The 128,050-nt window shown below is 36.9% G+C and overlaps 6 protein-coding genes across 6 annotated transcripts; 4 read left to right on the plus strand and 2 right to left on the minus strand.

Annotated features, from left to right (window-relative positions):
* Window positions 1-28,769: 28,769 nt before the first annotated feature.
* LOC137713099 (probable calcium-binding protein CML49) lies at window positions 28,770-31,492 on the plus strand. The gene is made up of 5 exons (XM_068452355.1): window positions 28,770-29,363; window positions 30,113-30,159; window positions 30,419-30,594; window positions 30,760-30,778; window positions 31,153-31,492. The coding sequence occupies exons 1-5, from the start codon at window positions 28,847-28,849 to the stop codon at window positions 31,255-31,257; spliced, it is 864 nt and encodes a 287-aa protein (XP_068308456.1). The 5' UTR covers window positions 28,770-28,846; the 3' UTR covers window positions 31,258-31,492.
* A 14,659-nt stretch (window positions 31,493-46,151) lies between these two features.
* LOC137713100 (probable calcium-binding protein CML50) lies at window positions 46,152-48,504 on the plus strand. The gene is made up of 5 exons (XM_068452356.1): window positions 46,152-46,627; window positions 47,110-47,156; window positions 47,536-47,711; window positions 47,875-47,893; window positions 48,181-48,504. The coding sequence occupies exons 1-5, from the start codon at window positions 46,285-46,287 to the stop codon at window positions 48,283-48,285; spliced, it is 690 nt and encodes a 229-aa protein (XP_068308457.1). The 5' UTR covers window positions 46,152-46,284; the 3' UTR covers window positions 48,286-48,504.
* A 27,203-nt stretch (window positions 48,505-75,707) lies between these two features.
* Window positions 75,708-78,490, plus strand: LOC137711888 (calcium-binding protein CBP-like). The gene is made up of 5 exons (XM_068451044.1): window positions 75,708-76,188; window positions 76,650-76,687; window positions 77,272-77,450; window positions 77,753-77,771; window positions 78,375-78,490. Exons 1-5 carry the CDS (start codon window positions 75,708-75,710, stop codon window positions 78,477-78,479), a joined length of 822 nt encoding a protein of 273 aa, XP_068307145.1. The 3' UTR covers window positions 78,480-78,490.
* A 10,831-nt stretch (window positions 78,491-89,321) lies between these two features.
* Window positions 89,322-93,283, minus strand: LOC137713101 (alpha carbonic anhydrase 4-like). Its single transcript, XM_068452357.1, has 7 exons — window positions 93,082-93,283; window positions 90,871-91,088; window positions 90,582-90,688; window positions 90,373-90,475; window positions 89,896-90,054; window positions 89,762-89,815; window positions 89,322-89,586 (listed from the first exon to the last, which is right to left on the minus strand). Exons 1-7 carry the CDS (start codon window positions 93,191-93,193, stop codon window positions 89,497-89,499), a joined length of 843 nt encoding a protein of 280 aa, XP_068308458.1. The 5' UTR covers window positions 93,194-93,283; the 3' UTR covers window positions 89,322-89,496.
* A 2,009-nt stretch (window positions 93,284-95,292) lies between these two features.
* Window positions 95,293-98,855, plus strand: LOC137713102 (eukaryotic translation initiation factor 3 subunit E-like). Its single transcript, XM_068452358.1, has 8 exons — window positions 95,293-95,618; window positions 95,738-95,892; window positions 96,126-96,353; window positions 96,446-96,567; window positions 97,220-97,439; window positions 97,648-97,790; window positions 98,316-98,453; window positions 98,581-98,855. Exons 1-8 carry the CDS (start codon window positions 95,411-95,413, stop codon window positions 98,678-98,680), a joined length of 1,314 nt encoding a protein of 437 aa, XP_068308459.1. The 5' UTR covers window positions 95,293-95,410; the 3' UTR covers window positions 98,681-98,855.
* A 13,619-nt stretch (window positions 98,856-112,474) lies between these two features.
* LOC137712155 (uncharacterized) lies at window positions 112,475-116,863 on the minus strand. Its single transcript, XM_068451285.1, has 7 exons — window positions 116,852-116,863; window positions 116,084-116,236; window positions 115,812-115,869; window positions 115,500-115,567; window positions 114,334-114,534; window positions 113,440-113,672; window positions 112,475-112,586 (listed from the first exon to the last, which is right to left on the minus strand). Exons 1-7 carry the CDS (start codon window positions 116,861-116,863, stop codon window positions 112,475-112,477), a joined length of 837 nt encoding a protein of 278 aa, XP_068307386.1.
* Between the last annotated feature and the right edge of the window lie 11,187 nt (window positions 116,864-128,050).

A 128,050-nucleotide genomic window follows, 5' to 3' on the forward strand; every position in this document is an offset into this window, starting at 1 on the left:
TACTAATATGAATTGTATCCGACCATCAGATGGCGATTGAATATGAAAAAGCACCCACTGCAATTTTTCTTAAATACAGTTAAACAATGACTTGAAATTGGAATATTTCAGAAAATTCCAATAAAAAATTTGGACCTTCGCGATTTCTAAATGCTTTCCAATATTATTAAAAAAAAAAAAAAAAAAAGGATACGGGCCGAAATTATTTTAATTACAGAATTGGAAGTTCCATCACCAATTTGGATCCCTAGGCTAATTAATTGTATGAAACTGATAAGAAGATATAAAAGGAACACTGTTATAAACGTTTGAAATTAAATAAAATGAAAAGGACGTTAAAAATTATTGAAACACCGCCAACAAATCCAATGCTAGAACTCCATAATTGGTTGTACATAAGGAGAGCATGTTGAAATACTTCGTTTAATTGTATTATTCTTATGAAGAGATATATATACACTTATATATAGGATGAATCTGTGTGACCATTTTTTTTACACAATTTTTTGTACATGTTTTGCCAGGCTCAGTATTTCAACGATCCGTCTATATGCATACGATTAGAACTCTATTTACAATCAATTATAGGAAATCTGGGAAACCTAATGATGAAGGGAATCGCTAGTTACAGTTATTACATCTTCTAGCAGAACATGTGTGCATAAATTATCCTCCTTGAAGTAATCTCATTTGGTTTTGGTTGAGTCGATTCTCTTCTTTTAATGGGCTGTGTGCTCTTTTGGGATTCGGGGGAGTCCTATGGAAGCCCAACATTACCAAATGAAAGAATTAGGGTTAGGTTAGGGGGTTTTTGGCAATACAATAAGGATTAGGGTTAAGTAACTGCCTTTATATAATGAGAACTTTAACGAAAAGCTTCTGGTATTGTTCACTTTAATGAAAAACCATATTTTTACACTAAAAAGTCAATCCTGGTACTATTCACTTTATCCTTTATTTTGTCCTTATCATTAAAACTCAAAGTTTTCAAGCCCCTTTCATTAGTTTTCCTTTATATTATAGTATTTTTTTATTTGATTGATCATCGTGAATCCCTTCTCAAACATCATGGAAAATAATTTATTGTCCAATCTTTCAATTCCAATCTTTGTTAGAATATAAGTCATTTGAGTTATGTAGAGAATGCCACTTGTCCTTGTATTAGTGGCTATTGAGTTTTGTTATGATTTGTATGAGTATAAATAGCAAGATTGCATTGTATTGATTAAGTTCACAGAAATAGAAAATCAGTTGAAAAAGATTCTTCTTCTCTCTAAATCTCTGTGATAGTCTCTCTCTTTCTTCATAGCTAAGTTTTTCTCATTTCTTAGCAATGTTATCATGGTATCTTCGTCGATACAGTTAAAACCTTCGGTTGACAATCCTTCTTGCTTCCGCTCTCACTTTCTCTTTCTCGGATTGTTGCTGTGATTTGTCGATCGTCGTTGGTGTTCAGGTTGTGGTTTCCGATCTCAGTCGCTGTTGTTCGAAGTTGGTGGTTTCTGATTTCTGTCGCTATTGTTTGAAGTCGGTGCTCTGCAAAACCCTAGAATTAGGGGATTTTTTGGTGTTCTTGAGTTGTTGTTCATCGTCGTCAGTTGCTGAGGTGACATCTCTTTTGTGTTAAAGTTGTATCCCTGTTAATTGTGGAAGATCTCTGTTTTCTCTACTGAAACCCTAATTTTTGGAATTGTTGTTGAGGATTGTTGATTTTTTTGTTCATCCTCCTTCTGTTGTGACATTATTACTACTTGATTCTTGGTACTTTGAGAATATCTGTGGTATAATTTCTTGTGATTCAAGATTTGTTGAGTGTGATTTGTCCAAACATTGTTACCACTGTGCAATTGGCTCTTACACAATCTCCAATTTCCTCACTGATTCCTAGTGTCAGCAATATTGTTACGGTTAAACTTGATGATTCCAATTATGTTACTTGGAATTTTCAATTGGAATTGTTGTTGGATGGCAATGGAATTAAAGGCTTTCTTGATGGATCAATTCCTTGTCCTATATGTTTTGATGATTCTGATTCTGATAATGACATCGTGGTGAATGAACAAACTTTAATTGATGCATATAAAGTTTGGAAGATTCATGATAAGGCTTTGATGACACTTATCACTGCTACTTTGTCCACTGCTGCATTGTCTCGTGTGATTGGTTGTCTTCGTGAACAGTTTGCCAATATGAACGGTTTGGAAGATTCATGTGGACTTGTCTTCGTGAACGGCTTGCCAATATGACTAGGACTAGCATTGTCCAAATGAAAATTGATCTTCAAAATATTAAGAAGGAATCTGAGAATATTGATGCATACTTGCAAAGAATCAAAGATGCTAGGGATCAATTGGCTGCAGTTGAGGGTGTTCATATTTGATGAGGACATTGTTATTGTTGCATTGAGAGGCCTACCCCCTGAGTATAATACCATTAAAGCAGTGGTTCGTGGTGGTGAGAATCTGGTGTCTCTTAAAGAACTTAGATCCCAACTGAGGGCTAAAGAATCTACATTAGATGAGACCACTAGACATATTCCTCTCATGTCTGCCATGCATGCTCAAACCACTGGTGCTACATTTGATGTTTGTGGTTCTTTGGGCACAAAACCTTATTCTTCACGTTCTGATCTTGGCTAGTCATCTGGATTTGTGTTGCCATTTCCACAGCAATTTGCTCCAATGCCATTTCCACAGCAATTTGCTCCAATGTCATTCATGCCTCAGTTTTCACAATTTCCATTTCTTGGACCACATGCTTTTGTTTCTCAATATGGCTCCAGTACTTACAATAATTTTAGGGGGAACAACTTCAAATCCAAAGGGAAAGGAAATAAATTCTTCTCTGCGTTTCAGTCTTCACATAATCAACAGTCCTCTTATGGTGCCAATCCTTTCTCACAGTCCTCATTTTAGCCTCAAGTCACATAGTCTTCTCAGAATCCTCAACAAGTGTGTCAGATATGTGATAGGAAAGGTCACTTTGCACTCACTTGTTTCCAAAATGGCTATCAAATTTGTCATCGTGTCAGGCACACTGCAGCTACATGTTTTGACAGGAATCAAGCTCCAAATCCATCAATCAATTCCTCACAATTCTTCAATGCCTATCCACAGCAACATTAACATTCAGTGCAGTCTCAAGCTCCAAATCCTGGATCAGCTCATATTTCATACAATTCAGTTTCTCCAATGTCTCCTCAGTTCTTTCCTCATCCTGGAAGTTCACATCACAACCCTTCTGTTGCCATGAATACTTGGACTCAAGTATCACCTTCTACACCATAACAGGAGTATTGGCTTATAGACTTAGGGGAAACCAATCATATGACCAGTGATCTGTCAAATTTTCAAGTTGCAGCTCCTTATCCTGCTACTAATATTGTCACTGGTGCAAATGGTGAAGGTTTAACCATTGCTAATTTTGGCAGTTCTAATCTTCACACTAAGTCTCACAATTTCAGATTGAATTCTGTCTTGCATATTCCTTAATTGTCTCAAAATTTCTTGTTTATGCATCACTTGTGTAAAGATAATAACTGCAGATGTATTGTTGATGAATTTTCTGTCTATGTACAGGACAAGGTTACTAAGAGAACATTGTTCAACGGACTGAGTAAAAATGCAGTTTACCCTATTCCTATGCTTAAACCTTCAACAGGTCTTCTAACAGCGTTTCTTGGACAAAAAGTTAGTTCTACCCTATGGCATTGTAGATTGGGACACCCTACCAATAATATTGTACAAACTACCCTTAGTAAGTCTTCCATTCCATATCATAGTACCTTAAACCATCAGACTAGTATTTCTTGTTTAAAAGGAAAATTCACCAAGCTGCCATTTCTTATACATGTTTCTAAGTCTTCCATTCCTTTTGAAGTGATACACACAGATGTATGGGGCTCTGCTCCTGAAATGTCTCTAGAACGGTTTAAGTACTATGTATCATTCATAGATAAATGTATTAGGTATACATGGATGTTTCCTCTTATCAATAAAGATGTTGTGTTTGTTCTATTTGTTCAGTTTCAAGCTTGTGTGGTCAATTTCTTTGCTAAACAATTAAAATTCTGCAAAGTGATGGTGGTGGAGAGTATCTCAGTACTCATTTTCAATCTTTTCTTAAATCCAAAGGCATACTTCATTAGATTTCCTACCCATACACACCTGAGCAAAATGGCTTAGCTGAAAGAAAGAATATGCATGTTGTTGAAACATCTATTACTTTTCTTTAGCAAGCTTCCTTACCAACTTAGTTTTGGTATCATGCATGTGCTACTGCAACCTATCTTATCAATAAAATGCCTACACCTAGTCTTACCATGAAATCTCCATTTGAAGTCTTGTTTCACTCTCAACATAGGCTAGACCATTTAAGGGTTTTTGGATGTGCATGTTATCCTTCTTTAAAACCTTATAGGACTAATAAGCTTGATCTGAAGACCACATAATGCATTTTCTTAGGTTACGGTGCACAGTATAAAGGTTACATTTGTTTTGATGTTTCCAAACACAAATTGATAGTTTCCAGACATGTGCTATTTGATGAAACTCAGTATCCCATATTGTCTTCTAGTTTTTCCAAGCCATCTTCTTCATCAAACTTTTGTCCCTCACCACCACATATTGTTCATCCCAATACTTTTCAACAGTACCCCATTATCCTTATCCCATTACCAACTGTGTTTCAGACAGCCGCTGCATCACCTCATGTTACCCAGTCTAGTTCTCTTTCACTTGGTGATCTTGTCTCTGCTAGTTCTCTTACAATAGTCAATGGTAACTCTGATTCTCCTTTTATATTAGCGTTACATCCAGACACTACCACGTCTCAGGTTTCAGATTTACAACCTGTGATTCTTTCTGCCCAGAATGGTCATTCTATGCAGACCAGATCCAAGTCTGGCATTTTTAAGAAGAAACAATGTTTCAATGCCACAATTCAATCTCATGTTAACACAGACCCAAAAACTTTTGCTCCAGCTTCTAAATCTGTTGAGTGGTAACATGCCATGCAAGAGGAAATTGATGCATTAATTCAACAGAAAACTTGGTCCCTTGTTCCTCTACCTTCAAATAAAAATCATGTAGGCTGCAAGTGGATCTATAAGATTAAGAGACATCCAAATGGGTCTGTTGTTAGGCACAAGGCCAGATTGGTGGCCAAGGGGTTTTCTCAAGAAGGAGGACTCAATTATTATGAAACATTTAGTCATGTGGTTAAGCCAACCACAGTGAGACTGATGTTATCTTTGGCAGCAACTAAAGGTTGGAAATTGAAGCAACTTGATGTCAAGAATGCTTTTTTACATGGCTTTCTTGAGGAGGAAGTGTATATGTCTCAACCTCAGGGATTTGTTGATAATAATCACCCTGAATATGTTTGCAAGTACAAAGATCTCTATATGGTCTTAAACAAGCTCCAAAAGCTTGGAATGACAGGTTTACCTCTTTTATGCTTTCTCTGGGATTTAAAGCAGAAGACAAATATGGTTCATTGCAAACCTTACACTACTCCATGTCACCCGAATCAGAAATTACTCAATCACGACAGTCCCCTATATTCTAATCCTACAAATTACAGAAGTATTGTTGGGGCTTTTCAGTACTTAACATTTACAAGACGTGACATTGCTTATTCAGTTAATCAGGTTTGTCAGTTCATGCACACCCCATTGGAATCTTATTTTGTTGCTGTTAAACGAATATTGAGATATATCAGAGGGACTATGGACTGGGGGGGTTTGTTTTAGACCTGGATTATTAGATATTCAAGCCTACACAAATGTGGATTGGGCTGGTGATCCCAATGATCGAAGATCTACCACTAGTTTTGTGGTATTTCTTGGTTCAAATCCGATTTCTTGGAGTTCCAAGAAGCAACATACAGTGAGCCATTCTTCAACTGAAGTAGAATTTTGAGCCATGGCCACTACTACAACTGAGATTGTTTGGCTACAAGAACTCATCAAGGACTTGCATATTCCAAATTCAATGCCTCCTATGCTGCATTGTGATAATATATCAGCTATGGCATTGACAACCAATCCAGTTCTTCGTTCCAAAGCTAAACATATTGAAGTGGACTGTCACTTTGTTAGAGAACAGGTTCAACAAGGAGTTATTTCTCTGCAGTTTGTATCCTTTACTGATCAATATGTAGATATACTTACTAAAGGGTTATGTTCTCCTTTGTTTGGCCATCATTGTTCCAATCTTATGCTTGGGGCTTCTCAACATAAGATTGAGGGGGAATGTTAGAATATAAGTCATTTGAGTTATGTAGAGAATGCCACTTGTCCTTGTATTAGTGGCGGATGAGTTTTGTTATGATTTGTATGAGTATAAATAGCAATACTACATTGTATTGATTAGTTTAACAGAAGTAGAAAATCAGTTGAAAAAAATTCTTCTTCTTTCTCTAAATCTCGATGATATTCTCTTTCTTTCTTCATATCTAAGTTTTTTCTACATTTCTTAGCAATGTTATCAATCTTAAACCTAATCGGCGAACGTCTTTCTTACCGTGATTATGTTCGCTTCAGTGCGGTATGCAAGACTTGGCAGCATGCTTTTCTCGATGGGGTTCAAGTTTGTCGTGAAAACAATAGTACATGGCTAATGAAGTATGCCTACTTCAACATTCGAGGAGAAATCTTATACTGGATCTCTCTGATCTTTGGACCAACCAAAGTTACTGTCTAGTACATATCATAATGCAAAAAAGTAAGAGAATTATTCGTCGACGCGGAACCTTGCGCTTCAAGATTTGGCTAGCTGCTTCTTTCAAAAAAGGTAAAAGTAGAAGATGGTAGTTCGACTGCTTTCTTTTTCTATAATCCTTTTCAGAATAAGGTTATTGAACTATAATCTCCATTAGTTTTTAGCAATAAAATCGCCCAACATAAAGGAACATTCACGGCTTCTCCAACTACTTCTTTCGGTGTGTGATAATTTGGAAGATTTGTATATTGATTGTGTGTAAGAAATTACAAGGACATGAAATATATACAAGAGAAGAGGTGTTGTGAGTCACACGGAAGACATCACACACCATGCTTAGACCCATGCTTTGCACAGTCTAACTCCTAGCTACTTTACATCATGACCCTAACTGTTATAACTCATGCTAACCCATACTTAGATATTAGGTATTCTAACACCCCCCCCCCCTCAAACGAAGGCTAGGATATTCATCAAGCCAAGCTGGACCAAAAAGAGTATTAAACTGAACAAAAGACAATCCTTTGGTGAAGATGTCTGTTAGTTGATCTTTGCTTCGAACAAACACAGGTTGAATGACATTGGATTGGTTTTTTCTTGAACAAAATGATAGTCCATTTCAATGTGTTTGGTTATTTCATGGAAAACAGGATTTGATGCAATGTCAATAGCAGCTTGATTATCACAGAAAAGAGGCACAGACTGTGTTGTCTTTAACCGTAAGTTGTTGAGCAAACCTTGCAGCCAAATCAACTCACAGGTAGTAGAGGCCATGACACCGTATTCAACTTCTGCACTTGATCAAGTTACCATATTTTTTTTTTCTTTTCCATGTCACCAAATTTCCCCCCAGCAAATGTACAATATCCAGTAGTAGACCTTTGATCAATTTTGGAGCCACCCCAATATGCATTTGTATAGGCAATGATGTGAGCATTTCCAACCTTTTTCATCACAATCCCAATCCTAATGGTACCCTTCAAGTAACGCAAGATCCTTCAAACAGCTTGTAAATGAACTGATTGAGGAGAATGCATGAATTGACTAACTAGGCTCACATCATGCATAATATCAGGACGAGTAATGGTAAGGTAAATAAGATTCCCTACCAATCTCTGATATAAACCAACATTTGTTAACAAATCTCCATCTAATCCTAGTTTCTTTTTGCAAGCAATTGGAGTTGCCACTGGTTTTGCTTCAAGCATTTTTAATTCTTGGAGTAAATCTAGTATGTACTTGCGTTGATTCAAGAGCAAACCTTTACTAGATGAAGCAATTTCAATTCCTAGAAAGTACTTCAAAGTTCCTAGATCCTTGATTGCAAACTTTCTGTGGAGAGACCCTTAAGCCTCTGAATTTCTGTCAAACTATCACCAGTCACAATAAGATCATCAACATAGATGAAAATGACAAGTTTACTTGTTGAACTATCTCTCACAAATAGTGAGGAATCTGCATTGCTCATTTTAAACCCAATGCCCTCTAACATAGAACTTAGATTGGCATACTAAGCTCGAGGAGATTACTTGAGGCCGTATATAGCCTTGTGTAATTTTTAAACCATGTTATTTCCTTCTTGTGGATGTCGCGGAGGCAAATACATGTACACATTTTCTTTAAGTTCTCCATGCAGGAAGGCATTCTTAACATCCATTTGGAATAAAGGCTAATCATGGTTGACAACAACTGAGAGAAGTACTCTCACAGAGTTCATCTTTGCCACATAAGCAAAGGTTTCCCCTACACCATAGGTTTGAGTAAAACCTCTTCACCAATCTAGCTTTGTGTCTCTCCACTGAACCATTACTCTTGAAATTGGTCTTGTACACCCATCTACACCCAATAACTTTATCCCTTTAGGTAGCTTAGTGATGCTCCAAGTTTTGCTTTCATTTAAAGCATTAAGTTCCTCATTCATCGCTGTTTGCCAGATCAATTGGGAATTAGCTTCTTGGAATAAGCTTGGTTCAGATGAGGCTGAGATTTTGCTTAGGAAAGCAGCATGAGATGGAGATACACTTGAGTATTCAAGATACTTACATAATCTTGAAGTGTAACTTACATAATCTTTAAACCAAGTTGGCTTACCTCGATTTCTACTAAGGTTTCTCCTTAGAATGTTCAGTTTAGGAGTATAGCAAGATTCTTTTCGGATGAAATGTGATTCTGGTCAGTGCCTTCAGCTAATTCATTATCAATGAGTATGCCAGATGGTTGATCACACTCTACTGAAGCAATTCAAGTTTCATTATTGCTTGGTAGGTCTGAAACTAAAGGGTGATGAAGTTGAATGTTGGTTTCCACAATTGGCATGGAAATTTGGCCAAAATAATCCTCCCCCCAGAAGATCTCCATCCTTGGTACCTGCAAAGAAATGAACTTTCTCATCAAAATTCACATCTGTAGACATAATGAGTCTTCTGCATTTTATATCATAGCACTTGTATCCCTTTTGAATAAATGAGTATCCTAAGAACACATACTTTGCAGCTCTAGGATCCAATTTATCTCGATGCAAGCTTTGAATATGAACAAAACAAACATATCCAAACACTTGAAGATGAGACAAGTTGATTTTTCTACCCTTAAGTATTTCAAGAGGTGACTTGAACTTGAGAACTTTATTGGAAGTCTATTAATCACATATGCAACAGTAAGAATCCCATGGGACTAGAATTTCTTGGTTACACTCATTTGAAGCATAAGTGACTGAGTTTTTTTTCCAGAAGATCACAGTTCTTCTTTTCTGCCACTCCGTTTTGTTATGGAATACCAACACAGCTTGTTTGATGAATTATTCCATGGCAAGTTAGATATTGAGTAAAGGCATTGGGCATATACTCAGTACCATTGTCCATTGTCCGACCTTAGGACTTTAAGTTGGGTTGAGAATTGATTTGTAACAAGACTATGAAATTCTTGGAACACAAAAATAACTTCATTTTTTGGATTTCAACAAATACAACCAAGTACATCTTGAGAAATCAGCAACAAAAGTGACAAAATATTTAAAACCATCAAAAGAATCCAAGGGTGCAGGCCTCCAAACATCAGAGTGCACAATCTTAAAAGGTTTACATGACTTGGTTGATGAGGAATCAAAAGGTAACCTCATCTGTTTTGAAAAATGGAAAACTTCACAATCTTAAGTCATCACATTCCCTGAAGTTCTGAAGAGATATGATTGCACAAGATTAGAAGGATACCTTAATCATCTATGCCATAATAGATGATTTTGCAAAAATCCAACTTGGAGACTTCTAGCTTTAATCGGTTGCAATGAGAGCATATAGAGGCCATCTTTATAAATGCCTTCGCCAATCTTCTTCTTCGTGATACGATCCTAGAAAACCACATTAAATGGCGAGAAAATAACATCACTGTTTAAAGAATTGGTCAACTTTCCAACTGACAGAAGCTGGAATGGAAAAGAAGGCACATATAGAGCAGTTGATTCAATATTTATATCAAATATCTTAACTTTTCCTTCACCCATGACACACTAGTTCCATTAGCAACAAAAACAAACTGTGGAATAACTGCATCTTTAAACTTATGCATATCTCTTTTTATATTTGTCATGTGGTCAGTTGCTCCAGAGTCTACTATCCAAACATTTGCAAGATTTCTGGATGCAAGTGCAGTACTAAATGAGTTTAGGATACCTGACATATCAACGGAAGATGATGCCTTTGTCTGAAGAAATTTTGTGAACTGTCCAAATAAATCAGCAGTGCTAACTTCACTGTTTCCCTTATGAGGATTGCTTCCATCCTTCTCCTGAATGAAGGAAATGAACTCACTCAAGAGAGCCAAGGGATTAGATGTGAAGGTCTCAGCAGTTGAGGCAGTCTGTGAGCGAGAGACTTAACTTGCATTACGGCCAGACTTGGTTTGCTTGGCAAAGTTAGGTTTAAGATGTGGATACAAAACCCAAGTGTTTTTGAGATAATTCTTCTGCCCACAATGGTTGCATTGCATCTCTCATTTCTTTCCTTTTAAGTTTTTTCCTTTGAACCTTCTATCACTTGCAACGAAGGCTTTGGACTCAGGGTTACTAACCTTAGTACTTATAACTTTTCTTCTTACTTCTTCTCACTGGATAATATTGTATACAATATTGAGAGACTGAATTCAACACTCATCAATATGTGGCTTCACATGTCTTTATAGGTAGAGTCAAGACTGGACAGGAGCTGAAAGATCTTGTCTTCTTCAGCTCGTTTAAGGAGGACTGCTGGATCTGTGGTGTGAAGATGATAAAGATTCAACTCATTCCACATAGACTTCAGTCTTCCTAAGTGCTCATTAAAAGACTTTCCATCTTGATTTAGAACAAAAAGACTCTTCTGCAGCTGAAATATCCTGGTTGCATTGTTTTGATTTCCATACATCTCCTTGATAGCCTTCCATAAATCAAAGGTTGATTCTAAGAAGCTGAAGATTTCTGATACCTTTGAGCCCAACAAGTTGAGCAACTAGGACATGACGAGCTGATCTTTGCACAACCACTCTTCATAATTGGGATCACCAACCTCGGAAGCTACGACAGTTTCATTGATGAAACTAAGCTTAGATCTTCCTCCAAGAGCTAAAGTAACAGTTCTTGATCAAGGAAGATAATTAAACTTAGTTAGAAGTACGGAGAAAAGGCGTTGATTGGGATTTCCATTAGCTTCATTTGAGGAGGGTGATGATGGAACAAGGGTGTTCTCGGATGAAGCAGCAAAGATATTTTCTTCTTCCATTTCAAAAGATTTCAAAGAACATGTTCTTTAGGAAGCTTGCTCTGATACCATGTGATAATTTGGAAGATTTGTAAATTGATTGTGTGTAAGAAATTACAAGGACATGAAATATACACAAGAGAATAGGTGTTGTGAGTCACATGGAAGACATCACACACCATTCTTAGACCCATGCTTTGCACAGTTTAAGTCCTAGCTACTTTACATCATGACCCTAACTACTATAACCCATGTTAACCCATACTTAGATATTAGGTATTCTAACACGGTGATTGTGCTATTTTTGTGATCTTTAAATGATATAATCATGTTTATGTCCTGAGAACATATAAACTCGTGGATAGAACATGGAGAGTTATCTATATAACTAACTGTATTCTTCCTGCTGATGATGTTCTTAAGGTGAAGGCAAAAAAGTTGGCCTACATGGATGAAATTTATTTTTGTACTTTTCATTCAAACTCATCGAACACCACTTTATTGGGAGTCTTTAATGTTGCACTTGAAGCTTGGCACATGAAGAATTGCTCTGTCTTTGCAAATAAGATCAGGTGCATGCGTAGGGAATGCAGTTGGATTCACCACCACGATAACTCCCAATTATGTTACTATTTGGTTGAAGTTCCTTATAGTAAGGTCTATTTGGTTGCTCGGCTAGAATGTCATGATTGGCATGCTTTTGAATATATATGGTCGGACAATACATGGCTCGAGGTTGAGAGCTTCGAAAACACATTCGAAAAGTTACTACTAGCAGTTGAATCATACAAAATTCTTATGTGTGAGTCAAACTTGTTATAATTTAAGTAAATTCTTAACATAATGTTGATATTCTACGTAGTTATGGTCACCATGTCAAAACCCCACTCCATGTTACAATCACGTACAATGATTTTTTTGTGGGGTTTGGCTGCCAACTGATGCAAGGATATCCCAATTGAGCTCCATGGACTAACTAGGGTAGAGAAATCCTTGTGGATTCAGAAATTCTTAATTATTCTACTGCGGCTTTTATCTAACATTTCTTATCCTCATCACAATTAGAGATTCTCTCATATTACCATTTTATCACGTCTATGACTTGGACACTGCCAAACTGCTTTTATTGCAGTTTGGTAAAAAGTTAAAGAAATAGTTGTGATGATCCACATGAAAACTATACCAAGCCTTTTAAGGGAAGGGATCCCCATTTTTCAAAAAAAAAAAAAAATGGGGACACCCTATTGACCATTAGATTTGACTTTAATGAAATTTTGTGGCTGAGATTAAATTATAGGCCACAGAATCTCAACCACATGATTTCATTAAAGCCAAATCTAACGGTTAAGAGGATGTCCCCGTTTTTTTTTAAAAAATGGGGATCCATTCCCTTAAAGGCTTCCTATATATACATATATACACATATATATATATATATGTGTGTGTGTGTGTTTGTGCGTGCGCGCGCATGTGTATCAGGCCCCATTAAAGAGAGGGATCTCCATTTTAGCTAAAAAAAAATAGGGATGATGCGCCAAGCCGTCCGATCTCTTTTAATGGGATGATACATAGATTTGAGTGAGTATATTATAAATATGTGCTTTTGAAATTTGATTGCTTTACATCTCTATATTTTGATTTTGTTTGGGGATTTCAGGTTCTATATTCCTTAAAAGAATTGTGCTTTACATATATACTTTTGATGTGATAAAAGCTCATTTATTTTTTCATGGTATTAATCAACTTCATTCGACATGGTATACTATTGACATTCGACACGGTATACTATTGACATGGTATTGTTCAACATCATTCCAACTGATGATCTTCCTCAGTGATCTCTCGTAACCTTTCTGCATCGCCATTAATCTTAGACATTCAAATTCACAGGAAAGCTCAATGCAGCATTCTTCACAAAGTGCCAATTCCAAGTTTAATTTTCATCAAATATTACGCTTCTGGAAAGAATTATCTTCTGAGTTTCAAGATTGAATATTTTGTATCCCTTTTCAGCTTTTCCATATCCCACAAAAATACCCTTAACAGGGTTCTCATCTATTCTTTGTCTCAACTGAACTGGAAATGTGAGAGTAATAGATATATCCAAACACCTTGAGGTGCTTAATTCCTGGTTTTCCAACTACACAACCTTCACACATTCCTTATGTTTGCTTTAACTTTGGCATTAATCCTAGTACCATTTCTTTACCGACAAGCAACTGCAGACTTTGAAATTCAAATGTCCGAGCCTTCTGTGCCAATCCTAAGCACTGTCTTCCACAGCGGCTTTCAGCACATTGAGCTTCATATCTTCCATTATTAGGGGAAAACATCTATTCCCTGTCATTTGTACTGTAACAACATGATTTTCAAGCATACTATCTTCAAAGATTGCAACCTCATCATCTCTAAACAGAAGAAAATATCCATGCTGCACTATTTGCCCAACACTTGGCAAATTTTCATCCAATCGTGGCACCAACATCATTTCTTTGATATATTTGGTTCCATTTTTGTTTCAACTGCAAGTGTACCCTTTCCAACTGCTTGAACAAGTTAACCGTTTCCTTTTTTGATTTAGTATGTTTTTGTCAACATTGCTGAGTAATAACTCATGAAAAGTCATGTGGTTGTTGCAACCACTGTCAATAAACGAGACATGCTCATCCTTAATCACTGATGCTTAATGGCAGAAAAGAACATGGAAGTCTCTTCACCTACATCTTTAGTATAGTGCACTTGTTTTACCATTTTACTTCTACAATACCTGGCAATGTGCCCAAGCTTATCAAACTTGTGACACTTAGGTTTTCTCTTGAACCAACACTCACCAAAATGAAGGTTTCCAAATATCTTGCACCTATCTTTGCTAGTATTACCCTTGACTACAATATTTCTCACAAATGGTTTCTTATCTTTGTTCTTCCAGGACTTCTTGCCTTTAAAACCACCAGATTAATTGTTGTTTCTTCCCTATAAACTCAAGCTACTAAAGGTTCTCTCAATGACATCATTGTCCTCTGAGTGCCTCATTAGTCTTTGTTCAAATTCTTTCAGAGTTGCAACGACTTCATTTGGTTCAATTTCACTTATCTTCTTATTAGTTCCCTAAATCACAACAACAATAATATCATACTGATTTTCATTTGATTTATCAATCCAAACACCTTAGTTAAGTGATCAGATAATGCTCCACCATATTTCATTCTAGCATACTCAAAATCACGACAAATGCCTTGAAATTTAACAACCATTACCTAAGGATCACCTTCGTGTTCTTGTTGCAATACATCCCAAGTAGCTTTTGTAGTTTCTTGATTTTCAATCCTTAGGAAGATCTCATCACTCATAGCTCCTTGAATCAATCTCGAGCCCTACGTGCTGGACGACCTTATCATTCTTATTAATATTTTATGTGATTTTTAAACCCCCCCCCCTTTTTTTTGGAGTCTAATTTAGAGAAATCGACCGCCCGATTTACTCCTAATTGGTCCCGAAATCAAATAACAGATTAGGCAGACGCTGGGTGGAATTAGGAAGGATTAGGCAAAACTAGGCAGGGCTGGTTGTGGTTAGGAGGAGGCTAAGTGGGCGTACATGAAGACGCCGAAATCTGGAAATTTTTCTGTTGCTAAAGAGTTGTGCTTGCGTGAGGAAGAAGATGGACTGACACAGTCCCACCATCTTCTTTTTCATTTTATATGGACCACTTCTTTAATTCTTTTAAGATGGTCCCACCATCTTTATTTTAGTTTTTGCATGGTTTCTTTTAAATGGTCCTGCTATCGTTTCTTTTATTCATTTTTATATTCCCTCGTATCTTTTCTTTCTTAACCCATCATAACTTTTCATATTTTTATCTAATTTTTGTATTGTCTTATTATTCTTTTTCTTTTTAAGATTTGCACCATATTATATAATTATGTATTTAAACCATTAACAATACACACACTCACACACACATTTAAATTCGTCTAGTCTGCCTAGGCCCCCTGGCCTAGTTCACCCAGACCCCACCTAGACGCTAGGCCCCAGTATACCGCCAAACTAGCGCTTAAGTATCATTTAGAACCTTTGATCGTAAACAACCAGATCTTAAGCAACAAGCAGTTGCTTCTCATTCATTAACTTCTCATTTGAGGGAAGCACAAATCCTTTTTCAAAAAAATTTCCACTGAGCGTGGGATTTAAAGATTGCCTTCATCTTGATGTACTAGATCTCATAGTTGATGTCATTGAAGACTGAAGCTCGAAACTCAGCACCAGATCCAGCCATCTTGCAGCTCGATTCACTTGAGTTCTTCATTCAAAACTCAAAGAACCTTTCACAAATCCACGCCCTTTTATTCAACTTAAACCAAGCTCTAAAGCCATATGAGTGTTTGTAGTGATGTTTGGGTTAACTTGGTATAGTTTTTGTATGAATTTCACCAAGAAATTGAAAAGCTCAGTGAGCTGGGATTTTGCAAAGAACACAGAGAACCAAAAATGGAGTACGTTGTTCCTTAGATTCACGTTGGATTCGATTACAAAATTCAAGGCATGAAAGCCGAACATTATAGCCGTTGCCCACACAAGCAACATGACTATGGTCACGTGCAGGGCACACGAACAACTTAAACTCTAACAAACTACACACTTGGTAAGTTACATACCGGTTAGATGATATAATCTTGACCACTGATTACAAAATTTAACACCTTCAACACTCAAACAAAACCCTGCAGAATTGAACTTCATCTTCATGCATCTCTGGGATATTCCAATTGAGCTCCTGCACTACCTAGGGTAAAGTAGCCTAGAATTCCTGATGCTTGTGGATTAAGAAATCCTTATTCTACTTCGGCATACTTAATTTTCCTATTAAGTTTAAGACTACTGCATAAATCCTTTGCCTATTAAGTTTAAGACTAATTTTCCCCATCAAGAAGCGAACTTTTAGTGTTTTAAGATTATCAATGCGAATTTTAAATTGAGAATTTATTCGAGATGAGCTCTGTTAATCCAACAACTAGCAGAACTAATTAGATTTTGCACTAGGTTTCTTTTTCGACTTTCTCGGGTTTTCTTGGCATCCAAGCAAACTGAAGAAAAGAAAAAAGCTTGATACGGTGAGCAATTGGTGGCGTGTGGAGGAAACTGCGTGACTATTGAGAATTTGAGATTATAAAGGCTGATAATCTTTTTTGCATTCACAAAATGGCATGCAGAAAGCTAATATAAATCAAAATCGCTGATATTGTGTTGATCACTTGAGCTTTCACTTCTGCTTGAGATTTCGTGTTCGATTCCTCTATATTGACTTGAAGCATCATCTGCAGAAAAAAGTTCTAAGGGTCCTGCAAACAATTTTATATAATTGAGAGAATTTGGCAAATCAATTTATTGCTCCACTTAAGTTTCTAAGCCCAATTTTGCAAATTTATTAAGGGTATTTTCTTTTATTTGTTTTTTTGTTCTTTGATTTAATTTGAGTATGGATGTAGCCTGAACTTTTGAAAATGGTTGACAAAAAGGGTTTTTATAATAAATAGTATATATTGAAAAAGGGTAAAATGCTATTTAACCCCCTGAACTATTATTCTAATTGAAATTGACCACCTGAATTATTTTTTTGGTAAATTAACTCCCTGAAATATTTTAAATTGGCCAATCCACCATTCTGTCAAATTTAAGGGCAAATTAGTCATTCCGTTATCAATTTTTACTTGTCAATGATAACTACCAATAAAATTATGACACATGAACACAAAATAATGTGTAAAACATATAGCACAATAAGAAAACATAAAAAAACCGAACGTTTACATAAATGACCATTTCACATTGTTATTACACATTATTTTATGTCCATATGCCATAAATTTATTGGTGGTTATAGTTGACAAGTAAGAATTGATGATGAAAAGACTAATTTGCCCTTGAATTTGACGAAATAGTGGATGAAATCTACCGACAAGGGGTTAATTGGTTAATTTCAAATAGTTCAGGGGGTTAATTTACCAAAAAAGTAGTTTGGGGGGTCAATTTTAATTGGGGTAATAGTTCAAAGAGTCAAATAGCAGTTTACTCTTGAAAAAAATAGCACTAAATTAAAAGGAAAACTAATAAAAAAGATTTTAAAATGTTAAATTTTAACCAAAATTCATGTAATAATTTTATTTAATGGTTAGAGTAAAACTCAATATCAAACCAGGCCAATGAAAATGGCCCAAGAAAAATAATTTATCCAGCATTCGATTTTACCCCTAACATTAAGTCTTGGCCATTTATTTGGTCTGTTTGCTTCAGATGGTGAGAGAAAAGGTCTACAACCTCAGATTAATCTAAGTGTCTTTAAGTTTCTCGTTTCATCAGCCCATCATCTGATCTTCTTCACCGTCAAACTCTGAAAATAGCGATGGAAAGCCTGATGGATGTGATAAAGAGGTGTAGGCCTCGCTTTGGAAAGAAGCAGAGATGTCGTAGGACCGAGACGACATGCTTTTGTCGAATCTACCTCCCGTCGAAGAAATCTAGCAGAGTTGGATCATTGTCGCCGTACCTTAAGTGCAATCAGTGCAAACATTGCAAAATACATATCCATCATCTGTTTCTCTCCGTCTCCTTGGATCATCGCTGTTGTACTTCACGGCGTCCCATGCCATCTGAATATCGTTTCCATTGCACCGTGACAATCCAAAAATGACAGGAACATAACCGTTCTTGTCGACTGCATTCCTAACCTCCCAGTCATCCAAATATTAATTTAGTTTTCCATTTCCTATTTGATTATCTGTTTTATTTATGTTTTAGGATTTCTTTTTCCAACTTATTTAAAATCTAGCCTTTGTTTTACATAGAAGGATTAGAAATAGCCGCATTGTTCAGTTTTAGAAATAGTGACAGTGTACAGTTTTAGGAATAGTGGTATTGTATTTAGTTCTGGAAACAATGGTAGTGTTCAGTTTCACAAATAATGGCGGTTTTCAGTTTCAGAAAAATTGGTATTGACAATGTTCAATTCTAGAAATAGTGTTAGTGTTCAGTTAGAGAATAGTATAGTATCAATATTCAGCTTAAAAAATAGTATAGTACCCATGTTTAGTTTAAGAAATAGTATAGTACCTATGTTCAGTTCTAAAATAGTCAATGTTCAGTTCTAGTAATAATCAATGTTCAGTTCTAGAAATAATTCGTTTTCAGTTCTAAAAGTATTCAGCATTCAATTCTAAAAATAATGATATTCAGTTTTAGAAATAATAATAGTGTTCAGTTCTAAAAAAAAAGGTTCTAATAGGAATGAGAATGTACGTATAACTTGCATACATATTCATAAGTATACAAATATAATAATAATAATAATAATAATAATAATAATAATGAAGCTAACATCTACGTGAGCACTCATATTGGTATGATTCAATGATTCATGAACCTGATCTCTGGAAACGGATCCGCCGGATTCTTTTCCTAAGAATCCTGGAGATCTTGTGATCGTGACCGTTCATTGTACATCGTGTGGTTAGAAATTATTTGAAATTTAAAATTTAAAATTAAATATAAATAGTACCTAATGAAAACTGACTATATGATATACGATAAACGATTACGATTATGGAATCTCCTGAATTCCTAGGAAATCCTTTTCCCTGGTCTCTCTGTCTCATCAGCAATGCCCTTTGTCCAATATCTACCCATTGTCTTACCAGCATTTGTATTTTATATGTTTTCTATTTATTCACATGGTCAGTCTATGGCCTTCAATGTGATCTCAATAGACAAATAATGGCGTCTTCAATTCTTTTATGCCAATTGTGCCAATTGTGCCACTTGCTAAACAGGCTAGTAACAGCAAAGCTAGCATGCAGCAGGGATAAGAAAAAAAATTGAAGGTAGATGTTGACAGAGAGAACGAAAAAACTAATTGCTATTTTCTATACTAAAGAAAAATGGTTGATTTAGCCTTACAATAAGTTAGTAATAATGTGGTTCAAATTTATCTTTGCGATAATTGAACCTAAAACTTCTCACTTACAAGTAAAGAGGAATACAAATAAAGCGTAGTATTAAGTGGTTGTAGGATCTTATTTTTATAACAAGTTTTTCTGATGAAATTGGAATGACAGAATGGGGCTGCAATCAGGGGCATTGGCTAGAAAGAAAAGAAAAAAAAATAGTTTTGCACGTGGCTTTGTTTCCTTCTCATGAGGCTTTGGTTTTTGTCTTTATTATATTGTAGTTTGTTATTAGATGATTCTTTGTTAAAAAAAATTAAGACAAGCCTTTTTTATTAAAATTCTTTAAATTAAAAACTAATCCGTATTTTTGTGCGAATAAAAAAAACTAAGATAACTTAGCTAAAGATAAATAAAGGGTAGTTGGTCATTTAAGTGGAGTGGTTTTTCCATAGGCTTTTAGCACCAAATCCACAACTTGCTCATTTTCTTAAAAAAAAAAAAAAAAAAAAAAAGAATCAGAGATATAGGAATTTCTAGGCAATGGCAAAACGTCAACCAACTCTAGTTGCTAATATACAAGCCTTCCGAAAATTAAATATGCAATAATTATATAATTTCACATGCACGATCTTAGTCAACTTATAAATTTTTATTATGTAAATTTGATATTTACGAATATTTTTTTATTTAATATGCCATTTATGTGCATAGCATGATCTAATCATGCAACAGATTATCCGGGTCAACGGCCGTTTTTTCCCTTGGCAGAAGAAGTCAAGGGCGTTTAGATCAAAGAAAAAGTTATTTGATTGACCATGGAGGTCGTCGGTCGCACAATTCAAGATCGACACTGCGAGTTCAACTTGCAATTCTATAATTTTTATGATTATCTTCAATTTAGAGTAAGACATCAATTTCTTTCTTCATCTTTACACTTCACAATTTGATTGCACGGTTTCTTCAAAGACAAGATATTACTATGTCACATAACGAGTACGGAGTCTAAATAAAAAATAATTGCAAGACAAGACTTTTATTTACCACCTGAGTAGTTATATCGCTTGTAATTTAATATCACTTTTAAGATTTTGCAATTGAAAAGAATTTAGTCGGCCAGACACGTAACTATGATGCTTAATTTGTTAAAAATTAAATAAAAATAGGGTTCAGTGTAAGATTTATTGATGTTATGTTAAGCCTCAGTGTCCCATCTTAGAAAAGAAAAAAAAAAAAAAAAAAAAAAAGAAGAAAAAAAAAGCTTGTTTAGACTAACAGGACACTTTATAAGTTAACTTTTTGGGGTTTATTTCGTGTACTTATTAATATATACAGTCCTGCAAACTTAAGATATAAATATAATCAGACTTGTATTTGGTTATCGTTTGTTTAAAAATAAAAATTAAAAAAAACACACACACATATATATATATATATATATATATAGAAGAAAAACTAGACCGCTCCTCATTTTTAGGGGTCAAATCAATAGTTTCAAAGCCTTATTTTTAGCTATACTCTATAGAACTTCATTTTAATCTAACTTTGTCGCCTGTAATTTAAAGTCATAATTTTACTTCCTGAAACCCAAAATTCGTTTCATTTTGATTTGTGAATTCTTTTTTCTTCCTAAAACTTACAGGTCATCTTCTAAAACATATATGAGACCCAACACCCAATAAAACTATGCCGCATGTAATAAATTTGAGGCTTATTTTTTGCTACGCCCCCTAGAACTCTATTTTAATCTCACTTTGTTCTCTGTAATTCAAAAGTCGCAACTTTACTTCCTAAAACTCAAAGTTCGCTCCATTTTGCCCCCTGAAACTTGAAAGTTATCTCTATAAAACTCAAAAGTCGTTCTGCATTGCCTTAGATCAGTTAATTTCTTATGTAAGTTTGATTGGGTGTGAAAGGCTAATTAATTTCTTTTTTTTATCTTTTTCATCTCTTCAATTTCTTTTAAATTTAATATTCTCTAATTGTTGAATGTTAACGCATAATGAAGATTTACAACCAAATTTATTGCACATGTGACATAGTTTTATCGGGTGTTAGGTCCCACATATGTTTTCAGAGGCAACCATAAGTTTCAGGGAGAAGTGAGAGTTCACAATTCAAAGTGGAACGAATTTTAAGTTTTAGTGAGTAAAGTGGTGACTTTGAGTTGCAGGAGGCAAAGTGAATCAAATGGAGTTCTAGGGGCATAGCTAAAAATAAGCCTAAATTTGATTCTAAATCTACATTATGCATCAACATAAACAATTAGAGAATTTTAATTTTGAAAGAAATTGAAGAGATAAAAAAACAAAAAAGAAATTGATTAGTCTGGCTCACCCAACTGAAGTCACATAAGAAACTAACAGACTTAGAATTGAGTTTCGGGCGGGGTGGGGGGGTGCAAAGTAAAGTGAATTTTGGGTTTTAGGAAGTACAGTGGCGACTTTTGAGTGATAGAGAACAAAGTGAGATTAAATCGAGTTCCAAATGGCGTAGCTAAAAATTTTGACTATAGTGACTATTGTTTTTCCTATTAAACTGTGGTCTAGGCTAAAATTTGTGCACCAAATGATGTGTCACTAATTTAATTTATATGGTGTAGAATGTATCCCATCAATTAAATTTGTATGATATAAAATATGTCACGTCATTTAGTGAACAAATTTGGTATATGTTGCACCATCTAACAAAATTAGCTTTGCATTTCCAAAAAGAGTTAGCAAATTTTATCTCTAAAAATGTCATTTGCTAACCTATGTGGCACTTATATGTTACTCTAAAAATACTCTTAATGATAAGAAAACTTATCTATTGTTGTAAATAGTGGGATTGTATGCCCACATGCCAATAGTATCACTATCATATGCTTAATAGTGTCATTTGTTTGTTTTCAATGAAGTTGCTCTATAAATAGAGCACTACGTTTGATCAAACGATACTGTAAGAGAAAAACAACTAAGAGCAATAATATCCATCACTTCCTCTGCAATATTTTGTTAGTGCAATATTTTGTAACAGCCTCACTCCTATCCCTAACAAAGGTTATCTTTCTATTTTTTGCCTATTTATAACACGTTATCAGCACGACTCTCTAACCATTTCTCATTTCCCTTCGCCGAAAGAAAAATAAAAAGTTTTCTCCAAGGATTTTACTATTATTCTTCTTCCTCTGCCTCACTTGCTGGATATACCCTCACAAAGAACTTTTTGCACTATGCCTGCTTTTAGTTCTCAACATAACATTTACTTATATCTTTGATTTCTTATTTGATGTAGTTCCTGATTACTAAACCAATGTTTATTTATCTTTGCTACGATCAAAGATGGTGCGGTATCATCGCCCATCCTAGATTGCATATTTAATTTTACTGCGAATTTTAGGTGGTGTGGTATAACACCCACCTTGCTCTACATATTTAATTTTTCTGCTGCTTGAATGGTGCGGAATAATCGCCCATCCTATGTTATTTCAATGAGAATGGTGCAGTACAATCGCCTTCCTCATTTATCATGGAAATCTCGAGCCTGAAGTTTCGAGTGCTTATCATTTTGGCCTGAAGATCAAAATGAAAAAATTTGTAAGGATCAGAAGTTCTAACAATATGTTTCTCCAGAATACATATTATTGCAAGTTCTTACACACCTCATTTTTCTTTCAGAAAAGAAAATGGCAAACTTGGCAAAACTTGATTTTGTTACCCTGGATATGACTGGAAAGAATTACCTTACTTGGTGGATGCCAAGATCCATCTGGAGGTAGGAAATCTTGAGGAGACCATCAAGGAAGATAACAGTGCATCTTCTCAAGATCCGGCGAAGGACATGATCTTTATCTGTCGCCACCTTGATGAGGGATTAAAGAGTGAGTACTTCATGGTTGAAGATCCATTAACCCTTTAGAAGGCACTGAAAAATAGATATAATCATCAGAAAACGGTAATTCTTCTAAGGGCTCGTTATGAGTGGACTCACCAAAGTCCAAGATTTCAAGACAGTGACTGAATACAATTCTACGATGTTCAAAATTAGCTTCCAGTTGAAGTTTTGTTGAGAAACAATCACTGAGGAAGATATGCTGGAAAAGACTTTCAATACCTTTCATGCCTCCGATCTACTCTTGCAACAGCAGTATAGAGAAAGAGGCTTTATTGAGTACAACCAGCTGATATCTTTATTCCTTGTAGTTGAGCAAAACAATAAGCTTCTGATGAAGAATCATCAGTCCGACCTACTGGATTAGCACCATTCCCAGAAGTGAATGTTCTTCCCTTAAAGGAAATACCACATGCTCTTGTGGAAATAATTACAAACGAGGAAATGGCCACAAACGAGGCCAGTGTAATGGGAAAAGCAAAGAACCATGGTGTCTAATTTCACAATCAGGTTCCAAGGCATAATTCAGGTTCGAGCTTTAAGAATGCAAATTGCCAGAAAGGCAAAACTCATATGAACACTCTTAGAAATCCTGAATGAGTTTGCCATAGGTGTGGTGGCAATGGGCACTAGGTGCGTACTTGTCGCACCCCAAAACATCTGGTGGATCTATATCAAGCCTCCCTCAAGGAGAAGGGTGTCGAGACTAATTTCCTCGACCAGGCTAAACTGATGGAAATACCTGATCCAATGTTCGATTTATCAGGATAGTTGAACATAACCCACTTGGATGTTTCAAACTTCATTATTGAAAAAAGGGCATGAAGTGTATGGGTCCAATTGAATCATTTATGTTTGATGTACTCTTGTTATTGTACTTGTTATTTAATGCTCGAATTTTCAATTCAATAAAAGTGGTATTCCAGTATGAATAAACTGTTTTTAACTGTAATTTCCTTACTCAGAGAGGATGGATAAAAATCATGGTTATTCTCAAAACAAAAGAAATGACGGAGATATTTGTCTAGTAGATAGCGTAACCATGCATACAATACTTCAAGATCGAAAATATTTCTCAAGCTTGATACTTGCAAAAGTAAAGGTAACAACAACATCAGGCCATCAGATGTAATTGAAGGCTCAGGAAAAGTCCAGATCATGTTATCAAATAGAACAATATTGTCCATACAAAATGTGTTATACGCTACTCAATCTACTTGAAATTTGTTGAGCTTTAAAGACATACGTCTAAACAGATACCACATTGAAACGAAAAGTGCAGAAAATGTGGAATATTTACACATTACCTCCAATGATACCCAGAAGCGTATATTGGAGAAGTTGCGTGGTTTATCGAGCGAATTGTATTATACATACATAAAGGTAATTGAGGCATATACTGACATGAACCAGAAGTTCATTGATTCAAAAGTTTACATGCTTTAGCATGACCGTCAAGGTCATCCAGGATCCACCATGATGCATAGGATCATTACCAACTCTAATGGACATCCATTATTGAGCAGACACATTGATATCTCAAATGATATCCCTTGCAAGGTTTGTTCTCAAGGGAAGTTGGTAACTAGACCATCACAACTAAAAGTTGATGATGCATCCCTATCATTGTTGCAAAGAATTCAAGGGGATATTTGTGGACATATTCAACCACCTTGTGGACCATTTCAATATTTTATGGTGTTGGTTGATGCATCTACCCAATGGTCACATGTTTGCTTATTGTCTACTTGAAATGTAGCTTTTATGAGACTTCTTACTCAGATAATTAAGTTGGGAGCACAATTCCCAAATCATCCCATTAAGTCAATCCGACTTGATAACGCTGGTGAATTTACGTCTCAAACCTTTGATGATTATTGCATGACACTAGGCATTGATGTTGAACACCATGTTCTTCATGTCTATACTCAAAATGGTTTAGCAGAGGCATTTATCAAGCGGCTTGAATTAATGGCTCGCGCTCTGCTCATGAAAACGAACTTGCCAGTTTCTGCATGGGGACATACTATCTTACATGCTGCATCATTGGTTCGATTGAGACCCATAGCCAACCACCAATACTCATCAATACAACTTGTGTTTGGACATTAGCCAAACATTTCACATTTACGAGTTTTTGGTTGTGTTGTTTATGTGCCTATTGCACCGCTACAATGCACTAAAATAGGACATCAGCGCAAACTGGGAATTTATGTGGGCTTTGATTCACTATCTATCATTATATATTTGGAACCCTTGATAGATGATATGTTTACAGCTCGTTTTGCTGATTGTCATTTTGATGAGACAGTTTTCCCGTCGTTAGGGGGAGAAAAGACCGTGCAAGAGCTGACATGGGTTGTTCCCACCTTATCTTATTTTGATCTGCGAAGCATTCAACGTGAAAATGAAGTGAAAAAGATCATTCACCTTCAAAGTATTGCTAATCAAATGCCAGATACATTTAATGATGTTTCGAAAGTGACAAAGTCACATATATCAGCTGCAAATGCACCTACAAGAAATGATGTTCCTATTGAACAAAATAAAGTGGCAGCGAATGATTCATCTAGTGCACGCCTGAAGCGTGGTAAACCACCAAGTTCAAAAGATTTAGCCCCTCAAAAGAGAAAGATAAGGGCATAGTTGAACCCAAATGAAATCATTCAAGAAAAGAAAATGAATGATAAATCCACAATTCATGATTCTGTACTTCCAGAAAAAGAAAATGTCCTTGATGAGACACGTCCCTGAAGAGACAGAAGTACATGAAAGCAAAGAAATATTCATAAATTATGCAAGTAATAACGAATTGTGGGATCATAATGAAACTGATGACATGTTGGCATTTGCAGTAGCTACTAAAATTATATTAAACAATAATATTGAGCCCCGTTCTGTTGATGAATGCAAATAGAGACAAGATTGGCCTAAGTGGAAAGATGCAATCCAGGTAGAATTAAATTCCTTGAAAAGGCGAACTGTTTTTGGACTGGTAGTCCAAACCTCGCCTGGTGTAAACCCCATGGGTTACAAATGGGTATTCATAAGGAAACGCAACGAGAAAAATGAGATTGCAAGATATAAAGCACAACTCATTGCACAAGGTTTTTCAAAAAGACCTGAAATTGATTATGAAGAGACATACTCTCTTGTAATGGATGCAATTACGTTCCGCTACTTAATAAGTTTGGTAGTTTTAGAAAAGCTTGATATGTGACTTATGGATGTCATCACCGCGTATCTATATGGAGAATTAGATACTGACATATATATGAAAGTCCTAAAAGGACTTAAATTGCTTGAAACGACTAACAAACCACGAGGTATGTTCTCAATCAAATTAAGGCGATCATTATATGGGCTAAAACAATCTGGACGAATGTGGTATAATCGTCTCAGTGAGTATTTGATCAAAGAAGGATATATCAACAATGTCATCTGCCCTTGTGTGTTCATTAAGAAATCAAATACTAGATTTGCTATAGTGGCATGTCGATGATATGAACCTAGTTGGAACCCCTGAATAGCTCAATAAAACTACTGAATATCTGAAAAGTGAATTTGAAATGAAAGATCTTGGGAAGATAAAATATTGTCTCGGCCTGCAAATCGAGCATTGTGCAAATCGAGCATTAGCTTACATTGAAAATTACTGAAGCGATTTGGCATGGATAAGGCTTATCCACTTATAACCCCAATGGTTGTTCGTTCTTTGGACATAAAGAAAGATCCATTCCGTCCAAAAGAAGATGATGAACTGGTCCTTGGTCCAGAAGTACCATATTTGAGTGCAATAGGTGCTTTATTGTATTTTGCACAATGTACTAGACCAGATATAGCTTTTTTAGTCAACTTGTTAGCAAGATGTAACTCTGCTTCAACAATTCGTCATTGGAAGGGAGTCAAAGATGTATTGAGATACCTCTGTGGGACAACAGACATGGGTCTCTTTTACTCAAAGAAATCCACAAATGACCAGATTCTTGCTGGATATGCAAATGCTGGTTTCCTCTCTGATCCGCACAAAGCCTGCTCACAAACTGGATATGTGTTCACTAATGGAGATACTGTGATTTCATGGCGCTTAACAAAGTAAACATTAGTCACTACATCTTCCAATCACCATGGACGGAGGGAGGTAAGGCCCAGTAAGCGCACATGTCCCCTCTCATCTTTTTTTTTTCATTACAAATTATTCAATTAATCATTCCCTTTTTTTTTTTTTTTTTTTTTTGCTTTGCAGATTATTCAATTAATTATATTAAAATAGTGAAAATCCTCTTTTAGTTTTTAATGGCCCCTCCGTCTTGTATATTTTTCTTACACACTAATGTCTAAATCTTGTTGAGTTGCATATATTTGGTTAATTAGTACAAATGAGCATTAGATTGTCAACAATTAAAGACAAAATTAGACAATAGAGTAATAAAATTAGGCATTTTGTAATTAATTTTTTCAGCATTTGTAAAAGAACTAGCTTTATTTGTCCAAAAAAGTACCTCAAATTTTTTAAGATGCCCCCTCTTAGTTAAATTTTTGGCTTCGTCCCTGCCAATTACTCAGAAATAATTGCTTTACATGAAGCAAGTTATGAGTGTTATTGGTTAAGATCAATGATCCATCACATCCGGAATTCATGTGATTTACTTTCAAAGACAGACACTCCAACTGTCATCCATGAAGATAATGCAGCATGTGTTGCACAAATGAAGGAAGGATTCATTAAGGGCGATAAGACTAAACACATATCTCCAAGGTTTTTCAGTGCACATGAGGTTCAGAAGGCTAAAGTTATTGAAGTCAGATAAATCTATTCCAATGAAAATCTGGTAGACTTGTTCACCAAATCTCTACCAAAGTACACATTTCGGAAGTTAGTGTAGGGAATTGGATTAGTGTAAGGAATTGGATTTTGTCGGCTTACCAATTTGAAGAATGCGAATTCAGGAGGAGATACAATTCAGGGAGAACATCCATGACACATGCATGTTGTATTCTTTTTCTTTTGGTATGGTTTTTTTTCCTACTGGGTTTTTCCATTTAAGGTTTTAATGAGGCAACTGATGTTGATATGTGGGTATCCAAGGGGAGGTGTTGTAAATAGTGAGATTGTATGGCCACATGCCAATAATATCTCTATCATATGCTTAATAGTGTCATTTGTTTGTTTTCAATTAAGTTGCTCTATAAATAGAGCATTATGTTTGATCAAATGATACTGTAAGAGAAAAACAACTAATAGCAATAATATCCATCACTTCCACTGCAATATTTTGTTAGTATAATATTTTGTAACAGCCTCGTTTCTGTCCCTAACAAAGGTTATCTTTCTAATGTTTGCCTATTTATAATATCTATATCGTGGTTAATCCCAATTAGTTATTTCATAAAAAAAAACATAAAAAGAATGGCAGCGCTGTGATTACCTAGCTTTCCCAGGTCCGATCATGAAACTAGAATCATATATATATATATATATATATATGCATATATATAAAATATATGCATCCCCATCAGTTCGAAAAATCTGCAAAACACTCCGAAACCAAATTTTCAGACTACCTAAAAGAACAATAAAAAAATGTCAGGCTACCCACACCCTCCTCCCGGCTCCGGCTACGGAAGCGCACCGCCAGGCCAAGCCTACGGCGCGCCGCCCCAAGGCCAACCCTACGGCGCCCCACCCCAAGGGCAGCACCAGCACCAGACAGCTCAACCCTACGGTGCTCCGTCTGCACCTTACGGCGTCCCATCCTCCGCACCATACGGCGCTCCAGCGGCACCGTACGGCGCGTCCTATGCACCAGACAAGCCGTACAATCCAGACAAACCTCACAAGAATCAAGGCGGCGGAGGCGGATATCTGGCGCCTGCTCCGGGATACGGCAGCCCGTTCGCGGCTTTGGTTCCGTCGGTGTTCCCGCCGGGCACCGACCCGAACGTCATAGCTTGCTTTCAGCTGGCGGATCAGGACGGCAGCGGCTTCATCGACGACAAGGAGATGCAGAGAGCTCTGTCGTCGTACAATCAAAGCTTCAGCTTGAGGACTGTTCATCTTCTCATGTACCTCTTCACCCAGACCAACACCAGGAAGATCGGTAACAATTTACAAACCTCATCACTTCATGTATGCATATCTTTGTAATTTTTTGATCCGCGCACTGAACGGTGTCGCCTGCGCCGAGTCAGTGATCGGACACTGACTCGCGGTTAGAAACTTAGAATCAATGCGAAATGCCCATCATGCCCTTAACGCCTATCGGATATAATCCGTAGAATGCGAATGTGGTGGTCGTGGTCAGTTGACCGTTGAATGTTTATGGCGTCACGCGTTTTGCTTATCCACAAAAAGATAATACTAGAATAATGACTGATTTGGAATTAAAATGCTTTTATAAAAATTAGGTATAAAAAAAAGCTTAACTCAAATAAATGTTTAAAAATAACTTATTTTCATAGTTTTTGATGGAAAAAAAAGTGAAAACGTGAAGTACAAAAAATGAGCTTATTATCTAACATAGCAAAAACAATGTTTTTTTTTTCAAAAGCACAATAATACCAAACTAGTCCTAAATTTTATTTTACAAAATTAAGTTTGGAAATTTGGTTTCTTAGTATTTAGCTTTTCCAAAATTACTGAGATGGAAACAGATCGTTGCCGTCTTGGCAATTTAGTCCATCATGTCATGCTTATGTTTTTTTATTTAATGGCATGACATTTTACTATCGTGGTGAAATCGTTGTATGCAAGTTGCTCTCGAATCTTTGAAAGCGTCATTGCTAATTTGGTACGGTTTATCTTTGTACGTAATGATATTTATTGTGTGTGGGCAAATTGTGAAAACAGGGCCCAAGGAATTCGCTGCACTGTTCTACAGTCTTCAAAGTTGGAGGGTAATCCCAATAATTCTCTTTTTTTTTTCCTTTCTCTTTTATAATCATTTTGTTTTTAGTTTTAATTTTCTTTTAAAAGCTGAAATCTTATTTGGTTTTATTTTTTTATTCTTAGTTTTCATTTTTTTTGAAAATTGAAAACAAAATGGAGTTACCAAACAAGATTTCAATTTTTAGTTAAAAAAATCAAAACGACCGTAAGATTGTCTTTTAATTTTCGTGAGAAATTAACTGTTTTGTAATTGGTGTGGTTGATCAGGGAGTGTTTGAGAGGTTCGACCGGGACAGAAGTGGGTTCATTGATGCAAATGAGTTGAGAGATGCACTGCTGAGTCTGGGATTTGCTGTCTCACCTGTAGTTTTAGAACTGCTGGTCTCTAAATTCGACAAGACTGGAGGCAAAAAGAGGGCCATTGAATATGACAATTTCATCGAGTATGTTCCCTTTTCCCTTTTTTCTATCATTCTTTTTTGGGAATGGTTTGAGGATCAAATTCTTACGCATTAGATACTTGCAGCATTTCATTGTGGTAAATTTTATATTATGTTTTCTTATGGATATCTGATTATTCCTTGTTCCTTTGTTTTGATTAAATGCAGGTGCTGTCTAACTGTTAAGGTGAGTTCGATTTTCCCTAAAGCTTATATTTTGTGCACTTAATTTATAATGTTAATTTGGGGAACTTCAACCTAGCGTTGGCTTGAAAGTTGATTCTGATTTATGCATAGTTTGTACGGTTGAGTATTCAAAACTTGCTGCAATTAGTTGACAAGCATTTCAAAAAGAGAACGAACAACCCCTTTATTTCGTTGCTTAATTTCTCGGCTGGGAAACCATAAAATCATTGTTCATCACTGAATCATATAGTTTCCACAACATTAACAACTTACAAATATGGATTTTCATTATCTCAAGAGGACAAGCTGTGGGTTAACCGCTAAACTGTCGATACTTAATGGAGCGTTTTCTTTTGTGATGCTTGTGTCTTGCAGGGATTAACCGAGAAGTTTAAGGAGAAGGACAAGGCGTACACTGGTATGGGAACTTTCAGTTACGAGGAGTTCATGTTGACTGTCCTGCCATTCCTCATTGCGTAGGTTGTGTGTTGCTAAAGGCTTTATGAATTCGGTTCCAAGTTTTCCAGTGTATTGTAATATCTAGCTCTTTCTTTCCTGTTTCTTAGTGGAGTAGAGTGCAATAGCTGTATTTTCTCACTGTATAGCTTGCATGTAATAAGGCTTCAGAGTCTGGTTTTACCATGTTTTTAACTTTTGCATCATTTTCCTACTAAAGGTTGATCTCGTTGGAAATAAAAATTTATTTGGCTAAGAAGTGAGATGACTTTGACAACTTTTTCCTATGTAATTTTTTTATTTTAGCAAAAAAAATAAAAAATAAAAAAAAATAAAAGAAAAAGGTGGACTTCTCCACATTTATTTTAGGGGTCAATAATTCCAAAACGAAAGCCTTTAATCCAGGCAGGCACATAGTATCATCTTAATTTACTATGCAGTGACCATTGTTTTTCCTATTAAATTGTTTTCCATGTCAACATGCCATACCAAATTTATGCATCGAATGTATGTCATCAATCAAATTTATATGTTGTAAAATATGACACATCAATTAAGTTTATAGGGTGTAGATGGGTCACATTATGTGGTGCACAAATTTGATGTATGTAGCACCACCCAACAAAATAAGTTTTACATCTCCAAGGGAGTTAGCAAATTTTATACGTGAAAGTGTTATTTGCTAACTACGTGGTACTTATATGCTACTATCAATTTTTTTATTCCAATTACTTTTAACCCAACTCTTCAAATTTTATTCTCTACCTTAAAATATTAGGATTAAGTACTTAAAACCCGAACCTTTAATGTCATTCCAAATTAGTCTCAACATTTTTAAACATTTCAAACAAGTACCCGATCTATTGAAAGTCATATCTGTTAAGTCTCAGTTAATTTTTTCGTTAAATGTACATGTGACAACAATGGATCCCACTGATTTGCTTATTTGGACACTAAAATAATAACAAAAGTAACTTCAAAAAAAGACATGAAGATGAGAAAAAAAAAAAAAATATTCACAAATAAAATGGAAAATAAAAATGAAGATTGAGAAATCCTAACAATGAAGAGGTTAAAAATTCATATATAAGGTTTCAATGAGCTTATTTCTACTTATGTGATTTCCTCATTCGCCAATTTTTGGCTAGTACAGGCTCGAGTTCTTCTTTATGGGTGGTGAAGATGGTGGGGGCCGCATCATGGTAGTCCATACCGTTTCAGCAACCTCCATGACTTTCTTCTAGATATTGGCCGCTTGAGTTGTAGGGTAAAGTTTGTGGTGGTGCGCTAGGTTTGGAGGTAAGTGGTCGTGACTATTACTTGGTGGAGGCCATGCTTCCATAACTTTCTATTGATGTTGGAGACAAATTAAACCCTAGTTCATTTAACAAAAAAATAATTGGGGCTTGACGGATGTGACATTTTGAATAAGTTAGGTACTTGTTTGAAATGTTTAAAAAGGTTGAGCCCAATTTAGAATAACACTAAAAGTTTAGAGAGTTTTAGGTACTTAATCCAAAATTTTATTATATCATGTTTGTTTTTTGGGACCCCAATTTATGCTTTTAACTCTTTAATAAACAATACATTTGATTAAAATATATCGTCGAACACAATGTACTAGTTGAAGAAGTAGCAAGTAATCTTGTAAATATACAAGATCATTGCTAGTTATTAATGTACTAATTAGGTTGCTACCTCTGTTGAAGATGCATGTTTCCTACTTGAGGTAGCAAATTTAACTTTGCTACTCAATTGCTACCTCTCTTAGACCATTTTCAACCCTTGGGTTAAAATCAAAACTTTCTAACCCATAAAATGTAGGTTTTAACACAGAAATAGTTTTTTTGCTCCAATAATTATGGGTTAAAATTTTAGCATGAGATTAGTAAAGAATGAATTTAAGCTAATTTTTTTTAAGTAACTTTTTTCTAAACATAAATTATGTGGATTATCATAATTTATTTTTATGAACATTTTAATCTAAAAATAATTAGAATTTGAGAAAAGTTGAAAATTAACTAAATTGACCCTATGAAACATGTATTTATAGAGTTTTTTTTTTTGGTGAATTTTGATTTAAATATTCTTTTAATTGTTTTTGACACACCTTGATCCGGAATGCCCACCTAGACTCCCAATCAAGCTGTGCTGCTCAACACTAGGAGGGTGATGAAGCCATAAAGAGTAATGATGTGGAAAATGTGAGTAACTTTAAACCTAAAAGTGTCTAGATGCAAGAGTGCGCATGTGAGCGGGAATGAACCCATTTCACATGTGACATCAGATTATAAGCACAGTACAATGAAATTAGAATAAGAACTATACCATCGGAATTAGTATCCGATATTAGCATTTACCAGAAATCATCGTCGACACGAATACTGCCGCTAAATCCTGGAGGGGGCGAAAAACAAGGGTGAGTAGGCTTAAAAACAAAACTTTATAAAAACCTTTTCGAAAATGTAATAAACCATCGCTGGAAAACAAATATAGTTTCCAAAAATAACATAATGGGTATAGTATGAAATTACTTATCATAGTCAACAGTATCTTAAGAATGCAATATGCCACAAACCTTCATAAATAAACACATGACGACTGTAATCACATAATCTCGCATAAGCAAACACATCATATCGAGTGCTCATCGACACATGCTAACACACGGGTTCATGCAAATGTATTCTGACATGAACAAGACTAGGTGTAATAAAGATTTACGCTCTAGTACTATAAGACTAGTGCTATGTGTATCACATACGAGTCCTAATTTCCTATAGCAATGTAGGACAAAACTAACACCTACAATGGATCCAAAGTGAGCGTATAGTGTGATGTGAACATACACATGAAAGACTAGCCTTGGCCCAGGGCGAGTACAAACATCGATGAAGCACACGATGAGCAGATAACGTAAATATGAACATGCCACAATGAATCGATAATTTGATAATTCTAATCAATGCAGTGCTATTCATGACCGTAAATCCAATTAAAGCATCTCGTAGGATTTATAATGATTTCCTAATTTTCATCGTTACTTCATTTCTTGTAAACGTTAATTTAATTACGGCATCACATAGAAAATTCATTATTAGATGTAAATATGGAAACTAAACAAATATATATACTATATCAAAGAAAATACCCACACACAAATCATGTTGTTAGGTTTAACCTGCCTTGCAGGCATCAAAACTCCTTGTGATGCGTTTCACCTAGAAACAAAATCACTCACGTAAATATATAACGTACTAACGTAAATTCGTGTAATCATACAAAGTACGGATAATAAAGTAACTATTTTAAAACGGTCGAATTTTGGAAAACGGACGGTGGATTTAGGTTCAGGAGGTCGAGAAACCTAAAGAGGGACCTTGAGTTCCTCCACGTGCCGCCACAAGGTGGTTGCACATACAGCCATGCACGCCCAGGCGCCTTCATTGCGATTTTCAGATTTTTGCAGGTTTTTGGGCTAACTTCCAGAGCTCATTTCGAACTCGGTTCTGAACCAAATTCGACGATTCAAAAGCCAAAGTGAAGTTAGGAATGTAGGGAACATGACTATACCAACCGAGGCTTTATGGTGGCCGGAGATGGTTGAAAAATGGGTCAGAAAGTGGCCAAATGGCCACGGTTTCACTTCCCATAAATCTAGGAAAAACTCCACTAAGATGTTTTTGCGTCAATCATCACCAAAACACATGTATAGACTTTAGAATTGTATCTAGAAGTCTAAACTAGGGTGATTTAGGTTGATTTCTAAACTCACCATCATTGAAATTCATAGGTGGTGGTGGTCGCGTGCAATTCTTCCACCATGAAAATGGTGTTGGTATGGTGATTTGGATCGTCGACATAAATGAGCTAGAGTTGTGGCTCAGATTGTTTTGGGTATCGCTGCCTCTGTGTTTACAGAGATGGCGATAGAGTTTTGAGATGAGAGCTGAAGTGAGGTGAAATAGAAGAGAGATCGAGTGAAAAAGACCAGGGATGGGGGGTTTAAGAAAGAGTGAGATGTGGTTTGGCAAGGTGGTTGTCTTAAATGGAGATGGCGGCTTCGCCACTGGTCAATTTTGCAGTTGCAGACAAGAGGTGTTAGAGAGCTGGGAGGGATGAAGGGGGGAGAGAGAGTGAAACAAGTTAAAGAAATAGGGATCAGAGAAAAATGAAGAAGGGCGATACGAAAGTAGGAGGCAGATTCCCGTGCCTTCCCGTGCCCTTCTGTTTGTGTGGTCATGGTTAAGCCACGTCAACATGTTATATTACAATTCCTTTTTGTCTTATTATCTCTATAATAAAAAACAATATAAAATGTTGACGTGGCTTAACTGTGACCACACAAAACAGGAAAGCACAGAAGGGCACGGAAAGTCGGAGGGTAGAGAATTTACCTCCACGGAAGTGAGGAAAAAAAGTGGGTTGTGGACCCCACTAGCTCACACTCCAATCTCGTAAAAGACAAAAACAGAAAAAATATTCCTACTACGTGAAAATATTGAAATGCCCCTCGCATTTGTAGTTTTGTAAAATTTTCGTCGTAGCTCTGAATTTGATTCTGCTTGCACCTACGTGTTTTTATCGTCGAGCACTTCAAGAATACAGTAAAATAATAGCTCATATGCGTCATGAAATAACGATCAACGAATGTCAACAATCTCTCCTCTAGGGCCATTTTGGTCAAATCACACGTTTAAATTTAATAAAATCGTAAAATTAAGGACGGGTTGTTACAATCTACCCCCCTTTCGTCTCCGAAAATTTGAAATAACTTGTATACATAAAATACTCCAAAATGATAGGAAGAAAAAATAATACATATATAAGGAAGAAATCAAGTCAGGGTGGTTGCATAAAAGAGAATGACATTTTGTCGCGATCGAAGTGCAGTGATTCCTCTTTCATGATTCCAAACTCATACTCTCCTTCTCCTTCAGTATGAAACTACAATATGAAACCTTTATAAAAACATAAAGTTTAAAATACATATATAATAACATAACGTTAGAAATACCTATATAAAAGTGTAAAGTTAAAATAATTGTACTAAAATTAAAATTGAAAATAGAAAGTTTTTAACCTACGCACTCATAGCGTCACGTACTCCGACAATATGTGTGTAGAATCTTTGGGTCAAGCCCAAACAATAAATAAACAAATACAAATACTAACGTAGACTGGTCTATTTATCCAGTTGTTTAACGAACTCAACGAATAAGCTATCGATATTACAGTCTGCAGCCCGTAATACCGACAACTCACTGTTGTCTCGATAAGCAAACACTAAATTCCTGAGGGTGCAATATTACCATCTGGCCCCTCATTGGGAAATACATATAAATTGTTTGATTAAATGATTAAACCCTTGATTGCGCTCACTTACTACCCTCTCGAGCGACATCGTTAATAGTACACAATTTCCTACATCATAATCTCGATACTTCGAATATATGTTCATAATATTCATCTGTCAATCATGTATTATGCATATAATCTCTATACCATGTCTCAAACGGTGTCATACCTAAAACCAAAAATGTAATTGTAGTTACATGCAACTTTAATAAACATAAATGTCTGTTACAACCATACTAAGTCTACAGAACGGACAAAACGCAACATGTACACTAAGGTCTGGATAGTTCATTCTGACTGGCCGTTAGTTTGAGGGTGAAATGTGGTACTGGACAAAAAAAATGAGAACTCATAACCTTTACGAAGGCTTCCAAAGACTTGGAAGTAAATCACGCATCACAGAGATATAATAGTGATGTGTATACCATGTAGTCGAACAATGCAGTTCACAACGCTTTAGTAAGCAAATTCATATTGAATTTCTCTTGGATTTAGCGAAAAAAACTATGTCGATAAGGCTAAAAGAACACTCAGGAATTTGAGGGTCAAAACAAGGCCATCAAATCTAGAATACAAGGTAACTAGAATGAATGCATGACATCTCGCTACAACGGTAGCTTTCGGAAGATTCAATCACCAATGGTATAGATTCGTTTAATAAAGTATTTGTTGGGTGATTGAGAGGTTGGCGGTCATAACTACAATTTCAATGTCAGCAATTCTTCTAGACAATTTATCTGCCTCAGAAACAATACGAAGTGCAATAGGCTAGACACGTACCCAAAATTGACTAGGATGTCTTCCAGTATAAGCAGTCAAGTAGATGTCGATCAAAACGCCAAAAAATCTAAAATGTTTTTAAGAATGAGTAATTTTGACAAGTGGTCTAAAATGTAGTCCCTTTGGACCAACATTAAGTGAGTTGATAGTTGGTCAATGATCACTGAAACGTCATCATAATCTCCACATGTACAACATACCACGTATCGGGAGCTTATGGTGATATTCCCCATCTTTATTCAAATATAGGAAGCGATTATAACCACTCAAACGATTTCTTGATGATTTGTAAGTAACATCATATCAATACTCGTGAATTCCAGTTGAAATGGGATAGGACAGGCTAAAAGTGTTCAAGGGTAGATATGACTTTTGTTGTGGTAAATAGTGATTACGTTTGCACAACCATGGTAATACATAATAGTGCGATCATAGACGTTGGTTTGGTTTCTCTATCACCACTATTAGAAATTTAGTTCCTTTCAAATGAAGATGCAATTGCGTAGTCTAAGGTTGGTAAGGATTTTGGACAAGTTTCTCCACAAAGAAGTGTCATCCGATTTTCAAGTAAAGATGACAACTGTTGGCTCTAAGTCATGAGTAAGATTATTCAATTCGTAAGGTTCTAACTATTGGGAAACATAACCAATACTTTGTCATGCTGTATCAGCACATAACCAATACATTCAGAAAAATGTCATCGTGGATTTCAAAATTGTCTATGTCACCAAAATGTGTAGGAATCGGGAAGAGACAACACTTTGCTTGTCAGAAATTTTATTCACATTTAACATCTAAAACTAAACTAACTTTCCTTGGTCGACAAGTGAGGGAAAAAAAAAACACTATCGCTGAAAAATCGCTAATAAATCACCAATGGAAATCGATAAAACCAAGGATATCTCGTATTTCACAACACTTAGTGAGGATTTCAACTTTCTTCTGCTACTACCTTTTGGGGAAATGAAAGGAATATCATTTGCTAAGATCACATCTCCTAAGAAAATTACTAATCGAAACAAAGGTAACATTTGAAGAATTTGGTATAAAGCTGATGGTCGGTGTTTGGAAAATTTGATTTTGTTGCTGAAGTAGGTGAGAAAGTCGTCAATAAGACTACTACGAATCCTTTAGGCTACGGAAGAAAACTTGGGCTCCAAAAATTGGTTGGGTAAACCATCAATTTGAAGTATAGGTTAATGATTTTAATCGTCACCCGACTGAGTTGCTAAAATCTAGGTATGATCCTAAGGTTTAGTCTTTCGCCTTCGCGGTTAGGTTTGAGGTTCTCCAGATAAAGTGTTGGGTTTGTGGTTTTCAATGATGCAAGAGTCATTCATTTCACGCCTTGGTGGTATCTTAGATAAATTTTGAGAAGCGACGCCAATTATAAGCCTCGAACCGTACCATACTACCTTCTTTTTCCACCACACAGAATAATAGGCCACACTACTTTTTCAAAATTCATTTTGCCTTTATGGCGGGAAGAATAACTCGTACATCAGTTTTTAATTTTTGGTTATAAAAGTGACCATAGGGATGACTAGTAGTTGACAATTTTCGGTCAATGCTTAACCAAAGGGATAATTACGATGTAGTCAATTTATATATTGGATGACGTGGAAATCCACAATATCCAACAACGAATTGAATGGTACCCAAATCAAACAAAATTCCTAACGAAAGTGTCCTAAATTCGTGCTCGTGACTAGTTAGGAATGTTCGGTTACCTAGGTGAGTGATAGGGTCAACACAACTATAAGTTTACTATCATCCAAAAAGGCTTGCTCCTAAATTTTCACGATTTAATTTCTTCAGCTCAGTTAGTCATTGTTAATTAGTCCAACAATCACTCTACTAATTAACGCATTTATGCTATTTTAGTATTGTTTGTTACCCTGAAACTGTGAACCGGTGTTCTGGCACAAAGGTATCACTCCCAGATACTATAGCATGTGTCCGGTAACAGAAGTCATACTACCTGAATATTCGTTGACAACTCTTGGATATCGGACAGTATCGTCAATTAGTAGCGCCACCGTAGGCTGATTACAAGTTTGAGCCTGCTCGGGTGGATAGTTTTAATTGAATCTAGAGGAAATTGATTACTGCTAATCAAAGGTATAACGATTCATACTCCCATGCCTATACCCATCCCAATGACGACTATATCATCGAAAGAAATTCTGGAAATTAGTGTTGGTTAAAGTGTTCTAAGGTTAGAGAAATGAATTTGCTAATAACCTACTTTAGAATGGACTTGAATGGAAATCAATCTTCCTTCTGAAGACTCGGAATTATCACTACGTTCAAAAAATTTGTATTGTCGGGGACCAAAAGTGGTTGTCCCCTAGATGTTCTTCCATCGAGTGCTACCATTTTAGCACCAGATTATCGCTTAGGACATTTTTGGAAATCTCGACGAAAGTAAGACTTCGTAGGAATTCTGATAGATGGTATGTATACTAACGGGTATTGTCAAGGAATCAAAACTATTTCTGGGTTTCCTAACTCGAAAAGGTTGGTAATGACGACGAGATAATAGTAGTGGGATTGTTGGGTAAATCTCCGGTGGAGCGCAACTACCGATGCCAACAACTTATCTATACTCTAAATCTTTCCTTGGCAAGGAAATCTTCACTTAAAGTCTGAAGGCATTCGCTAAAACAATTTTCTAGAATGTCAATAAGTCGCCTAATCCACCCAAAACTTAGGAAAAGCTAGCACGTTTTTGTATTCGACGAGGTGGCAAGATTCGACCTTAGGTTCAAAAATTGAGAGCTTGCATCATGTGTGTGATGAACACAATACTGCCCAAACTTATGCTCCAATACCAAACTAACACACCTTGACCTGGAATGTCCACCTGAACTCCCAACCGAGTTGTGGTAGCTGAGACTAGGGAGGCGATGAAGCTATAAAGTGTAGTGATGTAGAAAATCTAAGTAAATTAAATCTAAAAATGCCTAAATACAAGAGTGCGCATGTGAGCGGGAATGAACCCATTTCACACGTGATGTCAGAGCATAAGTAAAGTACAGTGAAATTAGAATAAGAACCATAACATCGAAAGTAGTCTCCAAGATCAGCATTTGCTAGAAATCCTCGTCGACACGAACACTGCCACTAATACTGGAGAAGCGAAAAAAAAGGGTGGGTAAGCCTAAAAATAAAACTTTGTAAAAACCTCTTCGAAAATGTAATAACCCCTTGCCGTAAAACAAGTATAGTTTCCAAAAATAACATACGTTTCGTATGAAATTACTTACCATAATCAGCAGTATCTCAAGAATGCAAAATGTCACAAACCTTTGTAAATAAACACATGACGACCGTAATCACATAATCTTGCATAAGCAAATACATCATATCAAGTGCTCATCGACACATGTTGGCACACGAGTTCATGCAGAGGTATTCTGACATGAACTAGACTGGGTGTAATAATGATTTACGCTTTAATACTACAATTAGGTGAAGACTGGCGCTATGCGCATCACATACGAGTCATAATTGCCTATAGCAATCTACAACAAGACTGGCACCTACAATGGATCCAAAGTGAGCGTAAGGTGCAATGTGAACATAGACATGAAAGATTGGCCCTGTCCCTGGGCGAGTACTGACACTAGTCTAGCACACGATGAGCAAATAAGGTAAATATAAACATGCCACAGTGATTCGATAATTTGATAATTTCTAATCAATGCAATGCTATTCATGACCGTAAATCCAATTAAGGCATCCTGTAGGATTTATAATGATTTCCTAATTTTCATCGTTACGTCATTTCCTATAAACGTTAATTAAATTATGCCATCACATTGAAAATTCGTTATTAGATGTATATATGGAAACTAAACAGATATATATACTATATCAAAGAAAAGACCCACTACAAGACCCACTACAAATCATGTTGTCAGGTTGAACCCACCACGTGGGCATCGAAGCTCCTTGTGATGCGTTTCACCTAGAAACAAAATCGTTCAGGTAAATATATAATGTACTAACGTAAATTCGCGTATCCGTACAAAGTACAGCTAACAAAAGAATTATTTTAAAATAGTCAAATTTCAAAAAATGAATGACGGATTTGGGTTTGGCAGTTTGAGAAACCTAAGGAGAGATCTTGGGTTCTTCCACGTGTTGCCACATGTGTCGCCACAAGGTGGCTGCACAAGCAGCCATGTGGGCCCACGCACTTTCATTGTAATTTCCATATTTTTTCACTTTTTTGGGCTAACTTCCAGACCTCATTCGAGCTCGATTCTCAACCAAATTTGATGATTCAAAAGCCAAAGTGAAAGGGGCTCAACGGAGGCTGAAGACAGTCATAAAAGGGGCCCAACGACTACGATTCAACTTCCCAGAAATCTGGAAAAAAAACTCCCGCAAGGTGTTTTCGCGTCAAATCATCACCAAAACACATGTATAAACTCAGACTTGTATCCAGAAGTTCAAACTAGGGTGAATTAGGTTGATTTCTAAACTCACCATCATTGAAATCCAAGGGTGATGGTGGTCCCGTGCGATTTTTCCACCATGAAAATGGTGGTGGTATGGTGATTTGGATCGTCGCCATAAGCGAGGTGGAGTGGTGGCTCAATTTGTTTTGGGTGTCACTGCCTCTGAGTTTACAGAGATAGTGAGATAGTTTTAAGATGATAACTGAAATGAGTTGAGAGAGAAGAGCGAAGGGGAAGGTTCGAGAGAGAGTGAGATGTGATCTGGCATGATGGTTATCTTCAATGGAGACGGAGGCTTCACCGTTGACCATTTATACGGTTGCAGACGAGAGGTGTTAGAGAGTTGGGAGAAATGAAGGGGAAGAAAGAAAGTGAAACAAGTTAGAGAGAGGGATCCGAGAAAAAGGAAGAATGGTGACATGGGAGTAAGGGAAAAGAGCGGAGTGTGGGCCCCACTGGCTCACACTCCAATCCCATAAAAGGAAAACACTGAAAAAAATATCTCCACGACATGAAAATACCGAAATGCCCCTCGCATTCGTAGTTTAGTAAAATTTTTGTCGTAGCTCCGAATTCGATTCCGCTTGCGCCTACGCGTTTGTACCATCAAGTACTTCGAGAATATAGTAAAATAATAGCTTGTACACATCACGAAATAACGATCAATGAAAGTCAACAATCTCGCCTCTAGGGGCATTTTGGTCAAATCACGCATTTCGGTATTTAATATATTTGAAAATTTAAAATTGCCCAAATTTTAGGTTTTAACCCAAAATTTGTTTTAGACCCAACTATTGAAGAAGAATAATGTTAGTTTAAAATCTAAATTTTGATGGGCCGACTTTTTAACCTTGGCCTAAATTCTAGGTTAACAATTGGCCCAAATTTTAGATTTTAACCTAAAACTATTTTGGACCCAACCATTTGAGAATTATTGGATTTGTTTAAAACCTAAATTTTATGTTTTAACCCACAGTGTTAGAGAGATAGTCCTAGAGATACCCTTAACCACTAGAAAAGAAAAGAAAACCTTCACATTTGAAATCAAAGTAATTATAAAAATTAATAAAAAGCCCTCTCGAAAGTGTTATGTATTCAAAAAAATTTAGACAATTATTTATCATCAAGGGCACCTCTTCTTATTATTAAGGAAATTTTTTTTTATTCTTAAGAAAAATATTTTTAATTCATGGAAGTGAGACCCTTTTTTTTTGTTTTTTTATCCTTATTTTTATTATTAGAAAGCCAGAACTCTACTTCGAGTCACAAGGCTTCACAAAAGAATAATGGGACATAAAGTCCCTAAAACAATAAAATTCAAAATTGGCCGAAAATAATACAAACAAATTCAGAGGGATAATTTTGTCATAAAATGCAAAATTTGAAAAAATAGGATTAAGTAGACCTGACAATTTCTTACACGACACGTTATCGGGTCACACGATAAGAACCCGTTAATAACAGGTCTTTAACAGGTTTACACGAGTGTGACATGCGGGCAACCCATTTCGAGACGTTAAGAAAAAAGTCATATGATAATTTTAATTTTTAAACTACTAAAAAAACTTACCATAAAATACAATAGACATAGTGTATATGTATATATTGTATATTACTATATCATTGTATTATTATTTTATATAAATTTCAAAATTTAGGTTTTGTTAATTTATTTATTTTTATATTATACTATGGACAAAGAGTGAGATTAAAAAAATTATAAAACACATTAAAAATCAAAAAATCAAATAATTTAAAAATACTTAACACATTAAAAATAAAAATATCAAGTAATTTAAAAATATCAAACAAATTTGAATGGTCTACAATGTTTGGTTTTTGAGGCTTAGTTTATGTGGAAGAGAGTGCTAATGTGGAAAGCATTAATGAAAACATTGTCTACAACGCTTGAAGACAATATATCAAGTTAAAGTTCTAATACCATTTCACTTGGTGATTGATGAAAATTGAAGGGTTTTATTGTAAAAAATGTGCAATATTTCTCAACTTTGAAATGCAAACTCCTTTCATTTTGCACATCCTTGAACATTTGATATTTTTTTTTTAGTAATGTACTAATGTTTTTTCATTAGGTTTTTATTTTGGGATATATAATACTTGAAAGACAAATGTTTGTTTTATTTTTTATTTATTTTTTAATATTTTGAAGTAATATTTATGTAACAACGTGGTATGCATATACTAAGTTAGTATTATGTTTTCCATTTTTTGGGGGTCAAATTATGTTTTTTCATTTTCATTATTTATTGATTTAAAATATATTTTCTTTAACGGGTAACGGATCAGGTCATATTACCTAATAATATTAACAGGTCGATTTAGGGTCGAGTCATGTTACCCATTTATTTTAACGGGTGTTACGCGATACGACCTGTTAAGATATCAGATATGTCACGAACACAGAAAACACAACATGAATGTTAAATCTAGGAGTAAGTACCAAAAACCCCAACATTTTAGTGTAATTTGAAATTGGTCTGAACATTTTTAAACATTCCAAACAAATACCCAACCTCTTAAAAGCCACATTTGTTAAGCCCCAATTAAATTTATGTCAAATTAAGGCTTATTTTGTATCCAACACCAATAGAAGGTCATGAAAACATGGCTTCCACCAAGTAATGGTCACGCACAACCACAAACTCCACCCACGCACAACCCAAACTCCACCTTACAACTCAAGCTGCCAACATCAGGGAAAATGTCATGGAGGTTGATGAAATGGTATGGACCACCATTATGTAGCCACCACCATCTTCACCACTCACAAAAAAAACCTAGAAACTTTACTAGCCGAAAATGGTATGGACCGCCATTATTCTTGAATTTGTTTATTTATTTTTAACTTTTCATCTTCATGTCATTTTTTGATATTATTATCTTAGTGTCCAAGTAAGCAAACAATTGAGACCCATTGTTGCCACATGTACATTCAACGGAAAATTTAAGGGAAAACTAACGAAAATTCCAAAAAAAACTTTAGTTTTAATGAAAAATGACAAATAAAAGTGTAGTGAATAGTACCGGGAAAAGGTAAAAATGTGGTTTTTCGTTAAAAGTGAACAATACCAGGAGTATTTCGTTAAAACTCCAAAAATTTAACTTAGAACTTAACAGATGTGACATTTTCAAAAGATTGAGAACTTTTTTGAAATGTCAAAAGGTTAACTACTTGTTTGGAATATTTAAAAGGGTTGAGACCGATTTGAAATGACACTAAAAATTGAGGAACTTTAGGTACTTAATCCTAAAAAGATAATAAAAGCAGTTTTATTCCCACTGTCGGGCGAGAAGAATCTGCATACTGGAAAGGAAAAGAAGCCGTCGACGTAGTCCCACACAATTGAAAATCAGTGGACGGTTTTACATTCACTTGCATAATGGATTACGGATACAAGAACTGCTCCTCTCTCTTTCAGAATCTTATCACGCATCAACTCTCTGAAGAATCTAAGGTCGACTATCACTTCTTTTAGAATCTGATCTTTTAAGATGCTTGAAGGTTTTGATTACTTTACTTGGGCACGACTTCTGTTCTTGAAGAAAACATGCTTGGTAGGTAAGAATTTTTAATGTTTCTTTTATTCATGGGAGCAAGCAATTTGAAAGCGGAAGAATGTCTTGCACGAAGAATTTGTTTTGCACAAGGAATCAGAAAGATATAAAACACGGTGAGAAAATTGTTTCTGCAAAAGGAAGAAATCAGGATCCAAAATCGATCAGAATCGAATGTTTGAGTGAGTTAGTGGTTTAATCACCATCTACAGGTTCGAGAGTTTGTATGCCTAACAATTTTGAAAATTCATCTTCTCTTTTATAAGTTTTCAGCTGGATAATAAAAGTAGAATTGTTTTATTCTCGAATGGCTTCTTGACTTGTGCTTACTAATTTGTATGATACATTGGCAATATTAGTTATTTAGATTTAGTGAATTTTGTAACGAATTGAAGTGTGCATGATTCCTTTGTTCACGTCACGGGTGCAAAAAGCTCTACTTCACAATGCGTTATGCGTGACGTAAAAAAGAGTTTGAAATATATTTCTAGTTGTCAATTAAGTCATCAGTTCAATCTATTTCCAAATAAAAATGTAAAAAATAAAATAAAATTCTATATGCTGCGCGTAACATGCCATGGTTAAAAAAAATCTTTCGCAAGTGCGTGTAGGAAAACTGGTAATATAAAAATGCTTTGATTATAGAAAGGTTGTCCAAGTATTTTTTGATAAAAAAGGGTTTTGTGAACATTTTGTCAGGATACTAAGAAGATGTTCACGAGGCATATATTCTAAAAACTAGAAAGTGCCGATAATTACCTCGCCTTTCCAGATCCGAGCTTGAATATAAATATCCATCCCGATCAGTTTCAAATTCTGCACACACTCCTAAACCAAATTTTCAGATCTTCTACAAGAACTAAAGAGAATGTCAGGCTACTCACACTCTCCTCCCGGCTATGGCTATGGCTACGGCTACGGCAGCGCTTCACCTCCAGCTAACCCTCACAAGAATCAAGCCGGCAGAGGCGGATACCCCGCGCCTGCTCCAAGTTACGGCAGCCTGTTCGCGGCTTTGGTTCCGTCGGTGTTCCCGCCGGGCACGGATCCGGAAATCATAGCTTGCTTTCAGCTGGCAGATCAGGACAGCAGCGGCTTCATCGACGACAAGGAGATGCAGAGAGCTCTGTCGTCGTACAATCAGAGATTCAGCTTGAGGACTGTTCATCTTCTCATGTACCTTTTCACCCGGACCAACACCAGGAAGATCGGTAACAATTTACAAACCCTAACACTCCATGCATGCATATCTGTGATTTTCTCGTTGAATTTGAAATTTACGCTCACCACCCTACTTATTATTGTTGGATGAGTTTAATTTTTTATATTTGTATCTATCAACTGCTCAATCTCAAAATGTAAACTCACTATGATAAATAGAGTGATGAATATCACTATCACTTAAGAGTGGTGAGTAAAAATATTCTCTTTTCGAAGAATTACTTATTTAAAACCACGTTATTATGGTTACTTAGTTCATCATGTCATGTGTAAGTTTTTCTTTACATAACATGACACTTCATTAGTGGATCGAGACACTACTATCATGATGAAGTCGTTTTATGCAAGTTGTGTATGGGGGTTAATTTGCTACAATTTATCTTTGTAGCTTTCAGTGTAGCTCAATTCACTATTAATGAAATAGTCGATAATAATAATATTTATTGTGTGTGCGGGTAAATTGTGAAAACAGGGCCCAAGGAATTCGCTGCACTGTTCTACAGTCTTAAGAGTTGGAGGGTAATCTCCTGAATTCCCTTCTTTTTTTTTTAATGGATTGTTCGATAATGATTTTATTCTCATTTTTCGGTTTTTATTTTTACTTTCTAAAAATAAAAAATTGAAATGTATTTAGTACTACTTTCAGTTTTCAGAAAATAAAAAATGAAAAATACTTTTTTAATCATTTTTCAAAATTTTAGCATTGAGTTTTCACTTTTTTGTTTTAGTTTTCATTTTTTCAAAAGCTAGAAGTAGTTACCAAACAAAATTTCAGTTTTTAGTTAAAAAAAAATCAAAACAAAAAATAAAAAATGAATGGTTATCAAACGTTCCCTAAACTTTTGTCTTTTAATTATTGTGTGAAATTAACAGTTTTGTAATTGGTGTGGTTGATCAGGGAGCGTTTGAGAGGTTCGACCGGGACAGAAGTGGGTTCATTGATGCAAATGAGTTGAGAGATGCACTGCTGAGTCTGGGATTTGCTGTCTCACCTGTAGTTTTAGAACTGCTGGTCTATAAATTTGGCAAGACTGGAGGCAAAAAGAGGGCCATTGAATATGACAAATTCATCGAGTATGTTTCCTTTTCCTTTTTTCTGTCATTCTTTTCTGGGATTGGCTTGAGGATCAAATTCTTATGAATTAGATAATTACTGCATTTCATTTGGTATATTTTATATTACGTTTTCTTATCGAAATCTGATTATTCCTTGTTCGTTTATTTTGGTTAAATGCAGGTGCTGTCTGACTGTTAAGGTGAGTTCGATGTTCACTGAAGCTTATATTTTGTGCGCTTAATTTTTAGTTTTAACTGGGGAACTTCTACTCAGTCCTTTGGCTTTAGATTTTACTCCTACTTTGATAATTGAGCTTTATTAATCTGTTCTTGCTGTCTACTTATCTTAAAAGCATCGGTGTGCAAGTTTGTTCGGATTTGTGCGTAGTTTGTATGATTGAGTATTCAAAAATTTAAATTAGTGGGTTAACCGATAAACTTTCAATACTTAATGGAGCGTTTTCTTTTGTGATTCTTGTGTCTTCAGGGATTAACTGAGAAGTTTAAGGAGAAGGACAAAGCGTACACCGGTGTGGGAACTTTCACTTATGAGGAGTTCATGTTGACTGTCCTGCCATTCCTCATTGCGTAGGTTGTGTGTTGTTTAAGGCTTTATGTATTGTAATATCTAGCTCTTTCTTTCCTGTGTCTTAGCGGAGTGGAGTGCAGTAGCTGTATTTTCTCACTATATAGCTTTCATATAATAAGGCTTCAGTGCCTGGTTTTACCATGTCTTTAACTTTTGCATCATTTTTCAATTAAAGGTTGATGTCGTTGGAAATAAAATTTTCTTTGGCTAAGAAGTGAGATGACTTTGACATCATTTTCCTATGTAATTTTTTTTTTATTTTAGGAACAACATGAAATAAATAATAAATAAAGGGGACTTCTTCCCATTTAATTTTAAGAAAAACTAACGAAAAATTCAAATTTTTTTTAGTTTTATTAAAAAATGGATAAATAAAGGTGTAGTGAATAGTAGTCAGGAAAGGTAAAAATATGGTTTTTGTTAAAAATTAACAGTACCGAGAGTATTTCGTTAAAACTCCCCTTATTTTAGGAGTAAAAAATTCCAATACGAAACCTTTAATCCAGGCAAGGCAAGCACATAGTATCTTCGAAATTTCTAATGATGTGACCATTGTTTTTCCTATTAAATTGTTTTCCACGTTAACAAGGCACGCGTACCAAATTTGTACATCGAATGATGTGTCATCAATTGAATTTAGAAAAATACTTAGGTACTAACTAATCAGTACCCAAGATAATGAACATATGAAGTGGCCCAATAAGAACAAAACACATGTCACAACTTTAATTTGATAAACTTGTAACCAAATACAATGTTAACCACACATCCAAACATCCCCTTTCTCCCTCAAAGCCTCACCATTCCAGCCTCACTACTCTTTGCTTCTGCCATGGTATCAACACCAGAAACCTTGTCCTCCCCAACGCCTTTGGGAACCTCATCTTCTCTGTCGGCCTCACCCACATCTGACCTTTCTGTGTCAACTCCGCCCCAAAATCCTCCTATTCTTTATCGTGGAAGCCATAGCAACAGCTCGTTGTTGTTTGTTGGACTTCTTCGTAGTGGAATATTTGGCAGATCCGAACACCAACCTTCTCCCAAATTTCACTAAATAATTTCAACCAACTTCATAATTTTTTCTTATAGATGAAATTTCCTTCGGGTTTCGTGAAATTTGAGAGGGTGAAGCTGCCATGGCTTTGAGAGAAAGGAAAGGAGGTGGTTGGTGGAGATGTGGCAGCAGTGCTTGTAGTGAGAGAGAAGATGGATGTTTGGATACTAGTACAAGAGATGAAATGGTGCATTAGGTTAGAAAGATAGTAAGAGTTGGGAAAGGGTTTTATTTGACAGGTGTTTTAACTTTAGTGATCCAAATAGGATGGTCAGCAGCTATGGTACTCCCTATTGAGTACCCAAGCATTGTCCTTGAATGTATATGGTATATTGCACAAGTTTTGTGTATGTAGCACCACCCAACAAAATCAGTTTTACATCTTCAAGGGAGTTGGCAAATTTTATATGTAAAAGTGTTCTTTGGTAAACTACGTGGCACTTATATGCTATTATAAATTTTTTCATTCCAACTTCTTTTCAACCAACTCTTCAAATTTTATTCTTCATCTTAAAATATTATTATTAACAACTCCTCAACTGTTTTGTGTTATTCTATATTGGTCTCAACTTTTTTAAACATTCCAAATAAGTAACCAACCTTTGAAAATGTCACTTCCGTTAAGTCTCAATTAATCTTTTCGTTAAATGTACATGTGACAACAATAGGTTCTACGGATTTGCTTATTTGGAAACTAAAATAATAATAAAAATAACTTTAAAAAAAGACATGAAGATGGAAAAAAAAAAAAAAAAAAAAAAAAACAAATTCACGAATAAAATGGAAAACAAAAATAAAGATCGGAAAATCTCCTAACAAGAATAGGCTAAGAATTCATATATGGTTTCAATGAGCTTGTTTCTACTCATGTGATTTCCTCATTCGCCAATTTTCAACTAATAAAGCTTCGAGTTCTCCTTTGTGGGTCATGAAGATGGTGGTGGCCGCATCATGACAGTCCATAGCATTTCATCAACCTCTATGACCTTCATCTCGTTGTTGGTTGCTTGAGTTGTTGGGTGAAGTTCGTTGTTGTGCGTTGGGTTTGGAGGTAAAGGTCTAAAGGGGGTGGTGGTGACCACTACTTGGTGGAGACCATGCTTTCATAACATTCTTTTGATGATGGAGACAACGTAAGCCCTAGTTAATTTAACAAAAAAAATGAATTGGGGCTTAACGTATGTGACATTTTCAATTGGTTGGGTAATTGTTTAGAATATTTAAAAAGATTGAGACCAATTTGGAATAACACTAAAAAGTTGGAAGGTTTTAGGTACTTAATCCAAAATATTATTATATCATGTTTGTCTTATTTTTGTGGGGCCCGGATTTATGTTTTTGACACTTTAATAATCAATACATTTGATTAAAATATAGGGAACTTTAACAAAAACCTCTCGGTACTGTTCACTTTAACGAAAAACCACATTTTTACAGTAAAAAGTCAATCCTGGTACTATTCACTTTACCCTTTATTTTGTTCTTATTGTTAAAACTCAAAGTTTTCAAGCTCATTTCATTAGTTTTTCTTAAAATATATCGTCGAACACGATTTGCTAATTTGAGGAATTAACAATTAATCTTGTAAATATACAAGGTCATTTGCTACTTATTTAATTTACTAATTAGATTGTTACGTCCGTTGAAGATGCATTTTACCTACTTGAGATAGAAAATTTAACTTTTCTACTCAATTGCTACCTTCTTTAATCCAACTCCAACCTTTGGGTTAAAACCTAAAATTTGTAACCTAGAAACAATTTTTTTTGCTCCAATAGTTATGGGTTAAAATTTTAGCACAAGATTAATAAAGAATGAATTTAGGCTAAAAAAAATTTCGGTAACTTTTTTCAAAATAAAATTTATGTAGGTTATCATAATTTATTTTTTAAAACATTTTAACCTAATATTTAGATTCCAAGAAAAGTTGACAATTCACTAAATTGACCCCATGAAAGTTGTATATATAGAGTTTTTTGTTGAAATTTTATTTAAATATTTTTTTAATTAGTTTGCCGTGGATTTAATTTTAGTTCATCAAATATTATTCGATTGCAGCCATTAGATTTAATATATTTAAAATTTTAAAATTACCCAAACTTTAAGCTTTAACTCAAAACTTATTTTAGACCCAACTATTAGAGAGGATTGTGTTAGTTTAAAACCTAAATCTTGGTGGGCCATCCTTTTAACCCTTGGCTAAATTTTGGATTAACAATTGGCCCCCAAATTTTAGGTTTTAACCTAAAACTATTTTAGACCCAACCACTGGAGAAAGACTGGATTAGTTTAAAACCTAAATTTGAAGTTTTAAACCAAGGGTTGGAGATGGTATTAGAGATGCTCTTAACCCACTGGACAAAAAAAAAAAAAAAAAAAAAAAAAATTGTTCAAATTTGGAATCAAATTAATTATAAAAATTAATAAAAAGCCCTCACTAAACTTTTATTTACTCAAAAACTTTTACACAATTATTTATCATCAAGTGCACCTTTTCTTATTATTAAGGATTTTTTTCATTATTAAGGATACTATTTTAATTCATGAAAGTGTGACCTATTTTTTTAGGAAAACTAATGAAAAAAACTTTAAAACTTTGAATTTTAACCAAAAGTCATCTTATAACTATATTTAACGATAAAGACAGAAGAGAAAAAAAGAATTCTAACCAAAGGCGTGTGCAGCATAACTTTGTTGCTTCTGACTCTGCACCTAATAAGCTGCTGCACATGCAAGAGACTGAAAGCTCTTATGTTGCCATCAACAATGAGACCCATCAATCTCATGAGTAAACAAAACACACATAAAAACCAAAATCTACCACTCCCCACGAATAAAAAAGAGGAAAGATGAGAATCGAAGAAAATTCTCCCATTATAGCAATTGTAATGTATGTAGAATTCTCCTTGCTGTATCGCTGTCCCTTGTTATCTTATATGATTGATGTACAGATTAGTAATAGTAAATGCATAATATAGAAGGTCATGCAAGATGTGCCGGATCACAGAACTCTCCTAGGAACTTGACGGACGTCGACAAATATCATAGTCACTAACTGTAATTATTGACTTTTCTCTTGGTATTATAGGTTTGTAATGGTAGAGGTAGAAAGAGGCCTTGTTTTGCTGTGCGTGTGGGCGCTTACATCTTTATTTTTCGTATCCTTTTACAATGTGAAGGCATTTTTTTGGGTTTGTGATTAAAAAAATACGATGAAAATCGAAGAAAATTAGAAGAAGAGAAGGTGCTTGGAAGGTCAGAAAGTGCCGGCAACATTTAAGAAGATGAGAGAGAAGAATGTTCGTGAAACTTCATGACCATATTCTGTTTAAGAAATAGTTAGTGCACACCAACCTGTATTCAGTTTCAGAAATAGTGCCTATGTTCAGTTTTAGAAATAGTGTAGTACTCGTGTTCAATATTAGAAATAGTGTAGTACCCGTGTTTAGTTTCAGAAATAATTAGTGTTTAGTTTCAAAATAGTGTAGTACCGTTTAGTTTCAAAAATAGTGTAATGCTGTTCAGTTTCAGAAATAATGTGTGATCGTTTATTTATTAATTTTTTTTTCTATTTTTTATTTTATTATATTAAACTTTTGTCATTTTCATTAAAATTTAAGTCATTTTCATTAAAGTTTAAGTCAATTTCATTAAATAAAGTTATAGGATGATTTTTTGTTAAATAAACTTAGCCAAGCGCTTTTCATTAAACTACATATTAATATGTTCATAAAAATAAAAATAAAAACTACATATTAATAAAACCCTATTTGTCAACCAAAAGAAGGTGAAGAGATTATTTAGTCTTTTATCACAACAACAAAATTAAGGGTAGTAACGTAATTTCACAAAATAAAATTTTACTGCTTTTTTGTTTACGCATCGCCTACAAGTGATTTTGTCATCTCTAATTATAATAAATACATATGTAAGGGTGATTTTATGAAAAATCAATAATAAGTTACAATATTTATGTTAATTATAAATAGGTCAATCATGTATTGTGATGCTTAAATGGATTTAAAATAAACAAAAATTACAAAATCTACCACTACAGCTATGATGCAAATTTCTTCCTTCTTGTTCTTGGACAAAAATGCACCTGCAAAACAATTAACACTTTAGGTCAAGGCCAAGAACCTCACGTGCCCATGATGAATTTGGGGGGGGGGGGGGGGGGGGGGGGGGTGGGGGGGGCGGCTTTGGCCGAAGAACCTCCGATGCCAAAGTTAGAATTTTAAAGGAAAAGTGTTTGGTACAGAATTTTGCAAGAGGATTCAACTTAGGTTTTTGGAGAAATGAAGTGGTATTTATAGGGGTGTGGCCGGCCCCTTTGGGAGAGATGGGGACCAACCACTTGGGTGCCTTTTTGGGTGTGATTCACAATTTATTAGCTAATTAATAAATTAATTAAGTAATAAATCAATCAATTAGCTAATTAACATAATTTGAAAAGAATGATTTGGAGGTTACCTTGTGGAGAAGATTTGAAGAGGATGGATGAAATAAGTTTTGAATAAATACCTATTTTGATCATGTTTTACTGTGATTGAGTGATGATTGTCCGCTGCTCGCACATAGGAGTTCTGATGTGCCTCGAGGGTAATTTTGTCTTTTTAACCCAAAATTCCACGTGTGGCCTCCATATTTTTCTTGATTATTTTTGGCTTCACAAATGCCCCCACACCTATTGGGCTGTTCGCAGGAAATGGTAGCAGGTGTAGAGATATTCTTGCTTTAGGAAATGTATGATTGTTTCCTATTTTGATGTAGATTCCCTTTTTAATTGGAAATTATATCCTTCTAGGAAAGGGAAATAAATCACTTCTAAAGTCTTTTTAAGTCTACCTTAAGTAGATGATTAAATCAACTTTAGAGAGCGATTTATTCTACCCTATAAGAGAGAGAAAGCTAGAAGATATTTGTTCCCCCTCCCCTAGCAATCTTCTACACTTGCCCGTGCAAAGGAACGTCTTTTGTTGCTTTCTTCTTCTTCTCCAAGCCGCACCAAGGTAAGAAAAAATTTAATTTTCCTTGTCTTCATCTTGGATAGTGCTGTCACGGGGTAGCCGTCGGGGTGGTGCGACACGTTGGCTGGCATAAGGTAAGAGTTGGCTCGACATGGATCGAGGAGGTGTTGTGGCAGGGACCACTGCTTGGGTTGCTCAGTTTGGTTGGAGCCGAAGGCAGCTTGTGCAGTTGGGGCCGTGGATTGAGGCATTGGGGAGTAGTGTTAGGCGAGCTATATGGCTCATGTCCTTTGGGCTCTTGGACTTGACACAGACCAGGTCGGCAATTGAGAGAAATGAGGAGGTCGTGGGCTTCATGGGCTGCTGGAATGTTGGGCATACATGCCTCATGTTTATTGGTCTGAGAGAAAAAAAAAAGTGAAAAGCGAGTATGGTTGAGATCCCCTGCTGAGTACTGTGAATGACGTTGGCTACTTAGTCCATTTCGCTGAGAGAAAGGTGGGCTGCTCTAGAGATATGAGGTAAAAAGGATCAAGGCAGATACATTGGCTTATTTGACCACTGTTATAGAGACTACTATGAATAAAGGTGGAAAGAATAAATCCTCCACGCCTCCTCAAGGATGCTGGTTGACAAAAAAACTAAAGATTTCCTCTGCTACTCGTGAGGGTCTGCCTGCTGCCGAAAGGCCTGTGATTGACATGACTTCTTCAAATGCAAAGAAAAATGAGGCTGCTATATCTGAGTCTGTGGCGCTTGCCATGACAAGAATGGCTAGTACGATTGCTGATAGGATTGCTCAGCATAAAGGTTCTGTCATGCCCCTAGTGCCGAAGTATGTACCAAGATATCCGTGGGGAGCTAAGTTCGGTTCATCTTTGGAGAGGCTTACTATTATGAAGAGCGATAAAGTGGACTTTGTTGCTAAAGTGGCGTTAAGGCCCACTCCCCCTACTGCTAAAACTGATTCGCCCGTTGGGAAGGAGAGGACTGCTCGTGTGGGCAACTGTGAGAAATCTACTAAGCCTACTTTTGGGGAGGTTGTTGAGATCTGTGCGTTTTTGAAACCAAATCTAGTTGAAGACATGGACGTTTGTGTCAAGTTTGTTGATGGCGTTATAAGGGTTATTTGCCTAAGTTCTTTTGCGAAGCATATGACCGAGTGTAGGAAGACTACCGTGCTTACCATGATGTAGAAGATGGCTATTCTGGTAGCCGAGTCTATGCTCTTTGACAAAAAGGATACCAAGGCTATGCAGGAGGTGGTAAAGGCTGAGGCAGCCGAAGTTTATTCTTCTACCGAGAAGATCAAGAGGTTAGAATCTGAGTTGTCGCATTGAATGAGTCTAATATCTTTGCCGCTTGAGACTGCTCGCCAAAAGGTCGTTGACTTGAAGACTAGGTTTGACGAGATCCAAGTTAAGTATGAAAGTGTAAAGAATGAGATAGAATGTTACATATCTCAGATTCAAGATCTTAAGCGTGCCGTTTCTGAGCTTCGTTTCGCTGCTTATGCAAAGGATGAAGAGTTGATTATTGTTTATAACTAAGTGATCCACTTCACGAAGGTCATTGATAGGATTGAACCCCAAGTGTTTGAACTCTAAGGTGTGTTGAAGATCAATGAAAATTTAAAGAAATAAGCGGATAAGCCGCAGCGTGTCCATGTTGGTTTGCTCGAGGAGAACGAGCAGCTGAAGGGTGAGAAATTTGGGCTCGAGGATTCACTTTTTTAGATTCATGCCGATTTCTACAAGCTGGGTAATGTAGATCATCTCTTTGGTGGGCCGTTTGACTTTTAGTTTGTTGGGAAAGTCTTCGAAACCTTCTCTATTTCTTGGGAAGATTTGCTTACCTTTACTTTTGAGGCTTCCATTGGTGAAGTAGTGAAGAAGTTGGTGCCCAGGTTGGGGCAGCAGGGGATGAAGCATTGGATGATGCCGCTGCTGAAGGTGCCGCGACTACTGAAAGTGTAGTAACTGATTAGTCGTGGAGCGTCTAAGCTGCTGAGGAGTAGTCTTCTACATAGTCTTTAGGATTTTGTTTGTTTTCCTTATTGCTTTTGCTTTGCTTGAACTTCTTCGGTCTTTGCTAATCATTTATCAATTTTGCTAAAAAATTTAATAAACTTGCTTCCTTCCCTTTTCTTCATCTTCGCTTCTTTTGTTCATGCCCTAACCTTTAGACTTTATAGACCAGTGGTAGGCGTGCTACTTTTCTATAAGCAGACAAGCTGCATAGCCTATGCAACTGTAGGTGTTGGTGTAGAACTTTGCAAAGTTGTTAGCCATAGAGTCAGCAGTCGGACGCCTTACATACAGAAGCAGACAAGTCCGCGTGACCACTAAGCTGTTAACCTTGGCTTTCCCCAATTTCATAGGATGTGTCGCAAGTATCACAACACTTTAGGACTTGGTGTAGGTCGTTCTGAGCTTGGCAGAGATGAAGTTTATCGACTACGTAGCATGTCAGCAGTGGATAAAGCTTCGTATATGCACACTAGCTTGTTTAACCTTTCATAAGAATATGCGGTTGTATAAGTCTAGCGCAGCTTTATTGCTCGAAGGGCAAGCCGTAAGCAGTCTTCTGAAAACCATAGGCTACCTTAGTGCACTTGGTAGCAACTTTAGAGTTCCAGGGCAGTCCATAAGGTGCACTACGTAATGTGCTTCATCCGTCTTTGAGGCTCGGTTCCTCACGTATTAGGCCGAGAGACCCAAAATCCTTCAGTTAGCTAAGCCTTGAAAAAAACCATTGTGGCTACTTCTAGGAATCCTGGTGTAAACCATCGTGCACCTAGTTATACCAGAGTAGCCCAGCTCATCCACGTCTGGATATTCAGAGTGTAAGTTTATGCTCCCATTTTAGAGAGCACACATTTGTGGGTGTCGGGGAATTGGTTTACCTTCTTACACTGGAGAGCATGGTTGGTCCTTCCAGGGGGCACAATTCCTGTGATAAGTCCTAAGAAGGTCGTGGTCTTCTTTTGAAGTGCAGGAGTGATCAGTTGTTGTAAGCATGCAATCGAGCCAAGTTGTAGATTACTTCTGAATTCCTCATTGATAAACGAGTGAAACAAACGAGAACTTAGCTGTAAGGTAAAAACTGCATAACAACTGGATAGTCATTGGCTTACGAGGTGGTGCCCGTCGAGCTGCTTGAGTCTTCAGGCTTTGATGTGGTGGGAGGTCACATGTGGTACTTCTTCAGAATGTAGGCGTTCCACAGCTTTTCGATCTCTTTGTCATTCATGGTGGCGAGGGTGTAACTACCCTTGCCATTTACTTTGTTGATCTTGTACGGACCTTCCCAGATAGGATCCATCTTTTTGGAGCTTTTTCTACGAGCAGTGATAAAGGCTTTTCTTAGGACTAAATCTCTGTGTTGGAGCTACTGGATCTTGGCCCTTTTGTTGTAGATGTTGCTAGTAAACTGCGATGCAAGTGATGATCTGCTCGCGCTTCTCCTCTACCAAATCTAAGCTTATGACCATCTTTTTACTGTTCCGTTTAATGCTTGGCAGTAGAGTGCTGATACTTGGCACGATGATATTTGGGAGGAATGATTGCTTCTAAACCAAATGCCAAAGAGAAAAGAGTCTTACCGGTGGATCGTCATTTGGTCGTGCGATATGCCCATAAACATCCAGGGAGTTGTGCTGCTTGATGCCATATTTTTGGAAGAACTTCATGAAATCTTTGCCCATGAATTATAGGCCATTGTAGATGACGATGGATTGAGGATGCCAAATCGGCAAATAATGTTCCTTCATATGAAGAGCTCTACGTTCGCTTGAGTCGTGGTTGTCATGGGCTTTGCTTTTACCCGTTTGGTGAAGTAATCGGTTACCACAATCATCATGCCTCTGCCTCTAGTAGTGGGCAGCATTGGCTCTACCAAGTCGATTGCCCATTGCATGAACGGTCAATGACTCATCTGTGAGTGTAGCTCGCTGGTAGGCAATGCTGGTACTGGCTTGTAGCATTGGCAGCGGTCACACTTTTGCACTAACTCCTTAGCGTCTTAATGCATGGTAGGCCAATAGTCGCCTGTGTTAAGAGTCCTCTGCGCTAAGGATCATCCTCCGAAGTGATTTCCACAAACGCATTTGTGGATTGAGCTTAGAACCTTTAGGTCGTTGGGAGGCACTAGGCAGCGAAGATTTGGTCCAATGTAGGATCTTCGGGCGAGCATGCTGTTCCACATGTAGTAGCGTGCTACCTTTATTTGGAGCTTTTTAAACTCTAACATTTCCGTAAGGAGTGTGCCATTAACCATGTAGTCTATAAGAACTTTGCCAGTTTGGAGTTGTACTAACTTGTGACACTTTGGCTGTCAGCTTCGCCTCTATGCTTGCCTTGTTTAGATTTTCCACCAAGATAGAGCGTTTGAGTTGGTGGTCGAGGGCGGAGCCTAGGCCGGCTAGTGTGTCCGCGTGGGCGTTGTCTGCCCGCAAAACTTGAGTAAGGGTGTAAGTCTAAAATGCCTCAAGTTGCTTGCGTACTTTCTCTAAGTGTTGCGTCATCCTTGAATGTTTTGCTGTGTACTCCCCAGTAGTCTGGTTGATGATTAGCTGGGAATCGGAATGAATTGCAAGCTTTTTCACCGTTAAGTCTTTTGCCATTCGAAGATTTGCTAGTAGGGCTTTGTACTCTGCTTCGTTGTTGGATGCCTTGAAGCTTAGAGAAATCGCCTACTTGAGCATCGAATTGTCTAGGGTGACAAGAACTATGCATGTTCCCGAGCCTTTGTAGTTGCATGCGCTGTTGACGTGTAAATGCCAGAAGTCTCCATTGGGCGAAGCAAGCGTGGCTAGGGTGTGCTCAATTACCTCCAGAACATCATTGGGTCTCTCCGTTGCTTCGCCTAGGCTAGGCGTGAAGGTGCGGTAGGGAGTTGTTGAGCTGGGGCCATGTTACAAGTAGTAGGAGATGCTCAACTGCCGGTATCAAGCTACTTTAGAGCTGAATTATGGAGCAAGGGTCAGCTGGGGCCATGTGACATACAGCAAGAGGTGGTGCTCAACTTGTTGGTACATGTTGCTTCTATGTAGAATCTTCTGGGGCAACAAGGACAAAACATGCTTTTTTTTAGTGTTCGTTTACCTTTGGCATGCCTTTTGAGCTGAGTTGTTGTGTTCGTCAAAAAACTTTGCACCACCAGTGTCTGCGCCTTTATTATTGCGTGTCTGGATTGGGCGAAATAGTGTGTCATGAGGATGACTACGTGCGTCTGAAGGTATAACTTGAGCTTCCGGGTTGCAACAACTATAGGCAATGTTAGCTTTTGAATTTCTGGTAGCTGGTTTCTACACCGATGAGAGCTTTTAAACTTTGGAATACAGGTAGTTGGGCCTCTAGCTCTTCTCGTATGAGGGTAGAGCTTTTGCTACTTCAGATATGGTTGCTCGTCCAGTTAGACCTTGAATCTCCTTCAGAGTAGTGGGGGACTTCATATTCAAGATCGCTCGAATTTGTCTTGAATGCGCATCGGTGACCCTCATCCTAAAGTACATGTTTCTCTGCCACATCAAAAAAGTTTGCCAAAGTTAGATCTTTTTTCATGATCAATTCTCCAAATAGCGGATAATCTGTTGGGAGTCCTTTTTGGAAGGTTGTTCTAGCTATCTAGTCATTGCATTCGACTATCTTTACCTTCTCTGCTTTGAACCTCTTCATATAGTCAGAAAGCGACTCCTTTGGGTTCTTCTTGACGTTGAACAAGTGGAATGACTTTTTCTTAATCGAGCTATATAATGACTATTCTTTGGTGAAAACCAAAGAAAATTCGTTGAAACTCTAGATGGATTGTGGTGGTAGGGTGTAGAACCAATTTTACGTCTCACCTTGTAAAGTGATGGCGAATATCTTGCACATGATATCGTCCTTGTTTCAAAAGATGATCATTGCACTTCAGTAATGTTTTAGGTTTCTCTCCGGGTCTTCATCCCCTTTGAAGGATGTGAAATATGGCATGCTGAACTTGCATGGAGGCTATGCCTGCTTGATCTCGTCTGTGAATGATGACCTGCTTATGTTGGTCATGTCTCATCGTAGTGCTTCGTTAGTGACCTTGTTGCGTTGGAAATCGCTCAGTCTTGAGCCTTTCTACTTCTTCCTAAATTTTACCTTTGTTGGGGGTAATGGAGTTCTCGGCTGCCTCTGGTCGTGACCTACTGGTCTAGGCTGCTCTTCTACGTGCTCAGCTCGTCTATGTGGTTCGTTCCTAGCAAGTGAGGGAATTCTTTGCAGGCTGCTAGTTGAGCTTGAGCCGGACTGAGTAAATGTTTCTCTCTATCCTTCATGCTACTTACTCCGATATGAGGTGGAGTATGCTCCTTGCGGGCCTAGTCGTGAATGAACACTTCACCTAGAAGGTTGCTTATGTTGACTATCAAAGTGTGGCTCCAACCATGAATGTGTGCTCATTCGTGGGCCTAGTCGAGAGTGCATGCTCTTCCACACGCTAAGACGAGAGTTACGCCATCTTAAGGGACCAAATGGGAGTGTACACTGCCCAAACACTTGGTTCGTGGCTGGTTGAGTGGCTGCTTACCTAGACATTGCTGGAGAGATTTTTCATCTGCCTATGTTTTACTTCAGGACACCTCGTCTGGGGCACGTTGTATTTTGGTGTGTTGCAAAAGCTGATTCACCAAGGTCATCTGGTGTGCAAGAGTGCTCGTCAATTCTATGACTTGTTGAGATGAGTGTTGTTTTCCATTTAGGTTGGAAGAGCTTGGAATGAATATGTCTCCTTGAGCAGTGGAAGTGTGGTAGACTATGAGCGCGAGATTTGAGTTGGAAATGTCAAATCTGCGAAGAAATGTAGTGAAAATGCCCATGGTTCAATCGTAGGTCCAGAAATTTGAAGCCGGGATAGTTAAACTAATCTTGGACCGATTTGGGCTGCTTTGAATGCCAGGTTGGGCTGCTGGAACAGACTGGATCGCGGGAGCAGGCTGGGCCACGGGAGCGGGCTGCTCGGCATGTGGCGTACGTGGGTGCGAAACTAAGGCTAGGCTTGGCAATGCGTTGGGTTGGCATTGGGCTTGAGTGGCTCGGGCCGTCTCGCCTTGGGCTTGGGCCCGTGTGGGCTTGAATGGCACGGCTTGGGTCGTGGTTATGGCGCCGTGGGCTTTGCCGAAGGTGGCTACCATGGTGGCCATTGTCATGGTTGCCACGGTGGTGCCCTATGGGGGTGATGCCGCTCCACTCATCATTGTGTTGAGCTTCGTAGATCGCCGCGGTCCTAATCCTTGAACATTGAAATTTCCGTTCGTCGAGGTTTACGAATCTCTTGCCATTGTACTTTTCTTTTACTTTTTATCGAATAATTTTTAAGAATAAAAAATCCAAGAATAAGAACGTATGAAAATTCTACAAGTGAACAAGAAAACAAAAAACCTTGAATGCAAGAGTGTTCTACGAGTGTTTGATCAAAAGAGTCTTTGGCCGAAGAACCTCCAATGCCAAAGTTAGAATTTTGAGTGAAAATTGTTTGGAGAATTTAGAGAATTTTGGCAAGAGGATTCAACTTAGGTTTTTGGAGAAATGAAATGGTATTTATATGGGTGTGGCCGGCCCCTTTGGGAGAGATAGGGATCGGCCACTTGGGTGGTTTTTTGGGTGTGATTCACAATTTAGTAGCTAATTAATAAATTAATTGAGTAATAAATCAATTAATTAGCTAATTAATATAATTTGAAAGGAATGATCTGGGGGTTACCTTGTGGAGAAGATTTGATGAGGATGGATGAAATAGGTTTTGAATAAATACCTATTTTTATCACTTTTGACCTTGATTGAGCGATGATTGTCCGCTGCTCGCACGTAGGAGTTCCGACGTGCCTTGAGGGTAATCTTGTCTTTTTAACCCCAAAAATCCACGTGTCGCCTCCATATTTTTCTTGATTATTTTTGGCTCCACAACAGCTGGCACCCACTTTAACTAACACTCATTTTTTCATAGTTTTATATTTGAAATAAGTCATTACATATCAGACACTGCATTGCAGTATCTATTTCCTGATTCGGTTTTTTACATTTGGATTTAGACACTGCATTGCAGTGTCCATTTCCTGATTTCATTTTTTCCATCACTCGCACGCCTCCTATATGTTCCTTGTTACATTTGGATTCAGACATTGCATTGGATTCAGACGCTGCGTTGTAGTGTCTATTTCCTAGTTCTATTTTTTTCATCACTCACACGTCTCCTACACTTCACACTTTACTCAACTCCTGATTTTTACACTTAGATTCAGACACTGTAATAAATGTGCATGTCCTGACTCTGTTTTTTTTACATTTGGATTTAGACACTACAATGAAGTGTTCGTTTCTTGGTTCTGTTTTTTACATTTAGATTTGGACATTGCAATGCAATGTCCGTTTCCTGGTTCTGTTTTTTTTTTGTTAAGCAGACTCCTCCATGTAAATGAAAGGCAAGAGAGAGTGATATAATTTACATGTTCTAATTATTTATAGGATTCAAATCCCCTAAAGATCAGTTCCATAGGAATAGAAATCCAACGGCTAAAGCCTATTCCTTTGCCTCTCTTCCCCCTCAAGTTCTTTTTCTCCCTCGCACCTCCATACCCCACCATTGTTAACAAACCCCAAATTCAATTGCAGGTCATCTGTGCTTTAAGTCTGATTTATTTTTTCGCTATCCCTTGCTGTTTTAGTTTTTTATTTGTCATCTCTTTCTTTCTGTTCTTCTTCATCTTTGAGATTTCTCTCTCTATAATTCTTCCATAGTTATGAAAAAGATCTTTGCAACCAAAAGACATTGGTTTGCACGACCTCTTTGTTGTTTCATTAATATCAGTTGAGATTTTAAGGTTGAGGGACCTACAATTGGTGGTTGTGGGTTAGGTAGCTTATGGTGGTGTTGGGGCTGATTTTAAGGTGGGGTTGAATTTAATTTGGAATTTAGGGAGTTGGTGGTTCGAGGTTGAGAGCATCGAAGTGAGGGAGAAAGAGAATAATTAAGGGGAAAAGAGGAAGGATAAAGGATTTTGGCCGTTGAATTTGTATCAATGGAAGAGATCCATCGGTTCAGAAGTTCTCCACAAAATTGATCCAGAGAGGATATAAATTCGTATTTATAATAGCTTGAGCCCATATGACATTCATAGAGAGAGAAAGAGAGAGAAAGATAGAAGAGTCAAATTCTAACTATTTATAATGACTTAAAGCCTATGTTGCATTCATCATTGACCTAGGCCTAATTAATAAAAATATATCATTGATTAAGTCCAAAACAAAAACATGTCATTGACATATGACTTAATAGTAAAGTTTTTATTGACTTTTGGCTAAATTACCTAATAAGTAATCTCTCTCCCTCTCTCCCCACTCCATATTCACTCTGTTCCTCCCTTCTTCAATTTTAAAAACAAAAAGTATAACATTTCACACTCATGTGTGGGCATATACTAGTTTTTATTATAAGAATGCCAAAACTCTACCTGAGGTTTACAAGGCTTCACAAAAGAAAAATGGGAAATAAAAACCCCTAAAACAATACAATAGAAAATTGGCCGAAAATAATACAAACAAATTCGCAGGTGTTGTAGTCTTATTAGATTAGGAATGTGATGGTGTACATCCTAGTGTATCTAGGGATATCTTTGAATATGCCCTTTTGTAGTTAATATCCTGTTGGAGTTGTAATCCTATCACGGTAAGGATTTAACCTATCCTACTACAATAAAAAAAGCCACAATGGGGTGGAATAGAACACACCTCACAATTACACATCTCTCTCTTTCTCTCTACTATGCCGCACCCTCTCTCTCTGTCCTTTATACAATTCAGTAAATTAGGCCTACAACATGTTATCAGCATGTTCTTGACGCTGCGCTAAAGAGAGTTTGATCTTCAATTAGGGGAGTATTACGTTTTAATCATTCTTTTTTATGATTAATTCATTATTTTATTGAATTGATATGTTATTGATTCAATTTATTTCTGTGTTGAACGTGATGCAAAGCATTGGAGATGCAATTCCAACTTTCCAAGAATGATCTTCTACAAATTCAAGGGCTCAGTTGTTTTCTGCCAATAAAGTTCTTTTAAAATAAATTAACATATTTGAAACGACTGTGAAGCATGAAAACATTCATCATAATACATGAATCCCCTATATTTATATTTTCCTTTCAATTATATATATTGCATATGTGTTCATATATTTTGTCAATATATATATATATATATTTGTTCATGTAATACGCAACTATGCTATGTGGAATTGTGAGTCAAAGCATCAAAATTAATTTAGAAGCACTTAGAGTTTTTTTAACCCTAGAAACCGAAAAAATTTGGGTTTTTTTTTTTTTTTTATTTTTACGGCCGAGCCGTAGCTGGCACCGAGTCGAGTTAGCTAGCCTGCAGCCATCCCACTGCCTTAGGACAACATCGTTTGACATTATGGACCTCTGCAGCAGCCCTTTGGGCTTTGCTGCATGCATTGGACAGCTAGGGCAAAGGCCTGGTTTAGGTTTTTGAAACAAGCCTACAGCCCTAGCCTACTCTAGCACAACTCGAAGCTCTGCTAAGCTTGTCCCTGAGCCCTAAGCCCATCACCAACATGCCTAAAGTTTACTGGGCTCATCCTTTTGCCTCGGCCCGCCTGCAGCAGCTTCCTTGCCTGAAGAGCTTGCCATGTCAAGGCCCAACCACACAAAGCTAGCTTCGGCTGGGCTTTGTAGCACCTCAACCCGAGCCAGCGAATGCTGTGCTTGCTAGCACTCCTGCCTGATACCATAACAAGCCGGCCTTTGCAGCTGGGCTTACTCAGAAACAGCTCTGCAGCCATGATTTGGGTGCCCCGCAATAACCCGTGGCCTATTAAGCTCTTTCAGGGCCTAGCCCTACACACGACACCTAAGCCCATCGATATTGGGCTATGGTTTTTCGAATCCAATTCTATTTTTGGTATCTCTATAATTTTAACATGAATGTTATTATTATTTTTGCTTCTACGATCAACCCTAAATGGTCTCGATTGATTGAATTAATTAAAGTGACCAGTAGTCCATTAATCTGACAATTAATTCAAAATTATTGGCCTAAAGTCCATTTTTTGGCAATTAACGATTCAATAAATTATTTCTTTTCTTTGAACCGTTGACTCTTTTTCATAGTCCCGAAGCACTCACATTTAAGTTCCTGAAGCAACCCAAATCCTACTTAATTGTATATTGTATTTTGTGTTCTTGCAGGAACCTCTCTTTTATGAACTAAACATTCATAATCTAAATTGAAAATGCAGTTTCGAATTTAATGCCTTTGAAACCCCAAGTTTTCATAAATCAATACACCCATGAAAACCTGACATTTTTCATGTAAACCATGTCTTAGAACCCAAATGCTCTAACTTTGATGCTTATGGATATCTTATTTCCATAGCACCAATCACAATCTTGTTCCCTCCATTCAGTGGATTGTCGAACCATAACAAGTTTAATATCACTAATTTGGACGTTTCTTGACCAAAACCACTTTATGTGGGTACAAGACGTGAATCTCCACTTGACTATTAAGAAGCTGAGTAACCATTGAAGCCAACAATGGCATGGAAAAGCCGAATAAGCCTCCATCATGATTTCCATTCGAAGACTTATGCTTGAAGCATTATACCTCCTGAACGAGGATTCCATGACTTTTTGGCGTGCCCTTATGGACCGTTTAATCATGAAATGCATTGCCTAAAGCATACCATGATTACATCCATGAATAAGTATGATTCTGAAGTTTATAAATCCTATAGATTTTGACTCAAGAATACTTGTTCTCGTCCTTCCATGTTTCTAACTCGCTCTTGAGGCAGCAATGTAGAAAGTGGAAGTTTATCCAATTCTCGGATCTGATTACTACCACAAACGTGAGAAAATGGTATTGACCCAGTTTCGACTGGAGTCTACCGAACGGTATAGACCCAGATCGACTAGAATCTACCGAATGGCTCAACCTAGTTCAGTCAAAGCTTATCGAATGGTGGTGCCCTACTTTGGCAGAGGCACACCAAATGGTATTGACTCTGCTTTGGCAGAGGCCTACTGAATAGACCCTTCCAGCTTCGGTTGGAGCCTACCGAACCCAAGTCTGGGTCTGTCTCCCTCACAATCCATTTTTGAGTTTGTTTTTACAACATATGGTAGAATCAGGGCTTGCCAAGGTGTGACATCATGCCCGAAGTGTGATCCTTGGCACCTAAGACCTAAAACTTCAAGAATAAGGGATAATTTTTCCAAACCTTAACCTTGCATAATCTACTTCCATCTTGATGGAATAAATCATTGGTTATGCACCTGTTCGTGCCCCTACCAATGTCGTTGAGAAGTACCATTCTAGTAGTCAATAAGTGAAACTAATTTTGCTCCACCAAACATCGGTGGAAGAGCAAAATTTTGACATGGATGGCCTTTTTGGCCGCATCCCCTTAGTAAATCATTTACTTTGTGAACATTTTTCCATGTTCCTATATTCAAGTTTGGTGTATGTTTTAGTTATGGATAATCTTATTGATATTGTCCTCGAGTATGAGTTAATTGAATCATGTTTCTTAATACATGTAACCAAATTCAATTAAACACGTGATTAGGTAGGAATGTGGGAAAGTTAGTTGTCTGGATGAATGTGATACTACGCACACTAGCTTTGTGACTAAATCACAAATCTAGCAAAGACTTCAGTTCTATCCAACCTGATTAAGAGCATTAGCACACTCCTCGTTGTATGAATGGTACTAAATTACCATTTAAGAAACCTTATATTCTCCCAATTCCGGAAGAACGTCGTTAAGTCTTAAGGATATTCGAGAGAAAATTGATCATGAATGAAACCACTACAGAAAATAGAGTAGAAATCTTTGCACCACCTCAAAAAATAAGCCTAAATCTTTGATTTAAGGCCAATGGGCTGTCTCCCAACTGGGGAACATGCCGCATATAGCCGGCCTGAAGCCTGGTGATTCGAGCAGTTTACTTGCCTTCGCACAACTTTTTGGGACACTTAGGTCGAACAATGATGCTACGATGCATCTCCTTACCCTAAGTAAGGATCTTGTGCCTACAAGCACACTTTGCCAAGCCTGCTTATAGGGGGAATTGATTTTCTAAATCATCATTCGCAAAGATACAAAATCACCTTTTTTTCACAATGGATTCGAAGGGAATATATCTGTACTAATCCAACCAAAATACGAAGCATATAAATACTTATGGTTTTGGTTGATGAATCGACAAGTTGTTCACATGTTTGTCTACATACATTGCTACTAAACCTCCTGGCCAATTTTAAAGGTTCACCACCTTACTTATCCCATAAAGTCTGGAAGACTGGATAATGCCTAAGAGTTTATATCAATGGTTTTTGATAAAGTATTGCATGTCATTTGGGTTTATAATTGAACATCGAATTCCCATGTTCATCCCAAATAACCTCACAGAGCGATCATAAAGAGCAATTTAATTGGTCATGCGGACTTTGGTGAATGCACCAAGCTTTCGATTTCTGCCTATGACAATGCAATCTTGTATGCAGCTATGTTGCCCTGCGTTGAGGCCCATTACCACCCAACCTATTCAACGTTACAGTTGGTTACTGGGTACAAACATGATGCTTCATATTTGCACATTTGGGTGTGCATTCCATGTGCCAAGTTGCGCTGCCACAACATACCAATATGGGTCCTTAAAGAATGATGTGAATCTTTGTCGATTATGATTCTCCTTCACACTAGCTCTTTTAGAGCCCTTGCATGCGATCTCTTTACCGTTCATTTGTGGATTCTCACTTCAATGAGACAGTCTTCCCATCGTTAAGGAGAGATAAGAATGTCAACGTTCTTATAGAACGGTGAGAATTTTTGTGGACATTGCCCATTATGTCTCATCTTGATCCCCGTATCGCACAAGTGTGATAAACAAGTGCGATGTATTCTAGCTTTCAGAATGTTACTTCCAGATGCATTCCTCTGATCTAGCTAAAGTGACGAGATCATATACCAGCTGCAAACATGCATGTAAAGATAGACATACTTAACGGACGTCAAGTCAACATCCCCAAAGGGTGTGCCGCCCCTGTTAGACGGTTAGGCTGCTCTTGTTGGACGATCCAGTACACCGGCAGATAGCTAATCACTTTGTCTTGGCCTAGAGCTCGACAAATCACTATGTTCATAGGATTCACTTCCCTAGAAGAGGAAGACACGACACAAAATGAATCTATACTCAATCGTTGTCTCAAATCATTTCCATCTCATGAGATTAATCTGGATTACTCCAAAGTTCTTGGTCCATTATACTAGTTTGGATGAGATAATAGAATTGGAATGAGATTATCATCGATGATGTTTTCACTTATATGGTAGCTACTGACATAAATGAAAAGCGACGATATCAAACCGTGTTCCGTTGATTAGTGACAACGTAGAACTGATTGAACAACTGAAATTACAATCCAAGTTAAATTTCTTACCAAAGTGTGATTGGACCTATCGTTCTACAATACCCAAGGTAACCTTGTTGTGTTATAAGTGGGAAATGAAGTGTTATGAGATGAATGAAATAGTGAAATATGATGCACGCCTTACGACACAAGGTTTCTCTCAAACGCCATGTGATTGACTGCAGCATTACGAATGTGGTTAGTATTTCTCCATGGGGATATTCATACGAAGATTTACATGTAAGTTCCCGAAGAATTACATGGACTATTTCAAATAGTTCCAAACCACGGAACACCCTCTTAACTTGTTTGAGGCTTTCACTTACAGATTGAAGCAATCCAACAGATGTGGTATACCAGTCGAAGTGATTATTTGATCTGTTAGGGATATGAATTATGCCCTTGCGTATTAAACTACGAAGTCTTATTCCAAATTGCTAGAGTTACAGTTTATTACGTTGACATGAATTTCACTAAGACTTTAGAAGAGCTTGAGAAAACTGTCTCGCACCTGAAGATGGAACTTGAGATGAAAGATCTTGGGAAAACTCATTTATGCCTTGACCTGAAGTTAAAGCATTGTTCTGACAGTACTTTGGTCTACCAGTTGAACTACACCCTGAAGGTGTTACCTTTAAGTATACCTATGATCTTCCATACGCTATATGCAAATGAGACCCTTGAACAAGTTATGAAACCCGAAGTTTCATATATGAGTTCAACTTTGCGTTTTGTTGTACTTAGCTCATTAGTTAGATAAGACATCTCCTTCGCTGTTGATCTATTGGTAAAGATGCAGTACTGCGCCTACACGTAACCACTAAATTGGTATTAAAGACGTTTTTCCACTACCCTAAAAGGTACTACGGATTTGGCCTAATCCTAACACATCTCGAGCGAATCCAACCCCCTGATCCTCGAAATGATGCTTGTCTTGTTTGTTATCCTAACGCTAGTTACTTATCAAGCCCGCACAAGGAAAAATCCCTGAATGGTTATGTCTTTACCGTTAGGGATATCGTAATATCTTGGAGGTCCACAATATAACTTTAGTTGTGAAATCTTCGAATCATTCCAAGACTCACCTTACTTCACTAAGCCACACGTGAGACATGGTTAGGAGCTTTTGATAGGAGAATATTTAGGTGACTTAGTTAGCTTGTTTTCTTACATTTATGTTGTTAGTTCATAGTTATTTTAGTATTTTAAGCTATTTTCGTGTGTTTGTAGGTCCATATGGCTAAAGTAGCAAGAAGGTGCATTTTGGAGCAAAATTGGACTTGGAATAGATAGCATATGCTTGGAGCAAAAGGAATGGACGAAATTGAAGACCTAAAGATGTTAGGAGTCCTAATCAAAGAAGGATTCCTAATCAAAGAAGGATTCCTACTTGAAGTAGGAAAGTTAAGCCAAAGTTTCCTATTTTGGTTTGACCTTTCCTAATCCTAAAATCCCCTAAGTTCTAGCAACATTGAAGGACTCTTATGCACTTTAAGACACAAACAAAACCTTCCTTGCACCTTTATTGCCCTTGCCGTGGCTTGCCTAAACCTGTCCCTTCCTTGCCGTGCAAGGGGGATTATTTATTCCCTATTTTGTGTCCCAAGATCACATTCCCTTTTAATCCTAGTCAATGCCACACCTTACATTCCTATTCTATCCTAAATCCTTGCCTAATTTCAGCCTTAAATCACATTCCTTCCCTATCCTTCCTTGCCACAAATTCCTTCCCTTTTCCCTTTGGATTTCTGATTTTAAGTCTCATTTTCCTTGTGGATTTGGGGTCTAATTCTTTCCTAAACCATTTAATAAAAGTTAAGATCATTTCCCTCAAATAAATAGCCTTTACCACACCCATAGAAAACCCTATTCATTCATATACACAACCTACCATCCTTCATCCTTACCACCAACCTTTGCTGTAGCCTTCATTCAATCTTACACCATTCCCATACTTTCATACCTTCAACCACACATCGATACACCATTCCTATCCCTTGCCGCACTCCCCTACCAACCCAAATCCATTCCTAACCCAGAAATACATCCAAAATTATCCCTAAACCCTTTGTGCCATAGCATAACAAGGAAGAAGAAGAGAAGAAGAAGCCTTGGACGTTTTTGCATTCATGTTGGAGTGTTGGAACGTTTTTAGGTGTAATCTATCTTTTGTTTTCAATGTTTAATTCAAGTTTTCTTTGTTTTGTTGTGAACATGAGAGGCTAAACCTGTTTTAGCTAGGGGAGGCTTTGAAACCATGATTATGTTTATGATATGAATTGATTAAATTCCAGTTGTGATTTCATAAATTGTGAATGCAATTTACTTAACCGTTTGATGGAGAACTTATTCTTGTATGTTGATTAGGGAGGCCTACTTAATTTGCATGCTTGAATTTGGTGCTAGAATATAAGGGAGTTTCACATAATCGTTACAAACTTATATTCACAAGTAGTTAAGATTGTTTTCAAAATCATGTTAAGTAAATTCCTAGCATGAGTATCATGATGTCATAGTTACGAATGCTTTGTCAATACTTATGATTTTCATAGAACGTAATGATCTTTGATTATATCTCTATTATGATGTCATGTAAGGAACTTTTGAAGAATGCTTGGGTTGTCGAATGATGTCATCCAATCCAATAACTAAAGGAGAATTTGAGGGTTAATTAGTGATGTCACGGTTAATCTAGGGTGTTGAGGTTCATGGTTTATTGAGAAAACAACTGGAAATCAATTTGTTTGAATGTATCATGTGTGGAAAAGAATCCTCTAGCTAGCTAATCATCCATAGTTTTTCCCAAGTTCGTCCAAACTTTGCTTAAGTCTTTTAGTTACTTGTTTTTGTCTTAAATTCGTCAAAAACCCAATCCCTTTTACTTTGTTGTGTCAAATCTGTCCTGTTGTGTGTTTTTAAGTATTTTGAGTCAAAACCAATTCTATTTTCGTCCAAATTAAGTCCTAGAGTCTAAGTTGAGTCTATTTAATTGTTTTGTGTTGTTTTGAGTCTTTTGAGTTTGTTTTGAGTCATATAAGTTTAGTTAAGAGTGTTTGAGTTTGTTTAAGTGTTTTTAAGCATATTTTTGTATCTTTAAGTCAGTTTTCATTAGATTAGCAATCCCTCCTAATCCCCGGCCTAGAACGATCCTTACTTACATCTTTACTACAATTGTCAATAAGAGGGTTTAATTTGAGTGCTATTATTTATCACATCAGCTTTTGTTGAGCATCTTCTAAGTACTTGTTGTTTTCATCCATCGTTGAGTCCCAACGATGATCCATGAAGACTATGCCACATGTATGAACCTGACCAAACCATGATACATCAATGAAGTCAACACCAAGACATATTACGTCTACATTAGTAAAGTATCAAGAGATTGAATTCATGCAAGCTGACCTTAGACAACCTTGTCGACCTCTACACGACATCACTGCCAAAGTCAACCTTCTAGAAGCTTGTTCGAGGAATTGGTATGCCTAACTATCATATGCAATGCTTGTAGTTCTCATTTGGAAGTTTTGTCAAACTCAGGGGGAGTATCCAGAAGTATACTCACTTTATCTTCATGTACTCTTTTTCCCTACGATTATGAGCATTTTTCCCACAGGATTATTGCTACCTAACTAGGTTTTGACGAGGCACCCATCTTGGGCTGATCATACCCTTATGAGCTCTTCTACTTACGTCCAGAAGACGTATAATTTTAACTTAATGCAACTTCTCACTTTTGTCCTTAATATATGGGTTTTTCTCCCACCTTAGGTTTTACCATAGCGAGGTTTTGTGAGTTTTACCTTTTATGCATTCTTCCATTGTTTTGAGACTCGTATTCGCTCATTGTGTCGACAACTTCATCAACTGTACTTGCTTCATCACTGAAGACCTAATGCGCCATTTGTTTGAGTATTCACACACTCAAGGGGGAGTGTTGCAGTCCTATTAGAATAGGAATGTGATTGTGTAAATCCTTGTGTATCTACGAATATCTTTGAATATTCCCTTTAGTAGTTAATATCCTATTAGAGGTGTAATCCTATTAGGGTAAGGATTTAACCTATCCTAATACAATAAATAAAGGCACAATGGGGTAGAATAGAACACATGTCACAATTACACATCTCTCTTTCTCTCTACTATGCCGCACTCCCCCTCTCTCTGTCTATCTAAGTTGAGTCTATTTGATAGTTTTGTGTTGTTTTGAGTCTTTTGAGTTTGTTTTGAGTCATATAAGTTTAGTTAAGAGTGTTTGAGTTTGTTTAAGTGTTTTTAAGCATATTTTTGTATCTTTGAGTCAGTTTTCATTAGATTAGCAATCCCTCATAATCCCCGACCTAGAACGATCCCTACTTACATCTTTACTACAATTGTCAATAAGAGGGTTTAATTTGAGTGCTATTATTTATCACATCAGCTTTTGTTGAGCATATTCTAAGTACTTGTTGTTTTCATCCATCATTGAGTACCAACAATGATCCATGAAGACTATGCCGCATGTATCAACCTGACCAAGCCATGATACATCAATGAAGTCAACACCAAGACATATTGTGTCTACATCAGCTAAGCATCAGGAGATTGAAGTCATGCAAGCTGACCTTAGACAACCTTGTCAACCTCTACACGACATCACTGTCGAAGTCAACCTTCTAGAAGCTTGTTTGAGGAATTGGTATGCCTAACTATCATATGCAATGCTTGTAGTTCTCATTTGGAAGTTTTGTCAAACTCAGGGGGAGTATCCAGAAGTATACTCACTTGATCTTCATGTACTCTTTTTCCCTACGATTATGAGCATTTTTCCCACTGGGTTTTTGCTACCTAACTAGGTTTTGACGAGGCACCCATCTTGGGCTGATCATACCCTTATGAGCTCTTCTACTTACGTCCAGAAGACATATAATTTTAACTTAATGCAACTTCTCACTTTTCTCCTTAATATATGGGTTTTTCTCCCACCTTAGGTTTTACCATAGCGAGGTTTTGTGAGTTTTACTTTTTATGCATTCTTCCATTGTTTTGAGACTTGTATTCGCTCATTGTGTCGACAACTTCATCAAATGTACTTTCTTCATTGTTGAAGACCTAATGCGCCATTTGTTTGAGTATTTACACACTCAAGGGGGAGTGTTGCAGTCCTATTAGATTAGGAATGTGATTGTGTAAATCCTAGTGTATCTAGGAATATCTTTGAATATTCCCTTGGGTAGTTAATATTCTATTAGAGGTGTAATCCTATTAGGGTAAGGATTTAACCTATCCTAATACAATAAATAAAGGCATAATGAGGTAGAATAGAACACACATCACAATTACACATCTCTCTCTTTCTCTCTACTATGCCGCACTCCCTCTCTCTCTCTCTGTCTTTTATATAATTCAGTAAATTAGACCTACAATAACAGGGATACTTTTGTCATAAAAAGCTGAAATTAAAAAATAATAAAAGCAGTTTTCTTCCCACTATCGTTCGAGAAGAACCAGCATACTCGAAACGAAAAGAAGCCGTCGACGTCATCCCACACAAATGAAAATTAGTGGACGGTTTTTCATTCACTTGCATTGTGGATTACAGATACAAGAATTGCTCCTCTCTTTCAGAATCTTATCACGCAGTATACTCTCTGAAGAATTAAGAAGGTTGACTATAACTTCTTTTGGAATCTTTTTTAAGATGCTTGAAGGTTTTCCTTACTTTAAGAGACTTGGGCACGACTTCTATTCTTGAAGAAAACATTCTTAGCAGTTAAGAATTTTAAACATTTCTTTTATAGATGGGAACAAGCATTTTGAAAGCCGAAGCGAATGTTGTGTTGAGAATGAATCCCATAAGGATAAGAGGAGGGATCTTGCATAAACTTATAAGTAAGTTGGTTTTATGATGAAACCTCAACTTTCTTCATGATATTTGTCCCACATGTGAAGTCAAACGGCTACACGTGCTCTATGTCACCTCGTTGTGCTGCCCACATGTGTTAGACTTGAAAATTCGCCGCACGTGAAGGGGTGCGTGTTGAGAATGAATCCCATATTGATGAGAGAAGGGATCTTGCATGGGTTTATATGTAAGTTGGACTTCTCCCCAAATTGACAATTAGTTTTATGGTGGAACCTTAACTTTTTTCATGTTTTGCACATGCAATCACAAAGAATGTAAAACTCCGTGAGAAAATTGTTGCGGCAAAAAGAAGAAATCAAGATCCAAAATCGATCTGAATCAAATGTTTGAGTGAGTTTGTGGTTTAATCACCATCTACAGGTTTGAGAATTTGTATCCCTAACAATTTTGAAAATTTATCTTCCATTTTATGGGTTTTCAGAATATTGGATGATAATACAAGTGGAATCGTTTTATTCTCAAACGGTAGTTTCTTTGCTTGTGCTTACTAATTTGTATGGTATATCGGCAACATTAGTTATTTAGATTCAGTGAATTTTGTAACGAATTGGAGTGTGCATGATTCCTTTTTTCACGTCATAGGTGGAAAATGCTCTACTTCACAGCGTGCTACTCGTAACGTAAAGAAGAGTTTGAAATATTTTTTTAGTTGTCAATTAGGTCATTGATTCAGCCTATTCCCAAATATAAATGTGAAAAATAAAATAAAATTTTATACGTCATGTGTAGCGTGCAATGGTTGAAAAAAAAATCTTTCGCAAGTGCGCAGAGGAAAACTAGTAATGTAAAAATGCTTTGATTATAGAAAGGTTGTCTAAGTATTTTTTTTAATAAAAAGGGTTTTGTGAAGATTTGTGAGGATGGTAGGAAGCTGTTGACGAGGCATATATTCTAAAAACTAGAAAGTGCCGGTAATTACCTCGCCTTTCCAGATCCGAGCCTGAAACTGGAATCATACATATATCCATCCCTATCAGTTTCAAATTCTACACACACTCCTAAACCAATTTTCAGATCTTCTACAAGAACAAAAGAGAATGTCAGGCTACTCACACCCTCCTCCCGGCTATGGCTATGGCTACGGCTACAGCTACGGCAGCGCTTCACCTCCAGGTCAACCCTACGGTGCACCGCCGCAAGGGCATCTCCAACACCAACAGCACCAGACAGCCCAACCCTACGGTGCTCCATCTGCACCGTACGGCTCTTCATACAAGCCAGAGAAGCCGCACAATCCAGCTAAGCCTCATAAGAATCAAGCCGGCGGAGGCGGATACCCCACGCCTGCTCCGAGTTACGGCAGCCTGTTCGCGGCTTTGGTTCCGTCGGTGTTCCCACCGGGCACGGATCCGGAAATCATAGCTTGCTTTCAGCTGGTAGATCAGGACGGCAGCGGCTTCATCGACAACAAGGAGATGCAGAGAGCTCTGTCGTCGTACAATCAGAGCTTCAGCTTGAGGACTGTTCATCTTCTCATGTACCCCTTTACCCAGACCAACACCAGGAAGGTCAGTAACAATTTACAAACCCTAACAATCCATGCATGCATATCTGTGTAAATTTCTCGTCGAATTTGAAATTTATGCTCACCATCTACTTAATACTGTTGAATGAGTTTAATTTCTGATATTTATGTCTATCAATTGTCCAGATCTCAAAATGTAAACTTATTGTGATAAATAAAGTGGTGAACGTTACCATCTTTTGAGAGTGGTGAATGATAATATTCTCGTTTCAAAGAATTACTTATTTGGAAAGAGACCATCGCCATCATGGTGACTTAGTCCATCATATCATATGTAAGTTTTTTTTTTTACAAAGCATGACATTTCATTAGTGGACGGGGACACCACTATTAATATGCTAATTTGCTACAATTTATCTTTCTAGCTTTCAGTGTAGCTCAATTCACTACTAGATAATAATGATGTTTATTTTGTGTGTGTGTGTGTGTGTGTGTGTGTGTTGGGAAAGAAGGGAGTGGGTCGCTGCACTTTTCTACAATCTTCGAAGTTGGAGGGCAATCCCCAGAAATCCCGTCTTTTCTTTTTAGCTTTTGTTTTTGGGCCGTTTGATAGCATTTTATTTTCAGTTTTTTTAAATTAAAAACTAAAATATATTTGGTACTATTTCAGTTTTCAGAAAATGAAAACGAAAAAATCAAAAATTCAAAACTAGTTTCTTGAGTTTTTGGAAAACCAAAAATCAAAACTTAAAAACTACCTTCTTGAGCTTTCAAAATGGTGTGTTATCCACACATCCTCTTTACTTCTTACACACTTCTTATTAATTTTTATCTATTGATATTCTTAAATTCATTCGATCTGAATGTCAAAAATTAAAAGGGTGTGAGAGAAGTAAAAAACCTTCCAAATTATGGCATTGAGTTCACTTTTTTGTTTTAGTTTTCATTTTTTTTTTTTAACTGTAAGTAGTTACCTTACAAAATTTTAGTTTTAGTTTTAAAAAAATGAAAACTAAACACAAAAACCAAAAACTGTAAAATAAAAACTCAAAACGACATGGTTATCCCACGGACTCTGAGATTTTGTGTTTTAATGTTTGTTGGAAATTAACTGTTTTGTAATTGGTGTGGTTGATCGGGGTATATTTGATAGGTTTGACCGAGACAGAAATGGGTCAATTGATGCAAATGAGTTGAGACATGGACTGCTGAATCTGGGATTTGCCGTCTCACCTGTAATTTTGGAACTGCTGGTCTCTAAATTCGACAAGACTCGAGGCAGAAAGAAGGCCATTGAATATGACAATTTCATCGAGTACGTTTGCTTTTCCCGTTTTTTTTTTTTTTTTCTTCGCTGTCATTCTTCTGTGGGATTGGTTTGAGGATCAAATTCTTAACCATTAGATATTTATTGCATTTACTTTTGATAATATTTTATAGGGTAATGATAGGAAAACTAAATTTATAAACTAAATATGTAAACTAAATGATATGAAAGTTGATGATTAACGTGTTTATTTCTTGTTTGTGACATATCATTTAGTTTACAAATTTAATTTACCTAACAGCTTATCAATGTCTGAGTATTCCTTGTTCGTTTGTTTTGGTAAAACGCAGGTGCTGTCTGACTGTTAAGGTGGGTTCCATTTTCACTAAGGCATATATTTTGTGTACGTAATTTATAGTTTTAATTAGGGAACATCTACTCAGTCATTTGGCTTTAAATTTTACTCCTGCTTTGATCTTTGTGCTTTATTAATCTGTTCTTGCTATCTAGCGTATTTTAAAAGCAGCGGCGTGCAAGTTTATTCTGATTTATGCGTAGTTTGCATGATTGATTAGTCAAAACTTTAAATTATTACTGCAGTTAGTTGACAAGCATTTCAAAAAGAGAACAAGCAACCCTTTATTTCTTGTGAGTTTTAACGAAACACTTATGGTACTGTTCACTTTTAACAAAAAACCACATTTTTACCTTCCTGATACTATTAACTACACCTTTATTTGTCCTTTTTCATTAAAACTAAAAAAAATTTAGATTTTTCGTTAATTTTCCTTTATTTTTTCTTTGCTTTATTTCTCCTCTGGGAAACCATAAAATTGTTGTTCATCACTGGTTTTCACAACATTAACAGCTTGCAAAAATGGCTTTCATTATCTCAAGAGGACAAGCAGTGGGTTAACCGATAAACTGTATACTTAATGGAATGTTTTGTTTTCTGATTCTTGTGTCTTGCAGGGATTAACGGAGAAGTTTAAGGAGAAGGACAAAGCGTACACTGGTATGGGAACTTTCACTTATGAGGATTTCATGTTGACTGTCCTGCCATTTGTCATTGCGTAGGTTGTGTGTTGTTAAAGGCTTTATGAATTTGGTTCAGGGTTTTACAGTGTATTGTAATATCTAGTTCTTTCTTTCCTGTTCTTAGTAGAGTGGAGTGCTATAGGTATATTTTCTCACCATATAGCTTTCATATAATAAGGTTTCATAGTCTGGTTTTACCATGTTTTTAATATTTGCGTCAGTTTCCATTCAGAGGTTGATGCGTTGGAAATAAAATTTTCTTTGGCTAAGAAGTGAGATGATTTTGACATAAAAATTAGACTTGGTAGTGATTTTCTTTAGGAAGTCTTAATAAAAAGAGCTTTCCACTATTCATTCTTAATCAAAATGACATTCTATATATGAAAAGTCTATAATAGGTCAAACTCTTCTCTTTATTTACTCTAATGCCATTATTTTATTATTGTAGTAGGGTTCATAATAATGTTGACATTTCTGTCTGATTAAAATACATTATTTTGCATGATGCTATTTAACGTATGTTAATTTGCTGCTAGCTCTTTATGCTTCCATTATGTTGTTGATATTATGCAACTCTTCTTCTATCAAATTGTTCTAGTACTGTTCATCGCCTTCTACTATCTATGCATCTCTTTCTCTATCTTCTTTCAACTTGTAATACATATTTGTTGTTTCTCCTTTGAAAATTTGAGACTTCGAGTAGGGCTGATGACTGAGTTTTGTCTTACTGTAAATATGCATTTCTTCTTTTTCTGCTACTAGTAACATATCATACCTAAAATCTTCAAACTCATCTAAGGCTAGCATTTCGATCCCTCAAAATCTTAGAATATTTTTATATGAATGTGGGGAGATAGATGATATTCTAAAGGACTCTTTATTAATCATGGTTATATGCCTAATTTTCTCCTTATGCATATGTTCGTACCAATCTGGATAACTGCTAATAAAACTTATGTAAATTTGTTTCTACTGTTCTAAATAATCTTCTACTACTTTTATAAGTTTTCCAGGAAATTATTCTAGTTGGAAAATATGATTAATGAATATTTTATCAAGATAGCCAAACTCTAATAGTAAGGCTGGGGTAACTTCTACTACATTATGTTTTTTCTAATGCTCATAACTAAAATGTCATGGTCTAAAATCTCTCATATTAATCATAGTTACAGCTATGCTAACTTTTGGTTTACAAATACAACTCTATATATGTACTATCACAAAGACATGGTGGATACATCTTTGCAATAATATACATCCTTGATTTTGGATCAAAGATGGACTGATATAAAGCACATTATAATTGTAATTGTAACTCTTTCATGTACTGTGATGCTCTGTTCAAGATCATATTTTGCATATCTTGTGACATTATTCTTAATTTTGCTTTTGAAATTTCTTTTAATACAATATCATCTACTACTCAGTCTAAAGATATATTCCTAAGAAAACTTTCATATCTTTCTTGTTTTTCTTTGTCACTCAGTTGCTGATACTACTCATTATTTTGATGCTGCTCCATTTCAATGTCTTCTTCTAAGAGCTCAATTTTAATCTCTTCTATGGGCTCATTAGCCTCTTGTTCTATGGGTTCAATAACCTATTTTTCTTTATTCTTATGCTGATCAGTTTCCAAACCTATTTTCAATTCTCTTTTCAAAGTGTCACTTGCCTTTTACTGCATTATAAGAGATTGGAGTTCTTGGTTCATTTTGGTAAACTTACTAAGTAATGACTTATGGTCTCTAGAAATGACTATAAGGTTGTGCTTAAGAGAATGAATATGATGCTGACTTTGATGGAAATTAAAATTAAAGCTATCAAACTCTTGTTCTAAGGTTCTGATTAGTTTTTCATGACTTAACTTCATGCTTGGCTGTTTGATTTGGATATTCCAAAAATTATCTAAGATAAATTATTGCTTATTAGAGAGTTTTTGTACCCTTGACCTATAATTCAGAGTTGGATTTATGATTCATTCAACAAGAGTGCCATTGAAGCTGAAAGTAGGTATTGGTGGTGATGCTGGTTTGCTTATGCTATTTTGGAATCCATTGAATGATGGAGGTCCATGGTGCATTATTATGCTATTGAAATGTGCTCTTCTGCCTTGTGGTCTTGTGTTATTTGAGGATGATGGTCCACGATATTCCATTCATGTTCAGCGAATTAATCTTGATAAGATATCAACTAATGTATTATCACTACCTTTTATATGTTCAAAAATTGGTTTAAAATCATTTCCTATAATTGAATCAATAAAATTAACCTATCTTCGAGCTGTCTGTTTATTAGCATGTATCTTATTATAATGAGAAACTATATTTTGATAATTTGTTCTAATTGTAAATATTTCATTATGTAAAAATAAAGAAAATGCCTCAAGTGAGTTAATTATTCCTAAAATTTCTAAATATGTTGATCGTAATCTTGACTGTATATCACTAAATTTTCCTGATGAATATCTACAAGCTTGTTCGTCAAACTTTGGTGACTCCTTATGCTTTTTCTGGTATAGTATACATGTTCATCTTAATGATGAATCATCTGTTTCAACTATTTTGTAGCTATCATCTAATGATAATGTTAATGGTTTGAGTTGAATAATTTCTTCCTTTATATTTTGAACTAATTTAATATCTTCACTATTAAAATATTTTTGTCCTATTTTGCTAGTTTTACTATGTAATACTGCTATGTTTCTTACTAAATAAGGGATAAAATTTCTTGCATAATTTAACAATCCTAAAAATGGTTGTAACTATTTTTTTGTTTTCTAACTTATTTGAAAATTTTAAGGCCTTTTTAGCTATATGATCTTATAATTGTATTGTACCTGACTTAATATACAATCCTAAAAATTTTATATTTTACTTTTCTAATGCTATTTTATTTTTGTTAATCACAATTCCATTATTGATAAATTCTTGTAAAACTATCTCTAAGTGCTTCCTATGTTCATTTCGATTTTTACTATGTACTAAAATATCGTTTACATAAACACTATAAAAATTATCATATTTCTTGAAAATTTGGTCCATCTTTCTTTGAAAGATCGATGAAGCATTTTTAAGTCCAAATGGCATAACAAGTCACTCAAAATGTCATTCTGGACAAGTAAAAGTTGTCCACTCAATTGATTCTTCTGCTAATTGTATTTGCCAAATCCTGATTTACAATCAAATTTGCTAAAATATTTACTCTCTTGAATTTTATTTATAAGCTCATCCTTATTTGATAACTTATAACTATCTTCATATGTATTATTGTCACATCCAGGCCCGGGCCCCCACCACATCCCGGGCTCGACTCTATCGTAGCACGATATTGTCCTCTTTGGGTCCCGATCACGCCCTCACGGTTTTGTTTCTAGGAACTCACATGAGAACTTCCCAATGGGTCACCCATCATGGAAGTGCTCTCGCACGCTACTCACTTAACTTCGGAGTTCCCATGGAACCCGAAGCCAGTGAACTCCCAAAAGGCCTCGTGCTAGGTAGAGATGAGAATATACATATAAGACTTACATAATCCACTCCCCTGGACGATGTGGGATGTTACAATTATCATTTAATCTATTGTAATTATAAACTATTCTAACATTACCTCTCTTTAGTTCTGAATGTTTTTCACAATAAATGCTGGTGATCTATGTCTAAACTTAAAGGGTCTAATTACTTTTAAATTTAACAATTCTTTTATTTGTTGCTCAAACTCTTGCTTATCTAATAAACTACAAGGCATATCAGTTGTCTTAATGGTTAAATCTGGGTTAATTATATCTAATTTTGCTAATATTTTATTTTTACTCCAATGTAACTGTGGGTCTTCTCCTATAATTCTAGTTTGTTCTGCTAATTGTAACAATTCTTCTAAACTCTTTGGTTTATCTAACTGTAATATTTCTATATGAGTCCTTTCTTCTAAAATTGGATATTCATGTTCAAATATTTCTTCATCAAACTCTTCTATATTATTATGCTCATCATTTTCTTTTGAGTTCTCCAAATAATAATTATCTTGACCACTAAGCTCTTCTATACTTATACTTTTATATGCTTCTACAGTATTTATTACTTTGATCAGCTATTGTAATACCTCTCTTGAAAAATGTTATGTTAGGATTCATAAATAAAAAAACCTTGCAAACTTTTCAAAAAGTTTAGACCCAAAATGAATGGGTATGATCTTATTGGTGAAACAAATGTTAATAGTAAATTAAATTGTTGTTTTTCTACTGTAATAGACTCATTATTAATGCAATGTGTTAAATAAACTGGTCTTTCATCAAACTGTGTTATTCTCACTGGTTTTGCTAATTTTTTTCTATATTTTTCTAGTTCTAACTCTTCTCTTATTACACTCTTTGTACTTCATGTATCCATCATAGTTGTTGTTTGTATCTTATATTCTTTTGCTAATTCTATTTCACAATTTATGGTAATTAAAGAACTATTTTTTTGCTTTTCTATACTATGAACAATATTTCCTAATATTGCAGCATTTTCTTGTGATTATGCTAAATTAACTTATAATAACCTATTACTATAACATTTTTCACACAACATTGAATATGTATTATAATATTTATTTACAACTAATTTACTACACTTATGACATTTTTCTGGCTAACCTAAATTTATATACTTATACTTCTTCATACTGTTCTTCTATGAATGCACACATATACTCTTCTAAATCACTACTTGAACTACTTGAATCTGAATCTATCATGTTAATACTCTCTATACTATAAATACTCTCATTATCACTTAAATCATCTAAGCTATCTATTGACTGTATATCTTCATCTTCTTCTAACTTAAACAACTCAATCAAATGTACTTTTTCTCTCAGTTGTTTACTTAATTTTGGACACTTTGGTTTAATATGTCTTACTTTTCCACGTGAATAATGTTTACAACTACTCTTGTCTTTTGGTGCTTTATATTTTCTAATCCAAGGTATGCCACTTCTTTTACTAAATTGTTTCAAAATATATTTCCTTTTCCTATGTGTTCTTGAAAGTCTTATGCTGAAATTCTTATACTGTTTGTAGGGTTTATATGACGTATATTTCTTTTTTTTTTTTTTTCTTATGCTTATTCTTCTTATGACAACCATACTATTGTGGTAAATCTATATTTTTACATCTCATTTAAGATTGTTTCCTAATTTGTCTCTTAACTTTTATTTGACTACACTCTTGTCTAAGTATATCATATACATGTTGAATTCTAGGTCCTATTACAATATCATTTTTCTTTGGATGCTTTTGCCATTCATTCCAAATCTTTTCTCCTATTTGTTCTTTTATTTTTGTCATATAAGCATCTACTAAATTAATATCACTAATTTTACATGTTCTTCCTAAATATTTAAAGAAGTCTGTTGTATACTCAGCTATATATTGTAAATCACAAAATTGTAATTGTTCTAAATTTCTAATTGCTCTTATTTGTTCTTGTTCGCTTCTGCCATCTAACATATTATGATCTAAACATTCTTGTTTAATCAAAGTAACAAAACCATCAATATTAAAATGTGTTTTAGTTACCTGATGATGTTCAGGATTTTGAACTTTCCATGACTGCAAATAATCAAAACCTAAACCATTTAAAGTATGCTCAAGGTAATCTAACATATTTTGAAAATTACTAAAGTCTAACATTAATGCTGCATGTACATAACATTTCTCTCATATCTCAATCGTTCTTTCCCAATCTTGTGTATCTACATTATCTAAATTTAATATATTTCATGCTATATTAATTTGTTTTGATCCTCTCAAATATGGAATCCTATTTTTTCTAGGTGGTTTCATCATACTTTCTTCTATGTAATCTACTCTAGCTTTTTCTTTATATTGTTCATTTATTGGTCTCAAAAATTGTTATTCAGTTCTACCTGTGTATCCTGGATTTTCTACTCCTGATTTAGTACTTTAATCTGCTAGATTACATTCTACTTTCAATTCTAATAAATTATTATATTCTTTTGATCCTAAAATATGTTCTACTTCTATTTCTAAGATTAATATTTTCATCTCTTCATCTGAAATTCTATGTAGTCCTAAATCAGATGTCTTATATTTTTCTAAGTATTGTTCTTAATCTAAATGATCAATATCTTCTATAAGTTTATCTACAATATGATCAAAATTTTGCTCAACTAAATTAATATCTAAATTATCAAAAGCCATATGAATACTCTCATTTTCGGTCTCACTCTCGTCCTCTTATATATTTTCTAGTTGCTTGTAATTACTAAACCTAATTGTTGCTTTACCTATACTAGTTTCATATATTTGTACTCTATCTGGTTGTCTATTTTTTGCTACTTGTAAATTAGGTAATGTCCATTGAGTTCCTTCGAAAAAACTATTATCTACGGGTTTTGCTTCTATCATATTTCCATGCATACTACCAAATGTTTGAACTAAATTTTAAAATTCTAAATTAAACTTCTGATTATATTTATCAAACATTTGTCCAATATACATTAAACTAATACACAAAATTTTATACTTTACTTTCATATTATAATTTTTTGTTCTTATGCTCACTTTAATATATTTACTAAATTCATTAATTGTCATTACGTAATTTGGAATACATCATATGACTACTAAGTTTAAACTTAAGTCTACTTCAACTGTTGCTATTGCTGCTTGTTGGTGATTATGCCATCTATCATCATATATGTATACTAAAGCTTTTGTGTCTACTTGTGCTCTGGTTAATCCTGCTATTCCAATTAATATTGTTTCTATTTGAATCTGACTAAAATGTGATTTTCTCAAATGCATAACTGCTTCCTTACTAAGTAAATTAAGTGTAAGCTCTTTATCAATACAGTTAACTTCATGTTGACTGATGCTACTTACAATTCTACTTCTATTTTCAAATAATTGGTACAAATTGTATTTATTTTTCTGTGTTTTCTCAAAACCTCTTCTAATATATTCTTGTGCTTCTTCTTCATTTGGATAAATATCTTCAACTCTAACTACTTCTTTTCCTTTTTCTCCTAAAGAGTTCCATTTTATGTTATCAAAAGGATTTATCTTAGGTTTTCTAATATGATTATTTGTACTTAAAGTTAAATTTTCTAATTTTTCTAACAAAGATAGTGGAAGTGATGAAGATGTGTTATGTAAAACTTGATTTATTTCTGCTATTTGTTTTTCAACTTGATCTAATTTTTCAGTCAAACTTAAAACTAATTAAATAATTAAATTATTTTGCCTAATGGGAATATTACTACTAGCTACTTGTGTTGAAAAATGTGATGACCCGTCCCAAATTATTATATATTTTTCTCCCGAGTGTGTAAAGTGACGAATATGCCCTCGTTGGTTTGGTGATGTGGATGGACATATGTAGTTTTAAATTATTTCCTTGCCGTTGTAATTAAATCGTACATGATGTCACGAGAGCGTCGATGCGAGTTAAGGCTGAATCGAATTCGTAATGAAAAAGTTACGATTATTTAGGTGCGTAAACGGGTGAATTGTGGACCAATTATATGGGTTCCTATTTCCTTGGGCCCAATCAGATTTTTTTTTTTTTGTATTTTTTTTCTTTTTGGGCCAATTAAAATACCTTTCCCTCTTTTGCCCAATCAGAACCCCCCCACACACACACACACGTACCCTATTTCTCTCTTCTTCTCGAGATTTCCTCTTTCTTCTTCTTGCACCTGAGACATCCTCAGCTCACTTACACCTCAAACTCTTACGGATCAAACTTGTGAAGTTTACCATCAGACTCCCCTCGACCTCACGATCACTATTATACCATTTGTCCTTCGATTCGGTGAACTTTGAGTCGGTGACTTGTGAGCTCCGACTCGGTGAAGCTTGGGTCGACGTGATCGCGGACGAATTACATGGTTTTGAGACTTAGGAAAACCTCCACGTAACTCCCTAAGGACCCTAGAGTAAGTTTAGGAAGGAGTTGATGTCGGAACAAGTGAGTTTGAGAAGTTTCAGTTTTGGTCAGTTCTTTCAAGGGATTTTCAGGCCTTTTCCCATTTGATTTTGGACTCTCAAGAGGTATGAACTTGTTCTATTCTTCAAGAGCTTCAAATCCATATAAATTTCGTGGATTTTGGTTGAAAAGCGAGTTGGATATAAGAGTTTTAAAATTTTCCAGAAACCGGCAAGTACAGATGGCGGATTCCAGCGAGCCGGAGAAGAAGAGGAATATTCCGTCAACTTTGATGGAATATACTGACGGCATCAGGTACCTCCGTTAGGATTTAACGGAATATTCTACTATTTTAATGGAATATTCCCTAACGTCGTTAGGAATTCCGTCAATGTGCCAGGCACGTGCTTGCGCGTGGCTGGCGCGTGAAGGCACATGTGACGTCCAAAAATTATTCTAAAAATATAGGGGTGTTCGTGTTATGTACTTTAAAATTAATGAAAAATTAGTTATTTCGCATATAGGTGAAACGTACCCCGATGACGAGCGTGGATCTTGCTACTTATCAGTGCGTGGGCATTTTCTTTATATATGTACATATGTGTGTGTGTGTGTGTGTGTGTGTCATGGTTTCCAGAACATTTTTTAAAATGATTTATGCTTTAAATGCCATGTCGAAAATGAGTTACATTTTAAGTATTTCATTATTATCAATCGTGAATTATATTGTTTGATGTTGTGGAGGCTCAGTTAAGCTTCAGGTGAGTATATTGTGATGGTATTGGCTGCATTGCACATCGTTATGCATAGATGCATTTAGAGCTCATCATTGCTGCACCCCGGTGTTAGTGTTCCCACCTGAGGTTAGGGCATAATCCTTTACGTGATGTTCACCTCCCACACCGCATGCTCACATTGGATCCAAGTTTGGTGCCAGCCCTATCGTACAGACCACAATAGGTGGTTCCGACTCGTAGGTGACCCGCAATTATTCGCACAGCCTTCACGTGATCATAGCACTTGAGCGTACATATTTACACCCATCCCTATTGTACAAACCACAATAGGTGGTTCCGACTCATGTACGTTAATATACTGATGGGTTATGGGTCCAATCGTACAGGTCACATTAAGTGACTCTGACTGGCATGTTACTTTATATTGATTTCAGCTGGCTTACATCTTTTAGTGTGAAAACATTATGACATGGCATATTTCAGTTTTTACTAGCCTTGTGCATTGGTATTCGTATGTGTATACGTAGTATTATTTTCTAGAAATTAGACGGGTTTTACAGTGAGGGGTTATTATGTTCAGAAAAGATAAATGTGTTTTCAAACGTTTTGTTTTTGCCAACTCACCCTTCTGTTTTGCGCTTACTAAATAAGTGTAGAGATCTTATCCCTGTTTTGTATAATTAGCACTTAGTTGGTTTGACTGCACTATTGGATTGCCTATGCTCTGAATACTTGTATTTGGTACTTGATCACTTCCACGCACTTATTTATTATCACTAGTTAAATTAGCTTAGGTTGGTTTTTATTGATTCACATTTACTTATTACTATCATTACTTCTGTTGCACACTTGGCTAGTCACCCTTACGTGATAGCCAGCACGTCTCAACTTCGGTTGAGGTGTGTCACAAAATCTGTTCAACTTACTAATTTCTTTCAAAGCTTGGATATATTTTCTACTAATTCTAGAATCGGTCATTAAACTAATAATTTATCTATTTTATTATGCAACTTATCTACTTGTTCACTCAACTCTTTTTGTACTAATTGAATTTTTTGAACTTCTAATTTTGACTGCTCAACTATTTTGCTTAGGCTTACTGTCTATAAGGTCAATAAACTCTTTTATCTCTCTTTTGCTAGGAAACTTTTGAATATTTTTATTATTATCTTCTAATTTATTATTATCTTCTAATTGAGATGTAATATAATCCAAATTTTGTCTAATTGTTTTTATGGAATTTTTCTAAAAATTGCTCTAACAACTGGTTTAATAAATGATTATGCTTATTATTTTCTAATTTTATATTTTTTGCTTGACTAATAATCTACAATACCATTGGCTTGTGGATTTTCTTCATCATGCAAATTATGATTATGCTTTCTCAATGGAAAATAACAAAGTAAACTATTATGGTCTAAGGTTATTTTTCTTTTTTGAGGTTCACTAATTTCTAAATTAAGGTAATCTATCATAAACAACAGTCTACTTTTCTCTTAAGTTATGGCTAACTGATTTCTTAGAAACTCTCTTTCTTCTCTTAAGGTCTCTAAAACTTAATCTGTTGCTCTTTTTGCTTCTAAAACTTTATGCTGCACTTCTGTATTATTATATTTACTAATAAATGAAGGATGTTCAAGATAACCAATATAAAACTTTTGCTTCTTCAAAGTTTTACTGATTCTTTTGGATATATATGCTAATCTTCTCTTTATGCTAGTTATAGTTAGGTGTCTAGGACAATAAGTACATGGTGGTTGTGGTTGGCAAGGTCTACAATGACAAAAATATCTGTTGTTCATACAAAATAAACGAGTGTGATATCAGTTGTATTAATGACTTCCGTCCTCAAGGTACTTTACTATTATAATTATACTATTAAAATGCTAAACTTGTCTCTAATACCAAATTCGTAAAGCAAATACCCGGTTAAATAGTCGGATGACCATTATAACAACTAGACATAAAACCTTGCACATGAAACTCGACATGTTTCAGCATGACGGCCACTCACAATGCATGTATAAGGCATTAACAGCTGAATTTAGAGGTACGAAAAACTCAGAGGTACCCTGGTTAATGTCCAGTTAGTTATATAACAACTAGACATAAAACCTTGCACATGAAACTCGACATGTTTCAGCATGACGGCCACTCACAATGCATGTATAAGGCATTAACAGCTGAATTTAGAGGTACAAAAAACTCAGAGGTACCCTGGTTAATGTCCAGTTAGTTATATGGTAAGCATTCAACTATAACAGATTGCTCGAACAAAGTATGATCGTCATTTTATCAAGTTAATAACATAACTACAATAGGGCTGACGTATAATACAATATATATAGGTAAAGAAGCAAAAACACATCTCTCTCTCTCTCTCTCTAATTAAGCAGAACCTCCAATATTCCTTGGAGTGTATAACGACACTGGTCTTCCATCCAGTTCTTGAGTTGGCCTTGCATTCGCCTCATATCCCTGAAAATGACAAACACGTGGTTAAACTTCAACTGCGCAACACAGAGATTAAACAAGGAAAAAGTGTAATATTTTGACGAGCAAGTCGCAAGGTTCTGGATCAAATAATCAACCCTACATCGAGTTCGTGATCATTATGTGTTTAGATTCAACCGAATTAATTCCAAATACTTACATCATGAACCGCCTCCCGTAGTGCGTGCACTTGCTCCCTTGAAACTGTCCTGACCTACAGAAAGAAGAGCAATATTAGTAAGCAAGTCTTTGGAATCAAGTAGGGTTAAGGAGATGAGCTACAAAGTGAAATACCTTTTTGACGATTGTCCAAATTACACCCTCAGTGCATGGAGGAACGGTAAGAGAACCGATATATCTGTAGTACTTTCTGCTTCCGAACTTAATATCTCCAGGATTAATAATCCCTATGTCAACCTCTTCTTTTCCAACTGATTTTATGTGGTGGAACAGCTGAAGGATTGAATGGATTGCAAAGTAAAAAAAACAAATAAAGTGAATAAACCAGGAAACAATCCGGCATAAAGAATGAAATGATATAGCTGCTTAAATTTCAAAAGTTCCGTGGCTTCTTGTATTTTCGTTTCATGAGAAGAATTGAAACCACAACTCCTACTAGTATTATACACTCTTCTCTGATATGTGTCATGACAACTCCTACTAGTATTTAAACGTAACCATAAACCACTGAGTTTTTCTACATTGTTGCATTGAGCTTACGTCCATTACCTTAAACTTATGAATGTTAGAGGCAAACAGAGAGAGATATACCTTTGAAAGGAAGGGATCAGGTCGACCATATTTGTACACAATTCCAATAACAGCAATCTTTCTGGTCGAGCTTACATGAACGATATGAAACTCCAAAGCATACCTGTAAAGAAGATTAAAGGAAGAAAGACATCAACAGCAGTAAGACGGGGTTATACTAATATGAAAGAAAATGAGAAGAAAGAAAACACAAAAAACATTAAGAAAACCTTGATCCGTTAAATGTGTGTTCGGAGGGTGAATGCCAATGACATTGTAGCAGTCTATAGTCAGTCCCATTTATATTGATTTTTCCTGCATCTCCATTCCACCTCATCTGATAACAATTTCATGTTGAAAACAACTAAAAACTGTCAATTCTTCAACACATTCAATTTCTTTTATTGAAGTTCAAGTCATTGGAAAAATTTAAAATATAATGACAACATCATGCCTATGAGTATGAATATGGAAGACGGAGAATGAAAAGAGTAGACACTTAGGTGCGGAGTAGCTCACCGTGATGTCATGACCTCGGTTCTTCACAATAGCAGGAGCTCGTTTGTATTCCCTTTTCAGTTTCCCCAATTTAGGGAAAACCTGCACCCTTTGGGCAAGAAGATCAATTGGAGATTGCATTTTTCCGTTGTCACAAACTTTCCATTGTGGGTAAATTTGGCCCCATTTCTTTGGTCCTTTACCAGTTCCTTCAAGATAAGTAAATGCAATTTCATCACCTGCCCATATATGATAAAACAGGTTAGTTACATCACAAAGGTACGGTGCTCCGAGCGTCCTCTCTTACTATTTCTACATGTTATGTGCATTTCCACACTGAAACGTTTTAGAATGTTAATGAATAAAGTTAAAGTTCCACCATAAAACAAATTAACAATATGTTGTTGTCCAACTTCTTATCATGCAAATTCCCTACTCTCCCCGATGTAAGATTCATGCTCTTAATAGTTAACGCTCAAAGTAAGAACTAGAACGAGTTTCCCCATCTTAGATCACTTAACCATAATCAAAATAGCAGGAATTAAATTGAAGAGAAATTGAATTGAGGAGAAGTTGGAATGAGAAGGAATCAGAATTGGATTCCTATTGAAGATGTTTACTTGAATGTTCTGGAATCAAAACAAAAATAGTATTGATTTCATTTGTGCTATTTACTAGTTTACAGAAATCGAAATGAATACCACTATGATTACTAAAATGCCTTTATTTATATAATAATTAATTGGATTATTTTTTAAAGTAAATTAATTATATTATTATGACCAAGAACATGACAATAATGATTTTTAATACACTTGATTTTGTTGGAACATTTATAAAATTTGAAAAATTTGAATTCTTTTGTTTATGGGCTGGTTAAAGAGAGAAGAAATTTGAAGATAACATAACCAGCACAAGAGATGGAGACGGAATGGTGCTAGGTAGCAAGGAAGGGGTGGGCAGGAAACTGAAACTTCATAAATTATTTAAGGGCATAATGGGCAAGACAAGTTGATTCCCTATTTCGGGCTTCACCCGAAATTGAAATACCATCTCCAAAATTGAACTCCTAAATTTGTGTGGATCCCATATTTTTTTTTATTCTCTAATATTTAGTAAACACAAGAGTAACTCGTAATCGAAATCCATCTCTGTCATTTGATTCCGATTACGGTTACGTAAACATACAAGTAATGTGTATGAAACTTCAAAATATGCCTACTTCCCATATTTACATTCTCTCTCTCTCTCTCTCTCTCTCTCAAATTTTCTTTCAGCGACAAAATAAAATATTGGATGATGTAGATTAAAACAAAAAAAAAGGATTAAAATAATTAGAAATAAAAAGTTTGAAAGAAATTAAGAATAATTCAATTAATCTATGACAGATAGAAAGAAGAGAAGCTAAAACTCCAAGCACACCAAAAACACATATGGCCAACAAGAGACTGTTTTAAGCGCATGAATTGCTACCTAAAAGTTGATTCCGTAATAATCCTGAGGTATATAAGCTCCTTCTAACAAGAACGTCCAAAGTAGGTTACCCAAAAATTTAAATCACCTCTGATCGAATCACATGCATACTTTAAAAATTGGTCCTACATGTTAAAGATGCATTATTGACTTGATTAACAAATAATACTTTCAGAAGATTGATAATAACTGACAATGGAGATCAAGAGAAGGAATATATACCTAAACTCCTGGTATATCATTGTAGCATCCCAAACAAAGAACGTGATGTTATGCGTTTGAACTTTCTCACATGACATTACATTATTAGTCAGGATGTTACAGTAACATACCAAAATGTAGGTAAGGTAAGTCTATCCACCAAAAAGCAAGGAATCATAAGTAACAATGGTAAAACGTTGGTGAGGGTGCAATTAAACCCTTTTGATGACTAAATTCCATTAATACTATAAAGTTTGTCAAATAAGATTTCATAACCAATGGGTAATTTTCACCAATAAGGAAAATCCATTAAATCAATGATTTCTTGGGGCCTCATTACCTGATTACCTTTATAGACCCAAAACCCAATGGAGGATGGAGGATCAGTAAAACTTATTTATATTGTTAAAGGGACTTCAATTTCAAAGTACTTTTCTTGATCCTGGGTTCCTTACGACTTCACATGACAAAATATTTAAGGCAAATGGAGCTCCCATTTCCAGCATATTACTATACAATTTGTACGTGTGTAGAGAGAGAGAGAGAGAGAGGTATTACCAACTTCATCAGAGTCCTCAAGTGCTGCACTGCAAATGGTGAAAAAGGAGTGATGGGACGAAAAGATGAGAGAAGCTAGAAAGAAAAAGAAGAAGAAGATGGGTTTGGTCATGGCTGTGTGCTCTTTTAACGATCTTCGATATTCTCTTTTGGGTTTTGGTGAGTTTTGGTGATGGAAGTGGCATGTCAAAAGAAAAGACTATATACATATATAGAGAGAGAGAGAGAGAGAGAGAGAGAGAGAGAGAGAGAGAGAGAGAGCGCATTTTTCAAAGCAACTGAGGATTTCCATGGCAAGCAATTAGCGGCTTTTGCTTAACCCACGCTCTGTAAATGTTTGGTAACGGCTACTTGTGCTGTCATCTCTTGGCTTCACACCTACTGGGAACTACCGCTGTAAGTAACGGTAAGTTGGTAACTATCACAACGGTTACTGCTGGATGTTGGATGTTAGTTACGTCTTTTCATATGCCTCAACTTTGATTAGAACAACAATTTTGTGGGAGAGGGGTCAAAAGTGGAACCAAAATCCAAAAGGGAATCAAAGTAGGTAATTTCCCAAATCTGAAAAATTTGGTCATTGCCTTTCATTTTTTCTATGTAGACTAAAGGCTGGTTTGTTATTGCTGTGCTTTGAAAAAAAAAACTACTTCTGCTGTGCTGTGAGAATAAGCAGTTGTGAAATAAAACAGCAAAGTGTTTGGTAAACTTTTTTGTAAAAGTGCTTTTGAAAAAAAAAAACAATATTATAGTGTTTGGTAAACTTTTATGTAAAACAGATGTGAAACAAAACCGGTTTCTCAAAGCTGGGTTTTGCAACTTCTTGTTTTTGACTTTTTTTTCATCCAAAACTGTGAAAAAAAGCTGAAGCTGAATGTTTACCAAACACAAAAACAGCTCCCAGCTTTTTTTGATACCAGCTTTTTTCAGAATCATCTCAGTACTAAACCAGGCATAAGCATAATAATTTTAAGCATAATAATTTTAAGCATGTTGTTGTTGAGGGGTGGAATAATTATGATTTGGAAAAAATGGTGCACCTCTCAAGTGGTGCTTTGACCAAATATGGACCAATTGGTAGACATTTTAATTGAGGAAGAAAATCCAGGATGAATGCTTTTTTTTGTTCATTTTGTGCTGACTAGATGTGTAATCGTGCGATCAATTGACAAAGTAATTGCTTGAATGACGAAAGCGCCCTAACCTAAAGTAAAAGCTCTTCCCTCTCTCAACAGCGAATCTTGATTGGCTAACACTAGGAGATGATTTGGAGAAACAAGAAGCATGGCATGAGATTCGCAACGGAATAAATTAAGCATTATGTCTAAGTTGAGTAACTTGTCTAGAAAGCTGTATGAAAAGAATAAATTAGTTTTTGGTCCATAGTAATTGAGAGGATTTTGGCTAGAATGCGAGGGATGACTCTTTGTAGAAGATATTCACCATTCTTAATTCAACTAGAGCATAATTATTTTAGAAATAATTTTTTTTAGGGGTGTGCTATCCACACACCTTATTTTACTTCTCACTCATCCCTTAATAATTTATGTCTGTTGATCTTCTTCAATTCATCCGATCCGACGGTCGAAAATTAAAAAAGTGTGTGAGAAGTAAAATGGAGTGTGTGGATATCACATCCTTTTTTTTTATTGGGTTTTTGTTTGGGTCAAAATTTTTATTGGGTTAAAGTGAATGGGCATATATGGTAGTTTTGCTACCCAATTATGGATGAGGAAACTTGGTTGTATAAACGAAATTGAAGGAGCAAGCTGAAATAGCGCCGTGATAATGGTTAAAAAGCTTACTTAGTAAAATATATAAATTTGCTTGGTACTAATCGATCATCTATCTTAGTTGGAAAAAATATGCATGATGACGTCTATTTTCATTTAACATTCATTGAATCGAAGTGGGTTAGCCAATCCTGGCTAACCAACAATGATAATATGACTTTACCTTAAGTATGAATTTCCATCAAAATAAGAAGTTGAATTTCTAATATCGTGTGAGTATTTTCATCCTCAGTATTTATGAACACAATAGTGTTCCGTAATAAATTCAAATCCTTATTCTATTCTGGTTACAGATAAGTAAAAAAGCTATGCAAAATTTGCAAGTTGCAATTGGAGAAGGAATGATTTTTGGGCCGACATGCCTTTAACTTATGGGCCTAGGCTCGCCTCTTCTCAAAAGAAAAGCAAAATTTGCTAAAACAAAATAATAAAGATAAGCCTAACCTAGAAAATCAAAACCCTCCTCCTTCTCGTGATTCTTTCCGTCTCTCCGCCTCGCGCTGTCGCCGCCAAATCCAGTAGCACGCCCACTGACCATGGCGGAGTACGACTTAACTCCACGAATGGCGCCCAACCTAGACCGGCATCTGGTTTTTCCCCTCCTCGAATTTCTGCAGGAGCGGCAGATGTACCCAGATGAGCAGATCCTCAAGTCCAAGATCGAGCTCCTCAACAAGACCAACATGGTCGATTACGCCATGGACATCCACAAGTCCCTCTATCACACCGAAGATGTGCCCCAAGGTGAATTATATACACACCCATTATGTATTTATAGGTTTATATGTGTGTTTTTGTATATTTATTTATGCATGTGTACACATCCATTATGTGTTTGACAATTTGTCTCTGTGGATATTTAGATATGGTGGATAGGAGGGTAGAGGTGGTGGCTCGCCTCAAGGCTCTGGAGGAGTCGGCAGCGCCCCTTGTCAATTTCTTGCAGAACGCCGCGGCGTTTCAGGAGCTGAAGGCTGACAAGCAGTACAATCTACAGATGCTCAATGACCGATACCAGGTAGCCCCAGTTCTTTTTTCCTTTTAATTGTTCAAACCCAGGATTAGAATCAAACAATTTGAAAGAGTAATAGCATACGGGGTTAATATATGTAAGTATTTACAGATGTTATCTTGGAAAAAAAAATCAAATTATTTAAATGGAAAAAGGTCTAATTTTTGTGTGGTTTTTATTAATTTTATTGAACAAGGTTTTGCATAAGGTTAACTCTCTTGGCATGGCTGTCTGAACAGATTGGTCCAGAGCAGATCGAGGCGTTGTATCAGTATGCAAAATTTCAGTTTGAATGTGGTAACTACTCTGGTGCTGCTGATTATCTCTATCAGTACAGGGCTTTGTGCACAAACAGTGACAGGAATCTGAGTGCATTGTGGGGAAAGCTGGCGGCTGAGATATTGATGCAGAACTGGGATATTGCCCTTGAAGAGCTTAACCGCTTGAAAGAAATTATTGATTCAAAGGTTTATATTTTCTTCATGCACCGACTTTTTTATTTAAATGTGCATTTTATTCTTTGGAATTCCAATATAAAGGTAGGTGATTTTTGTTGCAGAGTTTCAGTTCACCTATGAATCAAGTGCAAAATAGAATATGGTTGATGCACTGGAGTCTCTTCATATTTTTCAACCATGATAACGGGAGAACACAGATCATTGACCTTTTCAATCAGGACAAGTATGTCATCTGCCCTTATTGATTTGACTGTAATGCTTTCACTGTACATTTACCTCTTGCTTTACCAATTGTTAAAAGACTAAAACAACCCAGAATACATATGTATCTCTTTTCTTACTGTCTAGCCCTGAAGGCTTAGAACTTTCAAATCATCTTTTGTTCTAATTGATGTATTTATACCCTTCATCATTCTATTTTAACTAATGGTGCTGCTACTTCTGCTCTGGTATTGATCTGTAAATGTGACACCCCGTGCTTTTGCTGTTGTAACATTGATAATTGTTTGCCTCTACTGAATGGGTAGTGTCAGCATATTGTCCTGAACAAGATACATTTATTAGGCATTTAAAAATGTTAAGAAAAAGAATATGGTTATTACTGCACAATCCTAATGGCTTTACATAGTTGAGATGCCATAAAGTTAGTGGTGTTGATGTGTAAATGCATTTTATATCTGGGTGGAGTGTAGCCTTTTTGGATAAGATGCCATTAATTTAGTGGTTTGATCACTGTATTAGACAGTATGGATAGCTATTTTAAGCTTCATGCATTATAACAGACATCCCGTGGAAAATTGATTTCTACTGAACACCAAGTGACTTGGTATTTTATGGTTATTTCCTGATAGAAATGTTAATTTTTTTTTTTCTAGGTATCTGAATGCCATTCAAACCCATGCTCCTCATCTTGTGCGTTACTTAGCCACTGCATTCATTGTCAATAAGAGGAGGAGACCTCAGTTCAAGGATTTTATAAAGGTTATTCAGCAGGAACAACATTCTTATAAAGATCCCATCACAGAGTTTTTGACCTGTGTTTATGTTAATTATGACTTTGATGGTGCACAAAAGAAGATGAGGGAATGTGAAGAAGTAAGCGCCTGAACCCATATTGGAAACCTTGACATGTTTCAAATTCAAATTTCACTTTTTTCTGACCCTTGCGTAACTTAAATGAGTGTTTCATTGTAAATTTGACTTCTGCTGTATCTCTATTCCTGCTTGAGAACTTGATTTGTATTAACTCTTTCGTCTAAGCCAATGACTATTGATTTGACAATGTGGTTGTGTGACACTGTAGGTAATCTTGAATGATCCTTTCCTTGGAAAACGAGTAGAAGAAGGGAATTTCTCTACTGTACCACTGAGGGATGAGTTCCTTGAAAATGCTCGTTTATTTATCTTTGAGACATACTGTCGTATACATCAGCGCATTGACATGGGGTAAGTAATTGCTTCTTTGTATTTGGTTGTGTACTTTTTCTTTGGTCGACATCATTATTCTACTTCCTATCCACCATTCAAAGTGGTATATGAATTGATTAAGTCATGTCAGAGTTCACTTTTTCTTTGGTTTTTTTATCTTTGTTAAGACTTTTTTTTAGGAGTATGGGTCACAAGGCACACGTAAAGTCATAGGTCTTTAGATTGTTCGGTGCAATTTGACTGGTCTCTCAACATATTTGTTTGTCCGTGGTCAAGAGCTTGGGAGATAGAGTAATGTGTGTGAGGGTTTTTGCTTGATTCAAAATGTCAGGGCGTTATTATGTAATTTTGGTGCATGCCTTTTGTTTTCATATGTGAAGTGTACAGATGATGTCTTGTGTTTAGTTTTCGTTAGAATTTTTGGCAAACCTAATTGACTTTATTTTCCGTTACTTTTCGTATTTCTTTTGCCCTTAGAAAGGGAACTTTCTTTCTTCACTCTTTTCAACAAATAATAAATCTAATAGAATTGTGGTTTGGCAGAGTGCTTGCAGAGAAATTAAACTTGAATTATGAGGAGGCTGAAAGATGGATTGTGAATCTAATTCGGAGCTCAAAGCTTGATGCGAAGATTGACTCGGAGTCAGGAACTGTTATCATGGAACCTAACCATCCGAATGTGTAAGTTCATTGAACATTAGCTGCCTGGTTTTGTTCATCAATCAGTTTTGTCTTTATGCTTCCCAAGGTTTTCCTAGTTTCATTTTTCTTGACCTATTCTTAAATGTATTACTTCAATGGTTTCCAGGTATGAGCAACTGATAGACCACACCAAGGCATTATCGGGGCGTACTTACAAGTTGGTTGGTCAGATCCTGGAACATGCTCAGGCACAGATTGCTCGTTGAATTTGGCGGTGAATTTTATCCGAAATTATTAGTTTTCATTTCCTAGATATCCAAAAATTCTCAGAATTTTATCCGGGTGACGAGAAAAGTTTTTAATTTTTGCAATGTAGCTGTGTTCAGGAACATATCGAGATTTGTTGGATCAAACTGTAATTTAATTTGGAGCTTGTGCCTATGGAGAGGTTCCCGTTTGATCTTGTTTGCCATTTTCCTTGTTTGGATCTAAAATGCAACTATGGAGAGGTTACAATTTAGGATTGTCGTAGTTTTACAAGAAAATCGAAGAGTTTATTCGTTTATTGCCGGATCATAAATCTATTTGTATTGCATGTCGTGACAAAGTGGAGCAATGATTATTTTGATTAATACCGATAGAATTTTTGTCACTTCTAACTTATTTACCCCTTTCTTTATTTTTGACGGAAGTTCTTAAAGTGATGGTGTAAAAAAAAAGACAATTGCTTCCTTATTGTGACGAGTTTAGAGATCAATACTCAACTTATTTTTTATTCAAAGACGAACGCTTGAGTTGAGCCAAATACAAATACATGCTCCAATTTTCTCCTACTTTCGTAATATACCTTGATGCCCAAATCTCCAAAGTATTGTATCCAACGTAGTTGTATCTTCGTGCCTCTCATTTAATGAAACCACTAAATTTGGATTTGACAAAATTCCTTACCCAAGCTGTCTATTTCATATTTCACATTTTGTTCTTCATTCAAGTTGTTTTGTTCACAATTTTACAAAAATTCAGCTGGAAAAAGTATAGTAATAATTAGCAATGTTTTAAAAGGCGAAGGCGTGGGTAAGGCCTTTCATGAATAGCCATGCCCAGGTAAAAGTCTTGAGGTAAGAGGTTAATATATATAATATAATATATACAATAATTATCAGCAACTTGTATATAATATATAAAAGTCTAATACCATGCAGAAACTCTTTAACAAAAATGAACATAAAGGAAAATGGTGGGGTAATAATTATCAGTAAATTGTGGTAACAAACGTCAAACAAAGAGGGGTAATAAAAAGTATAGAAAAACTAAAAGTGAACCAAAAAGGAAGATGATGGGTAATAAATGTCAGCAAAGTAGGGTAATAAAAAGTATAGAAAAATGAAAAGTCAGGGAAAAAAAAAAAAAAAAAAAACCTAGTTGTCTTCATCTTCTTCGTTGGGTAGGTTATGCAGCTCAAAGAATTCTAGATTTCTACAACTTAAAAAGAAAAAGAGATCGCCTCAAGAGTGCCTCAACTGCCTAGGCACACCCTATGATGCCTAGGCGAGTATTTCGCTCACTCCCACAAAACAAAGGCAAAAATGTTGCCGCCCTGCCCCAAGGCTGTCTAAGCACGCCCCGAAGCGAGTTTTTTAAAATACTGATAATTAGAATAATTAGACCTTAGTAAATAGCCTCAGTGACCATGAGGATAAAACTAGTTTAGGACGTGGACCTTGAAAAGTACCCATGTGTGACCTAAATTTATCACTGTAACCAAATGTTTCCTACATTTTTAGGTCGTTCTCTCACATAAGATTAACATCTCAGTCGAGCAGTCCGACGGTCACAAAAAAAACGTAAAGGTCAAGCAAAATCATTTCACCTTTCCAGATAACACAACCAGAAAACTGAGCTACAAGGACAAGGCTACTCATTTGTAAAATTGTTACAAACAAATACAAATTTTACAATATTTATCCACACTGTTAATTGCTTCCCACCAAAGTGGGGTGTAAACCGAAGAATTCCAGCTCTTCTTCCATCATCGCCAGCTCTCGCTGAGTATCGTCGGAGCACGGTCAAGGTGCTGTCTTTTGTATTTCCATGGAAGTAAATACTATACATTGCTGTTGTTTTAAGACCAAGATTTTCTCTTTTTTCCCTTGAATTACATGGATACCAGGCTCAACATTTGTAGCTGGCTTTCAGGTCGAAGACTACCACTCGAATTACGGAGTCTGAACTTGTACAAAAATCTCAAATCAACAAGTTGCTTTCTACCATCGAGGATATGAATTGCCATATGTCCTCCAAGTCTCCCTGCCATAGTTCCGACCACCAGAGCTTCTCTCAAATGGAGAGCTACGGAAATCAGGTCTTCCATAACTGCTGCACCCAGGACTCTGAAAACCTGAAGCTTTTCTATAGATGCTGCTTTCCTTGCATTCAAATTCTACTTTTCTCATCTCCTCCTGAAGATCATACTGTGACCGCTGTTGGCAGAGAAAAAACGGAACGGAGGTTTTAATTTAGTAAAATGCATGGTTTAAATCCTGGTTGAAGCATCTACCGGTACCTCAAACCAAGTAGCTGCTTCCAACTGGATATGTTACCAGCTATAATATCCCCTAAAATTACTACAAAATTTACAAAAATCAAGGCATGTTATAAAAATGAATGTTGTTTCAGTCGTCATGCTGGACGGGGATCTTCAATTGTCAAAAGTACGAAACTTTGCTTCAACTTGGTATCAACATTTTACTTTACAGCAAAACAAGACAAATTTGAAAGGGGAAAAAATATGCAAAACAAATAATCTTCAAGAGTGAGTCACAATTTTTAAACTGTTGAATAATTGGCCAAGTGGCCAAGTGGACAAGTCCAAGAAAACTTTAGATTAAACAAACCAAAAGTGAGGAACACCTTCCTTGTTTTAGGGAGGAAAATAAGGGAAATGTTTGGTTGCTTTTGAAAAAGGTTTTGAAACAACACCCATGAGTTTTGGTTTTTTTCATAATAAAGGGTTTGGTTGCTTTTCCATTCGGTTGAGTGGAAACAAGAGAGAAGGGAGATTTGCAGAGAGTTTTGCAGAGAGAAAGAGGGCAGAGAACAAGGGGTGCCACATCCCCCATTTGAAAAGAGCTCCTCTCTTCGGTTAGTAATCATTCACCAAAGTAGTTGTTGTTGTTGTAATAGCTTTGAGCTATATGTATAGAGAAGAAATTATTCATTATATTTCTTTCTCTATTTGTTTCTTTGGTGTGTGAGAGTTATTGGGTGTATTGGGCTTTTGGGTTGTGAGATTGCCAACACTTTGTAAACTCCCATTTGGTTGATAGTGGATTATTGGGTGAGCTCCTACTGCTCCGAGGACGTACTCCAGTTACACTGACTGTGGAGGAACCTCGTTAAAATCTTTGTGTCTTTTATATTTTGTTCTTGCATTTTATTTGATATATTTCCTGTGGGTTAGCTTGAGTTGGTTCCAAAATAGATTTGGTGCTATCCTAGCACAACAATTGGTATCAGAGCACTGGTTGCTCTTGGGTACTGTCTAGTTGCCAAAGATGTCAGACGGGCAAGATGAGAATCCTTTTGGAAGCAGCTCCGGGTTTGCAAGAACTACGGTGCAAAATGCAAAGTTCGAAGTGGAAAAGTTTGATGGCACAAACAACTTCGGGATGTGGCAATGTGAGGTTAAAGATGTGTTGGCTCAACAAGATCTTCTTGCCGCCTTGGGAGAGAAGCCTGAAGCTATGTCGAAACTGGAATGGGAGAAATTAAATTTGTGGGCTTGCTCTTCAATTCGGTTGTGCCTTGCAAAAACTCAGAAGTATTTTGTGATGCGGGAGACTTTGGCAAGTGTGTTGTGGCAAAAATTGGAAGACAAGTATATGACGAAGAGTGCAGAGAACCGGCTACACTTGAAGAAAAAGCTCTACCGCTTCCAATACAAAGAAGGTACGAAAATGATTAGACACCTTGATGCTTTTAATAAGTTGATTGCCGACTTGTTAAATTTAGATGAGGATATTAAGGATGAAGATAAGGCCTTAATATTGTTGAATTCCTTGCCGGACTCTTATGAGCATTTTGTTACCACTATTATGCATGGTAAAGAAACTGTGAAATTTGAAGATGTGTCAAATGCCTTGATGAATTATGAAATGAGGCATAGAGATAAAAATCATGATAGTACCTCTGAAGCTTTATTTGTTAGAGGTAGATCATCGGAGAGGAGATCCTCTTCTAGCAGGAAAAAATCACAGTCTCGACCTAGAGGAAACTCTAAAGGTAGAAAACCTTTGGAAAGGGATGAATGTGCCTTTTGTCGTAATAAGGGCCATTGGAAGAAAGATTGTCCTAGATTGAAGACCAAAGGCAAAGAAAGTTCTGAAGCTAATGTTGCTGAGGTTGAAACAGATTTTTCTGATTTTGCTTTAACCACTTCCTCATCATTTGATTGTGCTACTAAGTGGGTGTTGGATACGGGTTGTACTCATCATATGACTCCTCACAAGGATTGGTTTTCAAGCTTGAAAGAGTTTGATGGTGGTGTTGTGTTCATGGGAGATGACAATCCTTGCACAACAAAAGGGATTGGTACAGTTCGTTTGAAGTTGCATGATGGCATGGTTAAAGAGTTGACAGGTGTTCGGTATGTACCGAATTTGAAGAAAAATCTTATTTCTTTGGGAACTTTGGAAGCCAAGGGCTTCAGGTTTCATTCAGATGGGCAGACATTGAAGGTGACTTATGGTGCACTTGTTGTGATGAAAGCTCCTCGAAGTGGCCATTTGTATTTATTGCAAGGAAACACTGTGACAGGTGAAGCATCTGTAGTCTCAGAAAATATGGGCACATCCGATTCTGATACTACTAGATTGTGGCATATGAGATTAGGCCATGCCGGTGAGAAAGCTCTACAAGGGCTTGTGAAACAAGGTCTTCTAAAAGGTGCCACGACTTGTAAGCTTGATTTCTGTGAGCATTGTGTCTTGGGAAAGCAAACTAGAGTGAAGTTTGGTACTGCTGTACATCAGACGAAGGGCATTCTTGATTATGTGCATTCGGATGTTTGGGGTCCTACAAAGACTCCCTCTTTGAGTGGTAGACATTGGTTCGTGACCTTTGTTGATGATTATTCAAGAAGGTCTTGGGTCTACACTATGAAGCACAAGAGTGAGGTGTTGAGTATTTTCTTGGGTTGGAAGAAAATGGTTGAGAACCAGACTGGGAGAAAGATTAAGATTTTGAGATCGGATAATGGTGGTGAATACACATCCGACCCTTTCTTTAAAGTTTGCAAAGAAGAAGGGATTGTAAGACATTTCAGTGTCAAGGGAACTCCACAACAAAATGGAGTTGCAGAAAGATTGAATCGAACCTTGCTTGAGAAGGTTAGATGCATGTTGTCTCAGTCGGGTTTGAGCAAGTCGTTTTGGGCAGAGGCAGTTACTTATGCATGTCACATCATCAACCGATTACCCTCAGCTGCTATTCAGGGTCAGACGCCAATGGAGGTATGGATTGGAAAACCCTCTTCTGATTATGACTATATTCGTATTTTTGGTTCACCTGCTTATTTTCATGTAACTGAAAATAAACTTGATCCTAGAGCCAAAAAGGCTATCTTTCTTGGTTTTAGTAGTGGTGTCAAAGGTTACAGGTTGTGGTGCCCAGAGATGAAAAAACTTGTAATCAGCAGAGATGTGACATTTGATGAAGAAAATATGTTCAGAGACTCTGAAAAGAATGTGAAAGATGTCCAACAGGTGGAGCTTGAGAAAGTTGCCTCTAGTACTTCAAATCCTATTTCCGCTGATGTCGAAGCCACTACAAGTGAAGAAGTGGAAGACCATGAGGATGTTGAAGAAGTTGAACTTGAAGATTCTATTCAAGTTGAAGAGCAAGTTTCACCTCAAGAGTCTATTGCTAAGAACAGAGGAAAGAGAAATATTACCAAGCCAGCTCGGTATAGTGACTATGTTGCTTTTGCTCTTCCTATTATCACTGATGAGATTCCATCCAATTTTGAGGAAGCCATTGAGAGTGAGGAAAAGGAGAAGTGGTGCAATGCCATGGGTGACGAGATGAATTCTCTCATGAAAAACAAGACTTGGGAGTTAGCTAAATTGTCTAAGGGTAAGAAAGCTATTGGTTGCAAATGGGTGTATGCCAAGAAGGAAGATGTTGCTGAGAAAAGCAATGTCAGATTCAAAGCAAGATTAGTTGCTAAAGGGTATGCACAAAAGGAGGGCATTGACTACAATGAAATCTTTTCTCCAGTTGTGAAGCACTCATCAATTCGCATTATGTTAGCTCTTGTTGCACAATATGATCTTGAACTTGTGCAACTTGATGTGAAGACGGCTTTCCTACATGGTGATTTGAATGAAGAGATCTATATGTGTCAACCGGATGGGTATAAAGTGAAAGGGAAAGAAAATTTGTTTTGCAAGTTGAAGAAATCACTTTATGGCTTGAAGCAATCTCCAAGACAATGGTATTTGAGATTTGATAAATTTATGAGAGGCCAAAATTATTCTAGAAGTCAATATGATCATTGTGTGTACTTCAAGAAGTTGCAAGATGGGTCTTTCATTTATTTATTGATATATGTTGATGATATGTTGATTGCCTCAAAGAATGTCGAAGAGATTGAGAAATTGAAGAAGCAAATGAAGAATGAGTTCGAGATGAAGGATCTTGGTGAAGCAAAGAAGATCCTTGGCATGGAGATCACTAGAGACAGAGAGAAAGGTTTGGTATGCTTGAATCAAAGACAATACCTTGAGAAGTTGATTCGGAAGTTTGGAGTTCATGATTCAACCAAACCGGTTAGTACCCCTTTGGCTCCTCATTTTAAATTAAGTTCTCTACAGTGTCCTAAAACTGATAAAGAGAAGCTGCAAATGAAAGATATACCATATGCAAATTTGGTTGGTAGTTTGATGTATGCAATGGTATGCTCTAGACCGGATATTGCTCATGCAGTTGGCATGGTGAGTCGATATATGCATAATCCAGGTAAAGAGCATTGGCAAGCAGCTAAATGGATATTGAGATATCTCCATGGTACTCGAGACGTTGGTTTATGCTTTGAGAGAGATGACTCTGGTATTGGTCATTTTGCAGTTGGTTATGTTGATTCAGATTATGCAGGTGATCTAGATGGAAGGAAATCTACTACAGGCTATGTGTTTACTATGGCTAAAGGGCCAGTTTGTTGGAGGTCCATTTTGCAGTCGTCTGTTGCTTTGTCTACTACAGAGGCTGAATATATGGCAGTTGCTGAAGCTATAAAGGAGGCCATTTGGATACATGGGCTGATTAGAGATTTGGGGGTTGATCAGAAGCAGGTGGAGGTGCATTGTGATAGTCAGAGTGCCATTTATTTGGCTAAGTATCAGGTTCATCATGCGAGGACCAAGCACATAGATGTGTGTTATCACTTTGTTCGTGAAGTTGTTGGTGAAGGAGAAATCATTCTCCAGAAGATTCCAACTAAAGACAACCCCGCTGATATGTTGACTAAGGTTGTTGGTGTAGCCAAGTTTGTTCATTGCTTGAACTTGGCTCACATTTTGCCTATATAAAGAAGGCGTTGAGCAGTAGGAGTTTTGGAGCATTTGGCTCGGCATGAGTTGTTCTCTTGCTAGTGATTGGGAGTGTTTTTTGTGTTGATTGTGTTGGTTGGCTTATCATGGCGTTTTCGGAACTTGGCCAAGGTGGAGATTGTTGAATAATTGGCCAAGTGGCCAAGTGGACAAGTCCAAGAAAACTTTAGATTAAACAAACCAAAAGTGAGGAACACCTTCCTTGTTTTAGGGAGGAAAATAAGGGAAATGTTTGGTTGCTTTTGAAAAAGGTTTTGAAACAACACCCATGAGTTTTGGTTTTTTTTCATAATAAAGGGTTTGGTTGCTTTTCCATTCGGTTGAGTGGAAACAAGAGAGAAGGGAGATTTGCAGAGAGTTTTGCAGAGAGAAAGAGGGCAGAGAACAAGGGGTGCCACATCCCCCATTTGAAAAGAGCTCCTCTCTTCGGTTAGTAATCATTCACCAAAGTAGTTGTTGTTGTTGTAATAGCTTTGAGCTATATGTATAGAGAAGAAATTATTCATTATATTTCTTTCTCTATTTGTTTCTTTGGTGTGTGAGAGTTATTGGGTGTATTGGGCTTTTGGGTTGTGAGATTGCCAACACTTTGTAAACTCCCATTTGGTTGATAGTGGATTATTGGGTGAGCTCCTACTGCTCCGAGGACGTACTCCAGTTACACTGACTGTGGAGGAACCTCGTTAAAATCTTTGTGTCTTTTATATTTTGTTCTTGCATTTTATTTGATATATTTCCTGTGGGTTAGCTTGAGTTGTTACCAGCTATAATATCCCCTAAAATTACTACAAAATTTACAAAAATCAAGGCATGTTATAAAAATGAATGTTGTTTCAGTCGTCATGCTGGACGGGGATCTTCAATTGTCAAAAGTACGAAACTTTGCTTCAACTTGGTATCAACATTTTACTTTACAGCAAAACAAGACAAATTTGAAAGGGGAAAAAATATGCAAAACAAATAATCTTCAAGAGTGAGTCACAATTTTTAAACTGCAGTTTCTGTATCGGTAATTCAGCAACTATGAAGTTTTCAAAATGAGCGCCGAAATTTGTTTATCAAAGGAAGCTAAGGCCACTATTAAAGATAAGGAAGGGCAGAATATGCCTGAAAAAAGCAAATAATAAATATTGGCAAAGCTGGTAGATCAATAAGTATCCCATATAAAATGTTTCAAATTAAATCTGTAGTGCAATGATCAATATGTTTCTCTTAAAAGTAAATAACTATCAATTAGCACAGATCATGGGGGGAAAAACCTTCGTAGGGTCCGAAAGTACTGCATATGCCTCTCCAATCATTTTAAAGAGCTTGTCATCATCCTTGTGAACCTCTGCAGAGATTTCTTTCCAGAGTTGCCCTTCATCTCCACCCTGTTGGAAATTCAAATCAAAAAAAGGTTGCTACTAGCTATTGTTGAAAATCAATGTCAAAGTTAGGCATGGAAAGTTAGGCAATGTTAGGTATGGTTGAATAAAAATTATTAGGTGCATTTAATGTGTTTTGTGTGGTAATAAATAATCTTAGTTTAATCATTTGGTTTGCTATAAATACCCAAGTTCTCAAGCATTGTAAATCATCCCATCCTATCCCACTTCCAATTGTGAAGAAGCTTGTAAGCTTTCTTATTCCAATAGTTTGTAAACCTTTTTCATATATCAAAGTCCAAGTGTTTTGCCAAAGCTTGTTGCTTCCCTCCTTTCTCTATTTCTTTCTTTGTCCAATTTTATTTGAGAGTGCAAAGTGAAAGAGGTGTGATAGAGTTTGTAAACTTATCACCCACATATTTTGGTATTGAGTTAGTAAACTGTCAAATACCAACAATTGGTATCAGAGCCAGAATACCATTCTGGCAGGTGCAGCAGTTATGGCGTCCAACTTAGTGCAACTCCAAGTTCCCACATTGAAGAAAGAAAATTATGAAAGATGGTGCATCCAATTCAAAGCATTGTTTGGATCACAGGAGCTATGGGAAGTTGTCAGTAGTGGGTATGTTGTACCCACTGCCGAGCAAGAAGCCGTATATACTGCGGATCAAAGGAACACTCTCAAGGACTTACGAAAAAAGGACCAAAAGGCGCTGTATCTTCTATACCAGGGTTTGGAAGATTCAACGTTCGAGAAGGTTGCAGAAGCAACAACGAGCAAGCAAGTATGGGATACACTCAGTACAATCTACAAAGGAGTAGATCGAGTCAAGAAAGTGAGGTTACAATCACTTCGAGCAGATTTTGAAACTGCTCATATGAATGAAGGGGAGAGCATCTCCGACTATCACTCAAGGCTCATTGTGATAGTAAATCAGATGAGGAGAAATGGCGAGAGACTCGATGAAGTACGAGTTGTGGAGAAGATACTCCGGTCACTCACATCTAAGTTTGAGCATGTGGTGACTGCCAGTGAGGAATCCAAGGATTTGGAGGTGATGAGCGCAGAAGAGCTACTAGGATCCCTCCTAGTTCACGAGCAACGCATTCAGAAGAATGCAAGCCCCACAACGCTAGAGCAAGCTTTGGAGTCAAAGTTGAATATTGACAAACCAAATAAAGGTCGTGGGCAGTGGAACTCACGTCGTGGGAGCTCATCCAACCGTAGCCGAGGACGAGCCCGAGGAAGAAGTCGAGGCTATGCACAAAATCAAGGTCAGTCTCAGGAGTGGAGATCTACTCGAGGAAAGGCGCATATCCAGTGTCACAACTGTAAGCAATATGGACATTATGCCAATGAATGTTCACATAAAAATGGTGAGCATGTCAACATGGCAGAATCAAGTGGAAATACTGATGAAGAACTTACAGTCTTACTAGCACACCATGATTCCAGTAGCCAACAAGATGTTTGGTATTTGGACTCTGGTGCAAGCAATCACATGTGTGGAAAGAAGGAGTTTTTTGCCGAACTCAAAAAAGGGGCCTATGGATCTGTAAGTCTTGGTGACTCCTCAAAGTTGCCAGTTGAAGGCAAAGGGAAGATCAAGATCATCCAGAAGGATGGAAGAGAAGAATACATCTCCGATACCTACTACATACCAGGTATGAAAAGCAACATTCTGAGCATTGGTCAACTGCTCCAGAAAGGGTACATTATACATATGGAGAACATGCTTCTCACTCTCAGGAATGCAAGGAGAAAGCTTATTGCACGTGTTCGAATGTCAAAGAACCGGATGTTTCCGTTGAATTTGAACACAAAGATTGGAAGCTGCAACATCGGTGTAATGGAAGATAAGTCATGGAAATGGCATCTTCGATTTGGCCATCTTAATTTCAATGGCCTAAAGTTGCTGTCAAGTGGAGGAATGGTTCGTGGTCTACCCCAGATTGAAGCCACACGCCAAGTATGTGAAGGTTGTGTGCTTGGCAAGCAAGCACGACTATCGTTCCCTGTTGGTGATACATGGAGAGCAAAGGCACCACTGCAGTTGGTGCACACAGATATATGTGGTCCATTGGATCCCATGTCTTATGGAGGTAATAGGTATTTTATTACCTTCATTGATGATTTCAGTAGAAAGACTTGGGTCTATTTTCTCAAGGAGAAGTCAGCTGCCCTAAAAATTTTCAAGGAGTTCAAGGCACTCACAGAGGCAGAAAGTAACCACAAGCTTGTGGCTGTGAGATCAGATAGAGGTGGAGAGTACACCTTCAATGCTTTCCAAGCATACTGCAAGGAGCAAGGAATTAGGCATCAACTTACTGCTGCCTATACCCCACAGCAAAATGGGATAGCCGAAAGAAAGAATCGAACCATCCTTGACATGACAAGGTCCATGCTTAAGGAGAAGAATTTGCCAAAAGAGTTATGGGCAGAAGCTGTAGCTTGTTCGATTTATTTGTTGAATCGATGTCCAACAAAGAGTGTCAAGAGGATGACACCACAAGAGGCTTGGAGTGGATACAAGCCGAATGTTACACACCTAAGAATTTTTGGGTGTGTTGCATATGCTCAAGTTCCAGAAGCCAAAAGGAGGAAACTTGATGATAGAGGTGAGAAGTGTGTGTTTGTGGGCTATAGTGAAGAGTCCAAGGCATACAAGCTCTACAACCCACTAACTGGCAAACTAGTGGTTAGTAGAGATGTCATCTTCAGTGAGGAAGAGACATGGACGTGGAACAACAAAGAAGTCAGTAAAGAGAAGATCGTCTCCACTGATTTTGAAGAACCAGAAGTTGTACCATCGATTGAGCAACAGCCTGCTCAAACAATCACAACAACTCCAGTGCACAGAATTGCAATGAGTGGTCCTACATCTAGTGAGGAAAGCAGCTCCTCAACTCCAGTGAGGTTAAGGAGTCTCACAGAGATTTATGGACAAGAAGAAGAAGAAGAAACCAACCTTTTCTGCTTGTATGCAGACCACGAGCCTTTCTCATTCAATGAAGCTGTGGAAGAAGATTGTTGGAAGAAAGCCATGGAAGAAGAGATCCATGCCATCGAGAAGAATGACACTTGGGAGCTGACAAAGCTCCCACCAAATCAGAAGGCTATTGGTGTCAAGTGGGTTTACAAGATCAAACGCACTGCAGATGGGAGTGTGGATCGATACAAATCAAGGCTTGTAGCAAAGGGCTACAAACAGAAGTATGAAGTGGACTATGATGAAGTCTATGCTCCAGTTGCGAAACTTGACACGGTAAGATTGCTAATCTCTCTTGCCGCACATCATAAATGGAAAATTTATCAACTAGATGTCAAGTCAGCCTTCCTTAATGGAGTACTTGAGGAAGAAGTGTACGTGGAACAACCGGAAGGCTTCCAAGTACAAGGAGAAGAAGATAAGGTGTATCGTTTGAAGAAGGCTTTGTACGGCCTCAAGCAAGCACCACGAGCTTGGAACTCAAGGATCGACAACTACCTTCACCAAAATGGATTTCAGAAATGTCCATACGAGCATTCAGTTTACATGAAGAATGGTGAAAAAGGGGAGTTCTTAATTATTTGTCTCTATGTAGATGATTTATTGTTTACAGGAAACAATGAGGCAATGTTCCATGAGTTCAAGCAATCCATGTTCAGTGAATTCGAGATGACTGACAATGGATTAATGTCATACTTTCTTGGCATAGAAGTGAAGCAAGAAAGTGATGGTATCTACATCTCTCAACAAAGGTACATGAGAGACATATTGAAGAAGTTCAATATGGACAAGTGCAACACTGTCAATACCCCAGTCGCAACTGGATTGAAGCTGTCCAAAGGAGGAGAGGGTGAGTTTGTAAACTCAACAGTGTACAAAAGCCTCGTTGGAAGCCTAAGGTACCTTACAATCACAAGACCTGATATAGTTTATGGTGTTGGACTCGTGAGTCGATACATGGAAACACCAAGGGAGTCTCATTGGCTGGCCGCCAAGAGAATTTTGAGGTACATAAGAGGTACTCTAAACTATGGTCTATTTTATAATTTTGGTGAAGATGCAAAATTATTTGGTTATTCAGATAGTGATTGGGGAGGTGACCAAGATGAAAGGAAAAGCACAACTGGCTATGTGTTTTTTCTAGGATCAACAGCTTTCTCATGGACTTCAAAGAAGCAATCAATTGTTGCTTTGTCATCATGTGAAGCCGAGTATGTTGCTGTAGCCTCAACCGTGTGTGAGGCAATTTGGTTAAGAAATCTGTTGAAGTCAGTGTGTCATCCACAAGTGGAATCGACTGTGATTCACGTAGATAACGTGTCTGCAATCAAACTTGCAAAGAATCCTGTTCAACATGGAAGGAGCAAGCACATTGATACCAGGTTCCATTTTCTAAGGGACCATGTGAAGCAAAAGACAATTGAACTTGTCTACTGTCACACCAAGGAACAAGTGGCAGACATCTTCACAAAGCCATTGCCAATTGAAACATTCCGGCTACTGCGTGAAATGCTAGGAATGAAGGCGTTTTGATTTGAGGAGGTGTGTTGGAAATTCAAATCAAAAAAAGGTTGCTACTAGCTATTGTTGAAAATCAATGTCAAAGTTAGGCATGGAAAGTTAGGCAATGTTAGGTATGGTTGAATAAAAATTATTAGGTGCATTTAATGTGTTTTGTGTGGTAATAAATAATCTTAGTTTAATCATTTGGTTTGCTATAAATACCCAAGTTCTCAAGCATTGTAAATCATCCCATCCTATCCCACTTCCAATTGTGAAGAAGCTTGTAAGCTTTCTTATTCCAATAGTTTGTAAACCTTTTTCATATATCAAAGTCCAAGTGTTTTGCCAAAGCTTGTTGCTTCCCTCCTTTCTCTATTTCTTTCTTTGTCCAATTTTATTTGAGAGTGCAAAGTGAAAGAGGTGTGATAGAGTTTGTAAACTTATCACCCACATATTTTGGTATTGAGTTAGTAAACTGTCAAATACCAACACACCCTCACTCCTTGCTACGAACTGGCCAGCCTAAATCCGACCAAAAAACATAAAGATCCGAAAGAATAGAATGTCAGGGTAAAATGTACAGAAAACACAGCTTAAACAAGAACAGGAGGTATAAAAGTTATAACCTTGTCAGGATGATGCTTCAGCGCTGCCTTACGGTAAGCCTTCTTAATATCAGAACTCTCATCGGATGGCGTAATTCCCCTGGCATTGACATTTATATTAAGAACTCATTGGAAAAAGGTCACAGGAAAATAGGCATAACATTCTAAACTCAACTAAGCCTTTTTTGTTTACATAGAAATTTGACCATGAAACTTTTAGCGCCGTAATAGACTCCAACATCTGGGCATGGAATGACGCACAATCAAAGGCCAAGTAGGCCTAAAATGTAATTGTCACAAATACAAACTATTCCTCCAGATTATTTTGCCGTTGGAACTGTAAAACTTTCGTCCCACAAGCATATAGCAAAGTAAGACTTTCAAACCACTACAAGATCTTTGGCAAAATCATCAGAGACTGCCTAAGTTCTGTTTTAAAACAACTTGAATCACACCTGTAAATTTATTTTTTTTACTTGTACATGAATGCACAAGAATGCATAGATACCATCTGATGTAGTACAAGTTCTCTACGATGCTAATTGATGTATTCTCAGCAAATATAATTGCTCTTGTATCCATCATGTCTTTGTTTTCTTTTTGCTGAAACGCCCTTGAATATCCATAAGTTTATCCTTTTTCTTAGCATCATTATAAAAGTGTCAATATGCTTTCGAAACTGCCCTTGAGTTTCCTGCTTTCGATCTATAACTTTTTCCTTGATCTAACTATTAAGAATGATGAGAGATTTCTTATCCTAATTACATTTGACAAAATCAGTCTTATCTTTTCATTAACTTTTAGAACCCTAAATTTGTTGACAGCAGTCCATATTTTATGAAATTCTAACTGTACTGTAACTGATTCAGGAAGAATACACAAGGCTTCTAGCATCATATGTGCAAGGTAATAAATTACTAAGCTGTGAAGGCATTAGTATACTAGGAAGTTACAAAATGATATAAAAATGCAAGGAGATTCCTTTTTTAGCTTCTTCCATCAGATGCGTATGTCGATGAGCATCACGTAATTCTTTTTCACTGCCACTGGATCTACCTAGTGAGCCAGACTCTTTGGCCATGTCATTAGATTGGTTTTCCAGAATGGATACAAGTCTATGGAGATAACTAGCCGCTTCTCCATAGTCTCGTATTATCTCATGTAAGGTGGCTCTTCTAGAAACTGCCTGTTATAAGAAAATCAGAAACAAAACTACTGAGGATCTAATTCAAGTTAAGTATAATTCAGTGCTAAGAAGCTCAGACTATTAATACTCACACGATGGTTCTCGTAAACTATAACTAGTAGAGCTCAGGATGACCACGTATGAATACAGCTAACACTTAACAGAATACCCTGATTTCTTGCCAAAATTAGGAAAACCACTATCAATTGGAATATCACATAATTAACTAGTAGGGCTCAGGACTTAGTTGCACACATTGTAGCTTGAACAAATTACATTTGGCACAATTAATTGGAATATCAGATATTATTGTGAGTTCAAGTAGCCACTGATAAAAAATGAATTGGAATATCAGATATTATTCTTGCCAAAATTAGAACTGCAGTTTTCTTCTTTTTTATCTTAAAGTAAAACGGAAAATGAGTATAATGATTTTTATTTTTATTTGTTTTTTGATATAATTCCAATAAAATTATTTTTACTGATTTTTGTCAAAGTTTAGTGGATTGGTATATTGATATTTACTAATTAGAAATCAGGTAAAAGAAAGGGTCATTGTGAGGAGACAGCCTATCATCAAAGAGGAAAGGGCAGATTCATTCTTAGTTTACCCACACATGCTTATGCTGTATTTACTTTGAAATAAACTTTCATGGCATACCTTTACATAATTGCCATCAGGAGCTATGGCAAGACTGCAGTCTGCAATGGCATCAGTAATTTGACCCAATGCTTGGTGTGCTGCACCGCGGTTGCACAAACAGATAGCTGAAAATGGGGCGAGATCCAACATTGCTAGATAAAGCAACAGTATAATGCTCCACTGCTTCTGTATAGCTTCCTGACCTAAATGCTTCACTGCCTGCATTCTATTTTTTATAAGAGCTGTGACATTAGTTCATTGCATTCATTTGGAACCTTCATAATTACCTCAAATGCTCAAAATTATCAGAATGGTCATCAGACTGATAGCTTACTCAAATGATCAAGAACAGTTATGAACAGAAAAAGGAAAAGAAAAACAAAGTTGTAAATAACAATCATTACAATAAAATGACTATCAACTTCAATCAACACGCACCAAGAGAAAGCTTCAACCAAACAAAGGAGTAAACCAGTTTGATGAACCATCCCCAATTATTAAACCACTGCATTTTGGAACCTCTCTGACCACACATAGCTTAAGCATTTCTTTCCTTCCCTAATTTGGATTCAGGTTACATACTTACACTATGCATGGTCAGAGAAGTTCCAAACTGCAATGTTTGATTAGTCGAAAAAGACCTAGCCAATTTTACTATATTCATTTTCCCTTTAATTAGAGGATTTTGAATAGCCAGAAAATATTCATTTCTGTCATGTCCTTTCTGGTAAGTGACCTTAATATTTATAACTTTCATCTTCCAGAATGAGGAACTCTTGTCATTGTTGATCAAGTTGGACTAATAAAAATATCATTTGAAACCATCAACTGAGAATGAAAACTGTCATAATGAAGGTTTGACGTGGATGTGTATACGCTACCAATCTTCTCTTTAATACCCCCCAAAAAACACCTTTCAGAATATGCTAAAATTGCATCTTTCACAATTGACACTACACATGCTATACATATTCACTACCAATATTACCCTTGTGCTTAAAAAAATCAACTATAAAAATTATAAATAAGGAAACGCATTCAAGATATGTTAAAATTGTGTGCTTCACAATTGACAAAACACATGCTATACATGATATGTTAAGCACATAACCATAGATAGCATCTATCAGTGTCTACCAATCCTCCATCCAAATGAGAAGAAATTAAAGCAACAGACTGCATACCTTGTGGCGTAAAAGTTCACGTAAGGTGACAGATAATGGTACTGATGATTCCAGTTTCTTACTTGAACCTACACAATTAAAATTACATTCAGTAAGTTAAATTTTAGTAAAAGGACTTCCCTGATTAATCTGGAAATTACAAAAGTTAAGCTGCATGGAAAACTCGTGTATTACATCTCTTTTGTCCCACTTTCTCGAGTTTATCGAGTAAATCAAGAGCTGCCTCAAGCCTTCCCTAGTGAAAGTAGGACTTGGATATGAAGAACCACCTCCACAACTTAACTTGATAAATTTCATATCCGGAAAAATTACTATCAGCAAATGCCATACTCTGTTCACACAGACGAATTGCCTCTTCATACCTCTGCAACTGCAAAATACCACAAAATATAGACAATACTGAGACCAAAACTTGGGGTTTGGAGAGATGGAAACCACCAGTGTAGGGGGGAAGTACACCAACATGGTGGTAACGTAAGGGGACAAATACATAATGTACACAAGCACCAACCACCACCACTCTCACTGATTTAGCAAAAGAAACTAAAATATATACGTGCAGTAATATGGCACTAAGCACATACCAAACACAGAGCCTCTGCCTTCATTTCAAGTAATGTTTCTGAGTAAGAGCTAACTGACAAGGCCTCAGAAACTAGACCTAAAGCAGTGAGAGCTGCATCAGTATTTCTCTGGTCCAGCAGCTTGGTAGAACGATTTGTATAGTCGACCACTTTCTGAAAATAAGGAAATCACATAACTAAAGGTCAGATTGCTTTGTTTGATACAAATAAATGGATGCTTGAGAATCATAAAACTTCCGATGCAAGGGGAGACTTTTTGGATGAGGTCCTTACTTTAATTTAAACCTTATTGGTTTTCACTGTTTGATTAAAGTCCTTGAATTATGTACACCTCAGCAAGTTAGTATTAATGTATGTTATTTTTTTAATTTAAAAATTTGTAATTGCAGTTACCTATATTTATGGAATTAAAAACTCATAATTTGTGATTTAAATATTAAAAATAGATTAAACTGTTAAATATCCTTATCATCATAATCTTCACAATCATTTCATCAATACCAGCCTTAAAACCCAGAACCTCGCGGAATAATGTACTACAAAACATTGCGTACATTCTCTTACAAAAAATTTACTATTTAACATTGGTCTAGGGATGGGCAACGGTTATGACGGGCGGGTAACCGCGGTTATTTACCCATAATCGTTTATCTTCATACTCGCATAACCGTTGGGTAATTGCATAAACGGTTATACACATACCTATAACCGTTTATAAACGGTTAACCATACTCATAACCGTGTACCCATTTAACCATAACCATTTACCCGTTTAGCCATTTTTGAACTCATTTATCCTGTTTTTTTACCCATTTACCCCTTTTTTCACTCGTCTACATGTTTTATTTTATTTATTTTATTTTTTTATTTTTTTAACAACTTGAAAATATTTTCATTTTCTGACAATTAAACATCGTTATAGGTACATTTTAGCATGCATTTCTGTGACGACATATATATGCGTTTCCCAGAAACTGTTTTAAATGGAATTTCGTTTAAAATGCCATGTCATGTTTGCTTTACATTTTAGCATAAGTATTAGTCTAGCTTTGCATAATATTGCATGATGCTGCGGAAGCCCAGGTAAGTTCAGGTGAGTATATATTGACGGTATGGTTGCATGGTAGTTGATTATGAGTTGATGCACGTAGAGCTCATTGTCCTGCACTCCGGTGTTAGTGCTTCGCCTGTGGCCAAGGCCTAGCCTTCACATGATCGTTCACCTCCCACACCGCACGCTCGGTTTGGATCCAAATTAGGTGCCAATTTGTCGTACAGACCACATTAGGTGGTTCTGACTCGTAAGTGACTTGCGATTCGTCGCACAACCTTCACGTGATCGTAGCACTTGAGCATATTTATTTACACTCAGCCTGTCGTATAGACCACATTAGGTGGTTTCGACTCGTGTGCAGGTTTAATGCCGTACAACTTACATTAGGTGACTCCGGCTGGATTGATGAGCAAGCCGTACAGGTCAAATTAGGTGACTCCGACTGGCATGTCACTTTTGCATTGATTTATATCACCTAGCTTACATATTTTACTGTTGAGATAGTGACATGGCATATACTTGGCTTTTGTTGCTCTCAAACCTGATTTCTTTATACTTATGTAGTACTATTTTTTGGAAAATTATACGGGTTTTACGGTGAGGGGTTATTACTTTTGAAAAGTGAAAAAGTTTTTTAAAGCTTTGTTTTTTCCCATTCACGTTTTCTGTTTTGCACCCCTCCAGGTTCTAATTAGACGTTTGTGTTGGTGGCTCACAAGGACTCTACGACGGTTCTAATAGACTCTAAGTAATGTAGGGTTTTCTTTCATATCATGTATAATTAGTATTTAGCCTGTTGGACTGCACTTAGGTTATCTATACTCTGAGGATGGGTATCTGTGCTTTAAACATCTTCACTCGCACTTCTATACTTACCTAGTGTAAATTAGTTAGTTTTGGTTTTTAATTACTCACATTTTCGTATCATTATCACTTCCCCACTGTGCTCATGGTTACGTCACCCTCACGTGATGGCCAACATGCCTCGATTTAGGTCGGGGTGTGTCAGTTTGGTATCAGAACCTAGGTTTGGCAGTCTTGCGTATTTTTGTGAGTATTCTAATCATTTTGATGTCTTATGTCAAAACCATGCCTCCTCGAAGAAAGCCACGTACTTCCTCTAAATCTAACTTTCATGATATTGTCCAATTTGGTGAGGCCATTGCTAATGCCATTCAGTCTTCATTGCGCCCTCCCCAGATGACTTCTCCGGAAATAGTTTATAATTTAAAGTTGAATAATTTTGTGGATAACGAGGGGCCCGAAGGAGCCGAGCAGTGGCTTAACCATGTTGTGAAAACTTATCAGGTGATGCAGCGACAGAGGAATTTCCCCGAGGATAGATGGGTCGAGATGACCACTTGGTTTTTGGGTAAGGAGGGTGCATCCTGGTGGAGGCAAGAATGTTTTTAGTTGCCACCAGAAGAAGCTGCAGATTGGGAGGTTTTTAAGCGATTATTCCAGAATAGATTTGTACCCCCAGAGTATTTGGATCGTAGGAGGCATGAATTCACACAATTAAAGCAAGGGAAAATGTGATCTGATGAGTACTATATAAAGTTCACTGATTTATCTCAGTATTGTCCGGAGATTGCTAAGAATCCTGCTGAGATGCTTCAACGATTCAAGTGGGGTACTCGAAAGAAGTGGTGTTCTATGGCGACCATGACTCCCTACTCTACATATCAGGAGTTTTATGAGATTTTACTTTGGGTTGAGGATTCTGAAAATATGCTCAGTGACAATGAAGAAGAGGAAGAAAAAGATAATAGTCAGAAGAAAAATAGTAATAAAGATAAAGGTTAGTCATCTCAAGGACCTCGCAAGACGTTGAGTTTTAAGATGAGTGGTACCAGTTCTAGTTCTTCTAGTGGGGGTTCGAGTTCCACGGCGCCATGGAGGGGCGGCTGTTCTGAAGGTTCCCGCTTTCGGAGATAGAGAGATTTCGGTGGTTTTGGTGGTCCATTCTACCGTAGATGTAATAGTTGACATTTTGGAGAGTGTAGACAGGGCAACAGAGGTGGATGTTTTGTTTGTGGTAAGATGGGACATCGGGCTATCGAGTGCCCATAGTACCAGCAGAAACCTCAACCATCTGCCTTGCCACCACCAGTCTCTATTCAGCAGGTTCCAGGATCTAGTGGTTATACTCAGACGGGTTATGGTAGAGCATATCATTATCAGGGTGATATAGCTCCATATTCTGAAGACTTAACTTACCTTTCTTACCAAACCATACTACGCCCTACCACATAGATAACTTCAAAAATACCCAATCTCCAACTTTATACACCTTATCAGTGGCGTGCTTGTCAGCAAGGCTTTTTTGTCGATCCTAGGCTGCTTTCAGGTTAGCTTTGATTACTTGAATATTCTGGGTAGTCTCATCAACAATCTCTGGGCCCACCAACACCCTCTAACCAACTTCTGACCAACATAAAAGAATACGACATGATTTACCATAGAGTGCCTCGAAAGGTGACATACTAATACTAGAATGGTAGCTGTTATTGTAGGCAAACTCAATTAAATCCAAATGCTTATGCCAAGCATCACCGAACTGTAGCACTGAAGATCTTAACATATCTTCTCACGTCTTGATGGTTCTCTCGGATTGTCCATCTGTCTATGGATGATACGCCGTACTATAATGTAATCTCGAACCAAGAGCTTCCTGAAATGCCACTCAAAACTTAGAATTGAACCTAGGATCCCGATCAGAAATAATACTAACCGGAACCCCATGGTATTTAACAATCCCTGCTATAAATAACTCAGCTAATCGGCTTAAGGAATAGTTCTCACGAATTGGTATAAAGTGTACTGATTTAGTAAACCGATCCACTATCACCCAGATGCCATCATAACCATTTTGCGTACGAGGAAGCTTGTACACGAAATCCATGGTAATATTTTCCCATTTCCACTAGGGAACGGGAAGTGGTTGCATTAATCCAAAAGGTTTATTCCTCTTAGCTTTGACTTGCTGGCAAATTGCACATCTACTCACATATTCAGCAATCTCTCTTTTCATGCTGGGCCAATAGTAAAAAGGTTGAATAGTGTGATACATCTTGGTACTTCCAGAATACATCGCATAAGTCGATATATGTGCTTCATCAAGAATATCTTTCTTTAATTCTGCAATATTCGACACGTACATTCGACTTCCCTACATGAGCATGCCATCAGATCCTAAATTCTAAGATCCTTCTTTTTCCCTTGTGATATTGCCTCTAATAATTCATGATATTCCTCATCATTCATTTGAGGCTCAAGCATACGATCAATTAAAATTGGTTTGACCTGGAAATTGGCAAGTAAAGCTTCTTCCCGATCTATCACTCTCAAATCAACTCCAGTAGATCTCAATTCTATGAGGAAAGGGATATGGCAAGCATATAAAGCATTAATATGGCCTCGAGATTTCCTGCTAAGTGCATCTGCCACCACATTTACACGACCAGGATGATACTTAATCGTGCAATCATAATCACTAAGCGATTCTATCCATCTTCGCTGTCAAAGGTTAAGATCTTTCTCGGTGAATAGATACTGGAGATTTTTATGATCTGTGAAAATCTTGCACTTTTTTCCATATAAGTAATGTCTCAAATCTTCATGGCAAAAATGATGGCTACAAACTCGAGATCATGGGTAGGGTAGTTCATCTCGTGTGACTTCAACTGTCACGAGGCATATGCAATCACACTACCATGCTGCATTAATACACAGCCTAAGCCATTTAAGGAAGCATCACTGTAAATCTCAAAATTACCATCGTCATCTGGAAGCACCAAAACAGGTGCGTGTGTGAGACAATACTTTAGTTGTTGGAAACTTCGCTCACAATCACCGTCCTATTTAAATCTAACATCTTTTCTAGTTAACCTTATCAGTGGTAAAGCTATAGTTGAAAAATCTTTAACAAACCGTCGATAATAACTTGCTAAGCCCAGAAAATTTCGTACCTCAGTGACGATTCGTGGTCGCTCCCAATTTTCAATTGCAGCTACTTTCTGTGGATCTACCTGAATACCCTGAGCTGATATTACATGCCCCAAAAATGCCACTTGATCTAACCAAAACTAGCATTTACTAAACTTAGCATATAATTGGTGCTCCCTCAATTTCTTCAAAACCAAAGTGAGGTGTCAAGTATGCTCTGCTTTAGACTTAAAATACACCAACATATCATCAATGAAGACGATAACAAACCTGTCGAGGTATGGCTTAAATACTCGATTCATTAGGTCCATAAAAGCTGCGGGTGCATTCATTAACCCGAATGGCATCATGAGGAATTCGTAATGACTATATCGAGTCTTGAAAGCCGTCTTAGGGACATCTTCACTTTTGATCTTTAATTGATAATACCCAGACCTCAAATCAATCTTGGAGAACACGCACGCGCCTCAAAGCTTATCAAATAAATTTACATGATTCAGTTGTCGATAGTTGATACACAGCCTCAAAGTCCCGTCTTTCTTTCATACAAACAAAACTGGAGCTCCTCAAGGTGAAATACTAGGTTGAATGAAACCCTTATCAACCAATTCCTGCAACTGGGTTTTCAATTCCCTCAACTCTGCAAGAGCCATTCAATAAGGAGTTAAGGAAATAGGATTTGTTGGGAGTAAATCAATAGTGAATTCCACTTCTCTATTTGGTGGTAATCCAGGTAAATCGTCAAGGGAAACATCAAGGAAATGCCCAACTACCCGTACATCCTTCACACGGGTAGGTGTATCCTCATTCAATACGACGTGAACCAAATAACCCTAACCCAATACCGGCAATTAAGCATTTCTTGCTGTGTGTAACATAGCCCCAGCTCCATGGCTCCCTATTGCACCTTCACACCTAGCCTAAGCAACGCAACATAGTTGCCCAATGATGCCCTAGAGGCAGCTGAGCATAGATTAACCGCGCCTGCTCCACCCGATGGAGACTTATGCCCTTTGCATGTCGACGGCGTATCCAACTACAAAGGTTTGGAACCAGGTGTGGTCTTTGTCACCCCAGGCAGTTTGATGCTTAAGCAAGCAATCACTCTAGGCTTCAAAACATCCAGCAACGAAGCAGAGTACGAGGCCATATCCAACAATGAAGCAGAGCACGAAGCCCTACTAGCAAGCCTCTGAATGGCAAAAGACTTGGTGATGAAAAAGATTGCAGTTCATTACGATTCCCAGTATCACTAGCCAAACTATTGGGAAGTACACGACAAAACATCCAAAGATGGCGCAATACTTAGAAAAAGTACGCAAGCAACTTGAGGCATTTCAGACTTACACCCTTACTCAAGTTCCGCAGGCAGACAACGCCCACGCGAACTCATTAGCCGGCCTAGGCTCCACCCTCAACCACCAAATCAAACGTTCTATCCCGGTGGAATATCTAGACAAGCCAAGCATAGAGGCGGAGTTGGCAACCGAAGTGTCACATGTTAGTACAATTCTAAACTGGCAAAGTTCTATTATAGACTACCTGGTTAATGGCACATTCCCCATGGAAATGTTAGAGTTTAGAAAGCTCCAAATAAAAGCAGCACACTACTACATGTGAAACGACATTCTCACCCGAAGATCCTACACCGGACCATATATTCGTTGCCTAGCCCCTGCCGACGACCTAAAAGTTCTAAGCTCAATCCACGAAGGCATTTGTGGAAATCACTCTGGAGGTTGATCATTAACGTAAAAGGCTCTTAACGCAGGCTACTACTGGCCTACCATGCATCAAGACACTAAAGAGTTAGTGCAAAAGTGAGACCGCTGCCAACACTACAAGCTAGTACTAGCACTGCCTGCCAGTGAGCAACACCCATAGATGAGTCCTTGGCAGTTCATACAGTGGGCAATCAACTTGGTAGGGCCAATGTCGCCTGCTACTAGGGTCAAAGGCATGATGATCGTGGCAACCGATTACTTCACCAAATGGGTGAAAGTAGAGCCCATGAAAACCACGACTCAGGCGGACATAGAGCACTTCATATGAAGGAATATTATTTGCCGATTTGGCATCCCCAATCCATCGTCACCGACAACGGCCCGTAAATTGTCGTCAAAGATTTGACGAAGTTCTTCCAATAGTATGGCGTCAAGCAGCACATGTCCACACAAAGATATCCTTAAGGTAATGAGCAGGCCGAAGCATCCAACAAGACGATTCTCAACCGCCTCAAGAAATCCCTCTCCAACAAGAAGGGAAATTGGCCAGACGAACTTTCTGGATGTTTATGGGCATATTGCACAACCAAATGACAAGCCATCGGTGAAATTCCTTTTTCTTTGGCATTTGGTTCAAAAGTAATCATTTATCCCAAATAGCATCATGCCAAGTATCAGCACTCTGCTGTCAAGCATTGAGTAGAACAATAAAGAGATGCCCACAAGCTTAGATCTGGCAAAGAAGAAACGCGAGCAGATTATCACCCGCATCGCAACCTACTAGCAGCAGTTCCTCTCCAACTACAACAAAAGGGCCAAGATCCCGTAGTTCTAACTCGAAGATCTAGCCCTAAGAGAAGCCGTCATCACTGCCTGCAGAGAAGGCTCCAAAAAGATGGATCCCCTCTAGGAAGGTTCGTACAAGATCAGCAAAATAGGCGGCAAGGGTAGTTACACCTTCACTTCCTGAACAATAAAGATATCGAAAAACAGTGGAACGCCTACAATCTAAGGAAATACCATGTGTGACATTTCACCACATCAAAGCTTGAAGACTCAAGCAGCTCGATGGGCACCACTTCGTAAGCTGAAGACTATCTAGTTGTAATGCAGTTCCTACCTTACAGCTAAGTTCTTGTTCGTTTCAGTCGTTTTTCAATAAAGAATTTAGAAGTAATCTACAACTTGGCTCAACTGTATGCCTATAACAATTGATTACTCATGCACTTCAAAAGAAGATTGTGCCACTCTTAGGGACTTATCGCGGGAATTGCGTCCTCCGAGGGACTAACCATGCTCTCCAATGCGAGAGGGTAAACCAATTCCCCAACACCCATCTGGGACTGCTCTTCAGTGCAAGAGGATAAACTAATTGCTTTTTAGTGTGAGAGGGTAAACTAATTCCCCGACACCTACATTGGTCTGCTCTCCAAGGCGGGAGGATAAACTTACACTCCAAATATCCAAACGTGGATGAGCTAGGTTGCCCTAGTATAACTAGGTGCATGATGGCTTGTGCCAGGATTCCTAGAGGTAGCCACAATGGTCTTTTTCAAGGCTTAGCTAACTGAAGAATTTTGGGTCTTTTGGCCTAATTCATAGGGAATCGAGCATCATAGACAGATGAGGCATATAACGTAGTATGCCCTATGGACGGCTGCCCTGGAATCCTAAAGCTGCTACCGAGTGCACTAAGGTAGCCTATGGTTTCTGGAAGACTACCTATGGCTTGCCCTTCAAGCAGTAAACCCGTGCTAGACTTGTATAACTGCACATTCTTGTGAAAGGTTAGACATGCTAACGTGCATGTACGAAGCTTTATCCACTGCCGACATGCTACGTAGTCTATAACTTTCACTTCTGCCAAGCGCGGAACTACCTACACCAAGTCCTAAAATGTTACGATACTTGCTATGCAACCTATGGAATTAGAGAAAGCCAAGGTTAACAGCCTTGTGGTTACGCAGAATTGTCTGCTTCTGTAAGTAAGACATCCGACTGCCAACCCTATGGCTAACAACTTTGCAAAGTTCTACACCAACACTTATGGCTGCATAGGTTACGCAAACTTGTCTGCTTATAGAAAAGTAGCACGCGTGCCATTAATCTATAAAGTCTAAAGGTTAGGGCAAGAATAAAAGAAGCAAAGATGGAGAAAAGCGAAGAAAACAAGTTTATTAAATTTTCTAGCAAAATTGATGAACAACTAGCAAAGACAGAAAGAGTTCAAGCAAAAACAACAAGGAAAACAGAGAAAAGCTAAAGGCAACCTAGAAGGCTACCCTTCAGCAGCTTGGATATCCCATGATTACTCGGTCCCTACACCTTCAGCAGTCGCAACGCTCTCAGCAGCGGCACCATTCAGCGCTTCACCCTCAGCTGCCCAGCCTGGGCACTGACTTCTCTAACTACTTCACCAATGGAAGACTCAAAAGTAAAGGCGAACAAGTTTCCCGGAGAAATAGAGAAGATCTCGAAGTCTTCACCAAAAACCTCAAAGTCAGACGACCGCCCAAAGAGATGATCTACATAAACTAGCTTGTAGAAATTGGCATGACTTTGAACAATCGAAGCCTCGAGCCCAGCCTTTTCACCCTTCAGTTGCTCGTTCTCCTCGAGCAAACCAACACGGATGTGCTGCAGCTCATCCACTTATTTCTTCAAACTTTTGTTGATCTTCAACGTACCTTGAAGTTCCAACACTTGGGGTTCAAGCCTATCAACGACCTTCTTGAAGTGGATCAGTTGGTTATAAGTAGCAATCAACTCTTCATCCTTTGCATAAGTAGCGGAACGAAGTTCAGAAATGGCACGCTCAAGATCTTGAATCTAAGAAGAATAAACTTCGACTGCCAAAGCCTTTGCCATTTCCTTGGCAGCCTTGGTATCCTTTTGGTCAAGGAGCATAGACTTGGCTGCTAGAATAGTCGTCTTCTGCATTATGGCAAGTAGGGCAGTCTTTCTATACTCGGTTGTATGCTTCGTAAAATAACTTGGGCAAATAACCCTTCTAACGCCATAGACAAACTTGGCACAAATGTCAATGTCTTCAAGCAGATCTAGTTTCAAAAGTGCACTTATCTTTGCAGGTTCCCCAGAAGCAGGCTAATGGGCCTTGGCGCCACTTTAGAACAAAGTGCACCTTATCGCTTTTCATAATAACAAGCCTCTCCAAATGTGAACTAGACTTGGCTCCCAACAAACGTCTGGGTACAGACTTCAGGACTGGGGGCATGACAGGACCTCTATACTGAGCAATCCTATTCGTAATCGTACTAGCCATTCTTGACATGGTAGGCATCACAAGCTCAAATCTAGCAGCTTCATTTTTCTTCCCATCGGAAGAATTCATATAAATCACAGGCTTTTTGATAGCAGGTGCACCCTTACGAGCAACGGAGGAAGTCTTCAGTTTTTTCTCAACCGACATCTCTTGAACAGGCCGGGAAATATCTTCTTTCCATCTTCATTCATAGTAAGCTCCATGACAGCGATTAGACGAGCCAATGCATCTGCCTTGATCTTCTTTACCTCCTCTCTAGGGAGCAGCCCACCTTTCTCCCAATGAAAAGGACTAAGCAGCTAACGTCATTCATGGTACTCAACAGGGAAGCTCAACCCATACTGGCTTTTTCCTTATTTTTTTCTCTCGGACCAGCAGGCAGGAGGCCTGCATGCCCAGCACTCCAGTCGCCCATAAGGTCCGCGACCTCCTCATTTCTCTCAATCACCGGCCTGGCCCGCGTCAGGTCCAAGAGCCCAAAAGACATGAGCCATGTGGCTCGCCTAGTACTGCGCCCCAGCACCTCAATCCGCAACCCCAGCTGCATAAGCTGCCCTTGGCTCTAGCGAAGCCAAGAAGCACAAGTAATGGTCTCTGCCACAACACCTCCTCGGCATATGCCGAGCCAACTTTTGGCCCCTGCCAACCAACATGCCGCACCACCTCGACAACTGCCCCGCAACAGAACTATCCAAGAAGAATACAAAGAAAATTAAAATTTTCTTACCTCTGTGCGGTGCGGAGAAGTTGAAGAAAGCAACGAAAGACGGTCCTTTGCACAAACAAGTGTAGAAGATTGCTAGGGGAGGGGGAACAAACTTAAGGTATACTTAAATAGACTTTAGAAGTGATTATTTCCCTTTCCTAGAAGGATCTAATTTCCAATTAAAAAGGGAATCTACATCAAAATAGGAAACAATCATACGTTTCCTAAAGCAAGAAGATCTCTACTCCTACAACCCTTTCCTACAAGCTGCCCAACAAGTGTGGGGGCATTTATGGAGCCAAAAATAATCAAGAAAAATATGGAGACGACATGTGAATTTTAGGGTGAAAATGACAAAATTACCCTTGAGGAACACCGGAACTCCTACACGCAAGCGGTGGACAACCATTCCTCAATCAAGTCAAAAGTGCCCAAAATAGGTATTTATTCAAAACCTATTTCTTCCATCTTCATCAAATATTCTCCACAAGGTAACCCCCAAATCTTTCCTTTCAAATTATATTAATTAGCTAATTAATTGATTTATTAATCAATTAATTTATTAATTAGCTACAAATCATGAATCTCACCCAAACAAGCGTCCAAGTGGCCAGTCTATCTCCTCCCAAAGGGGCAGGCCACACCCTTATATAAACACCCTCATTTTCTCCAAAACCTAAGTTGAATCCTCTTGCAAAATTCTCTAAATTCTCCAAATATTTTTCCTTCAAAATTCTAACTTTGGCATCAGAGGTTCTTCAGCCAAAGCCCCCCCCCCCCCCCCCAATTCATCGTGGGCGTATGAGACTCTTGGCCTTGACCTAAGGTGTTAATTGTTTTTACAGGTGCATTTTTGTGCAAGAACAAGAATGAAAAAATTTGCATCTACAATACTCACTTTGCAGCCTTCATTTGAGCTTTGAGAAAGTTGGGATCTAGTGCAGTAGCCATCACACAGTTCCCTAAAGCTTCCTTTATCCTTCTAAGGCATATCCTCGTTGCAGCACAGTTGCTATAACATAGCAAAAGAGGCTTAAGAGAACATCCTGCTCTTTCATTAGAAGGTATAAAAATTATACCCTATGTGTAAAATTCTTCAGCTTTTGAAAGATCATTTTTATAAGCTTCATTTCCCCTGACAGAAACCAAAACCTAACACATGAGAGAAAAGCAAGAATCATCTCCAACGACACATATAACTAATAATAATCACACTAAAACAACCATAATCCAAGAAACGACATGAAAGATA

The sequence above is a fragment of the Pyrus communis genome, chromosome 13 (genome assembly GCF_963583255.1).
Source record: "Pyrus communis chromosome 13, drPyrComm1.1, whole genome shotgun sequence".
In the NCBI taxonomy this organism is placed as follows: Eukaryota; Viridiplantae; Streptophyta; class Magnoliopsida; order Rosales; family Rosaceae; genus Pyrus; species Pyrus communis.

Coding starts and splice junctions, on each gene's coding strand:
- LOC137713099 (XM_068452355.1), top strand. CDS start 28,847: ATGTCAGGCTACCCACACCCTCCTCCCGGCTCCGGCTACGGAAGCGCA. Junction 29,364..30,112: donor GACCAACACCAGGAAGATCG/GTAACAATTTAC, acceptor TTGTGAAAACAG/GGCCCAAGGAATTCGCTGCA. Junction 30,160..30,418: donor ACAGTCTTCAAAGTTGGAGG/GTAATCCCAATA, acceptor GTGGTTGATCAG/GGAGTGTTTGAGAGGTTCGA.
- LOC137713100 (XM_068452356.1), top strand. CDS start 46,285: ATGTCAGGCTACTCACACTCTCCTCCCGGCTATGGCTATGGCTACGGC. Junction 46,628..47,109: donor GACCAACACCAGGAAGATCG/GTAACAATTTAC, acceptor TTGTGAAAACAG/GGCCCAAGGAATTCGCTGCA. Junction 47,157..47,535: donor ACAGTCTTAAGAGTTGGAGG/GTAATCTCCTGA, acceptor GTGGTTGATCAG/GGAGCGTTTGAGAGGTTCGA.
- LOC137711888 (XM_068451044.1), top strand. CDS start 75,708: ATGTCAGGCTACTCACACCCTCCTCCCGGCTATGGCTATGGCTACGGC. Junction 76,189..76,649: donor CACCAGGAAGGTCAGTAACA/ATTTACAAACCC, acceptor GGGAAAGAAGGG/AGTGGGTCGCTGCACTTTTC. Junction 76,688..77,271: donor TCTACAATCTTCGAAGTTGG/AGGGCAATCCCC, acceptor GGTGTGGTTGAT/CGGGGTATATTTGATAGGTT.
- LOC137713101 (XM_068452357.1), bottom strand. CDS start 93,193: ATGACCAAACCCATCTTCTTCTTCTTTTTCTTTCTAGCTTCTCTCATC. Junction 91,089..93,081: donor TGAGGACTCTGATGAAGTTG/GTAATACCTCTC, acceptor ATATATGGGCAG/GTGATGAAATTGCATTTACT. Junction 89,587..89,761: donor TACGGGAGGCGGTTCATGAT/GTAAGTATTTGG, acceptor TGTCATTTTCAG/GGATATGAGGCGAATGCAAG.
- LOC137713102 (XM_068452358.1), top strand. CDS start 95,411: ATGGCGGAGTACGACTTAACTCCACGAATGGCGCCCAACCTAGACCGG. Junction 95,893..96,125: donor TGCTCAATGACCGATACCAG/GTAGCCCCAGTT, acceptor CTGTCTGAACAG/ATTGGTCCAGAGCAGATCGA. Junction 96,354..96,445: donor AAGAAATTATTGATTCAAAG/GTTTATATTTTC, acceptor TTTTTGTTGCAG/AGTTTCAGTTCACCTATGAA.
- LOC137712155 (XM_068451285.1), bottom strand. Junction 115,870..116,083: donor AGGCAGAGGCTCTGTGTTTG/GTATGTGCTTAG, acceptor GGTATTTTGCAG/TTGCAGAGGTATGAAGAGGC. Junction 115,568..115,811: donor GAGTATGGCATTTGCTGATA/GTAATTTTTCCG, acceptor TTAATTGTGTAG/GTTCAAGTAAGAAACTGGAA.